Source organism: Microtus oregoni, unplaced genomic scaffold (assembly GCF_018167655.1).
Source record: "Microtus oregoni isolate MIOR12 unplaced genomic scaffold, Mior012 000002F_ref0000024, whole genome shotgun sequence".
NCBI classification, from domain to species: domain Eukaryota; kingdom Metazoa; phylum Chordata; class Mammalia; order Rodentia; family Cricetidae; genus Microtus; species Microtus oregoni.
In genome coordinates this window covers 67,435,452-67,579,024 of record NW_024543061.1, presented here as the reverse complement: position 1 = coordinate 67,579,024, position 143,573 = coordinate 67,435,452, and the positions used below count along the sequence as shown (strand labels likewise).

General features: G+C 47.8%; 2 protein-coding genes across 2 annotated transcripts in view; one reads left to right on the top strand and one right to left on the bottom strand.

The window, feature by feature from the left end:
- Window positions 1–26,684: 26,684 nt before the first annotated feature.
- Window positions 26,685–111,934, top strand: Prmt8 (protein arginine methyltransferase 8). The gene is made up of 10 exons (XM_041639903.1): window positions 26,685–27,538; window positions 61,118–61,303; window positions 69,512–69,667; window positions 72,393–72,456; window positions 86,533–86,675; window positions 87,249–87,336; window positions 94,252–94,367; window positions 100,837–100,987; window positions 110,151–110,272; window positions 111,002–111,934. Exons 1-10 carry the CDS (start codon window positions 27,464–27,466, stop codon window positions 111,083–111,085), a joined length of 1,185 nt encoding a protein of 394 aa, XP_041495837.1. The 5' UTR covers window positions 26,685–27,463; the 3' UTR covers window positions 111,086–111,934.
- A 21,251-nt stretch (window positions 111,935–133,185) lies between these two features.
- The window catches only part of Cracr2a (calcium release activated channel regulator 2A), a 107,608-nt gene continuing 97,220 nt past the window's right edge, over window positions 133,186–143,573 (bottom strand). Inside the window, exons 17-19 of the mRNA XM_041640017.1 lie at window positions 137,208–137,309; window positions 134,607–134,683; window positions 133,186–133,282 (exon numbers count right to left, since the gene is read on the bottom strand). Of these exons, the coding sequence (XP_041495951.1) occupies window positions 133,198–133,282; window positions 134,607–134,683; window positions 137,208–137,309 (264 nt within the window). The 3' untranslated portion in view covers window positions 133,186–133,197. The remainder of the gene's footprint in view (window positions 133,283–134,606; window positions 134,684–137,207; window positions 137,310–143,573) is intronic.

The window sequence follows — 143,573 nt, the reverse complement described above, 5'->3', positions numbered from 1 at the left end:
TGAACCATCTTCTTTCACAATTTGTGTGTATCTATCTATCTATCTTCTGAGATCATTCATGGCCTTGGCTTGGCTTTGCCTCTTGTGAGATGGTACAGCACATTTGCTGACTATGGATGTTACCTGGTCAGGTAAGGTGAATGTCAGAAAAGAAACCCATAGCCTGGCTTTTACTCAGATGAGGTAAAATGAGACATAATGTAGAACTTCAATGCATACTTCAAACGTGAAGGTGGGAGGTTGGTTTCATGAAATTTATGTGCTGTTAAAGAACCAATTCATCCCCCAGAACCAAAGTTTCTTGAATACTCTAGGGAAGTTAAACTTGCAATCAAGGGCCACCACATAGGGGTTAACTGCTGTGACATCTGTTAGTGACGAAACCCTTAGGTTCTTTGCAAGGTTATCCTTGGGGAATAGAAATTCATGGAACAATTTCTAGAGATTCTTGTAAACAAAAAAAAAAAGTCTGCTACTTGGGCCATTGGGATGGTTCTGCACTCAAGTTGAATGGCAGGAGAGACGAGAAGTCAGTCTACTAAATTCGTGATGCAACTCTTCTTTACCAAAATTGAAACTTTTTTAAATGGTAAAGAAACATTAAATCCATCTGTCCATCCATCCAACAACTATTTATTGAGAACATATCATGTCTTTTGGCTCAAGGGGGGGATTGAACAAAAGTGAAAACCTCACCTTTTCACTCAAAATCCCAAGGAAGAACGGTATATGCTTCAAAACCATTGACGGGCCAAAAAGCAGGAACTGTCTTCGATGCATTAAAACTGGAAGAAACCTCAGAAACATGGAAAGCCAGTGCAGCCAGTTTTCTGATGGAGGCATTGCTGTGAATACTGTCCCAGGAGTGATCTGTGAAAAGTGTGCCTGGGCTTCTAAGTGACAGGTGTGGCGTGGAAGGGAGCCAAGAGCACACAATGGAGTGAGTGGCTGTGGCTGCTGGGATGATCAGATAGTCAAGGTGACTGCCCCATAAGTGCCCTTGACCTGGACTTTCTCAGACGTTTGGGTTGCAAGGTCCAAGTGCTGCTCTTCAGTCTACACAAGCCCAGAGACCGACATCCCTGCTATTCCACTCTACCAATGACAGATACCTTCCCTGTGTTGAACAGAAGGAAGCAAAACTTGCCAACAGTGCATACAACAATTTTCTCCCGGTTTCCAGGCCCACAGAAACTTTCTCATACACAAATGAACATTATGTATGAGGAATCAGAGAAGTTGTACTGACGTCAACAGAATTCACAGCAAAGGAAAGGTGATGTGTAAGCAGAATGAAGCTTGGAAATAAATGTGGCTAGCAGATACACAAAGAGCTCTTGGGAACCAAACTGCTAAACATTTAAAAGCAACAGATCAGTTCAGATAGCAGAGTGAATGGAACTGAAGAGAAAACCAGTGAAGAGGGAGTGGGAATTCTCTTGGACTATGGTACCTAAAAATACGATGAGGTAGAGACTTGGAAAGTTAAGGATTGAGGTGGGGAGCATGTCTGAACAATCCAGCATTTCTCTGTAAGGCGTTTTAGAGGGTGGGGTGGAGCAAAGAACTGAAACAAGATAAAAATCCCAAGCATTAAATAGCATGACCACTTGCTTAAGAAAATATCCATGGCCAAATGAACACATCATGGCACGAGGACAACATGAGGGGAGGAGCTTAGGGAGGTAGCATGGAGAAGAGCGTGCGAAGAGGAGCAAGCACAAGAGTGACCGCCTCTCACTGATGGCATACATGGAAGAGTGTAACGGCGTAAATGAATGCAGACAGAGTGTAAAAATATATATATATAGCTTTAATGTGGAAATAGACTTACAGAACCACCGTTCCCGCGGAGACCAGGAAAGCAGAAGCGAGAAGCTCGGAGCTTGCTCGCCAAATTTATAGGCAGACATTAGCCCGAGGCGAACACGCCCCTTAAGGGGCGGGACTTATCCCTACATCTCCCCTTTTTGTCTAAATAAGACAGAACTAAACCAAATACAACTACATACAATAACAACAAATAATAAATACAACAAACAATATTGAGAACAAAAGCTTTGCTAAACTTTCTATCTCAAGAAGTCCAAATAATGTAAAGAGTAACTACAATTATATAATCTTCAACTCAGTCAAAGATCTGAGAAGGGAATAAACACTACTCAACAAACGAGATATATCCAAAATGTGCAACAATTGACAGAGACAACTGACTACCTGGGCAATCACCCAAAGTCTCGTTTGCAACATTGAGTCAACCAATTTTGGCTAAGGCCTAACATAACTGACATACCATTATTAAAGGCAAGGAACTTTTCAAAACTATCTTACCCTGTCTTGGCAGGATATGACAGTCCTGTTTTATCCATTGATGCACGCTCTGTATCTCTGTCAGTGGTTGAGGTATGGGCATTTCTTTGCCCAAAGGCCAGTTCTGCCAAATAGAAAGGCTCCAGATGGAGTGTTTTTGGTGCTCAACATTCTCTCGGGAATAGAGCGGTGTTGCCAGGAGCAATTGTGTCTCACTATCACGAAACTCTGAGTTAGATTAAAGGCCATTTTCTACAGCTCTTTGAAGAGGTTGAAGATTATCTATCTATACTGAGTATAATCTCTATATATCTAAAGAACCTGATTAGTCTAATTATAAATGACAAACTTAGATGACAATTAGTCTATATAATTCTCAATATCTATCTAACTTAAAGACTAAGACAATAAACGACTGTGAAACAAATGAGGACAATGACCTCCAAATATAAACAATGTACAAATATACATTGCAGTAGGTAAATATATATCAATACACAAATATTATATAAGTATCTTAATCAGAGGTAGAAATGTACACTGCAATATGGTAAATATATACAATATATATATATATCAATACAATATATGTCAATACATAAGAATGTTTTAAACAGAGGTAGAAACATGCATGCGTACAATAATCCATATAATTTAACTTTGTTTCATTATACAAGAATTGATACCAATATATTTGTCTAAAAGCAGTAACTCACAATTATAAATCTATTATCCCATCATTCCCTCTTTTTTTTTTTTTTTCAAAATGATCCTTGAGCTTATAAAATTCCTCTCCCAACCCTCAATCATATACTAATTATAATCAACCCCTAAATGATGTCCCTAAACCCAAGGGCAAACTTTACTGGGAGAGGGGACGTCGTTCTCTAGAATTACTTCCTGCTGTCATAGGGGCGACGTTCTTTCTGGGGGATCCTGTGAAAGTAAAATGATGGTTAAATTTCAAGATAATGTCTTTTAAAATTGCAAATAGTCTCTGAGTATTTTCGTGCAGGTCTGGCCAAAATGTTGTATAAGATGTGCACCATTTCAGCTAACCAAGTTGGAACTGTCTTGTGCAGCTGGTATCAAAAGCAGGTCTTGTAGTAGCGCTATCAGTATCATGACGTCATATCAACCAGGTGAAGTTGTTGTTATGGGGCCCCATCTTCTTCCTGGAAACTTCAAATGTCACTTCAGGAAAAACTCATTGTTCATTATAAAAAACTTAAACATTAATCATATAGACATATATATATATATATATATATATATTCAATGAAAGACATGATAGATATATTCAATGAAAAGTATGATAGATATGAAGAAATGCAAAGATGTTTTCTAAACTCATATTTCTTTCTGTCCCATATCATGGCTCTTGACATGAGACAGAAATTCCAGAAACTCTGGGTTTTTCTCTTACCAACAGGCTTGGAATTGGAGAGGGACTGAGCCAGAGTCCAACTTCAAAACCAGCTTTATAAATTTAGAAATATGGTTTAATATTACTTACACAACCCATTCAGTTGTCTTGATATTTCCTATTGGGCAGGTATTTTTCCATCTGTCAGTATCCAAACAACCAGGGTTCCTTGAATTTCTCAAAGATGAGTGTTTCCCTGTGGAGATAAGAACAGAACCCTGCCCCCATTCTATATGTTTTTCTTACCACCTGTATGAATATCATCGTTGTGGATGAGTTGTCATTTCTCCTTTCCAAGAGGTTTCTCCTCTTCAAATCGAAACTTTATTAATTTTGATGGTATCCACAATTTTTCTTCTCCTGTGGAAACAAGAGCAAAACCCCTTCCCCAACGTAGCACATCTCCTGGCTTCCACTGAGAGGTCAGCACATCTTTGAAATAAATCGGTTGATTTAGTTCAGCAGACTTTTCCATTATCCAATGTCTTTCTGCTGCTGTCGTTCCTTTCTCATTAGCGTTAAGAAAATTCAAGGTTAATAAAGCATTATGTAATCTATTTCTGGGGGTATTTTCAGTCCCTTTCTGTTTGTTCAGCATATCCTTTATAGTACGATTTGATCTTTCTATAACTGCCTGACCTGTAGGATTATTTGGTATACCTGTAATGTGTTTTATATTATAATAATCAAAAAAGCGTTTCATTTTCTTAGATACATATGCTGGACCATTATCTGTCTTTATTTGCGCAGGTATACCCATGATGGCCATAACTTCCAATAAATGTGTGATTACTGAATCAGCCTTTTCTGAGCTCAGGGCAGTAGCCCATTGAAAACCTGAATATGTGTCTATGGTGTGGTGTACATATTTTAATTTGCCAAATTCTGCAAAGTGGAACACATCCATCTGCCAGATTTCATTCCTTTGGGTGCCCTTTGGATTAGCCCCTGCAGGCAGTGGCGTTTGGTTATAGAAAGAGCAAGTAGGGCATTTCTTTACAATCTCCTTAGCTTGTTGCCATGTAATTGAAAACTCTTTCTTCAAACCTTTGCTATTAACATGATGTTTTTTATGAAATTCAGAGGCTTGTAGCACACTACCAATCAATAATTGATCAATTTCTGCATTACCTTGTGCTAGAGGACCTGGCAGACCCGTATGGGATCGGATGTGTGTTATATACATAGGGCAAAGCCTGTTCCTGATCAAATCTTGAACCTGGAGGAACAATGAGGTTAGTTCAGTATCATCAGGTATAAATTCAGCAGTTTCAATATGTAAAATAACTCTTTCTGCGTATTGTGAATCTGTAACTATATTAATAGGTTCTTTAAAATCCCTTAGCACCATAAGAATGGCATATAATTCCGCCTTCTGGACAGAAGTATACGGACTTTGTTCCACCTTATCCAAGTCTTCTGATTTGTAACCTGCCTTCCCTGATTTATTGGCATCAGTATAGAATGTACGGGCTCCAGTTATTGGAGCATCACGGACGATTCGAGGAAGAATCCAAGAAGTTCTCTTTATGAAGTTAAGCCGCTTGCTTTTTGGATAGTTGTTATTAATGTCTCCCAAAAAATTAGCACAAGCTCTTTGCCATGGTTCATTATCTTCCCATAATTTCTTTAGTTCATCAGCAGTGAAAGGCACTATAATTTCTGCTGGGTCTATGCCTGCTAGTTGACGAAGTCTCAGCTTGCCTTTTATAATTAACTCAGAGACTTTTTCCACATAAGTTTTCAGTTTCTTACTTGGTTTATGTGGTAAAAAGATCCATTCCAAAATAATATCATCTCTCTGCATTAAAATTCCTGTAGGAGAAATTTTTGATGGTAGTATGACGAGAATACAATCGAGCTCTGGATTCACCCTGTCCACATGTGCCTGTTGTAATTTTTCCTCAATCATTGTCAGTTCCTTTTCTGCTTCAGCTGTTAATTCTCTGGGACTGTTTAAATCTTTATCACCATCCAAGGTTTTGTTCAAATGAATTATTAAATCAGGTGTTATTCCAATAGCTGGTCGTAGACTGGAAATGTCTCCTAACAGTCTTTGAAAGTCATTAAGAGTCCGTAGGCGATCTCTCCTAATTTGTGCTTTTTGTGTCTTAATTTTTTGCAAACCTATTTTATAACCTAAATAATTAACAGAATCTCCCTTCTGAATCTTTTCAGGAGCTAATTGCAATCCCCATTTAGGTAAAAGTATCTTTATTTCTTCAAACAGTCTGTTCAAGGTATCCATGTTTGAATCGGATAACAAGATGTCGTCCATGTAATGGTATACTATAGATTTGGGAAATTTCTTGCGTATTATTTGCAATGGTTGGTTCACAAAATATTGGCACAGGGAGGGGCTATTTAACATACCCTGGGGGAGAACGGTCCAGTGGTACCTCCTCGAAGGTTGAGAATTGTTGTAAGTAGGCACTGTGAATGCAAATTTTTCTCTATCTTCTTTTTGCAAAGGTATAGTGAAAAAACAATCCTTTAAATCAATAACTATGAGAGGCCATCCTTTTGGTAATAAAGAGGGCAAAGGAATTCCAGATTGCAGAGGGCCCATAGGTTGAATAACCTTGTTGATGGCCCTGAGATCTGTCACCATTCTCCATTTACCTGATTTTTTCTTAACCACAAATACAGGAGAATTCCAAGGGCTGGTAGATTCTTCTATATGTCCAGCATCTAATTGTTCTTGTACCAGCTGTTCTAAAGCCTGTAACTTTTCCTCAGCTAAAGGCCATTGCTTTGTCCATATTGGTTTCTCAGTCAACCATTTTAGAGGCAAGGCTGTTGGTATCTCTGAAGGGACATCAATTGCTTGTTCTTTTACAGCCCGAATGGCCGGTTTTCTCCGTTTGTAATATCTTTTAATATTATTCTCAGAAATATAGGCTCTAGATTTAGCAGGAATGTTAATTTCAGTATTCCATTGTTGTAATAGGTCACGACCCCATAAATTCATTGCGATATTGGCTACATATGGCTTTAATTTTCCTATTTGTCCCTCTGGCCCTATACATTCAACCCATCTCGTGCTCTGCCTTACTCGAGATAGGGTTCCAATTCCCAGGAGCTGAACATTTACATTCTGAAGAGGCCAATACGGATGCCAAGATTCTGGGGTAATGATACTTACATCAGCACCTGTGTCCAGCAGGCCAGTAATAAAAATGCCATTTACACACACTCTCAGTTTAGGTCTTTGATCATTTATAGAAGTTTGCCAAAACACATGTAACTTATCTTTCTGATCATTATTGCTTGTAACAGTAGGCATGGGGCTTCCTAATTGTCCTGATGAGGCACGTTCTCTGCAGAAACTGGATATGACTGAACCATGTTTGCCATGGGGGCCTGTGAGGCCCCCCCTCTCACGTTTCCCGACTGTATCAGGTTGCCTTGTCTATCTCTTGTAGACCTGCATTCATTCGTCCAATGTCTCCCCTTTCCACATCTTCTACATAAACCTGAAGGCTGAGTCCTCCTATTTCTGTTATTTCTATAAGATGCATTATTATTATTTCTGAAAGATGCATTATTATTATTATTATTATTATTATTTCTGAAAATCCGTTGTCTACAATTCCTTTTAATATGACCCATTTTTCCACAATTAAAACATTTGGTATTCTGGTGTCTCCTTTTACCATTGGAAATTGCTTCTTCTACCCATGCTTCAGTGCCATAATCAAATGTATCAACATTGAGTGTATGCAAGACCCATTCTTCCAACGGCGCTGATCTGAGCTTTAAAGGACCCAAAATCCTTTTGCATTCCACATTTGCATTTTCATAAGCCAAAGACTCAATCATTATACGTCTTGCTTCTGGGTCAGATATTCCTATTTGTACAGCCTTAGTTAATCTTTGTAAAAAGTCACTAAAGGGTTCTCTCTGACCCTGTTTAACTCTGACAAATGATTCCATTCTCTGTCCTGGGTCTTGTACCCTGTCCCAAGCCCTTAAGGCTGCTGTAGTACACATGGAGAGTGTGTTTTCATCCAAATTAGCTTGTTCCTGAGGATCGGAAAAGGGCCCTTCACCTAGAATTTGATCTAGGGAAATGTCAATTCCCTTCGCTTTTTCCTGCTGTTCTAAGAGTCTAGCCTCTTGCCTGAATAAGCATTTCCATTTCAATTGCGGTCCACTCTCGAGTACTGCAGAGCTCAGCTGGAGCCAGTCCGAGGGGGTTGCTCTGCTTGTCGTGGCCCAAGATTTTAGCATCTCTTTAACAAAAGAGGCTTGCATCCCAAAAGTCATGACAGCCTGTTTTATTTCCTTGAGATCATTCATACGCACAGGCTCCCATGTATCCTCCTTGATGACCCTAGGGTTTTTGGAACCAATCACCTTCTCTGTTGTTATTACGGGAAAGGCAGGTAGAGCTGTAGGTAGAGCTTTGTGGAAATTGTCCCGGAGAGACTTACCCACAGATGTAGTTAAAATTTTCCTTTCTACCCTTTGCTCTTCTTCATCAGAATTTAGAAATTCCTCAATCTTTTCAATTCTATTCACCATTGCCTTCTGCAATGTCTGAATCTCCTGTCCAGAATTATGTTCCAAAGCCTTCATTGAGGATTCTAATGTATGAAGTTTGTCCGTTAGAGATAACATCTCATCTTTGGACATAATTTTTATGGCATAAACCGTGCCTTCTTGTATTGACAATCTTTCCGTCAATCTGTCATAAGCTTTAGACAAAATCCGATTGTCACATTCAGCAGTTTTGATTCTCTCAGTTAATGTTTCATTTCCTACAGAAAGGGACTGAATCTTATGGTCCAGATCAGCTGTTCCCTCTTCCATAGTAATGAATTTCTCCTTAACATCAGCCTGAAGAACTTCAACCTGATTCTTGAGAAGATTGTTATCAGCCTGGAGAACTTCAAACTGATTCTCGAAAAGATTGTTATCAGTCTGGAGAACTTCAACCTGATTCTTGAGAAGATTGTTATCAGCCTGGAGAACTTCAAACTGATTCTTGAGAAGATTGTTGTCATTCTCAATTGTTTTTAAGCGTTCAATCTCTGCCTTAAGAATCCTGGATTCGTCTCGTAAAGACTTTATCATATTTCTATTATCAAACCATTTGGTGCCAATGAAAACTACGAATCCCAGAAGGATCCATATATGTGGGGTGATAGACACCTCTTGTAAAATCTCCCACATGGTACAATTAAAAAAATCATTAAATTCTTGAACAGTAATATGTTCAGACATTTTATTTATAAAAGAAAATTTTTTTACCTGCAAAGATCGGTTCCTGCCAGTGGTGGTCTCTGTGTTTTTGGAGCCTGTCCTAGAACTAGCTCTTGTAGACCAGGCTGGCCTTGAACTCACAGAGATCCGCCTGTCTCTGCCTCCCAAGTGCTGGGATAGAAGGCGTGCACTACCAAGGCCTGGCAGGCCTCAAACTCACAGAGATCTGCCTGCCTCTGCTTCCCAAGTGCTGGGATTAAAGGCGTGCTCTACCACTGCCTGGCCGGCCTCAAACTTGTGATCCTCCTGCCTCTGCCTCCTTCAGCAAATCCTACCGGCGTGGGCCACCACAACCGGCCAAGTCACTTTGTAACAGACCAAATCTGACGCTGTGGCAGCTTTTGTTGCAAAACCGCAAGTACTTGAGCTTCAGGCAGTGGGGTTCAGGCAGTGGGGTTCCGCTGCAAAACTTAGCCAAGGCAGGCAGAATGGGCCTGTGTTGCTGAGTGTGTCTCGGACTCGGCACTGGGGCCGGAGTCACGAACTGAAAAACAGCACCGGGGAGGGTGCTGTGTTAGCTAGCGGGCTACCCGCTTGAGTCGGGGGCAAAATAGCCCGACGTTGGACGCCAAAATGTAACGGCGTAAATGAATGCAGACAGAGTGTAAAAATATATATATATAGCTTTAATGTAGAAATAGACTTACAGAACCACCGTTCCCGCGGAGACCAGGAAAGCAGAAGCGAGAAGCTCGGAGCTTGCTCGCCAAATTTATAGGCAGACATTAGCCCGAGGCGAACACGCCCCTTAAGGGGCGGGACTTATCCCTACAGAAGAGTGACCGCCTCTCACTGATAGCATACATGTAAGAGTGACCGCCTCTCACTGATGACATAAGAGTGACCGCCTCTCACTGATGACATACATGTAAGAGTGACCGCCTCTCACTGATGACATACATGTAAGAGTGACCGCCTCTCACTGATGATGTAAGAGTGACCGCCTCTCACTGATGGCATACATGTAAGAGTGACCGCCTCTCACTGATGACATAAGAGTGACCGCCTCTCACTGATGACATACATGTAAGAGTGACCGCCTCTCACTGATGACATACATGTAAGAGTGACCGCCTCTCACTGATGGCATACATGTAAGAGTGACCGCCTCTCACTGATGGCATATATGTAAGAGTGACCGCCTCTCACTTATGGCATACATGGAAAAGAGTGACCGCCTCTCACTGATGGCATACATGTAAGAGTGACCGCCTCTCACTGATGGCATACATGTAAAAGAGTAATGGAATCACAAAATCTGTACAGGTGTGAAAGATATTGGGCTTGGTGCTATAAATATGTCAAAATTAACAAATATGTGGATGAGAAGTAGTTTCAGGCTTCCTGGGTTCAGAGTTCATCATTTCTCGGCTAGAGCGTACATGCGTGCATTCTCACCCAACACACACCACTAAAGGTCATCATTTAAAAGCAAAACAATGGGAAAGGGAGTCAAGAAACCTGCTTTATTGTACACACTTGTGCGTTACAGACAGCAAAGTGAGAAGGCCCCCTATATTCACCAGCTGAGTGGTGGCTGAGGAGGCATGAACGGAGTTTTTAGAGACCAATGGCCAGACTGTAGCTGTTTATAAAAGGTCTCTTAGGCTCTTGGGGTCTTGCAAGGTGTAGTGTATGTGTAGTAAAGTGTAGAATAGACTTGTCTTTTTAGCACCCAGAGGCAGTTATGGCTACCAGGGGGAAGGAGGATTGGAGAGACAGCTCATATTGCTCTTACAGAGGACCTGAGTTCAGTTCCCAGTACCCACATCAAAAGACTCACACAACTGCCTGTAACTCCAGCTCCAGGGCACCTGATGTCCTGTTCTGGCTCCCAAGGGCAAGTGCACTCATGCACCCCCCCCCCACCACATACACATACACAAGTACACATAATTAAAATAAAAAAATCTTGGGAAAGAGTATGGCTGCCTGTCTGGAATCGCCACGCCTTCATCTGATGTTTACTGTCCCTTAAATTCACTTGGGGGCACCTCGAAGTGAGCCTGCAATAATTATTCCCCAGACAGAAGTTGTAGTTCGCAGCAATTACATCTCAGTGATTTTTTTTACTGGATGAAGTACAGTTGATTGCCCAGGATCACAGGTGCACACCCCACTGAACAGAGAGAGGTATGGATAGGGCCTCTTAAGGCAGCCAGTGGCTTGGCATCCTTGGGCATAGCCAGCCCTGCTAGATGGAGGAGGGAGGCTCGTCAGAAAGGTCCTGACAGACTTGGAGGCTATTTGGGGAGGCTATATCTTCTAGAATAGGACTGATCCACAGTATACCCCTCTGGCAGACTTCCTGGGCAGGGCTGTGAATAGAAAGGAGGCTTGACTGGTCTAGCTGCATGTCCAGCTGCCAGGGTCCCAGGTACAGTCAATCATCCTGGACCCCCCTGGGAAGCATATCCACAGACCAGGATTCAGAAACAATTAGAATTTTTTATTAAAATAATTTTTCATTTTCAAATTGATGTACTCTGCCTACTGTTGTGTTTGGGAAAGCCGAATGGGGCTGTGTTTCCGTCTTGAGTTGTGATTCCCTGGTGGTTTTCTACAGTTCATAGCTGGTCCTGGTTCTTGCAGAAAGGTGTCCCATTTTATCCTTTTTCATTTTAGCCATTTGTTCCTCATTGTCCCCATGTCTCCAGACCCGCGGGAGAGTAGGCACTCTGCTTATTTGATTGTGTTCCGTGTTATACCATGAACCTGGCCAGTATGTTGTTAGTCCTTTTGTTGTAATCATGGAAGTACACGTAGAAGGAGGCCCTCTTAGCTGTGATGCCGTGGCTCCCGGCTCCAGGTAGAATCAAATTGAAAGCAGATTCCTCAGCTAATCGTCTCTGGTTTTTGGTTTTGTTTTGTTTTGTTTTTTTTTTTTTTCTTTTAAAACACTCCTAAGGAAGCAGTTGCCACAGTACCTGCCAGGAAAGCTTGAATTTCTTGCTGTTAATCAAGAAATGACACGCTTCCCCTGAAGTCCCATTATGACTTAGGATAGGACCGGCTTCAGGGGTTTCCCATCCATCCAAGAGCTCTGATGACATGCACATGGTCTCCTGCCATCATTGCCCTCGTGGTTCTTGTAGCTGCTTTAGTGTTTTTTTGTTACATGTTAATGTCATGTTCAGCTGTCAGACATTTTAGCCATGCCTATCCCCACTGCAGAGCCTCTGAATGCAACTAGAGGAAACTATGGCAGATGCGTGGCAAAGAGCAAGACTTGGGAAGTGCAGTTGGATGATAAAGGAGGCTTTTACGTAAGGTTACCTGCTTTGCAGGATGGATACCCAAAGGTACCAGTCTCCAGATGCATGTCCCCAACACATCCCTTCTATGTACATGGCTGTAATGGTCCAGTTCCAGAGGGTACATATCTTTAAACCTGGCTTGATGAAAAGACAGACTGTTTCTACTTGTATTTAAATTTTTTCAAAAAGAAATAAAGTTTGAAGACAGGTATGGCTGGATATTCCTGAGACCCAAATACTTGAGCCCCTGGTACTCAAGTTAAACTTCCTAAATACTGCCTCCTCCTTCCCCTTGCCTTCCTGGAGAGCTAGGAACAGTGTTCGTACTCATCAGCCATAGGACTCACAATAATACAATCACAAACTTGAGGGTGACCTACACACTTGGCTTGCCCAAACACCTCTAAATATTGAGGAAGAAGTGTGACTTGATAGTATAGAGGGCCTTAAGGACAGACCCAGTCTAGCTGCCACCAGTCCCAATTTCCTAGATGTCTTTCTGTCTTAGTTGACCCACCTACCTCAGGGCCTTCACCATCATGGAGTACAGCTGGGACTCGAATTTGACGTTCTTCTCATTTTGTATAGCACTTTTGTTCTTCCTACAACTTTACTCTTTTCCTGAAACTCACTCACCATGCCACAACTTAGCCATTGGATAAGAATTAGAATTATATAACTATAAGTATATACCAGTATAAAATGATTTTATGGATTTCAGTTCACTTGGGAGCACCTCTGAACCATTCCAAGATCGTGGTTGCAACCACCATGTATCTGATGCTTGACTTTCCACCATTAGAGATTCATTCTTTTGTGGAGGCTGGACAGTCCTCCCAAGTGTCTAATCATTGGATGTAGACCCATCAACAGCAGATGGGAACGGCTCACAGATGGGAAGGATTGCTCCCCCGCCCAGAGTCACGTGACCTTGGTGATGAGGAGACAGAGGAGAGAAGCCATGACAGGGACTTTGGAAGTTGTAATAAGAATAGTTTGGGGAGTTTAAATCTGTTGCGGATATTCCATAAATGCTGTCACCTACCACGCTGGATCTAAAACACAGCATGTGACCCAGGTACATTGGTGGGAAATACTCTGCTAAAGACATGAGCAAGCCTGAAACCCAGGGGGAAGGACTGGAGGCCCAGCGCTCTAACTCCTGTATAACTGAGTCTGAGAGCTGGTGAGAAGCAGGCCTCCCCACCCTCAACCCAAAGCTTCCTTCTCCACGAATTGCCCTCTATGAGCACTGTATCCGTTACTTTTCTCAAGGCTGTGACAAAATAGTTGACAAAGTCTGTTCAAGGAAGGGCTTTGGGGAGGGCACAGTGCCTCGTGGTGCAGGAAGTCGAGCCAGAAGGAGCGTGGTGTAGCGGCTCGCATTGCCTCTGCACTCAGGGAGCTGAGGACGATAAGTGTCGGTACTCAGCTGGTTTCCCCCTTTGTCTTTTTACACTCAGTCTGGCATCCCAGTCTGAGGATGGTGATACCCACATCCAGGGGAAAACTTCTCAGTTAAGCCTCCTTAGAAACATCCTCACAGACACACCCAGAAGTGTGTCTTTTGGATGACTCTAAATCCAGTCAAGTTGACACTGTAGATGGACCATTAAAGGCACTTTTGTGTGTGGCTGATAGAGGAAGGTGTTTGTATTCTGTGAGTAGAAGGCAGAGGAGAGACATAGATGCCAGATGCCAGAGAGTACTCTGTATGTCTTCTGGACAGTAGGATGGCATAGGGGCAGAAATAGGATGAAATGGTGTTTCTGCAAGAGCCTTAATGAGACCCTGAACACAGGGGTGGATGCTGACAGCTCTCAGGACCCACCCATATTTCTGCACAGAATTCAGCAACCCTAGGCACAGCCCTTCACAGTCTCACAAGGGTCATTGTTAATGCAGGTGGCAATAAGGCAACTTAAGGTTATCAGAAGATGATCCAAGGGAGCTCAAGAAGAAGGTTTATTGCAAATATGAATGATGTGGGTCTCCTAGAAACCTCCCAGAGGACCATCACAAGCATCCCATCAGAGGAGGGATCTAGGGAGGACCCTGGAGCCTTGCTACCTAATGTGATGCAGGCCTTAGTCTCCTAGTGATATCATCAGATCTCTACCTGAAATGCTTCAATAACAACCCACAGGCTCATTGGCCCACTCGCTTGACATCTTGCACACCCCAAAGCAGGCTGTGATTCTACAGGGGTGGCGAGGTAGGGAAAGGGGCGAGACAAGAATGGTACAAGAACCAAGAGGAGGAGAGGAAAACCTCCTTTGTCATACTGACATGAAAGGAGAAAAGGAGAGGGCAAGACTTGAACTCACTCTTTCAGTCAGAAAACTACAATTTGACATTCCAAGGCATCGTTCATGGAACAGGAAGAAGAGTTCAGATACTAAGTTTAATTCATCTCAGAGCAGCGTAAGATATCCTGCAAGGGTTGACAATAGATTAGAGGGGAAAGAGGAGAAGGTGGGGGGAGGGAAGAGCAGGAGGGGAGGATGAGAGAAGAAATAAGTAAGGAAACCAACAGGACCATCTTTGCACACTGGAAAATGGGCACGCATGCAGTTTGTCCTGACGTCACCACCCACAATTCTTCCACCACCCTCTTGCCAATGCGCTGGATCCTTTTCTTCCCTCCTGTGATGAACTCCATTTTCAGCATCCTCTAGATAAGTTCTGGCATCTTTGGATGGGCATTGTATAAGCTGAATTTTTCCAGCAGTAAAAAGCCAATGTCTTCCAGACCTGCAAAGTCTTTATGCAACCTGAGTGACACCCCAGAGAGAACTAAGCAGATGTGACAGACAGTGTGGAGAGTGGGAATATAGGTTGATAGGTGTCAGTTAGGTACAGTTGCTCTTGTCTATAGCTATCCCGAAGTTGACAGGTCCTCTGGCCTCAGGGCTGGCGTGTACTTTTTGCGCTTGTCCCTGTACGTAAGAGTCCAAGAGTAGATTGTGTCGCCACTCTTATTTATTAGGGAGTCCAGTGAACTTGTTTTGAGGTTAGGTGCATCATAGCAGCCCCAAACAGTGTGCTTTGCCAGTCCTCTGCTCCATTTTGTAGACAAGCATGCGGGTACTTGGGAAAGTTAATTGTTGTGTCCCAGGTCACAGAGTTAGTCATACACCAGATCCCAAATTTAAGACCAAAGTCCGTGATCCTCTGCTGGTGGTGTCAGGAAAACCAAGCGTATGTGAAATTCGGTCGCTGAATCTGTGACCTGGTCCTTTAGCTCAGGCCTCTCAGCCTTTCACACCCATCTGCCCTTGACACACACAATGGGGGTGTGCAAGGATGGGCACTGGAAACTGAGGCTGTCAAGAGGATCTGGAGGGTATGATGGGGGCACGCGCATCCCAGAATCCTCACCATGCACGCCTCACACTAACGATACTAGGTACTCTCTTCTCTACGTTTGTGACTCCCCGGGAGAAAAATTCCAGCCACAGAAGACAGACCTACTCGGAAAGCATACACGCAGGAGAAGATAGTCCTTGGCCGTGGCGAATCACAGATGCATTTGGAGCACACGGATAGTGGTAAGTTCAAGAAACGGAACTCTTCTTTTACTGGGTGATTGTACAGCCTCCTCGCATCCTTGTCATTTCCCGTGGAGTAACTTGAACCAACCATCGCCCCACTTGGGAAGCCGGTGGAGAGCTTAGCTAGGATAGTGGATAATGTCTGTCTGCCTTCCTTCAGGTAGGCTAGCCACAGAGTATACTATTTCTGGAAGGAATGCTCCTTAACTGCCTCACCTTGTGTCCAGACGGCTGTTACTGGGGACATCTTTGGTGACCCTCATTATGTAGGCCAGGTCATCCGCACATCTGGATGAATTTTGATTCAAGAATCATTGACGAGTATTTTTTTTAAAAAAGCAACAACTCTTATTTTTATGTACCTGGATCCTCGAAGCAGGTCAGTTTGTGGATTACTGTAGCTGTGCATCAGCAGGCGCTGCTCGCAGCTCTAATAGCCCTGGCTCTAGAGAAATTTATCCGCTTTCCCCCTGAGCTCTGCTCTTGACCAGCCCCAGAGAAACAGGATAACTGGTATTGGCTGTTTGGTTACTATCTTTGAAATGCCTTCTGAGATCTGGAAAGGCCAAGGCATGGCTCACTAAGGGTACACACTGTGGTTAACAGGACAGTGGGCCGCCATCAGCCTCCGACCACATAGGAATTGGATTTCCTTTCAACATTGGTTACTTTGCTCACAGTTGTAGCCAAATAACTGACAAAAGCAACCAAAAAGGAAGATTTTGTTTTGGCTCGAGGGCATCATGGAGGTAAAGGTGGTGGCAGGCAGCTCTGTGGCCGTTGGGAACTTTCCTGGGACTTTTTACATTTGGCAGGACATGGGGCAGGGACCAGAGGGGAAGCAGGGCTGGTGGATAGACCGCAAGGCCTGCTCTCAGTCACCCACTTCAAGACTCTGCCATCTAAGGTGCCGTGACTTGCCCCAAACAGTGCCACCAGCCAGCAGCCAAGCCTTCAGACCCAGGAGTCTATGGGCACCCTTACAGTTGGGAGGGGACACTCTGGTCTTTGTTCCTCATCTGTACTATTGTGTCCGATGTGTCTGGTTGGTCTTCATAGTAACTGGGGTGTGTGAGTGAAGTAATAAGGGCGGCGGGGCTGTGTCCCCAACACCCCAGTCGCCTGCCCGGCTAGCTTATGCCCTGGAATAATTACACGGACACTGTATTCCTCCAAACACTGCCTGGCCCATTCTCTTCTAGGCTAATTCTCACATATTAATTTAGCCCACCTCTAATCATCTGTATGTAGCACCCCAAGGTGCGCTTACCGGGGAGATTCCAGCCTAGTCCATCCTGGGTCGGAGCTTCATCCCGGGAGCGGGGCATGGTGTCTCTCTCTGAGGCGTCTGCTCCCGAGAGAGCTGTGGAGTCTCTGACCTCACTTCCTGTTCCTCCCAGCGTTCTGTTCTGATTACTCCTCCCACCTATCCTCTAACCAATAAAATGGGCCAGGGCAGTTCCTTTATTAGCCAATGACCTTCCTCCATCATGTGAGAGAGTTGTGATTGCCACAGCATCCCCAAAATGACAAAGCCAACACGGAAATAGGCCTTTCTCAGGGAAATCCCTGTTCCAAGTGCAGGAAATGGGTCACAAGGTGTAAGGCAACTTTCCCAGATTCAGACACAGGTCTGTTCTCAGGGTAAAATTCTCTCTCTCTCTCTCTCTCTCTCTCTCTCTCTCTCTCTCTCTCACACACACACACACACACACACACACACACACACACCTTTAGTGCTGATAACATCTGAGAAGCAGAACTAGGAAGGAAACACTCCTGCCTTTAAACACTGTAACCCAGGAACTGTGCCGTGTGCCTCACACCCTACTGCTAGCTAGTGTCTTTTGTTTTTCCCTGTGCACACAGATGAGAGCTTTTCTTGAGTGACAAGGGACAGATGAGTCCCACCTGGTAGGGCAAACCTGGACCCAGGAAGCATTGCTCCATGCTCCCCATAGAGGAGTGGAGCATAGCTCTTCCAGAGATAGAAAATGGCTTCACCGTGGTGAGGTTTCTATCAGGTACCAACAGCAGTAGCTGTTATTGATTTAGGCACTACCACAGCACAGCCTGGAAGAAAAGGGACCCGAGGGTGCTTGGTTAGTCCTGGCTACAGACAGAAGAATGTTGTTAATTAAAAAGAGTCTTATTGTTTTTCAGATCACAGAAGGTCTTGGAAACATCAAAACAATTCCTGTTGTCTAGCATTTGGGAGGACTCTGGGCACCGAAAAGATGACCACTGAAAAGCACCACAGGACTCAGTGACTGTCTTGAATTTTCTTAACACTGAAAGACTCATGCTACAGACACATCTTTCTGATGCAATGTGATTTCGATGTCACAGGTCTGCCTCAGTATGCTGACCTCAGTTTGGATGCAGTGGATGTTTTCACACACGACATTAGGGCAGAGAAGGGAAGGAAGGTGGAGTTTTTGTCTAATGAGGATTTGGGCTATATCTCTAGATATCAGTTTAGTTAATATTTGACAAGATATACTAAGACAATACTACTTTTGGAAACCCATCACATGGAAATAAAGACTCCTATTCACAAGGTATGTGTAAAAGAATATTTGCTATAAATTTCTCAGTGACAGAAAACTGGGAACAACTTGAAGGTCTTTTAATAAAGGGTTGCTTTTTTTTTAAGTGGAGTTCATCCATGCAAGATGTTTGTAGTTTTAAAAACTAACTTGCCAAAACAAATTAACTTGGCTACATAAGTGATAACCTGGAAAAAGGCTTGTTTAATAAGGGATACAGGTTTCAAATGATTCAATTGCCATAGCAACAGCATGCACTGTGCACATACATACACACCCATGCATACACACATGTATACACACACCATGCACACATGCACATAATATGTATGTATGCACACACATGTGCCCACACACTTGCATATTACATAGATTTACAGGAGCAGAACTCCAAGACCATGCAGGAAATGCCAACAGTGACACTGATAGATGAGGTTTTTTTTTTGTATGTGTGTGTGTGTGTGTGTGTGTGTGTGAGAGAGAGAGAGAGAGAGAGAGAGAGAGAGAGAGAGAGAGAGAGAGAGAGAATGCCTGCATGTGAAGGCCAGAGGACAGCCTCAGGGGCTCAGGTGTTTCTCAGGGGCTGTCACTTGGGGTCTCACACTTCTCTGCAGTTTGCCAAGCAGACTAGGATGGTTTGCCAGTGAGTCCAAACACTCTTCCTCCTGGTCCTCACATCTGCTGTACTGGGATTGCAACCACATAACACCATGCCTGGCTTTTTTTATCTTTTCTTTTTTTTAAAAAAAAAAATAAAAAACATGGGTTCTGAGGATCGAACTCAGGTCCTCATGCTTGCAAAGCAAGCATTTCACTGATCTCTTCCTAGCCCAGTGAAGTCTTAAAGACAGAAGAAAGTGATCATGATGACTCAATAGTCCATGAAGAAAACCAGAGTACTCATTCTTTCTTGGTTTTATTTGGCTGTACGGGCTCACTGAGTTTTCAGGCTACCTGAAATCAGTCTTGCTTGCAGTCTGTGTTACGATCAAGGGAAATCACAGTACATTTGGAGAATTGAGGCAGGAGCACTTCCCAGAATGTATCTTCATAATGGGATGTATTCCTAGCTTTCCTGGCATGCAGACTCACAGTTTTGGTGAAGAGATGACCGCTTTCAGGGTCTCCCTGCTCATCTCAATATTTGACGAGAAGCCATTGAGCATAGCTGTATTTAACCTGTAAGAACCAATTCACAAGGCTCCAAAAAACGCCTGAGACTCTCAGGATGCTGACTGTACTAGAGTTTGTCATTGGACAGATAAGTACCACCAAGGCCAGGCCCTCGGCTTTGCGTCTCTTAGTTCACAGTCATCCTTTCATGAAGGTTCTTAGGAAAAATACGCCTTGAGGCTGAGTGGTTGCCAGTTGGCATTGGTGGTGAAAGGGGGTTCTTGGAAAGGGTTTGCTGTAAGAAGGTAAATATGAAAGACTTGAAAAGGAAGGGAGTCTTATACAGTTTAGCAGTTAGCAGGTAGAAAGAGCTAATTCTGTTGTGACAGCATTTTGGAATATTTTGGTGCCTTGAGGCTCTTCTGTGTCTCCAAAGAAGTTTGGACCCTATCATAGACCATTGAGAAAAATGAATATTTATCTTTGGGCCCTTCTCATCCAGAAGGTAGGTAATAAAGGTATTAGGTTTTTTTTGGGGGGGGGATATCTATGTAGTTTGTATGTGTTCTTTGTTCTTTGTACATGTTCATGGAGGTACATGCATGTGTGTAGTTGGATATGCATGAATATATGTGTGGTGGTCTGAGGTTGACATCTGATGTCTTCCTTGGTCACTTGTCACTTTATTTTTTGAGACAGCCTTTCACTGAGCTTACAGGCCAGAGCTCATCAGCTGGCTAGTCTGTCTTGCCCTTGGACTCCATGGACCCTCCTGTTTTTCCCACACTCTCTCCTCCAGCACTGGGGCTACAGATACCTGCCAATGCTCCCGGCTCTTACATAGATGCCTGCCAGTGCTCCCAGCTCCTACATAGATGCCTGCCAGTGCTCCCAGCTCCTACATAGATGCCTGCCAGTGCTCCCAGCTCCTACATAGATGCCTGCCAGTGCTCCCAGCTCCTACATAGATGCCTGCCAGTGCTCTCAGTTCCTACATAGATGCCTGCCAGTGCTCCCAGCTCCTACATAGATGCCTGCCAGTGCTCCCAGCTCCTACATAGATGCCTGCCAGTGCTCCCAGTTCCTACATAGACGCCTGCCAGTGCTCCCAGTTCTTACATAGATGCCTGCCAGTGCTCCCAGCTCTTACATAGACGCCTGCCAGTGCTCCCAGTTCTTACATAGATGCCTGCCAGTGCTCCCAGCTCCTACATAGATGCCTGCCAGTGCTCCCAGCTCTTACGTAGACGCCTGCCAGTGCTCCCAGTTCTTACATAGATGCCTGCCAGTGCTCCCAGCTCTTACAGAGATGTCTGCTAGTGCTCCCAGTTCCTACATAAATGCCTGCCAGTGCTCCCAGCTCCTACATAGACGCCTGCCAGTGCTCCCAGTTCTTACATGGGTTCTGGGGATCCAAACTGAGGTCTCTGTTTATAGAACAAACACTATCCAGTAAACCATCTTAGTAGCCTCTAGAATTTTTCATTTTAAATTTTTCTGTAGTGTTGGTGATTGTACTTCAGTCCACAAGCAGGATTTGTGGACTTGATAAGGACAAAGCACCAAAGAAAACCCTATCAGTGCAGAACTATAACAAATGCCTCCCAAATAATGAGTTACCATGCCAAATAATGTCACACATACATAATTGGACACCAGCGGAAGACATCATATTCTGGTCTTAATGTCAAAAAAGAGGAAGTGTAATGCTTCTCAGGCCTTGGTGGCACTGCTGCATGTTTTTCTTTGGAATTGTGAGCCTGCAGGCATGCAGAAGAGAGTGGCCTCCGGGTGCCACTATGAGGAGGAAATATACGGTAGAGAAATGGGAGAGGTCAGACCGTCTGTGTGCTCTGGAGAGAGGCTGAACATGTGGCAGCAGTGAGACATGGGCTGAAGGGAGTCGCCTGCCCTGCCACCGAAGGCCATGTGCTATCTGGGCCATGTCAGGGTCTGTGGCCCTGCCACAGCTGCCGTCTGTGTTGATGTCTGTGACCCATGTTACCACCAAAGGCTATGAGAATGCCTGAGGTCTGGACTGATGCCTAAAGCCTGTTGATGTTGTCCAAGGTCCCTGTTGATCAAGCCCTGGGAGAGCTGGCCCTGCCCCTCACAGGCCCTGGGAGAATTGGCCCTGCATCTCACAGGCCCTGGGAGACTGCTCCTACCCCTCACAGGCCCTAGGAGAACTGGCCCTGCACCTCACAGGCCCTGGGAGAGCTGGCCCTCCACCTCACAGACCCTGGGAGAACTGGCCCTGCCCCTCACAGGCCCTGGGAGAACTGACTCCTTCACAGGAGAGCTAGCTCTTATATAGCATGAGCGTGGGAGAATGGCCTAGGCATGGAAGAGCTGACCCTGCCCCTTGCTGGCTGCCACACATAGGAAAGCTACCTTGCCCCTTGCTGGCAACAGTGAGGCAGAGCAGGTGGTAGTGTGGGCATAGGAGAGTTGGCCCCAGTGGCATGATCAAGGAAGAGTTGGCTCTATCCTTCGTTGGCTGCCAGGGGAAGAGCTGGCCATTGCGTGAGTTGGGTATCTCCAGAGACCAGGGCTAACCAATTCAGGCCTACCATCCAGGCCTACATCCAGAGTTTTGAGTTGGCCCACCCAACATCCACGACCTGCTGGAGCAGTGAAGGGACAAGTCCTTCAGAACCATAGCTTCAGGATCTCCATGACTCTGGGCAACGATAGGATGGATATCAAAGATGAGTCTCAGTGACGGTCCAGTATTGTTGGTGTAGCAGAAGTCAGAGGACTTGAACCAGACCAACAGCTCATACAATGAACATTTTCAAGAAAAGCTGTTTGGGCAAAGGGTCTACTGGCGACACACCATAGCTCACAGTACCAATATGACCAACGAATATGTGATGAAGAGGCTGGCAAGACAGAAGTGGGCTTATTTTATCATTTTTATTTTTTCTTTTCTTTTGGGGGGGGCTACAAAAATGGGGTGTGCACATGGAGCGTATGTTGTGAAATTCCCAAAGAATAAACAAAAATTCAAATACATAAAACAGTGGGCCTCAGGTCAAGGAGAGAGAGCTGCAGAAGCTTTTGTGCAAGAGAACCACCCAGGTGTGGAGTTGCTTGCAAGCTTGGACCAGGTAGTGGCTGCTGCAGCCTTGGCTGAACTCCATCTGGCCCAGACAACACTCAGAACGCTGCTGGGTTAGCTGCCATGTGTGGTGATGGATAGTGGCTGTGGCCTGATTCTCGAGGCGGCATGGACCCACTGCAGTGTGCTGTGGCCCTATGTGAGCCCTAGTTCCAATGAGGGGGCAAGAAGGATAGCACAGATTGGTCAGACTTATAACAGGAGTTTGCGCCTACATCTTCCCAAGCAGCGTGGTCTGCATCCTTATTCTGGGTCATTGGATTGACGGTAGTGGCAAGGCCGTCAAGGAAATGTTTGGTTCTGGAATCCCAGTATGGGCTCTCAGGCAAAATTATAAGAGTTCCAGAATAGGAGAATGGGTGGGAACATCCAGGCCTCCCATGTTTACAAGTCACCTCCTGTTGTGGGATATTCTGATCACGTTTTGACACTCCCAAGACTAACAATAAAGCTAAACCTTGAATCAGAGGGTGGAGTCAACATTCAGCTGGTCAGAATTAACCATAGGGTTTTTGGTGGACCAAGATTATGATAGAGAGACACAGAAGGAACAGTGAGGGGCTTAAAAAGATTCTCGGGCCTTTTCAATCTGGAAGTGTGGAAAGTCAGAGTTAGCTGATCGTTCCTGCATTGCTCTTTAGATCTATAAGATTTTAATCCCAATATCTGACTCCCAAGTTTTATTTAATAGAACAATTTAATCTCTTCCTATGGTGCTTTAACTTCTTCAATGTCTTTGTCACATAAAGATTCTAACTAAACCTGGTGACAGCAACCCCAGCTCTTCAGTGGCATCTCACAGTACCAGAGAACTTTCCCTCATGATGCTCTTCCTCAAGGGTCTCATTCCAGTCCTACATGCCAATCAGGCACCAACACAACTTCACAGATCTCAGGATCCAGTACTGGTCGCAGTGTCAGGGCACACACCTGCAGGTCCAGCACCATGGAAGCAGAGGCGGGGTTTTCGTAGTTCTGGCTCATCCTGGAGACATAGCAAGACCCTATCTCCAAACCAAGGGCTGTGAATGTGGCTCAGTGGTAGGGTGCTGACATGGTACCTGCTGGGATTGGAACCCAGCCCTGGAGGAAAACACCAAATAGGTTTGCGTGTTAGAGGAAGACCTTGTCACATTGGGGCAGCTCCTGTGGTTCTGGGAGGTGTTTTTTTCTATACCGCAGGGAGACCTCACAGTTCTTGTCTCCAAATATCTGTATCCGTTTGTCCTCAACATGGCTCTCAATTAGAATTAAACTCTTAAAATTCTTGCTGCCCTGATCAACTTCTCATGTGAGGAGGAACCACAGCATTGGTGTGTTTAAAGCTCCCTAGACGGTTCCATCAGGCAGCTAAGGTTGGGAGCCACTGTTCTGTTCTTCAAGCTCAGTTAGCTTCTCCAGAGCTGTGTATGGAATGAGGCATCCTGGACCCCCATCTTGATTGCATTCTGAAGGCAATTCTTTGGGTTTTGTCTCTCTGTGTGTATCTCCCCTGTGTTTTGTTTGGTGGAGACAGCATCCCAAGGAGTAGCCAAAAGGTCTACATGAAAACCTGTTTAGATATAGAGACTACAACACATGGCAACTCTCGATTACGTTTAACTCACTCCAAGACAAACTGCAGCAAATGTCTACATATTTGCATTCCCACCATCAGGTCAGCATTGTCCTGAACACATAATTGTTCCATCCAGCACATTCTGTTCTATTCAAAGTCTAGTGCGAGGAAAATGAGCTAGCGGGCCTTCGGGACCACTTGGCCACAGGACACATCAAACACACAACATGACAAGTGCTGAACGCCTCTGTCATCCTGTGTTTTCTCTTGCCACAAGACTCTCCGAAAGCTTTACAAACAATCTGGTCCAAGCATCAAGGTGACTAAAAATTGAGAACTCAGCAGAAGTCTGGTGGGTTCTGTTGCCTTGTTAAGCCAAGTTCCTGTAATGAACGAGGTACCCAAGAGATGCTCAATCAGTATCATGTGGGATAATTAAACTAACTTGAAAAGAGAGTTTTCTGATACAGAAAAGGGTTGGCTTCTGAGGGGATGGCAAAAAAATAGTCCTTGAAAGGGCCTACTGTGTGTTTTTCAGACAGCATGGATTTTTTTAACCCTAGGAGGTGGGTGTTCAGGCAATTCTTGTTATGTGTATACATGTTTGTATGTGTGTACGGGTGCATGTTGAGGCCTAAGCCTTCTCTCTACCCAGTATTCAAGACTAACAAATCACCAAGTTCCACCTTTCGGTGTGTGAATCTGTAATTAGGCAGGTTGGCAGCAGGGACAGGTGCTCAGCTCCAGGAGGGTCCAGGGAGGGGCGGGAGCATCAGCCATGATAGGTCATACTCATACTTTCCTCTGGCCATTGCAGAGCAACCCGAGTGGCCTAGATCCCTCACTCAGTGACCTAGTCTGGCTTTGAGTTGAAATAGAGAACTCTTGCTGTAAAAACCCAGCTCTCCGTGTCCCTTCCCCATTCCAACAGGAGCGGTGTCTGTACTTGGGGAGAAGCCAAGCACAGCAAAGGATTTCAACAGAGAACTGAGGAAACACCCCCACTGAGGTTCTCATAGCAACATAATCACGTACAGCGGCAGCCTATTTCGGTGGGAGCCTGCTTCAGCGCCCCTCCTCCCCCGTTAGTCAGAGAATGGATGAACAAGCAGAAGGAGTGTGGGGTGGGGACAGTGTTGGGTTGAAAGTCAGGAGGCTGAAGAGCTGGTTTCAGACGCTTCCCCAGCTTGTCAAGGGACCATAGAAAAATGTCTCCTTTTCTGTGATCTAGGGTTCTTAATCTGCAAGAGGACTGGCTCAGTGTGTGGGCGGGGATCTTGCTTTTTCTAGTCTTATTTGATTGTACAAGTACTGAGCCTCTTTTGATCCAACATCGCAGAGTCCTTTGATCTGGGAGAAGATGCTTAGAAAACAGAAGGTACCAGAGGGTAAGAGTCACTCTTTAGATGCACTTATACCCCCGCTCCTCTATACAACTTTTGGAAGAAGGGCAGGATGGTAGTGAAGAAGACCAGGTATTGCCAAAGATCACTCATTTGTGCCCAACTCCAATTTAGGTCTGTGGACTGAGAGGCTGAGGTCATTCATTTGAATTTACTCTTGTTCAGAGCATATAATAAATGTGGTTCAGTTTACCCAAGCTTCTTGCTGCGTTTTCTTTAATCCTTCCCATTCTTCATGGTCTCCTCTTCCTGTGTTTTATTTCTCACCCCCCACAGTGTCTCTTCTCTTTGCTGGAGGATCTGATCTGATGGAGAAATTCATCACGCTGAGTCTGGTTTGGCCCTTTTCCTCAATGGATCCGGGTTAGTTGAGGACAATCACTCTTACACTTCCTGGCTATCAAAGGTTACGATCAGAGTACTCAGGGCATTTGGATCAGATGAGTCAAATGGGGACGGAAATAAAGAGAGCAGAATGTAATGGGGCATCTGTGAGGTCCCTGTCATTGACCTGTGGGGCCGGGAAACCTGAAGTTCAGCTGTCTTTGGGATAGCCAGCTAAAGTGTCCTGAGTGTGGCCTTCTTCCCCCATTGTTCTGTCCCCCAGTGCCTGACAGATGGCCGAAAGGGAGAGAAAAAGCTCTCAGAGTGAAGACAGGAATGCATTGTATAAAAATTCACACCCCCCGCTGCCGCCCAAACTCCCTTAAAAAAGGATCTAGAGAATCCTAATGGGTACGTGACATCCTCACAGCTCTCTCCCATAAAAGGGACTTCAAAATCTGGTGGTGGGGGAGGGGGAAGGAGGGGGGGAGGAGAAATGTGGTCCCAGGGTAGGGGGGCTGTCAGGCAAGACAGAGATAGGGAAGGTAGACCGCACGTCGTTTCATTGACTTGTTTCTGATCGTTCTCCCAAGCCACCTCGAGCGGCCACCTACAACCCAACCGGGTTCTCCTGAGAGGGGTTTGAAGCCCCTCTAGCCTTGGGCTCAGAGAGTGAAGGAAAGGCTAGATAGAGACGGCCTACTCAGTCCTAGAATTGAAGGAGTTAAGGACCCCCCCCCCCCATTCCAGACATCCATCCTTCCACTCCCCAAACCGTAATCCGCGAAGGATCCAGGAATCGCCGGGGGGGGGGGGGGGGGGGGCGGAGAGAACGACGACGAAGACGAGGTGACGGTGGCCGAGTCTTGCCCCGGGTTTGCCTTAGCTAGGAGGTTTCGCACCCGGGCTGAGAACCTCCGACAGCCTCGCGGACGCAGGCTTCCGGGAGCCTGGCGCACGGCCCTGCAGCGTGCGCTCAACCCTAGCCCCCGCGCCAGGTGTGCGCCGCGACAGGAGCGGAGCGGAGCGCAGGCGGCCCCCAGACCCCGCGGTCCCGGGCACGGGGGCGGGCTGGGGGTCCCCGCCGTCAGCGCCCCGCCACCGCCCGCTCCCGCGCACCTCCCACCCCGCCCCCACTCACCCGCTCAGCCCCCGGGAGCGCCGAGCAGGACGCGTGTTGCTTCGCCCAGCGATCGGCAGAAGTTGGGAGAGTTGGCGTCCGCCTCCCGCCTGCCGGACTTCGGAACCGCGGCTACAGCCCGCTAGCCCGCGGAGCCGCCTCCCTCCCGCCCAGCCCGCCGCGCAGAGGAGAGGGGCGCGGAGGGGGTCGCGAGCTAGACCAGAACTTGGAAGTGTGCGAAGGGATGCGAGGCAGATGAAGAGCGAGGAAACGTGAACAAAGTGGCGACCGCAGGAGGGACTCCACGGAGCTCGATTGTCGCCGAGGACGCTCAGGCAGAGGGGCTGGCTGGAGATTTTTTCCCCCTTCCTCTCGCATTCTTTGGCTCTCTTTTAAAGCCATACCAGCCCTCTCTCTTTCTTTACTATCTCGAATCCCCAAACCCTTGCTGGCTCTTATGGGCATGAAACACTCCTCCCGCTGCCTGCTCCTCCGGAGGAAAATGGCGGAGAACGCAGTCGAAAGCACGGAGGTAAGGAGGCGACCGGGCCGGGGCTTTAGGCGACCCTGTCGCCCACCCGGACCCCTGTGTGCCGCGGCTGGTAACTGCTACTACCGCTGCCGAGGTGCCAAACTTTCCCCATTCTACTGTGTCTTTGCCGAGAGAGAGAGAGAAAGAGAGAGAGAGAGAGAGAGAGAGAGAGAGAGAGTAGTGTAGGGGTGGGGGGCGACGGTGCATGTCTCAGCTGCCCCCGCTTGAAAATGTAAAAGTCTTTTTCACCCCCATCACCCTCTCCTGCCACCCGCTGCTCCCTTCCTCCTCCCCCAAGTCCCAGACCCTGGGCAGCCCCGTTCCCTTGCCCCTGTGCACTGAATTCCGATAGTAATCCCGGATCCCGGCTTTACGCAGAGCTGGGGTGGGTTATATTAGGGCCAGGTCTGCTCCCTGCAGTACCTCGACCATCTCTCACCGCTGCTTTGGGATTTACCCTTCAAGCTCGAGGCGGTCCCCAACCTCCGGGTCCCTGCAGCACCGCGGAGAGCTCCCGGCCTCAGGGGGCCGACCTGGTGGCGGTACTCAAGCACCTGCAACCAGGTCCCTCCAGCCCACACCGGGGGTTGGACTGGAGGTCGGCAGTTCAGAAATGCTAAAGGAGAAGCGGGAGCGCGGAACCCGGGGAGGGCTCACCGGCCGCGGCCCCATTCAGCACCAGGGACAGCGCCTGCCGCAGCCGAGCCTGCACATGCGGAGGGGGCTGCCCGCCCTAGGCTGCGGCGCGAAACGGGTCTGAGGCCCCTTGTCCCGCAGCAGCTTTTAAGGAGGCCGCTCTAGCTCCACAAATGATACTCTTGCCCTCCGTCTTCGGCAGCCCTCACGGCAGCCCCTTAACTGCCCTTTCTCTACTCCGGAGTTGGCCCTGATCTTCAGAGAGCCCAGCGGGGCGTTGGGTCCCCAGCAAGTCTGTTCTTTCGTCTCGCTCTGACCCCGCTGTCATTACAGCGGGATGGTTCCTCGGATCTGGGCACCTGTAGTCACGGAGGGAATCGACGTGGGCAGCCCCCTTACCTTCGCGGAGGAACTGAGCGCCGAGGTGGGGGCGGAGTGGGGTGTGTGTGATCATCCCTTATTCGGTGGCAGGAAAAAGACACAGAGCAAACTCCGGGGCTCTATTAATAGCCCGGTGTCTGGTGGGGCTGCCGTACATTTCACATACGGTAACCCATATGCAGCGTGGGGCGGAGATGGGGGTGTGGCGCGGCAAACTGTCCCGGCCTAGCGGGAATGCAAAAACAATGTGAAGACCCTTCCTGGCCTTCTTTCCTAGAGGTCACAACTCATTCCCACCGGACAGTGTAGGCAACAAAGCTTAAGAATCCCCATTTCCTGGGCACTAGAGGCAGCATGCTTCTGGCAGCTGTCTATTTTTTAAATAAACGTGCTCTAGGGCTTGAAAGACAAGGGGCATTCAGCAGCTAATGTTTTTTTCTCCTTGAGTTAGGGCAAAGCCAGCCCGCGTGTCGTTCCTTAGCCCATCCTCTTCCCCACCCCCAGCCCGAGAGCAGACCTTTGAAACCGAGTACAGTATACCCAGCGCTCAACATCGCAGCCGAGCGACTCTCTTCATTCCCCTCCCCCTCCGCCCTTTGATCGCCCACCCGCCCTTTGATCGCCCACCCGAGGAACAGGTTTCTAAAAATAGCTTGGAGTCTCAAGGCCGCGCTCTGGTAAAGTGTTGGACCAGGCACGTAGCAGTCCCTGAAGCTCGGTATCTGTGGCTCTTCCCCTCGGTTTCCCTACCCCACCTTAGTTCTGCTTGTCTTAAAAAAATAATAAAAATAAAATAAAAAAGTTTTCATGGGTCCTGATCTGCCATCACCCGGACTGGCGCGTGGAGTCTGGTACAGACCCGGGTCACATTCCGCAGTGTGCAGTGGTGGTTGCGGTTCTCTCCCTCTCCGTGAGGGTTAAAGGCGTCCGGAGCAGGCAGAGCGATGCGCGACAAGCTATTTTTACTTGCTTCCCCCGCTGCTCCATGCTCCCCCTTCTCAGCAGTCGCACATGCCAGCTCTGCTCAAGGCATCAATGAAAACAGCAGTAGAGGCGGCGGCGGGGGCTGAGGGGGGGGGCAGGGAAAGACAGAGAGACAGAGAGAGACAGAGACAGAGATTGAGAGAGAGAAAAACAGAGAGCAAGAGAAAGACAGAGAGAGGTGGGGGAAGGGGAGGAGGCATAAAGGCAGCTTGGTAGGAAAATACCCAGCTGGGGCCTCTTGGAGGGACAATGAATCAAAGGAGGACAGAGGAGGTTCAGCTCTCAGCAACTTCCTTGGAGAAAGGATGGAACACAGACTTGGTCAAACAAACGTGCCCAGAGAGGCATCCAGGCCTCGTGACTACCGCTTTGGTTTTCCTCCAGGAACGGGCTGTTTTTGGAATAAGCTAGGAGAAAAGCAGTGCTTCCAAAGTGGGGTATTGTGGGGGTGCATTGCTTGCATGTTGCAGGGTTGGCAAGAGCCACCTTGTGAAAATGTGGAGGTCAGGGTGACAATGGTTTCTGCCCAGTCCCTAACTGGCACTCACTCTGTACCAGGAAAAAGTAGACCCCCTCCCCTAAGACCCTAATGGTCTGGCTCTTGTCCTCAAAGAACTTACAAGTTAGTGGACACTCCTGCTGGAGAGCCCTGTTGCATCCTGCCTGGCCTCTGGCTGGTCTTAGCACCCTCCTTCTGTTCTGTCCTCGGACTAAGGCTGTTAAAGAAGCAAAGGCAAATATTTGGTTTTCACTCTATTTGAGGGCACAAAGTAGCCTGAGGTCAGGTAGTGTCTACAGCCATCTGGTGGGCTAAATCAGGCTTGGAACGTGGATTGCCCTCACTTTGGATTCGTTGCTCTTTGCCCTACTCTTGCTATTTCTAGCTAGATGCGGTGTGAATGGGAGTGGATGGGGAGTGGGAGGAGAGGATTACTTTGGAAGGGAAAGAGGCAATGGGGAGGGAGGCTGAGAGGATGGCAGGATGAGAGGGTTTTTTTTTTTTCCATAAGGTAAAGATTTGGAATAAGGTGACAGTCATCAGGCAGGAGTAAGGGGTAAGGGATGTAGCTACTTGTACTGTGACCATAGTCTCCAGGCCCGAAGCCAGGAGAGACCGTAGGGCATGGAGCCTCCAGTGCAAGGCTCTGTGGCTACAGTTGGTCCTGAGTGCACCTTCAATCACTCCGATTTTATCTTCTTAATTCATTCATCTGAGCTGTTTCTGTGTATGGTGTCAGGGAACACTGGGGCAGTACCTGACCTCACTTCCTGCTTCCTCCTGTGCCCTTGCTTCCAAACCTCTTCTCATCAGTCTCCTGTACCCCAGTCAAGCCTCAAACTCTTGAGGGTGACCTTGAACTCCATATCCTTCTGCCTCTACTTTCCCAGCGCTAGGATTATAAGCATGTGACACACTGCATTGGGACTTACCCAGTGCTAAGGATAAACTAAGGGCTTTGTGAGTATTAGGCAGACTCTCTACCAACTGAGCTACATCTTCAGCCTCATGCTGGGGCCTCCTGTGACATCTGCAGAGCCTCCACTCCCACCCTTTGCAACCTACCCTCAGTGCCCAGGGAAGGCCCTTTATCCTGTGCCAGGGCCCTAGCCTTCAGCACCTGGCCATGCTGGTTCAGTCTCCCCATCCTTGATGGCTGGCTTTGGAAAAGATACATCTGCTTTGATAGGGCGGCTCTCTCAAAATTTAGGAGTTGCCCCATTTCCTACAGCGTACCAGGGTTCTTAACATAGTGGGCAAGGCCCTTTAACATCTGGCCCATGGGAGCCTCCAAGATGGCTGAACTTAGGACTGACTGCCTTGTGTCCTTCCCTCCATTCCCTCCATCTAGGAAGCCTCTTCCCATTCTTCTTTTCTAGGGTGGGAGGGAGTCTTCCTCGACCTGCAAGACTCAAATCAAATGTTGCTTCCTCTGGGCAGCCATCCCAGATCTCTCATTTAACCTCTCTCCTTAGGGAGAGCAATCTGTCACTTCTCCTTAGGCGCTTGTGCTGATTGAATCTTGCCTTTCCTATTGCAAGATAATTGTCTTTTATACATATCTGTTTCTCCAACTGGATATGCAACTCTTTTATATGTTTTGTTTTCGGCATGGTATCTGCCTCATAGTAAATAACGTGCTATATTGAATTGATTTGTATAATTATAAGACTTTTTCAAGCCTTCTGACTTTCTGAAAATTGGGGTCCCCATCTCATATTCTTCTGCTGTGCTAGAACTAATGCAGTTCTTTAAAACTCACAGCGGATGAAGATTCTGGAATCCAGATGTTGCAACCACTCAGAGCACTTTGGTACATTCTGGATATTCGCGGTTCTATCCAATGTTTGGTAATCATTGCCTCTTGCTATGGGGTATTCATCTAAAAGAAGATAAATGTATTAATCACAAGAGCCTCTTACAAGCCAGGGAGTCAAAGGGCCCTTCTCTGTTTTTCTTACCGAACTGATTCTTGGTGAAAACCTGATGCATTATTTATGGTTAGTGACTCTTCAATTGGGGATCCATCACCCTAAAGGAGAACACCAGGGCTAGAAAAAACAGTTTTTTGCAATAACCCTTTCCAAGAATGCTTCTTGGATGTTCTGTCGACTTGCTGACCCAGAAAGAGAATCGTCACTGACAGAGGAAGATGCTACAGTGATGACAGAATCTGGGTACCCATGAGCACAGCTGGAGTTACGGGGGTAACTAAGCCAACTTTCCAAGCGCTGTGTAGACTTGTAATGCCATTAGCTTCAGCTTCACTTTCAGCCAAAGTACATGGCCCCATTATCCCAATGTCAGAGAAATGAGAGACAGAAGTAAGAGGCAGGAGGCAGGTGCTTCTCTGAGGATGATCTGCTTCTAGGTCTCTTTCTGAAGAACGTGCCCACCAAATACTTCCTCAGGCCCTGGAGTCAGGTGACTCGGTTTTAAGTCAAGTTCTAGGCTCCCTAGAAGTGTTGCTATGTTAAACCAATAACATGAGGAGATTGCTGTTATGATTAAATACGTTTAGTCTTGTGCTGGGGTTAGGAGTCTGGCTCATTCCTGGCCAGTACTTGGTGTCTGGCGGTTATTCTGCCAGCTTATACAAATTTTGCTAGAAGTTCAGTCTGGGTGGGCTCTCCCTTTTTTACCTCTCTTGTCTAAATGGCCCCTAATTCACAATCCACATTCATATTTCTTTCTTCAGCAAACACTGATTGAGCTTAGGAGATTTAAGAAGATACCCACATGTCTTTCCCCCTGGCAAATCTGGCTTTGTAGAAAGTCCTAAATTGGCTTTTGGCTGTCAAAGAGGGTGAAACACAACACTCCTGTCTCCAATTTGGGAGTGAGCTTCATTTCCTCCTCTTTGCTAACTGCGATGCGAAGTGATTCTCACATACCAGTGTGGAACATGCAGAAATCTGTAAAAACACTACTTACACCTTGGACTGTACTGTGCCAGCAGGGAAGAATTGGGCAGCCTGACAATGTGTGAGCCGCCAAGAGGCTATTGTGTGTATGAGACACAGGGGGCTTCATCCTTGCGAGCTGAAGCAGTCAAAGGATGGACGGGGACCTCCAAAAAAGTTGCTTTGTCATTGCTTTTGCCTCTGAATGCCCTTACCCAAGATGCCTAGCTGCCTACCTGGTGGTCTCTTGTTAAAAGGCTTCAGAGAAAATGGTTCCCCTAGCGTCCCAGTTATCTCTATAGTTGAGAAGTTCTTCCTGGCTTCTGAGCCTGCTCTCTCAGATCGTAATTACAGTTACTTTTGTAAAACTAGGTGATTAGGCTTCTAGCTAAGGGTTTTGCTACTGACTCCAATTTTTTTCTTCTTTTAAAAGAGTCTTATTATGTACCTTGGCTAGCCTGGAACTCATTATGTAGATAAGGCTGGCCTCAAACTCACAGAGCTCCACCTGCCTTTGCCTCCTGAGTGTTGGGATTAAAAGTGTGCTCCACCATGCCAAGCCTGTTAACTTCTTTTATACTTTGTGTTCAAATCCCACCCCCCCTCTCTACTACTCTGAGATCAGGCTTCTAACAGGGGTCATGCAGAGGGGAGCATTTGAGAAGACTCTTCTGTCTGGTATCATTCAGGCCGTTGGCTCTTTCGCACAAGTATCTTTATATATTTCACTTGGTATTAGAATTCTCTTAAACATCATGGCTTTCTTCAGATTTTTAATGGACTACCCATAGGTAAAGATCCATCTCCTGCAAAGTGTTATTTGATAAATGCAAACAGTTTGACCTGCACATTTTCATAATGTCACCATCGTGGAGCTGAAACTCAAATCTAGACAGAGAACAACACCCTTGTATCTCAGAGCAATGATGTTTCTGCCCCTTTAAAGAGAGCATCAAATTTCTGGTCCTGACTTTTTGTTCATGGTTTCTGGTACATCTTGATCCATAGCATCATCCAAAGTGCTATTCTTCTCCATGGAAATTGTGCACAATGAGATCTCCTTCCTCTTCATATGACCTTTAGATGCCCTGTTACACATTCCATCCCATGGGATACTGTGAGATACATGCTATTCCCATTGTGTAGGTTAAGAAGTCAAGGCAAGGATAACTAGTGTGACTTTCTAAGGCCCTGAAACGAGTATGTTCCAAGCCCCTAAACTTTGACTCTTGGTCATCAAAAGCCACATTTTGTCCACTTCATGAGTCTGCAAAGACATGGGGAAAACCAAAGGCAAGAACCAAAAAATGAAAACAAAGGAAGGAAAAATCAATAGGAGAATGAGGACCTGTGGGCTTGGCAGCCCCCTAGAAAAAGTCCTACTTTCCCTTTTCTGGGTCTCCTCCTGTTGTCTCCACTACCATCTTGCCACCTTCACCTCCGAAGTTCTCAGAAATGCCATAGGGCAAACAAGGACATAGCCGAACTTGGAGACCACTATCTCACCCTCCCCCCCCATCCATGCAACTCCTCCTGGAGATTGTGTTGGTGGGCCAGGAAAAAACACTCCTGTCTAATAGAGTGCACCACCTTGGAGGTTAAATTCAAGGCCATCAGGACCACACCTAGACTCTGAGCTAACTGCTGCTTGGTGGGAAGAAGTGAACACTAAAGACTGTTTGTTGGTTGGTTGGTTTTCAAAGATCTTTTTGCTTTCATCACTTGCGTTCCCTAGTGTTGTTGTAGTGGAGAACCACAAACTGTGCGGCTTCAAACGGAATAAATTAGTTCTTTCACAGTTCTGAAGCCAGAAGCTTGCAATCCAGATGCCAACAGAATTGGTTCAGTCTGGAGGTTCTGGTGAGCATCCTCTCTTGTTCCTTCCCCTTCTCTTAGCTTCCTGTGGTTGCCAAGTGTGCTGGGCATTTCCTGGCTTGGAGCTATAGCACACCGGTCTCTGTCTCCATCTTCACAGTAAAAAGCATGTCTTGTCAATTACATTTTGGAAGTGAGGAAATTGCAACTTGCAGTGGTTAACTGTCTTGACCAGGAGTATACAGTTGGTAGGGGGCTGGTAGGTAATGCTCTGAGTTGGAATGTGCTCCACTATTGACACAACGTCTCTCTCTCTCTCTCTCTCTCTCTCTCTCTCTCTCTCTCTCTCCCCCCTTTCTTTTTCTCCATTTCTGCCTCTCCCTCTTGAATATATTATTGGTGCATGTGTGGTGTCTGCTTCACTCAAATGTATGTTGCACATGTGTACATATAGAGACCCGAGGTTTGTATCAAGTGTCTGACTTTATCCCTCGCCCTCCTCCTAAACCTGGAGCTTCCCAATCCAGCAAGATCAACTGGCCAGCGAGCCCAGCTCCCCTTTTAAACTCAGGCGCTGGGGATCCAAAGTCAGGTCCTCACGCGTCCATGACAAGTACTTTGCCAATGTTGCCACCTCCTGACTCTGTCCTCTCTATGGACACTCCTTACCTCAAGCTTGTCTTCCCTTTGCTCTACACCAGCTCCTATCCACCAGATGAACTTGTAGGCATGGGAAAAGCACACACATTTGACATCTGCAAACCTGTAACTGGACTGCAGCGGGTGAGCTCCCCAGGGGGATTTGTTTGGGAGTTGCCAGTACAGTTATTTAAGAGGCAGAGCTGTGAACCCATCAGCAGTGTACTGGCAAGGCTACTCTGGATGGCAAGGGCACAGCCAGTCTCTTGGCATTTACTAACAGTTAAAGAACAGGCTACTGATTGCTTGGCGTTGAGTGAAGGCTGAAGGCAGGCTCTTGGCCTCTCTGGCCAAATTGTGACCGTAGCTATCTGTGGCTTGCCAGCTCTTGCAGGTTCCTCCGTGTATCTGCACCCGGCATTTATCCATGATCTGTAACAGAACTTCATCCCTGAAGGCCATTCTGAGTGGTGAGTGGGTTTGATTACACAAGTACAGTGGTTAGCATGAGGGTTGCGCTAACCAATGAGCTAACAAGCCGTCATTAATCACCTGGCCTTATCAGGTGGAATCTTAAAGTGGGAGCAGACAAACAAAGAGCCTTAGCTGGTGACATCATGCGGTTGGTGCAGCAGAGGCAGGAGCTGAGCAGGTAAGGAAAGGCTCAAGTTTAGGTGGTCCAAGACAGCTGGGGATAAGAATCCAGCGTATATTGTTGCCTTGGGGTGCCCTGGTGGTCACAGGTTGACCTTCTGCACTGGGGGCTCATTCGTTCCTGGAGGGTAAGCACTCTGGTACCTGATAACATCTTTAACAAAAGTGCACTCCCAGAACATCCCCAATAATCTGAGGGAAATAGAGAAGGGAGCATCAGCTGGCCAGACTACAGTGTGCCTGAGGAAGCCTGTCTCCTTAAAACAAATGAAACCAAACCAACCTTCACCTGTTAATTACTGTGTGAGTGTAGCCTTCTCCTTAATGTTCTTAACAGAGAGAAACTGAGGCAAGAGGGGGAGAAGATAAACAGGAGAGAGAGGCCCAGGCTCACAGGATAGATTGGATGGTTAATTAATGAGTTGGACTTCCTCCCCTCTTGCCTATAAATCCCTTAGGAGAAGATTGTGTGTGCTTGGACTGGCCCAAGCTAGTCTAGTTGAGTAGGGCCAAATTGGGCTAATGGCACTACAAAGGGAGTGGCGATTAGCAAATTCATCAATTAGTGCCCTATTTGCCACTGCATTGTGGGAGATAATTTCCCACTAGATGAAGTAAAGTGGTGGCCTTTCAAGACTGGGGCTCCCAGAAAATGAAAGGCTGGGATTCCCGCAGATGCGTTCAATTCAAGGACTCCATCTCTCCCAGACAAGCGGTTATGACAGCAATTCTCTGAAGAGGCTCAATCAGAGAGTCCACAAATGATGACAGCCCAGGACAAAAGTGTAGATAGGATTTTAATTGAGGACTAGCCTTGTTAATATTAACACACGTTCGTCCAACTTTTGCCTCCAGGTGCACGTGTAAATTAGGTAAAGACAGACTAGTTAGCGGCTGAGGGATGTTACACCTGTGTCCCACGCCCGAGCACCAATCTCCTTGTAATAGGATCTCTTTCTATGTCCCTCTGCTCAAATTAGAGCTGAGGGCCTTAGTGTGGAAGAGGAGGGCCCGGGGCATCAGTTTTGAGTTTCCATCCCTGTGGGCTTACAAAGCACATTGTATGGGTGGCATGGAGCGTTACATTTAATAATGACGTTGGACACAAAGTAGCCTTGCAAATGTTATATATATATTTTTTGCTTCCTCTTGGAAATTTACTCGCAGAGCTTTTGTTGTGTTGTTAGTGGCAAATTTAGAGTTCCGAGTGGGAACATTTGCTTCTGATATCCTGGGAGAACTGATGTGAATGAGAGACTCCTGGCAGGCTATGGGAGTGGGGGCTGGGTGTGCTTCTGTAGGGGTCTGTGCACCGCTGTCTGAGGGGGCAGGTACTGTGTTCTGACAACCATGCTCACATCCTTACACACTCATCCTTCCACGCACTCACCGAAGGCATGGGGGCAGTTTTACTTGCTGGATGGAGCTTTGGAGATAGAGGCGGTATCTGAGGTCTCAGCCCGGGGAGCATGTCACATGTGTGGGTCATGGTTAGAATGACTTCAGTTACCTTTCCTGCTTCCATGATAAAGATGCCTGGCAGGAGCAATTTATGGAAGGGGAGGGTTTATTTTGGCTCACAGTTTGAGCCTACAGTCCATCATGGTAGGGAAAGTGGGGGCGGGGAGAGGGGAATGGGAAGGGCTAGAAGGGACAGGGAAAGGCAGGGAAGGGGTGAGGAAGGGCGAGTAGGGATGACTATGAGGCTGCTGGTCACGCAGTGTCCCAGCTGAATGCTGGTGTTCTGTTTGTTTTCTCCTTTTTATTCAGCCCAGGCACCCAGCCCCTGGGATGGTGTCACCCATGTTTAAAACAACCTAGAAACTTCCTTAAGCCTCTCCCAGTGGTGTCTTCCTAGGCGACTCTAGATTCTGTCAAGATGATAGTCAGTGTCACAGGCAGCTGTGAGAACAGCCAAACAGAGAGAGGGCTGAGTTCAGGATTAAGAAGGCGGCTTTGCGGCTTCAAATTTCCGTCACGTGTTATGCGGGTGCAGGGATCTCCCCCAGGGCTGGGGTTTGGGCTGCCTTCTCTTGCTCCCGAGCTTCCTCTAGGTGATCTCATCCTTGCCCTGGCTTCTCCTTGGTTTGTATGTGGTTTGCGTGCAGAGGTTGAATGCATTTGGAAGCTTTGCCCTCGGAATGGTGGGAATGGAAGATGGCCCTTTGAGAGGTGGGGCTGGAGTGCAGATGGTCAAATCACGTGACAGAGGTGAATGAAATTATCTTCGCGAAACCCATTGCTGTGTAGCAGTAATAGAAACAAAGAGGTGGGGCCGACGGGGAGATACTTGAGTCTCATGGCTTTCGCTCAGCACAGGCTATGGCACTACAGTCTCATTCTGTCTGCTGATGTGAGATGAAATGGTTCTTTTCTACTGCCATGTTTTCACCTGCCTTCCGTCAGCAGAGGCCCAGGTAGTACAGCAGCCCAACCTCAAACTCTGACCCTTGAAACTCTGAGCTGTCTCAGTCCCTTTTCCTAGGTAGCCTGCCTCAGGTGTTGTGTGACAGTGTGACACCGAGGACGACAGCTTCCTTTCTGGTTCATCTGCCTCTGCTTCCCAACCTCAGAGTGGCGGCCAAGCTTTCCCCTCCAAGGTCACCCCACATGCCTACAGGATCTCTACACTTAGACGTCTCATTGGAACCCCAGATCTCTTGGGTGTTCACCTCTAGCCTTCCTCTCTTTCCTACAACTCCCGCTTTCTTCTGCTCTGTGTATCTTCATCTTGCTGAATATTAAGTCACCAAAGCTACAGGCCTAGACTCCTCTCTTTTCAACAAGGCCTGGTGTGTGTGTGTGTGTGTGTGTGTTTCATTGGTATGTATGATGTATACATGTGCAGAGGCCAGAGGAAGACAGGTTATGGGATGTCTTTCACTATCCCTTTCTGCCTTATTGCCTTCAGACAAGGTCTCTCACTGCACGGGAGGCTTGCTGGCTAAGGCAACTGGCCAGCAAGCTCTCAGAATCCATTTTCCACCCCCTCCCAGTGTTGTAGTTACAGATGTGCAGACATGCCTGACTTTTACATGTCTGGGTGCTGGGGATTTGAACCCAGGTCTTCATGCTTGCATAAGAAGTGCTTTTACCCATTTGTTCATCTCCCCAGCACCCTTGAAGCTTGTTAGGTACTTGTTACCTCCCGATCCCAAGTCTGTCCTCCATGTTCCAGGCCCCCTGTGATAAGGAGAACACAAGGCTCAGCAAGGACTAGGAGCCAGGATTTTGTCGCTGGTGACTGGGACTGCCTTGCCCTTTGGCCACAACAAGAGATGGTAGAGATAGCCAAAGAGGCCTGGAAAAAATCTGTCCAGAAACAGGGGGCTAAGAGTTTGGACCTAGCAGCTTGCTCCCCCTTGTTGGTCTGTTAACTCTTGCTGCTCTGAGATTAAATGTCGTCAGTCAAGGGATGAGAGCTGAGAGTGTCTCTAACTACAGTCTCACAGTGCCTTTGCACAGGCAAGTGGACATGATACCCACGTCAGTCAATTTCCTTGTCTTTCTGACAGAAACACCAGACATATGGTCAGAAAGGCGTGCTCTGGCTCATAACTTCAGAGGGTGCTGCCCAAAATGGGAAGAAAGACATGGTGGAATAATTCAGGAAGTTTGTGGGAGAGATAGATGGTCATGTCGTGTCATGTCTGGGTCAGGAGGCAAAGAGAACTAACCCGGAAGTAAGAGTCAAATATAACCTTCAGAGTATACCCCCAGCAACCTGCTTCTACTGAACAGAGCCCATGTCCCCAAGGGTCTGTGGCCTCTCACACAGCACCACCAACCAGGGGATCAAGAGTTAAGCATATGAGTCTACAGGGGAGATGCTGTTCAGAAGCCATCAGACTTCTGCTTCTACTTTGGCCCGGGCTTCTTTGCTGCACACCTGCTCTTGGTTCAGCACTGCTTTTTACTCTTTCATCTGCATGGTTAAAAATAGATCCTTGCTACTCTCCGATGTAAGGCAACCCAAACTGCGTGGGCAGCCTGTACGGAGGAGCACTGTGATTTTTGCCGCAGGGCACTCTGGTGGCTTCTCTCGTAGGCTCAGTTGAGCCTGCACCCTGCTCCACTCTCTCAGTGATCCGAGATCCTGAGCACTTCAGGGCTATCCTCCGACTCTCCAGTGGAGGCCACATGATCTGGTGGGGCCGGGGGGGGGGGGCCTGTCCTGAGCCCCAAGGATGAACGGCCTTCTCTTTCTTTTTCATTCATTCTAGTTTCTCTGGTCCCCATGTGATACCAGACACCACGGTCAAAGGAGAGAATCAAGAAGCAGAAGCCATGGTCTGAAGTCTGTGGTTGGAGGCTAGCAGGCAGGGAGCTTGGTGATGTCTCTGCAAAGCAGGCAAGGTGATTCCTGTCTGTCCTGCTCTATGGAGTGGCCCCTTAATAATCAGGGATAATGGCATCAAAAATATTTTGAAAGTGTGCTGTCAGGGAAGGTCAGTGTCCTCCAAGATCTTTAAGCCTTAGTGGGAATTAAATAATTTTAGGATGAGGGTTGTGGAATTCAACACACTGGAGTTAGAGTCCCAGTCGACAACTGTTTATTGTGTGGCTGGCCATTGCTGAGACTATGAGTGTTCTCCAGAGCTCTGTGAAGCCAAGAGTCAGGGCATCTGCGGTTTTCAGCTGTCTCGCCATCATAGTTCCAATGCTAACCCGGCAGAGTGGGTGTCCTCTCGACTGGTTATGCCTGGTTAAGTTCCCTTACATTTTGGCAGGCGAAAGGACCTTTAGACCCGCTCAACACCTTACCCGACAGCAGGGGCTTTTGGAGGTCCTTTCTGGAGTTCCTGTATATTAATCTGTTCTTCCCAGTACAGTTTTCAGTGAATCCCACTGAGCCCCAGGAGAGCATCCATTTCTTTGTGGTGCCGTCTATCAGATCGCCTGCACTTTGTTGTTCCCAGATATCTTTGGAAACCCAGCTCTGGGCTTCTTGCATGTCTTTCCCCAGTACCAGTCCCTTTCAAGCATTCTGACAAAGGGAGCCAGAATCTGAAGAAAGAGAGCATCAAATGTCAGCAGCTTTGGGACTGTCTTTAACAATGGCTGTGAATTTAGTCATGTACCCGGCTGAGGCAGACCCATGTCCTAGCGTATATCCTTCAAGAGGCTTTTATTCCATCTAGCTTCGGATAATGAATACTACATTGTAGCATGTTGCCCTGATGCTTTCCTCCGAGGATCCTAAAGTGACTTAACAGATCTTGGGATCTTTCTCCAGCCTCAGTCCAGAAGGACAAGGAGGACCTGGACAGAGGAGGGGGCAGGGTGGCAGAGGCTGCCCCCTGATGACAAGTTGCCCTGTTCGAGTCAGAGAGTTGGTTTGGGGGCTGGAGATCAGGTGCTGTGGTCATTTTCCAGGCTCTCCTGAACTCACCCTACCTTACTGCTCCCTGCAAGGTCCTGCCTTGTCCCCTCCCGGGGACCAAAGACGTTAGCACCTGGCTGGCTTAGTGTTGGAGCTGGCTGTGGCCCCAGGACCTTCTGACTCATCTTGCCAGAGTTACCAGGAATGCCAGGATTGGGAATGCCAGGGAACAGCCTGGTGCTGCCCACTGCTGCTGCAGAATGGGGTGGGGCAGTTGCTGGCCCAGCCAGTGGAAACTTTCTGACCACATCTGTTTCACTGAAGGCAATGAAGCATGCTGGTCATCTTAAGGCTGCTCCTCCAGTTCCTTTGCGATCTGTCCCCAGGACATCTTTGGGGCTTCCTGTACAGAGCTGACTACACTACCTTTATACCACCCCTCTCCCAGGTCTTCAACAGCCCGGTTTTAGCCCCTGATTGGCTAGGTCTGTCCTGGGGTATCAGCAGCAGCAGGGAAGGAGGAGAGTACAGTCAACTGTGTATCCCCCTGTTCCTTCTCTGTGTGGCCCTTATAAGCCAAGATTTCTTGTACAAACTGGAGTTATTACCTACCTCTCTCCTTAAGGTACATGGGCTCTGAATTCCGGTAACTTCTTTCCTCTCACCTGAGATCCAGGGATCGTTGTGGAGCCCCCACAGCTGTGATGTCCACTAAGCCATGTTGACAAACAGAAATGATGAGTCTCATTCATTCAGCGCACTCTGTTCAGGAAGTAGGCACCTTTCAACACACCAGGCGGCGGTCATCCAGTCTAAATCTTAAATAATCCCTTGAGTGGATATGCATCCTAACTTCAGTTTACAGATGAGGATGAGGTTGTGATCCAGACAGGTTCAGCAGTTTTCCCAGTTGTGGTGTCCACAAAGCTGGTTTCAAGAGAACCAGTTATCTTTCTAGAACCTACGTGGCCCCTGGTTGCCCTGGTGTCCCCAGTCACAGCAACACTTCCTGGAGCCATTAGACTTGTAAGCTCCCCAGAGCGGACCCACTGGATTTAAAAGCTCTAGAGGTAGGGTGAATTATCATCTCCGTAGGTGGATCTCATGGCCACTGGATGGTCAGCCTATGATACTGGACTGCCATCTACATCACCGGTCATCACCCTTCATGGAATCCAATGGCTCCATTATCCACTGACTGGAGCCTAAACGATTCTCTATCCCACTCAGGGGAACAGGCTGTTCTCAGGGTCCACGCATTGCTCTTGGCCTTGGCAGTTTCTTGAAACTTGTATTCATGCTGAAGTCCTGGCTGTCCCTGCGGTTGACTTCTAAGAACTATGTACACGATTCCCCTGGTTTTGTCTTTCTTTGGCGTTTCCCTTAATTACAAATGCAGTGGTGCTAACTGATGGGGAGGCATGGACTAAGCCGGCCCACACATGACTCACATGGCCTCTGGAGGCTGCCATTTAAAGACCAACAGGTGTGTGTTCAGAAGATTAGAGCAAAGAAGTGCAGTCACCCTGCTACCAAAGGTGGGTGGCATCACCTCTGCCTTCTTCCTGTGCTCCTGTCACCCTTGGAAATGCTTATTTGAGTCTTCAGCTTAAAGTATCTAATCTTGTCCCTCCGATTTCAGTAGAGAGGAATCAAAGACCAGAGAGAAGAAAAGTAGGTTCAAGGACACACGCGGAGTCAGGGGTCAAGCTGGGACTAGCTGGCCCAATATGGTCTTTGAGGCCACTGGACCCCTTAGAACAGCCCAAGTAGTAGCTTTCTTCAAGATCTTTTTATGAGTCCAACTAAAGAAAGGTCCTCTGTGGTCATGGAGATGAACGCTGGGTTCTATGATTCATGTACAGGGTCAAAGTCTCCCCAGTTAGGAGAGTGGGGAGGTACTTAATGGAGAGCTCAGAACACTTCCTTGTGGGGTTCAAAAGGAACCTTGGATGGGAAGTGCTCCAGACAGGGTCTGTCATCATTGGCCATTTGTCCCCATGACCACAGAACAGCACTGGCTCTCATATTTCAGGCAAACCACGAGAGGTGCTTTCTTAAGGCTGGAGTCTGGCTTCTCCTACTTCTAACTCTAGGGCCTTGAGTTAGCGAGTAATTTTCTATAGATCGCATTTTCCACCCTGTTCAAAAGATTCGTGTGAGGGTCAGCTGAAGACACGTTAACAAAGCCTTTAGCACAGGGGCTGCTCAGTGAAGGGTGGCTGCCGTTCTGGTTGTGATGGTGACAGCTGCTCCGGGTTGCTAAATGCAGTTAAAACTAAGACATGCCTCTACCCGCCTCTCTTGTGTGTGTGTGTGTGTGTGTGTGTGTGTGTGTGTGTGTGTGTGGTGTGTGGTGTGGTGTAGTGCACATACATCCTTGTGTATCTGAGATGGTTTCATTCTGTAGTCCACTCTAACCTGGACTTACTCTGTAACCCAGGCTGGCTTCAAACTCAGTGCAATTCTCCTGTCTCAAGTCACCCAAGCGCTGGGATTTTAGGTATGTGCTACCATGTCTTTGTCTTTGAGAAGCATACACATTTAGTAGAGATTTGGGGGCTTGGTAAGGAGAGCATCAGTCTAAGGGAAATTATGAAAAGCACAGGAGAGAGCCAAGAGAGGACTTCTAGAGGGGGCTGCTGGGGAAAATGTAAGACTCAGAACCGAGCCTGGTGTGGTGATGTATGCCTGTGATGCCAGTCATCAGTGGGTAGAGGCGGAAGAAGCAGGTGCGCAAGGACATCTCTGGCTACATGGTATGTTCAAAACCAGGGGCGAAAAGACTCAGAATTTAAAGTCAGACTTCACATACTGAGACCTGCAGTGTGGGAAGGAATGAGCTAAAGGCCTGTCCCAGAAGGCTGTGAGCTTGGCTCCCCACCCCAGCCATTTTGAAACACGTCAAAGCCACAGCTCTCTTTTACACAGAGCCGGAGATGCAGCCTTCCTCAGAAGATTGTCTGTGTTCAGTTCGGAGAGGGAATTTCATGATGTCTCTCTGGTGGGGAGGGGACAGTGACATACACTAAAGTGACCCTATTATATTTAACAATTGCCATCTTGACTGCCTTGAAAACTCAGCAGGGCTGCCCAGGTATGAGTTGAGCAGGTAAGTGGACAGCAGAGAGGAAGAAGGTAGTGATTTCAGGCAGAGGGAAGTGCAAAGGCTACAAGGCCTGTCATGGTCTTAGGGGGGCATAGTGAAGGCCAGTGACACCGGGACAGCATTTGAGAAGGGGTTAAGTCCATGAAAGAGCTCAAGGAGTAGGTAGGAGTCAACTTAAAATCTTTGCTAATGAACTCTGTCAGTGTATTTCCTATGACTCCAGTTTCATCTCTGTCCTCAAGGACCTGGCTTTGCTGGAGTGGGGCTTAGTCTAGCTTGGGCATGGAAGAGGCTCCTCTGTCACAACTGTTGGCTGAGAATGTGTCTCTTGGATTCCCTTCCAGCTCCTCTCTGTCCCAGCCCCTTTGGCAACTGGTTTAGGGTTCCCCTCATCCATCCAGGCATCTACCAGGGATTTATCCAACACCCACTCAGTACAAGGCACGGCGCTCAGAACTGGTGTGAAGGTAGAAGAGCCTGGCACTGCCCACAGAGAACTTTCATCTTACGGGGGAGACAGACAACAAACAAGGATGTGAAGGAGCTGAGGGAAACACAGACATGAGAGAGCGGGCGACAGAGGTGGCTGTGTTTGCAGACAGGGCAGCATGGAGACAGTGTTCAGAGAGGTGCAGACACCCATGTGGGAAGAGATGTGAACTGTTGAGTAGTCCGGTGGGAGGACAGTAGCTGATGCTCAGTTCCCGGGGTGAGAAGGAAGCTGTTGCATATGAGGAGCAGCAGGCGGGCCAGGGGTCAAGCAGCCCCAGGGGGCTGCCGAGGATGTAACATCTCAGGTTTTGTAGAGGATGCAGGAGTTTGTATATGTGTTTAGGGCCTCAGCAACCCAAGGCTTGTTAAATGTCCTCCCTACCTTCCTATGTCTTTTCAGCACCAGCTTTACTTCACTTCCTATGGCTACTGTCCCCACCCTTCAGGATCTGAGCCAGTCCCTGGGAAGATGGTCTTTGAAACTGGTCTTTCTTCTCCCCATGCCTTTCAGAGGAGAAGAGGCCTGGGGACCGAGTTCATGCTAAGGTGCTAAGTAGACACCTTAGCTGGGGAGTTTGGAAGCACTAGGAAGGGTGACACTCCTGGGCTCTTAGTCCAAGGCTGGCTCCTTTGAGTGCCTTTAAACCACTTAATGGGATTGCTCTACTTTGCCTTTTTAGTCCATCAGAACTTTTCTCCATATGTTTATAACTTGGCGACATCCACATAGCCACAGCATGTAGATCTTAACCACATGTCAGGCACTACAGCACCAAGCTCGCTCACATCATTCTGACGTTGTCCCTGACATCGTTCCCTGGAACCTTCTTCCTCTTGCAGACAGAAACATTATCCCCCTGACACCACACAGCTCTCACTTCTGCCCAGCCTCCAGCAGCTACTGTCCTAGTATCTGTCGTTATAATATTGATTGCTCCAATTACCCAGACTGGTGGACTGGCCCAGCGTTTGGCGTTTGTGACTGTCTTAGTCTTTTGGCTGCCACGTGTTCAGGATTCCTCTGGGTTGTGGTGTGTATTGAGGTTTCCTTTCTGAGTGTACTTTTTGTTGCATTTGACGGTGCTGGAGATTGAACTCAGGGCATTCTCCATGCAAGGTAAGCCCTCTACTATTGAGCCACACCCCCAGACAGGATTCTCTTCCTTTTTAAAGCTGAATAATAGTCCTTGTGTGCGCGCATCAGCAGGCCCTTGGTTGGTGTTCATATTTTAGCCGTCGTGAATGATTCTGGAATGAATATGGAAGCATCGATGTCTCATTCAGAACCTGCTTTCAGTTATTTTGAGTGCATGCCTAAAAATGAATCACTTCATTATACGTAGTTTTATTTTTAACTTTTTGAGGACCCTCTATAATGTGAGAGCAATACCAGCCTCACCAGCAACACAAGTGCTTCCCTCTCCAGTCTCATTACTGTCTTCTGTGTGACAGCGCAACTCATTGCAGTCTGTTTTTGCTAGTGCTGGGGATGAAACCCAAGACCTTGCTCATGCTGTTTGAGTTTCAATCACTGAGCTGTACTCCCAGCCCCTATATATTTTGATTCATGTTTTGATTTATGTACTAAATAATTATGTCAGGCTTTCTTGATAACTTTTGTAACATTTTAAAAGATGGATAAAAGTATATAGAATTGTATATCCTGTTGATAAAGTGGACATTGGGAAGTGTCCCCTAACATTATCTACCTGGAAGTGGGTGTTGCTATTAGCATGGCTGCTGAACTTTCAGCTCATTGACATCATCTCTCTACGCTTACCCTATTATAACATTAAAATACATTTCAGAAACAAAGCATTCGCTTGTTTTTAAAAGTTCAGTATGACAGCCTCTGCCTTTTACTAGAGCTGTTTCAACCAATTATGTTTAGTGTAATTGTTGATTCGATGAGATTTAAGCCTATTATCTTGCTGTTTGTTCCTTTGTCACCTTTATTCTCCTTTTTCTGCCCCTTGGGGGAGACTATTTACCTATCTATTTAATCTTTGCATTTATTTTCATAAAGCAGTTATTTTAGGGTTCACAGTTATCTTAGGGCTTCTATTGTGATAAAATACCATGACCAAAAGCAGCTTGGGGAAGAAGGTTTATTTTAGTTTATAGTTCTCTCCTTCAATGAGGGGAGCCAGGGTAGGAACTCAAGGCAGGAATCTGAAAGCAGTAACTGAACCAGAGGAAATTTTTTTATTGACTTCCACAGACTGCACACACACACACACACACACACACACACTCTAAGACCATTTTCCCAGGGGTAACACCAGCTACAATGGGCTGGGCTTTCCTACATCAATTACTAATCAAGAAGGTGTCCCCCATTGGTTTGCCTACAGGCCAATTTTGTGAAGGCATTTTCTCAATTGTGGTTCCTGCAATTGAGAAACAAACCAAAACTAACAAGGAAAATTGACCCTTGTCAACTTGGCCCACAAACACATCACTATGCAGCTATAGCCTTTTCTTTCTTGTTCATCTCCAAGATCTCATATTAATATCACTATCACAATATAAAATATTCTGACCTTTAAAAGCCCCATGGCTTTTAAAATTTCAACCCTTAAAAGTCTTAAAATTTTGAAGTTGTTTTAAAAACATCCCAAGTCAAAAAGTTCAGAGCCTGTCTAAAATATCCAAAATCTCCTAAGTATCCAAACTCTCAAACATCCAAAGTTTTCCTAATACTACAAAGACTCTAAAAATTCAAAGTCTCTACAATCCCAAGTCTTTTGACTCCTATGAAAATCAAGTAAGTTACATACTTTCTCACTCCAAGAGGGTATAACAGGGCACAGTCACAGTCAAATCAAAGCAAAGCCAAAGTCTATCAGGACATGGTTCCTGGAGTTCCCTCACAGTCTTTCAGGCTCCATAGGGCTTAGGCAGTTCCTCTTCTCCAGCTCTGCCATCCACAGCACACACAGCTTGTCTCATGGGCTCAAGACAGCTCCACGCCATACTTGCTGTTGTCCTTGGTGGTTGTCCCATGGTACTGACGTCTTCAGCATGCTGGGGGCTCCATTGCAACTGGGCTGCCCCTTTGCCAGTAGCCTCTACTGGCTCTCTTCGGGGATTCTAACTATGGTCTCTCTATATGACCCCTTCAATCCTGAGCCTTTGGTTGATATTGAGGCTGCCTGTCAACTGATGACCTCTTACAGTGCCAAGTCTCAGCTGTTCTCCATGAACCTTTCATGCTTTCAAAATCATTACCACTTGAGAGACTCTTACATATGACCAAGTGGATCCATGAAATACAGCCCTGGTCCACTGTGGGCCATGGCTTCTGTGTGCCCAACCTGAAGAAATAATCTCAGGTTTCACCTCAATGATGCTGGTTTCTTCTTAATCATTGCCAGCTTCTCAGCTCTCTCTGACTGACCAGCATCAATTGTTACAAGAAAAGCAAAAGTTTTAACTCAGTGGTTATGGCCTCTTGTTAATCATTGCTGAGTCTTCAGTCCCAGCTAGCCAGAGCCACAGAGTCTTAATTCAAAAAAATTACATGAATGAGGGATGTAGAGTTGGCTCAGTGGTTAAGAGCACCTGTTGCTCTTGCAGAGGACCTGGGTTCAATTCCTAACACCTGCGTGGTCATTCAGGATAATCTGCAGCATCAGTTACTGTGGATCAGATGTGGTGGTCTGATCTCCAAGGGCACTAGGCATGCATGTAACACACAGACATACATGCAGGTATACATGTGCAAAACATAAGTAAATCTACAAAGTAAATATTTCAAAAAAATCAAGTGAACAGTTCTAGTAGAAAACTGTTTGAAGAACTCTCAAATTTTTCTCCAAAATTCTTTAAGTCTTGCCTCTGTTGTCTGCAATGTTCTCAACATTATCTTCAAATTCCCACAGAACAGCCTGTTGAGCTCTGAGGACTCAATGGCTTTCAAAGTCAATCTTCCCAACAAATATCTGGTTAAGTCTGTAATGACCTGGTACCAATTTTTGTCTTAGGTTTCTATGGTTATGATAAAACATCACGACAAAAAACAACTTGAAGAGAAAAGAACTGAGTTTACCTTAACACTTCCACACCACAGTTATTGAAGAATGTCAGGGCAGGAATCCAAGGCAGGAATCTGAATCAGAGGCTATAGTGGGGTGCTGCCTGCTTGCTTGCTCCTTATGGTTTGCTCAGCCTGCTTTCTTATACAATGCAAGACCATATATATGCCCAGCAGTGGCACCATCCACAATGGACTAGGCCTTCTCATATCATCACTAATTTAAAAAAAATGTCCCTCTGTCTTACCCACAGCTGGATTTTGTAGTGGAATTTCTCATTCCCAGATGACTCTAGTTTGTATCAAGTTGATCAAAAAGACCAAACAGGACAATGTGTGAACTGTAAACTTATTATAGTGTGCCTTCAGGCAATACTGTAGCACATGACAGGCTTTGCTCTTCAGTACAAACAGTTTTGCGTAGTGTTTTATGCTTCTTTGAAAGTCTGATTATTTTTGACTGGCTATCAAACACTATGGTCTTTTGCTGTTGTTGCTGGGGACTGGATATTCTTATGTATTTTGTGTTGGGGAGTTTAGTAATGAACCATTCTGAGCACAAATTAGAAGCTTTCCAAATTGGCTAGGAGGGGCGAGAGGCTTTCCAGGCCCTGGGAATCACAGAAAATTAGTCACCCTGTCCCTTCAGGGCTTCTTCTCCTGGTTTATTCACATCCTTCTTGTGGTCAGACCTTGGCAAAAAGTTAGAAAAACTCAGCAGAACGGTGTATGCTGAAGACTGTTCACCCGAGGATTTTCTTAGAGGAGCTCCAGCCTTTTTGGCATCAGGTCCTCACCCCCATCTCTCCTAGCAAAAAAGATCCATCTGCTCTGCCTGGTGTGGCCTCTCCGTGGTGTGTCCAGACAGTTCCTCCAGGCCACGTGCTGGGACAACCCATCTCTTAGGTGTCACATTTACCACTGTCTGGTGTCCAGTATCATGAGACTGTTGGTTTTCTTTTTGAGACAGAGTCTCTCTCTGTATCCCTGGACAGCCTGGAACTTTATCATATCATATAGAACTTTATATAGATAAGAAGGCACACACACACACCTCCTGAGTGCTGGCATTAAAGGTGTGCTCTACCACACTCTGTCTAAACCTTTCATTTCTTACATTTCATTTGGCTTTTAAAATAGTGATTGGAATTGGAATTGCCTGAGAACGCTTTTTTTCCCCAAAACATTCAAGTTTGTGTTGGCTATTATCCGATGACAGACTTTATTCCTTTCCAATTTATGTCAGTAATGTCAAGAACTATTCATATCAGATTCTTTGATGAAAGAACTCAGTTGCTCCTGCTGAGACTCCAGGTGGGAATATATTTACTTGGAGTAAATTAAGCGTCTTATGACGAGGTGGAAATTTTCTGAAGGAATCCATGAAAACGGTGACAGCTTAAGTTTGTGTGGCTGTGGTCTGGGCCAGCCACTTGCGACTTCTGTCTGTCTTATCACAAATCACTGGGGGACCGCAAGGTTATCGCACAATTGCTACCAAGTCTTATGACCTGAGTTTGGTCACCAGGACCCACATAGTGGAAGGAGAAAACCAGCTCCTGCCAGTTGTCCTCCGAGATCTCTGCAGGTGCACCATAGCAAGCATACTCCCCTCTCAAAAACAAACAAACAGGGGCTGGTGAGATGGCTCAGTGGCTAAGAGCACTGACTGCTCTTCCGGAGGTCCTGGGTTCAATTCCCAGCAACCACATGGCAGCTCGCAGCTGTCTGTAACCCCTGTTCCAGAGAATCTAACATCGTTATATCAATGTGCATGAAATAAGGTTAAATAAAGTTTAAAAAAAATAAAAAAACAAACAAACAAACAAAAAACCCACAGACACACACACTAAAATGTGGTAAAAATTAATTGGTCAGGTATCATTATGTACCTTTAATCACAGCACTCGGGAGGCAGATCTCTGTGAATTTAACGGTAGCTTGATCTACATAAGGAGTTCCAAGCCAGCCAGAGCAGCATAGTTAGATCTTGTATCATATATAAACCAAAAATCAAAACAAAAGCTCCAAACCCCAAGAAAATGAGATTCAAGCTATCAGTGTTATGCCCAAATGATAAGGCCTGAGGGGTGTGAGGAGCCAGCTCCTCGATGAATCCGCAGTGAGCCCGTTCCTGAGCTACTGGAGGGTTCGGGAAATCCTAACAGATGCACTTGAGTCTGCACTTGAAGCCACTTGTAGTCTACAAGGCTGGAGTTGTGAGTCTCAGCCAACGCCAGCTGTAGTTCGGAGACATTTTCTTCCCCTGGAACTTCCCTGAGATGAGGCACTTCTGGTAGGAAGCCCTGAGTGCTGTGGGCCCTCCAAAGAGACTAAGAACATCACTAGCCTCCTTTTAGATGATGCCCAGTTTCCTCTTTCTTCCAGCCACCTTGCTACCTTCTCAAGAGAGTGTCTGTTGTCTGGTTTCAGGAGAGAGAGGGAGCCTCCTCCACTTTCCTTGGACCAGGCAGAGATCACGGATCTCAGCCTAAGGGCTGGGGTTGATATTTCATTGATGAAGGGCCATGCTGCCCCACTCAAGTGTAAGTGTTGTGCCATCAATGCGCCATTGTGTCCAGTGTGGCGAGGGAATCAGAGACACACGGAATCTGTTTGTGCTGTGAAATAATCCTTCTGGACTGTCTGAGCGATTTCCCTTTGCAGAAGTGACACCTACAGACTTGGCACAGTCGTGACTAGCTTTCGACCAGCAGGTGCCTTGGGCTTTCAGGATGAAGCAGTTGAAATTCAGGTGGCCCAGGAGTAAGGGAAATGTCTGATTCTAGTGGTGGCCTCTTCCTGGAGATAGCAGTCCCCCAGAACTCGGGAAGTTCAGAGACTGGGGGGAAGTGGGATGATGAGCCGAGTCAATGGCTGGAGAGCAGACACCATCGGGTGTGTGTATGTCTGTGTCAAACAGTTGTCAAAACAGCACACAAAAGGCAGCCAGGGACATTGTGCCCAGTGCTGCTGAAGGGCCCAGGGTACATCCAAAAATAGCATTTTGGCGTGGAATCACGTGGCCAGAACTGGTTATCTCATGGTATCCATGTTACACTTGATAGTTTCCTGTACCTGCTAGCACATCCAGAGTCTCTAGTCACCCTAGTGGCCCCAGGGAAGGGACAGATACATTATTATTACAAAGAAGGGGAGGGGAAGGGGAAATGAGTAACAGCTTGGGTGTAGTGGCGTGATGGGGAGGAGATTCTCAGGAACAGAATTCACAGGTGTGTGTGTGTGTGTGTGTGTGTCTGTGTGTGTGTGTGTATGTGTGTGTGTGTGTGTGTGTGTGTGTGTGTGCGCGCGCTCAAACAGAAATCAGACCGAGACAGGATAGAGCCTTTTGTTGATGCCCCAGCCTGAAGGGACTCAGGAGCGTAGCACAGACGCCACAGGGATGATATGACTGAAGTCTGGAGGTGAAGGGGTCGCCTAACTCCAGCAGGGGAGAGGAGCCTGTAAGTGAGCATCTGCCCATAGTGGCAGAGGGGAAGACAGGTGATCAGCAAGGCCCTTCCAGCCACAGGAGGGAGAGAGGGGAGGAGAGACCTGTTGCCTTAGGGAGGGGAGAGGGAGGAAGAAGCATGCCTGGGGAAGTCTGCTTTATAAGCCCATTGAAGAGGAAGAGCCAGGAGCCAAGCATCCAATTAACCTGACATAATTTGCAGCCCAAATATCTGAGGATATAAGAAGAGAATTTAATATGTGGGGGCTTGGTAGAAAAAGTGACTAAGAATGGAAAACAGCTCCAGTTTATTTAAAAAATAGGTCAGGCCCAACAAATCCAGGCGATGCTTTCCCAGGAGTTACTGATCCAGGAGAGAGAGGGAGGACTGTGTGGGAGCAGTGTGGTTTTGATTTGAGGCAGGCATTGCTGTTGCACCACAAAGAGACAGCCAGGGGCTGACAGGAAGCGCTGGGACACAGTGCGCAGCACCAAGGCTGCCTTCCAGTTACACCGCAAGGGCTTCTAGTAGTGGCTGTGAGTCAGTCAGGGATCAGCCCAGGCCACGCAGCCCCAGTGTGGTGGAACCTGCCCAATCTCCAGTCACCTACTGCAGAGCTAATGTGCGCTCTAGAACCTTCAGCTGTCTCTCTCCCAGGGTCTGCGACTGCTCTGGCCTTTGGTCAATGTCAGTAGCAACTAGGTACTGTCCAGCATCCGTGTTGAGGGCCATGTAAGAGCTTAGGGGCTCAGAGGGGCTGAGGAAGACAGGCAGCCAGACTCTACATGGTCAGTGCCAGCATTTATGGGCATCACCCCCTGGGAGTCTGACAATGAGTTCTGCTTCCTGGCTTCAGGGCCTCAGACCTGCCCGAGAAGGTCCACAGGACTGATAACTAGAAACTAATCTAAATCACAGCGCAGATTTGCTCCTTCAGAACCATGCTCCCTTGCCTCTTGGGAAAGAGCAATCCAGACAGGAATTCAGGGCCAATGGACAGCCTACCACTTTCTCAGAGATCGATAGTTCATTTTTAGCAAAGCAAAACCTTAAAAACATCACCAAGAACTCTTCTTAACCTGTGTGGCCAGTTATACTTGACTATGGTTGTTTTACTTTTTTCTGTTTTTATTTTGATTTTTTTTTCCTGAGAGTTGTGGTTCCATGCCATTCTGGGTAGGAAGTACCTGGAGGGCCCGGCAGTTCTCAAACTGGACAGAAGATGGGAATTTCCTCCGAACATTCTGAGCAGAGACCACTGGGTCCCACTGCAGGTCCTGGGGCAGTGGTCTCTGGTGTTATAGAGGCTGATGCTGGTCGTTCAGGACCCAGACTTCGAGGACCACTGCCCTTTGCCCCATTTATCCGTGATACCACCTTGTTTAGTGCATTGGACTGAGAGTGGTGAGCAGTGGGAGTGGATGGGAAAGAAGGGAGCCTAGAGTGTTTGACTCCATGGTCACAGGACACATGCCCAGAGGGGTGACAGGCAGTAGGAAGGGGGTGACAAGGCTGAGGAAGAGTATCTGGGGTGACTGTGACTAGGCTGCCCCTATAGTGGGAGCACAGGGTGGGGATGCGGCTGATGGTGAACAATCTGGAGCAGCTCAGGGAGCCAGCGGCCAAGTGCGAGGAGACAACAGAAACACACAGTGCTCGTAGTGCCCGGACACGGCCGCCCCGGTCACTGCCCTGGTCACTGCCCCGGTCACCGCCCATGGTTCTGGCAGGAAGTGAGACCCACCTGCCGGAACACTGCTTCCATCCGTGGACCACAAGGCTTCTCCACCAGCATCCAGGGAGTCACCCTACAGCCCCATCTGTCAGGAAACATGGGTGCAGGATAGCAGATGGGAGGATGCTCTCTGGCCACCTGGGGATGAACACAGGCTTGGAAAGTTCTCTATTTCCGGTACCGTCTTAGGAAGTTGGAGTGGCCCAAAAACCCAATGTGAGAATGTTCTCCCTTAGAACTCTGGTAGCCATATAATGGAGACAGATGTTGTTAACTCAGTCATAAACATAACATAAATGTAAATACTTGTTTATGCCTTTGTCAATAACACAGCTACAGCTCAGATCGCAGCCTTGGATGTGTGTATGGAACGGCAGCAGGGTGCAGAGAGTGTCTGTGAGTAAGTCTGGTGGCAGGGCCAAGTAAGAGGATGGACAAGGAGAATGAGACAAAGGCAAAGGCAACCGGGAGGAAAGACAGGAATGAGGCCAGTCTTCCCCTCCCCCCACACCTCCCCCCACCCTGCTAACTTCCCCCCATCCCCCCCCCCCCCCCGCTCCGGTGGGGTCTTATCTTCCACAGTACACTTCTTTCCTTCGGAGGCAACTCCAGGTCATATAGGAATGTGATGTCAGAAGTTCTCTTGGCATTTGGAGACCAGAGCAGGAGCCGGCTCCCGTAGCGGGCCTCTGTCTTCAGGGAGAGTCTTAAAGCTTGGCCTGGTGCCGAAGGAGTCATTTGTAGCCCAAGGGCTCAGGTCGGCTTTGACTGTTGGCCACAGAAAAGACTGGCAGCTCTCTGTCCTGTAGCTTGTCTTCTGTGTTCTCTGACCTGTCTCCATGCCTTTCCTGCTTCTCACAGTCCTAGTTCCAGCTCACCCTAGAAAGATCTCTGTCCTTATGTGGGTGGGCCTCAGTTTCTCCATCTATAACCTGAAATCTGCTGCGGATTTTCTTTAAACCTAGAAATCTCGGAGAAGTGGCTATCCGGATCTTCTGACGCATGCTCCTGTGCCGATCACTGCTTTTGACCTTGTTTCTGCCCTGAGTGCTGGGCCTCCCTCCTGAGTTAGCCTGCCTCCGCCGAGGCAGCAGCTGTATTAGGCATGGCTGGGCTGAACCAAGCTGGCTATAGTGTCAACGCTGATGGCAGATGCTCTTATTGCTGATTGTCAACAAGGAATACGCCTTGTCGCCGATACTGGTTTATTGCCAGGCTCTGGGACTTGCTAGCTCTGGACTCTGACCAATAAATAACCCTAGCACTCAAGAGCTTTAGGCCTTTGTTTTGTTTTGTTTTGCCTGTGTGTTTCAGCACCTTGTTGTGTTGTTACGCCTTCACCGAGCAATGTTTGCAAAGCACTCTGCAGAGTGGGCTTTCAGTCAGAGCTAACCACCTTCCCCAAATAACCTAAGTGGAGACAGGGTTAGGTTGAAATGTTCCTATCCCATCCCACCTGGGGAGGACCTACCCTTCCTTGAAGGACCAGTTCGGAATCTTTTCTCCAGAAGCCTTCTTCTTCATGACCTTGGCAGGCAGCGGGCATGATTTTCAGCACATTGGGATCATAAATGGTGTGGAGAGACTTGCAGGAAATTGAGCATCTTGGAGGAGGCAGAGATAAATATTTCAGGGCCCTTTCCATGCCCTGGGGCCCCAGGCCTGGGCAGGACCAGATGGGGTCCACTGTGCAGAGATACTTTCCTAGAGTAGCCATTCCAAGCAGGCGAGGTCAGAAATAGAGGGTGGATTGAGTTCCATTCCTACTGGAGTACTGTGTTGGAAAGCTATCCATGGTGGGAGGGATTCTGGGTAGAGAGGCTCCCTGGAGCTTAGTGGCCACAGCTCTGGAGGACAAAGGTGCTGAAGTTGGGGGTTAGTTGGGCTCCACACCCAGTGTACTCACTAACCCTCTTTCTGACTTCTCAGGCAAGTTTGCTACTAAAACATTGGAAGACTTCCCTGTCACCTCCTTCCTAGAAAGGAGTCAGACCTTCTGACCTTACAGAAGTGACCACCAGGACTGGAGGCCTATATTCCTCAAGTGTTTCCAGAGGCACGTGGGCAGGCAACTGAGCCAGCTCCCTGGCCAGATTCCCAGAGAGAGAGCCATTGTTTGTGGCTGACCCATCCTCCTAGAGTGGTTTCTGCATTCCTCCACAGACCCCTCTGTCTCCTGTTTCCTTCCTAGCATATACACAGTGCCCCGTAGCTCGCCAGGTAACTGTGGAAGGCGAAGCATCACCCCATCCTGCCTGCTCACCCTCAGCTTCCCCGGGAGAGGGCACACTTTGTGGGTCGTTGGCAGAAAGCAGCTCTCCTAGGCAGGAGGCTGGCAGTCTTCAGAACCAGGGCTAATGTCACCTCTTGGTCTTATTTGCCTCCCCTGACTCTTGCAACCCTGTGTCTCATGAGTGCCCTGGTGGCATCTGACATATACTTGGCTGTTGGGAAGAGACCCAGAGGACCTTGACCTGGCATGATGCTTGAAAAACCTAGGAATGGTCTCTCTTTTAACTGTATTTAAATAGAGTCAATATCCGTGGCAACTGGATGTATAGGGGATCCTTGAGGTTTTTTTTTTTTTTTTTTTTGCAGGGGGCGGGGTGACTCTAGGCTGCTTTCTGAGCTCGTTGTCATTACCTGGTAGATAAAGGCCTTGGCCAGGCTGCAGGAAGAAAGACTTCCTTAAAGTCCCCGCCTGAAGTCAATGCCTGGGTCACATGTCCCCAGAAGAAGGGCAGTCTGAAGACACATCTCCCCTCTCCACTGTATCCCTGTTCCCATGACAACCCCCTGGGTCCTCCAAGCCCACTCAGGTCCTCAAAAGGTGGTTAATGTGACCTTTCTCCCAGGCATATCCACTATTCTTCCACTGAGGTCTCTCCTTGGCAAGCCCTTTCTTCACTCCATCCTTCGGATGGTTCTCAAGACAGAGTCCCGGCCTCAGTTTCCCTCCAGGGGTCTGGAGTTGCGTTCCATACTCTTTTGCAATATTAGCTTTTGCTCTTCACAAAAGTGGCACCAGAAAGAATTAATTATTCACGACCCAATACCCAGGGATGATCGCTGCCAATTCTGGTGCCTTCCCTGAATCTTCTCTCCTCATGCACCAGCAAGAAGAGATTTTAATTAAGACACAAGCGCACAGTCTACAGTCCTGTGTGTCCTGCTCTACCGACGGTTTAATGTACTCACATGCTTGTGTTCTTAAAGACTTTTCCTACATTTTTAAGGGCTGCATAGCATTCTACGACAAGGTGCTCACCATAGGCTGTAATCAGTTTTCTTGTGAGCCATCAAAATTGACTGTTGGTTTTTGGTCATCATGAAATTCACAGAGCTATGTACTTAGGACGATAAATGGCCCTCTCCTGGTGTTAAATTTAAAGAAAGCAATTGTGGGTTAAAGGATTTGTGCTTTTTAATGCTCTTAATAGATTTTTACCAAACTGCTTTCTAAAATGTCTTGATTTAATTACATTTCCACAAGACTTGGGCGAAAGTACCTCCTCTCCTCTTCCCCACTCCCTTCCCCTGCCCCTCCTAATATTGCAAATGAAGAGACTCATCATTTTGAGGGATAAGATAAGGTTTTGTTCTATTTTAAGTTTATCTGGTCTCCAGTGAGGCAAACATTTATGCTGAGTGTTAATTCGCCATTGGTTTTTTTTTTTTTTTTTTTGCACATAACAGATGAGAAACCGCTGCCTCATCCCCATTAAGCCGGGGTGTGAAGTTCCTGGTTTGTCAGCCCTGGGTTCGTGAGCACACTTAACCTCTCCTCGCCACATGTGTTGGGTTATGCCTTTCAGCCTCGTGAAGGTGTTTATTGACTGGAACTGCCTCTGTATCTGCTTGCTGGACATCTTTTCTTACAGGGCTCGATGGCATTTCAAACTCCACATATCCCAACTGAGGTTCATCATCCCCCACCCCAGCTTGCTCTTCCCGCTGATGTGCTGATTTCTGTTAACGTCACCACTATTTTCCTACTCACCCAGGCTTGAGACGTGGACAGCGTCTCAGATTCCAGCTTCTCCCTCGTCCCCCCGTGTTCTGCCAGCTGCCAACCCCATAGGTTCTATTTCTGTGCTGCACTGGCAGGCAGCCCCTCCAGCACCCCGGGGGCTCGGGTGCTCATTATTTCTTGACTAGACTTTGAACATATTCTCTGAAATTCCCCCATGGACACCCCTTTCTTCTTCGCCCCCTCCTATACTCTGTGCTCACATTCAATTTCCAAAATCAGTGTTCAAACTCGGGGCCCTGCGTACCCAGGGCACATCTGCTATTGTGTGCGGTAGTTAATTCCGCCCTCTTAGCCTGAAGATCATGACCTTCTCTCAGCCGAACCCTCTGCTGTCTCAGCATGTTCTCCCCCATCAAATTCACAACCTTCCCACCCCCTGTCCTCTCTGCTCAAAGCACCCCATCCTCTTAGAATTCCCTCCTGCCATCTCTACCTTTCAAAATCCATCGACAAAGCTCACGCTCATGGCATGGTAACTCTGCTAGGATTCCTTGACTCGCAGTTGAAGGGAATTCACCTCTTGATGTCTGACTCTCTTTTGTAGCGTGTTTTATTGTAGCTTCTGGTGAGGTTGCTAGAGGTCTAGGAAGCGGAGTCTCTGGGGGACTCCTCCCCCCAGGACTATTTCTTCTACACAGGACCTCTCAGCAGCAGGCCTTCAGCAGCTGTCTCTAGAATTCAAAGCAACTCTCGGTAGCTTAGTGCGTGTGAGTTCAAGGCCACTGTGAGAAGAGCAGGCCTGTCAGTCCAGGTTCAGAGTCCAAGCCTACTTTGCAGAAGACTGAGCTGGACTGAGGGGTGGCCTCTGGGACAAAGTATCAGCCATAATCACCCGCCTTTTCCCCGTGACTTTACGGGCTATTTATTCAATGCCCTTCTCTTGTCCTTGGTCAGGTCGTCCATCCCTTTGCCTCGTGCAGTGTGTGACGTATGGAAGTTACCTCACAAGTTGACTGTTGAGAACAGAAAACCAGGGAGTTCCAAGGAAGACCAATCCTTGGACTGAGAGATGATAGCTGGAGGGCGCTGGAAGCCCCCTGACTTTGTCACACAAGTTCCTGCACCAGCTAAGAGTTTTTCTCTCCTTAATGTATTTAAATGGAGTCAACACTGGGGTCAACTGTGTGCACAAGCGTCTTCAGCTCTGGAGGTGACTCTGCAGCTGGCACGGGAGTGTGCGATTGACACAGTCTATTTTTAGCCTCCCAGAGACCGTGACCAACATCCCAAGCAGAGGGTGGGTGCACCTGCAGCATTTTGATGAGGCAGCCCCGCTCGCCAGCCAGCCTGGCCCCTCCTCGACCCGAAGGCCTGTGTTGCTAAACTGGGAAGTCTGCTGTTTCCTAGGGGCAGCAGCCGGGATGCACCTCTTGCCCCATGCAGCTCATTCCTGTCTAGTCTCAGACACAGGGTGGTCTTGAGGCTGTGCCTGAGGTAGGAGGGAGGGAAGGTATCACTTGTATTTCCCCATCTGCTCTGTCCCAGGGGCTACCTTTTCCCTTGACTGTACATCTGAGTTGACCTAGCTCGTGGAGAGGCAAATGAAGACAGGACAAGGATATTATATGTGTATATAATCTATATGATCCAGATGGTAGTAATGATACTAACAACAATAAAGAAGCCATTATTATATGTACACCACGTGGTTATCTAGTGCTGAGACAAACTGGCGCTAATGCTTTGATTCTTGCAGAGGTCTCTCTTTCTCTCTCTCTCTCTCTCTCTCTCTCTCTCTCTCTCTCTGTGTGTGTGTGTGTGTGTACATATATGTGCACATATATTTGGATCCCAGAGGTCAACCTTGTGTTATTCCTCAGGGGTCATCTACTTTGTTATTTTGAGGCAGGGTCTCTTACTGGGTGCCAGGGTTCACCCATTAGGCTACACCGTCTGGCCAGCGATTCAGGTATCTCCCTGTCTCCACATCCCCAGTGCTAGGATTATGCCTGGATTTTTACATGGGTGCTAGAAGGAAGCATGATTAATAAAAACTCACAGACAGATATTGGGGTTCAACTTGAAGACAAGAAAAAGCAAAGCAACCAGCCACTGACTCTTACCTCAACCTCAGTCCGAAAATGGCAATCCTGCCTCTAGGAAACCTCAGAGTGAAACTGAGAGCTGTCTCTTCCCGTTTAATAATTCTCTCTAGTTCTGGGATTAAGGGCATCCTCCTGGTTTCTATGGCAAGTTAGTGTGGCTACTGGGATTAAAGGTGTGTGTCATGGCTGCCTGGTCTATAAGGCTGGCCAGTGTAGCTGTTTTACTTTTCTGATCTTCAGGCAAGTTTTATTTATTAAAATACAGATAAAATGCTACTACACTGGGGATTGGGTTCATGCTTCCCTGACAGGCGTTTATGCACTGAGCTATCTCAATGACTCCTTGGGGGGTTTCATTAGGCCCTGTATTTATCAAGGAAAGAACAGAGTCGTGGTGGTGGTATACATAATCTCAAGGTCACACAGCCAGGAATTGGGATGGAATCCTGGAATCTTGAAATTTATAGGCAAATGGATGGATCTAGAAAACATCATATTGAGTGAGGTAACCCAGACCCAGAAAGAAAATGTATGTGCTCATTCAGAAGTGGCTTTTAGACATAAAGCAAAGAAAAACAAGCCTATGATTTACAATCCCAGAGAACCTAGACAACAAAGAGGACCCTAAGAGAGACATACATGGATCTAATGTACATGGGAAGTAGAAAAAGACAAGATCTCCTGAGTAAATTGGGAGTATGGGGACCTTGGGAGAGGGTAGAAGGGGAGAAGAGAAGAAGAGGGAGAGTGGAGAAAAATATACAGCTATAACTCAATAAAAACAATAAAGAAAAAAAGAAATCTTGGAGGCAGAACTAACTTGGGTCCCTTCTCTCCCTTTAGGTGAGCAGTGCCCCCCCTCAGCCCCCGCAGCCTGTCATCCCAGCCAAGCCTGTGCAATGCGTCCACCACGTGTCCACACAACCCAGCTGCCCAGGGCGGGGCAAGATGTCCAAGCTGCTGAATCCTGAGGAGATGACGTCAAGGGATTACTATTTTGACTCGTACGCTCACTTTGGGATCCACGAGGTAACACACTCAGGTTGGGGACCAGCGGGACAGGTGTGGCCCTGTCATTTCATTCTTGTTCTCGGAGGTGATAAAGAATGTATGTCCAGCTCTCTCCCACCTCAAAGTGAATCTCTCTGGTGCCCCTGAACCCTTACCTCTCCCCCTTGTGTGGTTCCCTTTGGGACAGCCACGGCCAAGGCAGGGCCTGGAGCAGGTGAGTAGGTAGAAGTGGGTGCTTGTGCATTTTACCTATAATCCCAGCACTTGAGAGCCTGAGGGGAGCTCAGAGGACTGTTGAGGGTTCGAGACCAGCCTGGACTACATAGCGGGCTCCAGGTCAGACTGAGTTACAAAGTGAACTGCTATGCAAAATGAATGGCAGCAAGTTGGGGGTGGGGCTACCATGGGGTGCTTTGAGCTTATATTTTACCTTCTGGCCCTGGGTCAGTCTCTAACCGCCAGTCCTGGGTGGCCTACACATCACTGATGCTGACAAGGAGTTGAAATACTTGCAGCCGATGCACTGACTCTATCCTGGACTCCTGGAGGCTGTGATGCCCATTAATTAATTTATCCAAGGGGCATCTCCTGGGGAAGAACCAGGGTGAGATCTTATAGACAGGACCCCCCACCTCTGATGCTCTGATTCTGTCTTTGCAGTCCTCAGGTGAATACTCAGCCCCCTTCCCGACAGAGAAGCCTTGTGTCAGCCCCCAAACAGAAGCAACCCTCCTGGCTATTGTAGGTACAGGATGGAACTCCATGCCACATTTCATTATATAATTCCCTAGCATTGTCCCAAACTGCCCCCAAAGCAATTAGCGTTGGCTTCCGCTTGCCAAATGCTGGGCATGGTTTTAGTTGTGACTGACATGCCATCTTCATTTGATCCTAGTAAGAACCCATGAGAAGGATATCCCCACCATCTCTAAACACAGGGAAGAAAGTCCTGGGGAAGGAGGCAATGTTTACCGACTGAGGCTCCCGGCTGTGAGGATGTCTTTGCAAACCAGCTCCTGTGGCTCCCTGGCGATGAGACGATGCCGGAAGGTCTGCTTCCATCCAAATTGCCAGGCTGCTGCCAGGGAGGTTTTTAATATCGGCAGTCAGCGGTTTTGAGTTGTGAAATGCTTATTGCGTACTGGGTGTTGTTCCAAGCAGTTTGGATTATTGGCTCATTTGCTTCTCGGATTAGCCTTATGCTGCTACTGCTATTAAGGTCACAGGTGATCCAGGGCCTTAGCAACCAGCCCAGCCCTCATCCTAGCCTTGTTCTGCATGAGACTAGTGGAGAGAGTTAGGAATTCAACCTTCTCCATTTTGACACACGGACTTCATTCCTAACTGCCCCGTCACACGCCTTTTAAAATATTTCCTTCCTCTGTACTCCCTGACCCTCACAGAAATCTTAAGGGTTGAGCAGACTCACCTGCTTCTGTTGCATCCTTGGCAGCCTCTGTGCAGGCAGAAGGTAAAGGTGAAGAGGCTTCTCATTCTCCTTTTTAGATCAAGGCCTCTGTCTTGCTTAGTCTAGGGAGGTTGGAGGCTCTCTGTGTTGCCCTCTCTAAATGGTGAGCCTGGGCCTGTGGGGAGGGTTGAGAACCAGGATTCTTTACCAAAAGCCCTTGTCCTAGAAGGGCCAGATGCCTGCTCAGGAATGTGGGTGCTCCCTTGCACTATCCTTGGCCCTGCTCCCTGTCTAACATTAACCCGTGCTAACGCTGTGCAGACTCTATGCGGCAGAAAGGACCGTGACAGCATCCATCCTAGAGAAAGGGTACACCCATGAGGTGGGCTCCAAGGGCCTGAACTTTTGGTTTCCCTTCTGGGCTGGCACTTTTATATTTTAGCTAATATACTATGGCTGTGGAGAGACACCACGACCAAGGTAACTTACAGCATTTAATTGGGGATTGCTTACAGTTTCAGAGGGTTAGTCCATGATCATCACGGTTGGAAGTACAGCAGCAGGCAGGCAGGCATGGTGTGTGTGTGTGTGTGTGTGTGTGTGTGTGTGTGTGTGTGTGTGAGAGAGAGAGAGAGAGAGAGAGAGAGAGAGAATGAGACTAAACCTGTCATGAGCTTTTGAAGCTTCAAAGTCCACTCCCATGACAAATTTTCTCCTACAAGGCCCCATTTCCTAAACCTTCCTAAACATTCCACCAACTGGGAATCAAACTTAAATACATGAACCTATGGGGCCATCCTTATTCAAACCAGCAGACTTGGGAACTACATCCAGAACCCCAAATGGCTGGGCCTGCCTGTAGCTCACCCACTGGAAATCAAGCACACTGGGGACAGTCTTCCCTGCATCTCCACATTGACCCCAGGAAGCCCCACTCTGAGTTCCTGGGCCAACCCCAGGCTGCACACAGCGATGCTTTCCTGGGTTATTTTTGGTCTCTGTAATTCTTTCAGGACTTGACATCCCTGCCCTCCCCCAACCAATACACACACTGTGACCTGGGGCTTACAGTTGTCAAGACTTTGAGTGTGTGTGCATGTGTGTGCATGTGCACGCGATAGAGAGAGAGAGAGAGAGAGAGAGAGAGGGAGAGAGAGAGAGGGGGGGAGAGGGAGAGGGAGAGAGAGAGGGAGGGAGGGAGGGAGGGAGGGAGGGAGAGAGAGAGAGAGAGAGAGATGGGGTTTCACTATGTTGCCAGGTTGGCCTTGAACTTGTGGCAGCCCTCTTGCCTCAACCTCCCAAGTGCTGTCTAGCCTGGTTCTGCTTAGTTTGTTGATGGGGAACAGCCTCATGACTGACACCTGAGTGTGAACGATTGACTTGACTCTGCTTAGGAGAAAGCCACCAACTAAATACCAGACCGGGCACCCTCAGTCAGGTGTTTTAATTAAAAAAAAAAAACACCTAAATTTCTATGTGCTGTAGTGCAGACTAAAGGGTCTGCAAGTCACAGGTAACACCTCTACCCCACTGCCTTAGCAACCTTCTCATGGGGAAGTGCTTCTGCACACCTATCTTCAGTCCCTCCTGTTGCTGCTGCAGGCCACCTCTAGACCCAGCTAGGGTAACATACATGTCTTTTAATACAGGTCTGACTAGATGGGTGGCCTTCACCCCTGTGACTGGTCTCCAGGACCACTGAATATGAAAGGAGATAGGGGCGTGGATGGGTGGAATGTGGCGCTCTGTGCAGAGAGACACTCCCTTACCTCTTGTGACTTAGCAGCAGGGACTTGCTCATCATTAAAACTCTCACAAGGATGCTCTGCTTAGAAAGGCAGGACCTCAGATATACAGAATGGGTAAGCTGGCCGTGCGGTGGTTCCCTGGCCATCAATAGGCTACTTTGACAATGGCGGTATGAGAGCTTGGCTGAATCACAGTGTGGGTGGATGGGCAGAGCGAGGTTATTCTATAAATATAGACAAAATGGGTTGAAGGAAGGGGGCTAGGCAAGATATATATATATATATATATATATATATATATATATATATATATATGTATGTATATGTATATATATATGTATGTATATATGGTCTTTCCATCCATGGCTTCACCTAGAGAGGATGCAAGAGGGCAGGGCCATGAGAAGGTGACCATAACACCTTCCAGCAGAACCCAGAGTGGCTGCTGTGGGCTTCCTGGGGCCTTCAAAAAAGAGGGCAGCCTCCAGGTCCCCAAGAGGCAGCTTGAATCTCAACATCTGCTGCTGGTCAGAGGGTCCCTGCCTGTGTGGCCTGTCAGCTGCCCGCACATGTGTGCTGAGCACCTTCTACAAGGTCTGCTAGGTACCTTGCTGGGGAAGTCGACTTTCCCCATTAGCCTAGCGCTGACACGTGACAATTTTTTTTATTTGCTCAACCATCACATCAGCCCTAGAAGTAGGTGCTACTGTGGCATTATTCCACAGATGAGGATGCGGAGGCACCAGACACTCGATGGCGGGCCGAGTCAGAGAGCTTAGCCACCGTGGAGGTGTGGTGCGAGAGCAGTGGTTGAGGCTCCGGCATCTGCGTGCAATGGTCGTATGTTCTGTATTTCTGTCTTCTGGTTTATCGAGCTTGTGCGGCATGTCCTCCCCTGTTCTGGGGACAGAGCCTTGCATGCTTGTGGCACTGGGATCTAGGGATATCCTGAAGAGAAAGGATTTGCTCATCCTCAAAGTAAAAGCCAGACAGGAACTCAGTCCAAGTGGCCCCTCCACACTGGCAACTTTTTAACCACTGGGGCAGCAGGGGAAGTAGAAGCTGGCCTTCAGAGTAGTTCTCCATTCCTTTTCACCTTCCAGGTCTCTGGAGGATCTTCTCTTTGATCCACTGTAGCTAAAGGCACAAGAGAAAGGATTCTAGGCGCTACCGTGCAGCCTGGTTAAGGGGTACATTTTACCGTGGTACCTGTGCACAGAGCTTGACTGTATGGATGGAGACCAGCAGTACTAAGCAGACACAAGGACACATGGCTGACTGTAGGCTTCTCTTGGTAACGGAGAACACCAATATATTTAAAAACCAGTGAGGATGGAGGAAGTTGGCGTTCCACAAACAATCTGGCCTAACGTATCACTCACAGAGTACTGCATGCCCAAGCTGCAGCCATGTAAGCTTTTCAAGCGCATGTGGAAACAGTTATTGAGGTGGATCCTGTGCAGGGTTCATTAGCTTTCCATTACTGTGACAAAATGCCCGAGATAATTAGTTTTCAAGAGGACAGCTTGGTTTGAGCTCAGATTTAGAGGTTCTGACCACAGATTTGTGGTCTAAGAATTTGCACCTCCCTAGGAGGCAGTAATCATGGTGGCCTCAGAGCGGCCTGGAAGTGAAGAACTAGGAAGGGATAGAAGTCTCAAATTGTTCCTTTCAGGGACACCTTTGATGATCCACATTCCTTATACTAGGCTCCACCTATTAAAGGTTCCACTGCCTCCCCTAGTACCACAGGCCTGGGACCAACACTGGAGGGTTTGGAGACCCTCAGGGTCCAAACAGCACCATCACTCAACAAACCTCAGTGTAGAAGACTGAGACCACACAGTGTGCTTGTTAAAGCGAATGAGAGACAGGCCTGGAGGCTTCCACCTAACATCTCGGCTACTCAGGAGGCTCAGGCAGGAGGATCAAAAGTTCAAGTCCAGCCCGGGGCTACAGTGAGTCTGAGAGCAACCAACACAAGCTGGTGAGATTTTGCCTCAGGATAAAGGGTGGGGAGAAAAGGGACTAGAAAAAGCCAGTGTTAGAGTAGTGATCTAACCTCTGTGAGACCCTACATTTAATGCTAACACTGGAACAATCAAAATTAAAAACCTAAAGTAATTTATCCAGAAAATCTTCAAATGTCTGGAAATCAAATTACTCTTCCTTATAGCCCATGCCTGAGAAGAAAACATGAGTGGAATTAGAAAGCATTCCAGACTATGCGGCTCTAATAGCCCAACACATCAAAATCTGTAGGATGCAGTTTAAGGCTTATTTACAGTGGTTCTCAACCTGTGGGTTGCAGCCCCTTTGAGGGTCACATATCAGCTGTCTTGCATATCAGCTATTTACATTACAATTCTTAACAGTACTGAAATTACAGTTATGAAGTATCAGGGGTCACCACGACAGCAGGAACTGTATTAAAGGGTCACAGAGTCAGGAAGGTTGAGAAGCACTGATTTAGAAGGAGATTTATAGCTTCAAATGCTTCTATTAGGGACAAAAGTGAAAACACAAACACCAAAACCGAAAAGCAAAACTTTCACCTTACAAAACTAGAGAGTTAAGAACACATAAAGCTCAAGTCAAAGAAAGGAAATGATACAGATGGGAGCAAGTCAACTGAAGAGAAATCAAATGGCAAAGAAAACCATCAGAGCTGAAAGTTTTGAATTTAGTGGCACACATTAACTGTATAAAGTAACTGATTTCACTGTGACAGTTTCATACTGAATACTGCTCATTTTAATCTCATTTACCCTGATCACCTCTTTTAGTGCCCCCTTGATCCCAAACCACCCCTTTTTTTCTTCTACACTTTTTAAACAACGGGATTCTACACATGAAAGAACATACTGCTTTCTGAATCTGCTTATTGAGCTTAGCATGATGATCTCGGTGTCCTTCCAGTTTCGCTCATGGGGTGCGCTTTCTTCTCGTTTGTGCATGAGTATGGCCCCATTGTGTAGGTACACGGTCAGGAGTGGGTGGCAGGATCGCCTGGCGGTTTTACTTGCAGGGTTTGGAGGACTCTCCGTACCAATGTCTGGTGACAACACTGCCTTCTACTCCACCAGTGGGTTCTCTTCACCTTCGCCAGGATGTTGTTGTTGTTGTTTGTTTGTTTTCTTGACAATAGCCATGCTGACTGGGGTGAGAGACTCTGAACATAATTTTGCATTTCCCTGATGACTAAGAACGTTCATTTTTTTTTTTTGGCCTTGGATTTATTGGACATTTTGTCTTTCTTCTTTGAGAAGTATCTGTTCAGCTCATTTGCCCATTTATTGATTGGATTATTTGTTCTCTTGGTTTCTGTAGCTATTTATAGATTCTGAATATTAATTTCCTGCCAGATGTATAGCTGGCAAAAGTTCCCTTCCACTCTACTGCTTCCTTGGCTCGGAGAAGCCTTCTCATTTCATGCAATTCCATTTGTCAACTTTTTATTACTGTTTCTGAGTTACCGAGCCCCTGTTCAGAAAGTCCTTGCCCATGTCTATTCATCAAGCGTCCCTTCCCAAGCTCAGATCTTGCCCATGAAGATCAATGACCCGTTTTAGTTAGATTTTGTATAGGGTGAGAGATAGAGATCAGTTACCCTCATCTGCATGCGGATAGCCAGTTTTCCTAGCACTATCTGCTGAGAAGCTATCTTCTCTCCAACAGATAGATGCCTTTCCTCACTTTGTTGCTCTTCGTGGATTTCTGGGTTCTCTATTCTATTCCTTTGGTGTCTGTGTTGGCTTTTGTACCAGCCCGTGCTGCTTTTGCCGAGGCTCTTCTGTAGTAACTTGAGATCGGCAAGTGATCCCTTCAGCAAAGCCCTTTCCACTCAAGATTACCCTGCGTTCTGATCTTCTGTGCTGCCATCGGGACATTAGTTCTGGTTTTCCTGGCTCTTGAAATGTCATTGGTATTTTAATGGGGCTTGTGTTAAATTTCCTGGCTACTTTAATGTGACCATTTCCATAGTCGTTCTCCTATAAGAATATTCTTATTTTCTGGTGTTTTCCTGGGCTTCTTCCCTGGGTTTGGTAGTTCTCATTGCAGATGTCTTTTCTCCTGGTGTCACGTTCCTTCCTACACACGGAATTCTGTAAGGCTATTGTGAATGAGATTGTATTCTTCATTTCATATTTATTATTGGTGTCTAGAAAAGCCACAGATTTTTGCACGATAATTTTATACTCTGAAAGTATTTGTCAGAGGTAAGTTTTTCCAGAGTCTTTAGTGTCTTTGAATAACAGGACCGTGACTTCTGCAAATGGAAGTCAGCTTGCTTTCTCATCTTTGTCTTTTAAATTTCTTCTCTCTTCCTTCCACTCTAGTTAAGAATTTAAGCATCATTCTGAGTAGGAGTGAAGTGATCACTCTTGTCTCATTCTCAAGTTTTAGAGAACAAGTTTTCAGTTTCCCCATTCAGCATAATGTGGCTGTAAGTTTCCTGTGTGTAGATCAAAAGTTAGGTTTCAGACCAGTTAAATTAATAACACTAATCTAAACTGATATATATATATATATATATATGGAGAGAGAGAGAGAGTCAATGAGCACTCTTAAAAGGTGATCTCTATCTGGAGTCATATAGGACAAACAATTCAAACCAATGTAGTGGATTCCTGGAATTAAAATTGCAGCAAGTGAAAACACAAAAGATACTACGTTTCTAAGATGAGAGGAGGTGAGCTGGCGGACCTGATGCAGGCTTAGGGAGGGCAACAGTCTGATGATTCCTTCTTGGGTCTCTCGTGCTGTGGGCGCTGTTTTGATCTTTCCTTTTGGTTTTAGGCAAACTGGAGCAGGCTTGGACACAACCTTCTTGTCTTATACCTCTCCGCTATCTTTCAAGTGGACCTTTAAAGTGGGCTTAGTTTAGAAAGAGGCATGTGACCTGCACATCCTACAGAATCCTCATTAGCTCCAGTGAGGTCTTAGTGTTTCCAGAAGGTGTTACTGGGATGATTCGGTTGCCTGTGATCCAGATGTGCTCCCGTGACTCAGGTTTGCTCCCTGATGCCTGAGTCCCCTGACTACAGCTTTCTTTTCCTTCCACTGCAGGAAATGCTGAAGGATGAGGTGAGGACACTCACGTATCGGAACTCCATGTACCATAATAAGCATGTGTTCAAGGACAAAGTGGTGCTGGATGTTGGGAGTGGCACAGGGATCCTCTCCATGTTTGCTGCCAAAGCAGGGGCCAAGAAGGTGTTTGGGGTAAGCATGCTACCCTCCCTTGTGTTGGCTTCTGCAGAGTGGTCTTTGCCTTTGACTTCCTCTGGACTTTCCTACAAAGACCCACCCTGGTCCACTATCTCTTTTTCGATTTATATGCTGTGCTGGGGATGGTACCCAGAGCCTTGAGCATGTTAGGCAATTACTGTCCCACCAAGCCACCTCCCCAGCCCCAGTCCATCTCTCTTGCTAGAGGATCAGAGGAGATGAATCACAGTTCAGTTCTAATATCCTTACTGCCATTACCATCAGCACCACATAGCCAGCAAGAGCAACACCATCACCATCACTGCGACAAGCCTTCCTTGCTTCAGGCTTCCTTCTCTCAAACCTCATCAGCCACGGACCTCTAATGATATGGATCTCAGTGGTCTTGAGGCCATCTGGTGATACTACACTGTCCCTTCAAGGGCAGAGGCCCAGATTAGTGCCGGCCATTCTCGGGCCGAGCAGGGCACAGCAGTCTCTGGCTCCTGAGTCAGGGGATACAGCTAAGTTGCTGCCAGGGCTCCTGCTTGGTGCCTCTCAGTTGTAACTTGGCATTGACTGCCTATGGTAAGTGTCTCTGGCCCTGCCAGGTTTAGCCAGCTTCTTTCCCATGAGCTCATTTCAGTTGTTCCTGTTTTAGGCTTCTCCTTCTACTCTCATCCACTCTGCTGGGAGGGAGGGAGATTGTGGAGGTTAAAGATAGGAAGCTAGACAGGAGCTCAGCAGGAGGTGATAGGAGGTGAGAAACAGAAGCTAGCGAGACTTGGAGGAAAGCTAGAAGAAAGAAAATGGAGTGGAAGGCAAAGAAGAAAGAACAAGTGATGAGATAGAAGCACAGGGAAGAGAAGGGAAGGGAGACAAAGAATCAAAGTGTATAGCCTGGCCGGTGGGCTCCGCACAGTAGGTGACCCCTGTGTTTGATGTGCTTGGACTCAAGTCACCCTTGAAAGGGACGGCAACCTGTTGCCAGAGGCCCGAGAGGCAGCTAGGACACAGCCAGCTGCCTGTCTGGAGCTGCTGTGTTCTTTAACGCTAACCTCAGGAGCCACGTGGATGGGGGGTGACACATTAACAAGAAGGAAGAGAGAACAGAAGCACCGTCCACAGGAGATGGAACCCGAAAGCCAAGGGCCTGATGACCAAGGAAGGGTGGGTCCTCCTGGAACAGAGCGCAGGCTGTCCCCTTAGTTATTATTATCTTTCTAGCCCCCAAATGTGGACAGTGATCAAGGCCACCAGAAACCCCTCAGGAACCCCCTGCAATGACTTCTAAAGTCCTCCATGTCAGAGAGCCAGGCAAAGTGGCAGAGAGGTCTCCAGAAATGACCCTCAGCTCCCAGCACCCACAGCACATCCTAAACTACTAGACCCTGGGATGGGTCTGGGCCTCCAACCTTTCCCATGAAGCCTTGTTCTCAGCTGACGGTCAATTTATTTCTCAAAGAATTTTGCCCTTTCTTAGAGATTTGGGGATCCTGAAAAGGCTTCTACACACAAGCGAATAGATTCCATCAAAGGAAGAGTCCACAGAAGGCCATTGTGAGCCACCTTTAGTTACTGTAAGAAAATGCCTGAGACAATCAATTTCAAAAGATGAAAGGTTCTGTTTGGCTCACTTCATGGTCACTTGGCTCCTTGGCTTGGGCCTGTGATGAGCCATCACAGTGCCGTGAGAGCCCAAGGTAAATGAAGGCCTCACTTCCTGGTAGGAAAAGGAAGGAAGGAAGTGAAGGGCTTGCAATCCTAATATCACATTCAAGGACATGCATCCAATGACCTAACTTCCTTCCGCCAAGCTCCCCATCTTAAAGGTTTCACCAGGCTACTAACACCAGCAGGCTGATGACTGAGCAGTCAACACGAGGGCCTTCAGAAAACATTTATCCAATCAGCTCAAGGGTTCAGAGTTGGCTATGTGTGTACCTCAGTAGAAGGGACTCTTAAGACCAGTCCTGAGAGCTGTCCTGAACTTCCTGTTCAAGAACATGCCAACTTTACCCTGCAGGACTTAGTGATGAGATGGAGAAGGACACTCATGGTGACTCTAGCCTCGCTCTGCCTCCCCCCCCCCCGCCCCAAGAGCTTAGTTCGTTCTGCCTTCCCTCTTCCCCCTCCTGCAGGATGGTAAGATTAGTCAGCTACTCTTTAAGCTCCAGCACAGAAACAGGGTCTCCACAGTGGAGGTTTGATCTCCAGGCAAAGTGGTCAATTTAGTAAAATGCCACTTAACCACCCAATGAGAGGATCAGATCCTAGTTCTCTAGCTACCATGAATTTAATGTGTGGCTGTGGCTAAGACTATGAAACTCCCTGAACCTCAGCTTTTCCATCTATTCAGTTGGTTCTGGTTCTAGAGAGGTTAATTTTGACTCCGCTTCAGAGGTCTTGGTACATGGTTGTTGGCAGTGTTGTTCCTGGCTTGCAGTGAGGCAGTTGCCACTGTAGGTGAATTTGGAAAAACAAAGCCACTTCCCTCCTGGAGGTCAGAAAGCAAAGAGAGGAAGAAGAGGAGGAACTGAGGTCTCCATACCCCTCTCAAAGGTGTGTCTCCAATGACCTAACTTCCTCTTACTTGGCCCCTTTGCTTCCTCACAGTACCCTGTGCTGGGACTGTTTCCAGCCTCCAACACTTGGGCCTCCAGGAATTTTGAAGGTCCAGAATTTAGCAGGTGGCTGTGCTTTTTAAATTCCTGTCTCTTTTGTTCTGTGTACTTTCTAGATCGAATGTTCCAGTATTTCTGACTACTCAGAGAAGATCATTAAGGCCAACCACCTGGACAATGGTAAGGCCTACTTCAGAGTCTTTCCTCGTGGTGATGGTGGGATGGGGGCTTGCATTTTCTGGTTCTGGTAATGCAGGTGGGCACAAGAGAAGAGAGCACAGGACATGTAGTTTGGGAGAGGTACAGCTCCTGCTGGAACAACCACTCACAGAACTGTGGCCCTGTAGTGTGGGGTTCCCCTCTCTTGCTAGTCAGGGGACATCGGCCCCACCGTAGCTGTCAGTCAGCCCTGTCTGTGACTGAGTCCTGGTCATCATGCCCTCTGCTGGGCCCATCTTGAGGCTGTCAAGTCTGTGAGGTGGCAGCTAAAGTTCTTCTTCCCTGTGTTCTCCATACCCGCTCTGTCCTCTTCGGTTACCTGTCCAGGGGTATCGGCCAGAATGTCTGCCACAAGCCCTGGTGTTGATGGAGTGTGTGCTTATTGGGCTGATCTGGGGAATGAGGCCTTGATCAGGTTGGGCTCTGATTGCAGGGAGTGATGTGTTCCCTCTCTTCCTATGATCTGTGACATCCCTAGCCCCCTCTCAGTGGCCCATCTTCAGCATGCTCAGACCTGCAAGGGTCCCTGACCAGGCCACCTCCTCATAATTTTTCTCCATCAGCAGGACCGACTATATAGCTGCCAGACCCAATGCTCAGCACTGGGGCACTGAGGACTTTGCATTCCAGGAGCATATCTGGTCCTGGGTGGAGGTGGTGGCGGGAGACCAGAAGCCACATTGTAAGGAATGGGTTGGAATGGAATCAGGGCTGGCAGGAGCAGTGAGGCTAAACTAGCTGGGTACCGTGGCAAGGTATGGGGGCAAGGTCAAGTCCAAAAGGCAGGATTCCCATGCACAGTTCCAAAGGGTGGGAAGTCTGGCACCTGGAGGGATGGACATTCCTGAGAGAAATAGGCTGGGTTTACTAGCAGGTCTGGGAGCAGGGTGGATCAGGAGACTGGGACCCTGGGCAGTGAAGAGTTGGCTGGCCTAACCTTTCCATCTGTAAGACAAAGGATAGAGCCCTGGATGCACCTCCTGCTGTACCCCTGAATTCTTCTGCTCTTTCATAGGCAGCCCAGTGTCCCCATGGGTCTGACCCGAGATAGCAGACGCCATGGAGCCCTTCCACTTCCTACTATGCCCTACTTCGAAGTAGGCCAAAGACCTATTTCAGTGTGGTCTCAGCCTGCCACCTGTGCTGTCTGTGGCTTGACCCACTTGCTGCAGACTCCATGAGAGACAGGAGCATAAATCATTCCACAGACTTTTGTGTGTGTGGCCATGAACCTGACTCTGGGGACAGAGCCGGGAATACAGATACTAAAGAAAGCAGCAACCAGTCGGCATAGAGCACCTGATGACACTGCTCTTCTGATCATTGGGTGGCAGGGCAGCTGGAGACCTTCCCCTCACGTGAGGTTAGACCCCTCTCAGGCAGCACATCCAAGGTCCAGTCTGAAAAATGTGAAGCAAGCGGGCTGACCGAGCATCTGTTTTCTGTGGCTATAATAAAATATCTGAGGTGGGAAAATTTATAAAGGAAAGATTTTTGCCTCATCATTCTGAATGCTTGGAAGCCCCAGACTGGCTGGATGTATCTGGAAAGAGCCTTGTACTGCCTCTCCTCCCAGGGGAAGTGTGGGAAGGCAAGGAGGCAAAAAACAAAACAAACAAACAAACAAAAAAAACCCACTCAGCATGATCCATCCTTCCCCTAAGAGTAACACTAATCCATTTGCTGGTACTCTGTTCCCATCACCTGACCTTCTGCTGGGTCCCATCTCCCAACACCACTATACTCAGGGTTCAAAGATCCTGCACGTGAACTTTTGAGGCCACACTCAACCAAAGTACCTAAAGTCCAGAGGAGGAGAGCTTTGGGCAAGATTGAACTAGGCATGCTCACTCAGGGACAAAAAAACCCATGGGCCACAGTACAGAGAGGGGAACTCTGAGACAAGGGGTGGGGGGCAAGGTGATCACACACAGCTCACTCTCAGACAAGGCTGGGTTTCTTTCTTCAGGCCAGGAGATCTTTTGGAGGGGGAGCCTTGAGGGTGGATGGATTGCAGACACGTTTAACACAAGCACACGGTCCAGAGGCTCCCGAGAGAGATGTGTGGCCACGGAGGTGGAGAGAAATGAGCTGTGTTGAAGTTTCAGGACCAGAGGACCTGATGCTGCTCATGCTCATGGCCTGGGGAGGACGGGTGGGGAGTAACCGACTGCAGGTGTCTGTCTGCAGGGCTCACAGGGGCGGCAGGAGAAACCAGAACTGCCTCTGCCTGTGAAGGGCTCTAGGTGTCCTGCTTTGGGTACCCAGGTGGATATGGTGAGGGAGACTTGGATTTATGCGTCTAGGCTTTGGGGGAGTCACAGGAGACTTTCATCGGGGATCATCGACATGGTGATGTCACTCAGAGCTACTTAGGAGAAACAAGACAGAGATAGGGCTGAAGATAGGACCGCTCATCATTTGGACATTATACAGGGGAGGAGGGTCCAGCAAAGAAGTGGAGAAGACGCTACCTTGGAGGTTGGTGAATATTCAAGAGCAGCCCAGGGAATGCTGAGGCTAGGCAGGATAGTGTGCCAGGGTAGCAGCAGTGGGATGTGGCCACTTAGTAGGGATTGGTGTTACCGATGAGACTCTGTGTAGCAGGGGCAAGAGGCCCTGTTAGAGTAGGACTAGGGGAGGCTGTGATGTGGGGACCCCAAATACCTTTTCTTTCAGTAATGGGGACCGGGGAAAACGGAGCAGTCGCTACAGAGGCTATAGAGGTCAAAGAAGGGAAAAGCTGGGGAAATGTATGTGATTCAAGAGAAATATAGGAAGAGGTATGTGTGGCATGGATCTTGAAGGGCTAGGTATAGATCATAGGGGAGCGAGTGACCTTTATCATGGAGTAGGGACAATCTAGACATAGGAAGTAATGGGGGCAACTAGAAGGAGGTGGTTGGTAGCCTGAGTTGCTTGTTCCCATTCCATTTGCTTTATGATACGAATGCAGTCTTAGGCAGAGAAGGTAGATAGGGAGGGGAAGGGAGAGGAGAAAGGCTGGGTGCTCTTTGCAGGGCTTGCTAGGGTAGCAAGGATTGCTGGGAAATGCACTTCTCTCTTAGAGAGCTGTGGACCCTGCTGTGCAGAGGGCCCAACTCTCATTGTTTTGTGGGTTTTCTCTTTCCGTGCTCACTGTCTTATACGTGTGTGGAGCTGGAGGCTGCCTGGCTTTGATGAGAAGACAGGCAGAGGGAGGGGGATCAAGAAAACAAAGACAACAAATTGGTGATGCAATCTATTTTTGTCAGCTTTTGTTCCCATACTGAAGTACCGGAGACCAGTTATGTTTTAGAGGTTAAAATTAAGAATGAGGAAGCAGAGGGGAAGGATGCATGGGGCCAGGCTTGCTCTCTTTACGAAACCTGTTTTGCAAAACTCAGGCCTCCAAGAGAGGTAGCCCATGCCTCCAATGACCTAAGGATGTCCGACTTGGCGCCCCTTAAAGGGCCCACCACTTTACATTAGTGCCACCCTGGAGTCCAAGCCTTTGATACATGGGCATTTGGGGAGACATTGGCTACTTTCAAGATGGGTAAAGAGTGAAGCAGAGTGAAGGGAGGGGAAGGTGCTGGCAGCAGAGGCAAGGCCGGGGCACTGTATGGGTGGTTGCTGTCATGACCCTGAGCAATGCCTTCAGACTGAGCAGGGCAAATGTTGCTCAGACATCCCACCTCTGGCCTCTGACCTCTGGCTTGGTCTCTAGCATCTCTTAGCTCCCTCAGAAGGCATGGGGACCAGTCTCTTCTCAAACGTGCTTGACCAGACAGAAGAGGACAAGCATCTTTTCAGTGGAGAAGGGAAACCAGCCCACCCTCTCTGTATAATGGTGATACAGCCTGGCACCAGGCTTTCCCTTCCCTTCACCATCCCTCTGAAACAGGCAAGTGATTCTTCCCAGTTAACAGATGTGGAAACCAAGGCAAAGAGAGGTGGGGGCTGAGAGGAGCCAGAGCCCTAACCTGAGCTTTTGTCCCTGCACTTCCAACATGCGTTTGTGAGTGGATGCGGAGCTCCGCAGCACCCACAATTCTGGAAGTGGGAACTTGAGTGAGTGTAGACCATGCAGAATCAGATTCGCTGCTAAGGATGCGAGGTTCCATTCCTCGACCCCAGGGGCCTTCCACTGGTGTGGGCCTCCCTGACAGTAGCTCCCAACCTCTGGGGTCTGCCTTTCCCCCTGTACTTGCTCACTTCTTTTGCTGCTGACTGAATTTAATTTCCCATCTTGCTATTGTCACAACATATTTGGAGTAAGTTAGTTCTGGGGGAGGTACTTTGAGTTCCTGTAAACATTCCATTCCCCATTTGTTTTTATCTATCTATCTATCTATCTATCTATCTATCTATCTATCTATCATCTACCTACCTATCATCTCTAGCTATCACATGTGTATCATCTCTATATGTCTATCTCTATCATGCATTTTTCATCTGTCATCTATATCTATCTTCTATTATTTCTATATGTATTTTCTATTCTGTCTACAGGTTATCATCTATCTGTTTGTCTGTCCCTCATCTATCATCTTATCATTTCTCTTTATAATTATTCTTCCTTTTACTTATTAGTTTAACACTTTACTGTGCATCCACGCTATACTTAGTAGATGCCCCCAGGCTGTTACTACTCACCCTGATACTCGAATCATCCCTGGTAGGGTCTCTGAGAGCATCTTGAATCTGGCTCCTGGGTACTTTCTCCTCTTTTCTAGATTCCTGATCTCCCAGTTCCAGCCATTTCAGGCACACGTTGCACTTCATCTGCCTCTATTTTCAATCAGTTCCTTCCCCAGTGTCCTTGAATGGATGGCAGTGACTAGAAATAAAGAAGGAACTGAACATACTCCTTAGCTTTAGGATATCTCTACAGAGAGCTGGGGACTGAGTACGTATGTGATATATGTGTGTGCATATGTGTATGTGTGTGCACGCAAGCAGGTGTATGATATATGCATGTGTGGTGTATGTTACGTGCTTACATGTGCGTGTGTATTGTGTATAGGCATGTGTTATGTGTGTATTGTGTGATGAACGTGTGTGTGTGCCCACACTTACACACAACACTCATTCCTGTCTCTCTCCTCACGCTGTTGAGGCCGAGCTCATGTAGGTCCTCCACTTCTAACTCAGCCCCACGAGTCTGCTCTCCTTTTCTCCCTATCTCTATCCAGACCTTCTTCCTAGAAAAGCTAGGCCCCTGATATTACATATCGGCTGACTGATATTACATAGCAATCCTCTTACACGTAGCCCGTCTCCCAGCTTTCCCACCTCCTGGACCATATACGTGTTTTCTTACTCTGTCACTTGTGCTGGACAGCTTCCCAAGTGGCATCTCACCTCGTCCATCTTAAAGGGCCCTCTTCCACCCCAGGGCACCACTATCCCACCCAGAACAGTCCTCTGAGAAATGTCCTTCATTCTCAACTTGGTGTCAGATGGCCAGGCTGGGCCACTGTCCCCTGACTCAGGCTTCCCCATCTCACGTTGCCCTGCGACATCTATGTCACCTTTCCCTGGCAGCACGGACATCTAGATTGTTCAGCCCCAGCTCCTCCATTTCATGCTCTGGATTTTTATGGCTTACGCTTGGTTCTGTTTTGTCTCATGATTAACTGAAGCAAAGGCCTATGAAGACTAGACTGCTCTTACCATCCCCAAAAACAGCTATCCTTATGCCTCAGGCATGCCCACCCCCCATATACACGGATCAACAAGGGACCCCCAGGCCCAGTGGCCTTCATTTCTTCCTCCCTAGAAGGTAGACTAGGTAGGCGGGGCTGGAGAGATGCAGCAGAGCAAGTCCCCTGCACCAGCTTACTCAGCCTTGGCATGTGTCCTCGACAGAGGACAGCCTGACTTGCATGAGTGCTTCCATGGTGATGAGATAGAAATGCTGCCACCACCCGTTGTATGAGTGTCGGGAGTGTGGGCGGTGGGCCATAAATAACAACACGCACACAAAATACCTGGCATCCAGCATCAGCGTGCGGTTCCCTCTCCACCTCCGTGTGGCTCCTGGGGTGGGCTTATTCCCATGGAGACACACACTTACAGGAAGCCACCTGCACAGATGGGCCACCTTCACGTGCCTCCATCCACACATGCTTCAGTTACTTTTTCTCCGACTTAAACACCAGCAATTATTTCTTCCATGACAGAACATGGCTGTGGGGCGGAGGTGGGGACCTGAAGAAATGCTTCAGAAAGTCCCCTGGTTTGTGAAGATTGGCATCACAGAGATTGAAGTTCTGTAATTCCGTAAATAAACCAACTTTAAAAAAATGTATAGTCCGTTGACTCTCCAGAAACCTGAAGGGAGAAGATGAACCTCTCTGTTTCCTTCACCTGTGTCTGTCCCTAAGAATGCATGTCACAGGTGGAAGAGGTCACAAGATAGCCGATGAAACACAGGGGCAGGGGCACAAGGGTCCGCAATCTAACTCGTGAGGACTCTGTTGTGTCACACTGAAGAGCAAACTGCTCTCCCAAGGAAGAGTATCAAGATATGGCTTGAAGGATTGTGGGAGATGAGCAACAGGGCAGGTCAAATGTCAAGCCCATGACCTTCCATAGATTAGATACTCAACAAATAGGACGACAGCGTCCAGAGAAGATGCTGCTGCTGTTGTAAGCCAGTTCCTTATGAGGCACATTAGGACTCGTGGACAAGACTGCACTGCCAAACACCTGGGCTTCTGTGCTCATCAGAAAGCCCTTCTTTTCACTGAGGCCGATTCTTCCTCCCTGATGCTCTCCCGAAGTTCTGTTTCTTTTCTCTCGGACCATACAAGCCAAGGAGTGGTCCCTGCTCACACACCCCTAGGCTCTTTCTCCTAGTCTCTCCCTGACTGTGGTGCCTCAGAGGGCCTTGCCTGAGTCCCTTTCTTTTGGGCCAAATACATTGATCAAGGTAGTTCCTACTGGCACCTTGGCAGACATCACATCACGTGGCTACTAGCTAGAGATCAATGGCTGTGTGTGAGGAGGTGGTCTCCCCACCGGCTGCTGCCAGGTGTTGTCTCCTAATCTAAATCTACCTGTAAATGCTCTGAAGTCTGAGGACATACATTTTTTTAAAAAATTTAACCATCAATGTTCAATTTGATTTTCATCACAAGCTACCAAGATTCTCTCATCCATCCCTTGCCCGAGGTCCTGGCTCCCAGCAGCTGCTAGCTGCATGTTTGGCAGCATCCCACGGTGAATGCAGAAGTCTCTGCAGGAGACCTATACTCACATACGGAACGATCAGCTCTGGGACGCGGTCATGGACCTGCATGATAACTTGTCATTGACTCCATTAGGGTGTCCATAGGACTGACACTTGCCTTTCTCCTTCTTGGGACCCTGCAGGGGCTGCTCCTAATTCACATCCATCTGGGTAAGTGCAGCCTGTCATCTTAGATAAGTTTCTGTGTGTGCCTCAGTTTCCTCTTCTGTGAGATGAGAACCATGGCGAGTCAGATCTCATGGTGCCTCTGTAGGGACCGGATGATGACTGCCACAAAGCTGTAGCAGTTCTGTATGTGACCTTGCAAACCCGTGTGACACATTCAAGAGATCCGAGGAAAGGAAATCATCACTTTGGTGGCTTGAAGTTGGTCTTCATGCCCTTTCACGCTCCCCCTTCCCAATATAGTCAAATCCCAAGGACCACATTTTCATCCCTTGGAGATCCAGTCAAGCATCTGTGTCTAGCGCATCACTGTATGAAACAGCACAGCACTGGCGGGGAGGCAGCAACCAATACCTGTTAGCCATTGTTATTATTATTTCATTTATTAAGTTGACAAATAAATGCTGTCAGAAGAAGAAATGAGATTAATCACGTAAGACTGTTTTGCACAAACCTGTACCGCTAGCTCCTGGCAATTGCCTCTCCTTTTCCTAACTGCAGTGAAATGCTCCATTAGTAATTTCATTGATTGAGCTCTTCAAGTGTTATTGTCCCATATGCCAGGCCCTGTGCTAGGTATTAAAGGAGTTAACCGTGTGGTTAGAAAAACAAAAATCATTGCTGTCACGAAGCTCCTAGCCTCACAGAGTCTAATGGCCACAAAAGCGGAGAACAAAGACTGCTGTGTCATTAGAAGTCGTGACTGTGCTTAGGGAGAACAGGTGAGGAGGCTGGGGGCTGTACATTAGCAGGGCAGTCACGGAGGTGTGTGCGAGCAACTCACATGCCTACTTTAGAGAGGTGGTTTTGCACGTGTCTTCACCCTGCTTGGAGTGGTCTCCTGCTCCCAGTTGGCTTTTAGATGGGCAAGCGTGGTGTTGGGGGGGGGCTTGAGGGAGTGTTATACCTTTGTCATCAGCTGATGCTATAGATCAGGACTCCTTCCTTCCCTCCTTTCTCTTGCTCTCCCACTCTTCCCCTCTGCTCCTGGTTTCCTTCCTGGATCTGATAGTTAATCGTCCATAAGCACTGGTTGTAAAGGAACACTTTCTGAAGAGAGAGGTTTGGAGTGGAGACTTGAGAGAGTTAGGGCAAAGGCCATCCATGCTGAGGGGACAGGACCAGCAGGGACAGGACACAGTTGCCACTCAATGTCCATGGAGGGTTGGTTTTGGGACCCCCTGAAGATAACAATAACCAAGCACATTCAAGTCCCTTTAGTAAAATGCCATCGTATTTGTATGTAGACTTTGAGTGTTACTTGTACATATCCTCTACATACTTGAAACCCTCTCCACATCCCTTAGAACACCTAACACCATGGAAACACTATGTAAATAGTTGTTAAGCGATGCAGCCTGGGGAATAAAGACAACACGCATCTGTGCTCAGTACAGACACCACTTGCCTTTCAAATCTTCTCAACTCCCTGGTGGTTCAATCCGTGGATGCAAAACCTACAGTGGTAGAGGGTTATCTGTGCAAATCCCCTGGGGTGTGGGATATTTTGTCCTCGGTCCCTTGCTGGCTTCTGTTCTGGTTGTAGGGTTAGAATGAGAGCTGGAGGTGATACTCTGAACAATCGAGCCCAGTGGAAGCCATTTTGCTGGGTACAGTTTCGTTCTTAATAACCATGTGGGCCAGGCCTGCAAGTGGCCAGTGTGTTGGGAGTTAAGCAGACCAGACCCTGCCAGTGCCTCTCAGTGTTCAGGGATGGCTTGGGTTGGGTAGAAATCCTCAGATGGATTTGGATAGAGCATTATGTGGGTGCTGTTCCCAGTTAGAAAGTCCGCTGGCGAAAGCCAACAGGTCATCGGAGCCCCAATTTAGCAGACTGGTCCACCAAGACCTTCAGAAATCTGGAGCTGGCTCTGATAGGAAGCATGCCCTGGGAGAGGGGTGGACTTTCAAGCTCCCGGATCTCGGGTGAATAGGGATTTGGACCAGGAGAGGGTACCATTTTGTTGTATGCAGTATACTGAGGCTGCATGACACTTAGGGCCCACCTATGCTCCTGGAATCTGGTAGTGTAGGGCCACGAGATATGCAGAGAAAGACTCTGGTGCACTGTGGTGCGCAGGCTCTGATTCTGTGTGACAGAGATTTGTGGAGTACCTGGGCTCTAGAGAACATGGGGTACAGAGGCAAGGTATGGGTTGATGCCCAGGAAGCTTGGTAGCTCTGACAAAGCCTCACTGCCCACATTTATTCTGCTCTTCCCTCATTCGCTCACATGAGCAGCCTTGAGAAGGACAGGACAATCCTTCCATCCTTCAACTTCCCTTCCCCCTCGCAAGTATTGCCCACTGCCCACACTGTCCCAGGTGCTGCAAGGTCAGCAGTGATTATATTCACAAAGTGGGGTCAGGAGCCTCAGTAGGGCTGTGTGAGTTGTTCAGGTGACTCAGTGGGCCCGGTTTAGATCCTTCTCGATCCCCATTCTTTTTATAAGCAGATGATAGCAGCAACATTCTCTCTGGGAGGATAGTTAACTTAATTAATTCATGTGAAATTGCTCTTCAAGCCGCTTTTGAAATGTTGATCATTTTTTATTAGTATAATTAGGACTGGTTTGCAGCTCCTTGGTCTTTTAAACCAATGTCCTTGTTTTGTTTGTTTCAATTGTTTATTCATTTATCCATCCACGTGAGAAGTTTAGAATGTCTGTAGAGAAGCTCGTGCTCTGCCAGGTATTGGAAACCGGAAGCTAAAATCAGCAACTTGGAGAGGGGGTCATGGGCCGATGCCTAAGAAGCATAGTGATGATTGTGGGTGTCACCAAAACAGGAGACTAAGCAAAGCGCCTGCAGAAAGAGGGGTTCTGGTGTGGTTGCAGTGATAGAACTGGGGGTTTCGGGATTCATAATGCATTTCCTGACTTGAGGGAATGTGACCTTACTGCTCACTTTTCTGTGTGACAGAATTACTGCTTAGATGAGCAGGATGGCTCATGCCTATAATCTAGCACTTAAGAGGCTGAGGCAGGAGGCTCCCTCTGAGTTTGAAGCTAGTCCAGGATACATAGTACGTTCTAGGTCAGCCTGGGCTACAGGATGAGGTCCTTGCTAAAAAACAAAACAGGAAGTAAATAAAAATAAAAACAAATGGATAATTAATTAAATGGCATACCATGAGCTGCAGGCCTTATGGGGCCATCTGATTTTGATGGATATATTGAAATACCAAATCAGGTTAGACTCATCTAATTTATTTTGTAATAACGACTCAAATAAAAAAAGAAAGAAAATCCCATTACAAGCAACAAGAACTGAATTCTAGTTGTCTAATTTTCCAACTGAAGCCAGAGGGTAAAACTCCCAAGTTAGTACCTATGGCTCCCTGTGGTACATTTAGCCATGATTAATCACTGTAAAATTTATGAGCCAGGGTCCTGTCACAGCTAGTCGAACAAACTTTCCATCATACTTATGGCTTAGAAACACAGCTCCAGATTCGACCTCAAAGCCACCTTGAGCCGATGCTGCCCTGGTGCTGTGGGGGTCCAGACTGGGCAAGGGGATCTGCAGCCTAACTGTTCTGAGCCTTGGGGATGGTAGCTTTTACCACTCAATGGCCTTCCTGTGGAGAAGGGAAATAGAGCTATGTATACTTACACGGTCCTGTGGTCCTGTGAGCCGGCCTCCTGCTCTTGGAGAGTCTGTAGCCCCCACGCAGCCAACATCTGTCAAGCATCTTGTAGCTTGTGCAACTGAACATAGATGTTGTGATGTTCCCGGTGTTGGCTAGAGACATCAAGGCAGTGTCTCTGGTGAATTGGCTATGGGTCTGGCTACTTTCCTCACAGCTGTAACAAAAATCCCTGACACAGGCAACTTAAGGTGAGTTTACGGCTCACAGCTGATGACCTCCATCAGGGCAGGGAAGGCATGGAAGCAGAATGAGGCCCTTTGCACCCGCAGTTGGGAAGCAAGGGGAGGTGAATGCTAGTACCCTTTCTCCCTTCCATTCGTTAGGGAACCCAGTACATAGGATAGGACTGCCCACATTCAGGTGGGATTTTCCTCTTCAATTAACTCATTCTAGAAACATCTTCCTAGACACACCCAGAGGTACATAGTTCCATGCTGATTCTGAATCCAATCAAGTTGATGATGAAGCTATGGGAGATAATAGATAATAGATATTGTATGCTTTTAGTCTCATCAGAAAAACACACATGTACTGAACATTCCTTGGGTGACCTCCCTGTTCCCTGTGCTAGACTTCTAATTCATTTGCTACTATATTCTGATCAGTATGGGCTATAATAGATAAGTAAGTATGCAGATAGACAACTCAGATAGAACCTAGGTAGATAGATAGAAAGATATAGATAGATAGATGTTATAGATAGATAGATAGATAAATAGATAGATAGATAGATAACATACATTCATACATGGGTAATGGTTAATACTGACTGTCAACTTGACGTAGGAGATAATCTCTGGGCATGTCTATGAGGGAGTTACTATATTATATTAACTGATGTGGGAAGACCCGTCCTAACTGTGGGCAGCACTATCCCATGGTCCAGGATCCAGGAATGAATGAAAAGAAAAAATCAACTACAAACCCATGTTCATCTCTCTGGTTCCTACTGCAGATGCATTATACCCGGCTGCCCCATGGGTCTGCTATCCTGACTTCCTGTAAATGGACTATGTCCTCTAACTACAAGCCAAAACTAAACCTTCCTTCAGTAGTTTCCTTCTTGAAGTATCTCTGAGGTCATCCTGGCTGGAGCCTGGCATTAAGCCCCCAGAGTGGGGTTACAAGGACCCAGAGGCAGAAGGAGCCTCATCTAGGACCATATGAAGGCCATATTACAAGATGACAAAGTAATCCAAAACAGTACAGCTGCATATAAACGTTAGGAGATGTGCAAAGAAAATAGAAAAAGGAAGGCCATTAGACAGTGTAAAACTGTGGACAAAAATAAAACAAGCCAGGCTTTGCAAGCTGTTCGTTGGGCAGAAGGGCAAGAGTGTGCTTGCTGGCTCCCCTGCAGAATGAGAAATAAATTAGAGTATTCTAATTGTGGGCACTTGCCAAAGCCCTTGGTTTTGTCCACTTGTGAATTCCCAAGGTGTGCCACTGGGTCCTTCTCTTATTGAATTCTTTCTTCACAGTCTCAGTCCCCCGCCCCCCCCCCCCCAAAAAAAAACACACAGGCTTAACACTTGCCTCTCCCACTTGTTCCAAAGGTTTTGGAGAAGTCTGGCCTTGCTGTGATCTTCCTTCTTGGGGATAGGGGTCACCAATACTGACCAGGCAGAGCACACAGGCCTCTGTGGTGGGTGGTGAGGGTGGGTGAATGTGATTCTGACACCTTAGAAATTATTATTAATCCTTGATTAGCCAGGAAGTGGAGAGGGAGCCGCCACCAGGCTGCTGATGGTGCCCTTATCTGTGAAGACGCTCAACAGAGGCCCTGACCTGTGTGCCCTTTGCTAGAGACTAGCCTCCAGCCCAAATTAATTGCCTTGGATTCGAGGCAGACATGGTTTGTTTGGTTTGTGACTCTGAGGTCTGGCCTTCTGTTAGGTTTTGTTAGCGTGATTTTCCCAGGGGCTGTCACAGAAGCATGAACACGTGTGGCCTTTCAGCAGAGATGTTAAGGAAGGGACCAGGCAACCACCCAACACTCCTCCACTGTCACAGCAGACCTTAAGGTTACCTTTCCTCTCCATCTGTGCATCAAAGAATACAAAAAGTATGTGTCCCCCTGGGTCAACTGGCCAAAAACTCAATTAACATCATCCTCCTGCTGTAGTGTGATGGAAAGTCACTTCTAACGGCGGGGGGGGGGGGGGGCTTTATCCTTTTTCTCCCCTCCATATATTGTTAAATAAGGAATGTGTCTGCTCTGGCTACCTTCTGTTGAGCCTCAGCTAGAGGCCTGGCACTTCCTAGGTGTTCTTCATTTCCCCCATACAACCAGGCCCGTCAGAGACCTCATGCTCTTTGCTATTCTTTGGGGAATTGGATGGGAACTGCATGGCCAAGCGATGTGTGTAAAACCAGACAGCTAATTAGAAGCCCCAGCACTTAACCCTGGGTTTCTCTGTCTGCTGAGTCCATGGTCTTGTCAAAACACCAATTTACCTCCTTCACAGACACTAGGAGGGCAGCCACTGAGTACAGGGCCGTGGCTGTGTGCAGATGCAAGAGCAACACGTGGGGTGTCCTTTGTTCAGTTAGGGCGAGTTGCCAAGGTAACCTTACATGGAACTGGGAGTGCACAGTAGGACCGTTACAGTCCCATTCCATCAGATCTGGACCATCATCTCACCTTGAGACCTCCGTTTCCTTAGCTGAAAGAGAAGATGGGGATAATGATAACGTGCTGATTCTTAAGGCGAATTACATAACACGGTGCCTTCTGCAGGCCTAGTGGAGTCAGGGGCAGAGTAATTGTCCAGTCCCTTTGATGAGGGACACACTCAAGTAGCTTTCAAAGACCTTAGCATTTTCAGAGATTGTGTAAGTTCCTCTGATGAAGGATAAGGTAAGTCACACCCTAAAAGCAGGGACGAGTATGGGGCTCAAAACTCCGCAGCCCTGCAGCAAGGAGCCCGTGGTGCCTAGGGGGTCCTCGCACAGCATGGCTCTGGGTTCTTGTTTTCTAGTTATTACCATATTTAAGGGTAAAGTGGAGGAGGTGGAGCTGCCGGTGGAGAAAGTGGACATCATTATCAGCGAGTGGATGGGTTACTGTCTGTTCTATGAGTCCATGCTCAACACGGTGATCTTTGCCAGGGACAAGTGGTTGGTAAGTGGTCCGCATGCTCTCCCCGTGTGGCTCTGATGGCCGTCTTGCCATATTTCCCTCCCATAGCTTCCCGCCTGGGAGGAATTAGGAGGACTTCAGAGAGGAATGGGCTAGAAGAGTGCTGTCTGGTGGCGTCCCCTTCAAGGCATAACTGCTTCAGGGCAACAAGTGATCAACCCTGGCCCAACATGCCCCGCTGTCGGCATGCTTCATCACAGGAGGTCTAACTTCATCCCCTGTGGCTAGAGCAGAAAGCCATCTCCTCTTGTTAAAGACTGCCAGAGTCAGGGGCACTGGCTATGGCTTCACCAAGCCACAGGCTGATTCTCTGTCACTCCTTGATTTGCCTTCTGCCTCCACATGTCCTGTCAGCTCCACCTGGGCTCCTCAGATTCCCCCTGCTCCAGATAAACACAGAGTTACAGCCATGTCCGGCCAAGCCGTCAGTCCACTGAGTGAGAAGTGCTGGCAAGGGGGTGGTGCTTGTCTGGTGACTCTATGTGCAGTTCAAAATGTGATGTCTTTGTCAGGTGACTAGATTACGAGACCCATTTCCCCACAATTCATCAACAGAAACCTGGAGGGCTTATGTTTCCAGACCGGGCAGCTTTATACGTGGTAGCAATTGAAGACAGACAGTACAAGGACTTCAAAATCCACTGTAAGTCACTTTACGGTTCTCTGTTGAACTTCTGTTGGGTGCTGGGGGTGAGAGAAACTTCAGAGTGGACGGCTGGTGTCCTGGGAGAGTTTATCTGTGACCCTTTGGGATTCCTCTGTGGAGTCTTTCTCTCTTTTCCCAAGGGCGGGAGGTCTACAGAGTATAAATAAACAAAGTAGCTGGTATCGGGAGTGAGAATGGAGCATGGAACCCAGGCAGTCGGGGTTGTGTTTGTGCCAAAAATAGCAGGGCAGGTGGCTTGGATGTGGGGTTAGGTGAAGCAGGGTTTCCATCAAGCCAGCCATTTTGAAACCTGCCTCCATGCCTATAAGTCTAAATCACTGTGACTCTGCATCGCATTAGGTAAAATATGGATTCTTCTCCAAGGTTCATTTAAGGGATACGTGTGATGAGGTGGGGAAGAGTAGAGACTCTCAACAAATTAGATAGTGTGGTGTGCGTGTGGCGGGGGGGGGGGGGTCAGGGGCTCAGATGTAAATATGTATTCATAGTGTCTTACAAGTTAGAGCGGTGTCTTCCTTCAGGCAAATGGCTCTATGTGGTGCTATATTCCTATAGTCCAGCACTCAGACTGATGTAGGAAGATCATAAGTTTGAAGTTAGCCTGGGCTACATGTCAAGACCCCATATTTCTCTCTACACTACTTCAAACAAAAGAAGCCGATATGGTAGCTCATTCCGCTAATCCCAGCATTCGGGAGAGGATGGAGCACTGAGACAGGAGGATTATCTCAAGTTCAATATCAGCCTGGCATACAAAAAAAGGCCCAGCCTCAAAATAAAACAAAAACAAACAAACAAAAACCAATTTTGCCAACATTTTATCTGATTCTATAGGACCATTTTATTCTATTTCATTTTAAAAGCTATATTTCTTAGTGACCTGGGTCTGGCGTTTGATGGACTGGTACCCAGTGTATTTCTGTCAGGTGAGACACGGCCATGTCACCTGGATCCGCACGTGGCAATGGAGCGAAGAGCCCTTTAAACAGTTGACACACCAGCATTCAAACCAGAAGCAAGAGGGAGGAAGCAGTTCTAGGTCGCACAGCCGTCTGCAAGTCCAGGTTCACATCCTTGGGCAACTTCACCTGCTTGGGGAGACGGCTGCAGAGGCTGCACACACCCTTCTGGAAGCTGAAGGCCAAAGAGTGAAGTGCAGAGTCAAAGTCCAGAAGTGTCAGTGAAGGAGTGGCTTGAAGCTCATGATCTGGAAACCTAGGTCACTGTCATTACTAATATTTGACCCCAAATTAGAAAAGAGGACACAGGACTCTGAATGAAAGTCAGGAGATGTGGGATGATGTGGGTGAAGGCTTTGACACCTGCCAACCCCAGGGTTTTAAATGTGGGCTTTGCCATTTACTGGCAAAGTAACCTTGAGCGGGTTACCTGACTTTGAGCCCCAGGGAGAGGCGATGGATGCCCTCAATCCCAGTGACTCACAAGGACTAAAGCAGATGATACATGCCAATGAACACCACAGTTTGTGTGTGCATAGAGAGAGGCCAGGTCTAGCCTCTGAAGGAGTAAACCAGCATCTCGTTCTGCTCCAGGCTCTGCCAAGCCTGCTGGCCTCTGGTGTCTTAGAATATGGGCCTCACATCTGTCTCCTCATCGAAGAAGCCACTGAGCGGTGAACATAGCCAAGTGTGTGTAAAGAGATCACCCCGGAATGACAGTTTGGAGCTTGTGAGGAACAATTGCACTGAGTAGCATGTGGGAGAACATTCGAGACCATTCCTCACTCACATCTACTTAAATATTTAGTGATCTCCGAGGAAAGCTCTTTATGGAACTGCCTTGCAACTTCCAGAACAAGCTGGCCTCCTCCCCATCTCCCTCCCCAGAACCTACTGGGAGTCCTTGGAGCAAGCACATTGCAATGAGCCATTCTGAACCCAGCAGAAGAAGGGACAGTGGCTGCTGCTTAGGGGACAGCCCAGAACTGGAGAACATGTCATTCTTTCTCACAGTTCCTAAAGCTGCCTTTACAGCTCAGGAAAGGAGAAAACCAAACTAACGATCAAACAAACGAAAACTGAAGAAAACTCTTAAAAGAATTTCCCTTGGAGTATCTTTTAAAAAGGCCAACACTATAGTTCTGTGGTAGAGTACTTACTTAGCTCCAAACTTCAGCACCACAGTTAAAAACGCAAAAGCAACATCAACCAACAACAAAACCCCTAAATTCCCAAGGAACAAGATTCTAATGTTTATATTTCATTTAGGATACAGTTAAGTTTTCTACTTAAATGTTTTTCTTTTAAAGACACATTTTTAGCTAAAGGAAACGGGCCCACTTAAAGAAATGTGTTTCAAACAACAGCTTTGGGTTGCTGGTTGCCAAGGGAACAGTTACAGGAAATTTCAATCAGCCCAGGAACCACAGGAACACTGTAAATGTGGAGTTTGCACAGCCCTACAGAAAGTAAACTGTTGAGGTTGAAAGCTTCCTTTCTTGTCCCCTCTCCTGCTCTGCCCTTCCCCTCTCTTCCTCTCTCCCCTCTCCTCCCCCTTCTCAGCCATGAGCACACAACAGAATACAGGCCCTGCCCTTACTCTGGTGACCAGCTAACAGGGCACCGGGCAGAAAGGACCAGGTGCCTGACCGGCACTGGCTCAGGGTGTGCATGCTTTGTTGAGCAAAGCAAGGAATAGCAAACACGTCAGAGGGATGTGCAAGGTGGATTTGAATCCGAAAGAGGAGCAATCAGTAGGAAACTGTCCCCTACAGCAGAGGAGACTTACGGAGTCTCAAAGGTGGGTTGTCTATTCCAGTTCATCCCTGGCACAAATCCCCCAATACTAGAATCTCCAGTCAGCTGAGGGTCAAGAGGGTGGGGAGCCAGAAGGCCTGGCATAGAGACAGCTGTGCTGTTGCTGGGGGTTGCAGGCTCTGTTTCCTGGAGGGCTGGGGTCCATCTACTCTCTGCCCCTTATATCTTGAACCTATACATTTTTATATAAGGACTTTCCCCCATTACGTTGCTACTGCAGCCTAAAATGCTCGAAGTTGTTACAAACAACTTCCGTTCTGCTCAGAGAGGCTGTACATGGCACGTTGGGGTACCTCTGTTTACCTCTGGAGGCACTCTGAGCCAGTAGCCCTGACCTTCAGCCCTCACAGAGAAACTCAGATCTTTTGGGCCAGAGGAAGAAAGGGGCACTGCTGCACTTCCAATATGCATTCTGTTTGTCTCCCAGGAATTTGGATTTCTGTCTCTTTGGTTGGTTTTGAGACATTATCTTCTTGTGCATATGTCTTTCTTGTCTGTGTCTCTCTGGGTGTGTGTATTGCTCTCGGTCTCTATCTCTCCCTTTATCAAGTTCCACTTTGATTTATCTGGGTGTGTTTTCCTTGTGTGCATCCTGATGGTATTATATATAATGCTTAGATCTGTATGTTGATTATCTCATTAATCTGGGAAAAAATTAGCCATCATCCATACAAATGTGCATGTTTCTCTGTCTGATCTTCCTCATCTTCATTAAAAATGTGTTTGATATTATACTTTAGGTGGTTTTCCTCACTGTGTTTAATTTGGGGTTATTTTTATTGAACCAGTTTTAGGTTTATCGATCATTTCCTCCATGTGTCCATCCATATTCCACTAACGAGCTGATTACGGGCATTCTCTTTCTCTGATAGCATGATTCTGGTTAGGAGAATCTCATTGGCCTTTAAAGACGCTGCTTCTCTCTCACTGATGAAGTCTTCTTCCCATCTGTTACACATCCTTTACATTTCCCCCTGGATTCCTTAATGTGTTTGTTATAGTGTCTCTATTGCCTCTGTTAAGCAATTCCAACATCTGAGCTATAGCCGAGTCTGCCCACTCCTTCTCTTTGGATGATGGGTCATGTGTGTGCCCTTTTCAGTGTCTTGTGATTCTTCACTTGTGATGGGCATTGTGTGTTACATAGCAACACAAAGAGGTGAAGGATATTTACACCCAGAAGACGTTTTTTCCTCTGACAGACTTTCGGAATAGGGGCTTCAGTCAAATAGGCCTGCAGTCATAGGCTCTGAGGTCACCTTAATAACATTTAGTGTGATGTTTCGTGGTCTGTTTCGGAACTAATGTCCATGCATCAACAAAAGATTTTCAGAACCCTCTGATGTTACTTTAAATAAGTAATGGCAGAACTTCCACAGACAATATATCCTTGCAATAGAAAATTAACAGGCCAGATTCACATCCTCCCGTTTCTGCCTCACCACCACCAAGAGAATCTAATGGAAAACAGCCAGTCGGCAGAACCAAGAAAACACATTTGTGAAGGTGCTGGATGCTCCTGTCCCCAAAAGGCTGCAGTGGGACAGTCTAGCTGGGGACATAGGACATCAATTAGCCCCAGTAACGGTACCTAGAGGATGAGGCATGTGCAGAGAAAGAAAACATTCCGTTTGTGAAGACCTTCAACCTGAGAAGAGCCAGCCGCAGGCCCGGGCTGTGCCAGATGCTGTGGGTGTGAAGGACATGGAAGGGCCCCCAGCAGCTAGAAAAGGATTTTCAAATGTTAATTCAGGACCTGAGAAAAATCTCAGAAGATCAAGCAACATGAAGGCTTTCTAACTCTGGGTGGAAGGACCATGTTTGGGAAAGTCCAGCTTCCTGAGTTTCTCATCTAGAGAGTCTAGTTCAGTAGGTCTGACCAGCACCCAGGAGCTGCACTTTAAAAAGCATTCCAGATGATTCCAGAACACATGAACACTGAGACAAACCCTTCCTTCTGCAGATAGGCAGGTCTGGAGAAGAGGCTTGGTCTGCACAGGGCCGCTCAGCCTGGCACTCAAATCACATAGTGATGACTGCCACATGCCAAGGGCTTTCTTTGTACCTGGCATTCTCTCTGGCACTTGGCATATAGTGTCTCATCAATGCTCAAAAGCGCCCTGGGGAATAGCCGTCGTTATCACCACCAGCTCCATTTAAAAGAAAAAACCACTAAGCCTTGGAGAAACTCACGCTTTTGTTAAGTTATACAGCAAATGGACGGATGAGCTCAGATTTGAATCCCAGGCACCCAGGCTATCCGCCATCACACATGCCATCTCTGAGGATTTTGTTGAACACTTACAAAGAGCTTTTCCTGGAGGGAGGGGCACAGAGGCTGAAGAATGTGTGCACAGCTGCAGGTATCTTCATGGAGGGGTTTAAACCTAAGGCAGTGTGTCTCAGTATATGTAACATCTGGGAACAGAATGGGTAGCTGCCTCCAGATCCTATAGGGGAGTCTCCTCTGAGGCCTAACCTGTTGCCCACTGAATGGCTCCTTTCCCACAATGTGGATTCTATCTATCTATCTATCTATCTATCTATCTATCTATCTATCATGGAGACAGAGTCTCCTGTAGTCAGGCTGGCTTAGAACTCACTATGTAGCCAAGGCTGACCTTGAACTCTTGGTTTTCCCACCTCCACCTCTGAGTTCTATGCATAAAACACTTAGTTTTATGCAGTCCTGGAGATGGAACCCAGGGCTTCATCATGCCAGGCAAGTCCTCTCCCAGATGAGCTACTTCCCAGCCCCCGCAATGACGGTCTCAACCAGGAGTTTGACAGCGGTCTCCTGTGATTGGATGGCCATGACTGGCATCTTTTCTGCAAGCAGGAGCTCATGGGCACTCATCCTCTGGGAAACGATTGTCCTCGCCGCTGCTTTCCCCACCCAAGATCTTTGTGTACCTTAGGAAAGAACAGCAATTCTTTCACTGGCCATTCACACCTCCCTCTTCCACACCCACTCTCTGCAACACACACAGGGACCTGAGCTCCTCAAGGCACCATTTCTGCGATGAACGCTAAGAGAAAATTTACATTTAATAAGATTTTAGACAAAAGCATCTTTACTTCAAAGCATTTCTAACTGCTTTAGAATTAACAGATGAGATCGAGCTTCCCAGGGACCAGAGCCCCAGCCAGGCCCTCCTCTTGGGAGGGAGAGAACTTTGTATGCCTGGCTGTTGTTGCACTGAGACACAGCTGGAAGGCTAGGGGGTCAGCTTGGCTCTTTTCCGAGCTCCACGTTGGTGTCGCTGGGCTGGTGTGTGACTTTGGCTCGGCATTTGTGTTTGAGCCAGATGCCAACTTAACTAGGCTAGTTTCCTCATCTGTAACTTCAAGGCACCCTCAAGGGGTTGTTGGGTATATTAGACCAAGGTGACTACTCAGTAATAGCAATTAGCACCATCAATGAAGGGTGGTCTTAGGCCCTCAGACTCAAACTCACTTATCAGCTCCTACACCCTAATTCTTTCTCCTTCCCAAAGCATTCCATGAATAGTCCAAGTGGCCCAGAGCCTGTAAGATTGGTTGCCCCCCACATAGGGTGATTTCTTATGGGGTGAACCCTTAGCAAGTGCTTTTCAGACAGATGGCATAGGGGTAAGGTGAGCACTCTCCTGGACCCACCAACTGATCAAGCTGGGGTTCTGAGAGATCAGGGTGGGAGTCTGCCCGGTGTCCGAAGAAAAGCTATTGGTGCCAGGACTCAAACCTGAGTCTGTTTCGTTTATGAGCCCTTGTTTCTCTCCACTGCAATTAAGGTTCATATGGACCTGTAAGGGACAGAAAGGTTGAGCAAAGGCCCAGAAATGGAGAAGTGAATGGCCTGGAGAGGAGACAGCAGGCACAAGCCAGAAGTCACAGGTCCTGTGTGTAAGGGCCTTCGCCTTGTTGTCTTCTAGATGTGTGAACTTCCAGAAGTTTCACAGTCTCTCTGACCTCTGGCTGAGCTAACACAATGGGTCTTGTCTTTTTTAGAGGTGTGAATGAGCAGTTGATTTCCCACAAGGCTCCGCTTGCAAGTGTGTGAAGCTTACAGTATTCCATTGGGTGAGCTTGGGGGTCCTGTTCCTTGCCTTCACGTCTCGCTCTCTTTCCTCAGGGTGGGAGAACGTCTATGGCTTTGACATGACCTGTATCCGGGATGTCGCCATGAAGGAGCCCCTGGTGGACATCGTGGACCCAAAGCAAGTGGTGACCAATGCCTGTTTAATAAAGGTCTGGAGATTTGTCTGGGTTGGGCCTGGGTATGCTAAGGATCCAGCTGTGCCACTCTGGAAAGCCGAGCAATGTCAGTTCCTGCATGGCTCCCCAGTGAGGGCAGCTAGGCCATTTTGGTCAGAGCCTGGTGACAAGTCAAAAAAAAAAAATAAAGTTCTTACTAAGCAGAACTGCTGAGACGACTCCAGGGTGGCAGTGCTGGGAGTGGGACCCAAGGTGGTGGCCCTGGTGTATGAGTGAGAGGAAGAGCGAGCATCAGGGATCAAACGGCTGGAGGCAAGAGGCATATGGAGACTTGAGAGAGCAGGGCAATTCAGGGCTGAGTGTCCATCTTGGGGAAGACTTCCAAGACCTCATGATAGCGCCACTCTATGTACGCAGTAGGTTTGTATGGACGGACTCTTCGGCCCCATCCTGGAGCCTCCTCCTTTGTCTGTGCTCTGAAATCATTCCTTGTAAGGGTTTCTTCAGTGCCGATGGCTAGCTGGTCAGCATCTTGAATCCATTCTTTTTTTTTTTTTAATATTTATTTATTTATTTTGTATGCAATATTCTGTCTCTGTGTGTTTGTAGACCAGAAGAGGGCAGCAGAGCAGACCTCATTACAGATGGTTGTGAGCCACCATGTGGTTGCTGGGAATTGAACTCATGACCTTTGGAAGAGCAGGCAATGCTCTTAACCACTGAGCCATCTCTCCAGCCCCCTCTTGAATCCATTCTTATTGTTAAATACCCGAACACCTCTCCTCACAAAGAGTAACAATAAACGTTGAGCCCACCCCCACCACTTTCCCACCTCAGCTCCTTTCAGGAGCCACCACTGTCAGAGGCCAGTTGGATCTTTTCGGTCCCCCTTCTGTTTTAGCACCCCTATGGGCTGACACGTGATATTGAAGCAGATACAAGTGACATGTGACAACCTTTAATCTTTGAGGTAGAGAGACATTCACTTCATAGGATGCAAGTTCATTTTCTGGACTAAACCCGTAGCGCCTATGTAAGCCTCATCAGCCCACCCGTCTCTCTCTTTCGACTGGGGCATCCTTGTCTGCTCTGGGTCCCCATGCCTCCCTTGTTTTCTGGAAGTCTGAGGCTCGTGGATTGGAACCTTTCTAGCAGAAGTGAGGACCAATTCATGGCCTCTAAAGTTGAGGGACACTGCTCACCCGCACCAGGAACTCCCCCTTTTCTGGACACAGGATCCACTGCGGCCCTTGGTCCTGATCATCCCAGCTGCATTAGAAAGAGCTACCTGAAAAAGGTGTCACCTGATGACCCCCACTTTGTAGCATCCTGCCAAAGAGATTTGGCTTCAGGTCTGAGTCTTGGCTTCTCATCCTCAGGCACCCAGTACTCCTAGCTCATGGGCTCCCTGGTACTGGCAGGTGCCATTGTGAGGAAATATGCCCACCTCTTCCTGTAAACCCATATCCCTGAGGCTTTTACTCTTGGAACTCTCAACAAGAGCAAGGAAAATGGAAGACGCTCACTTTTGGGGCATGGCACACCCCTCAAAATTCAGAATAAGGGCTTTAGTCTCTGTGTTCCAGGAGACTAACGAGGATAGAGAAGATAGAGAAACTGTCTCAAAAACCAAAGCAAGAAGAGGAGAATTCAGTTTAGAAGTTCAATGGTAGAGTCCTTGCCTAGCATGTACCAGGCACAGAGTTCAATCCCCAGTAACCAAAAAACCAACAAACAAACAAATAAGTTGATTAATTTCAGAAGTGGTAGTAGCGCTATTGAATTTTCCAAAACGACACATAGCAGTCACGGCTACCACCAGGCATCTGAATAAAACAGCTTAGCTTGGAGATTAAAAACAAAAATCTGTCCATGTCCTTGGCACTAGGTCGCCTTCTGTCCCTGACAGATTTCATTGCTATGTGGCCACTGTGGTACTATGTGTCACCTGCTGGTGGTCTCACAGATCTGCTAGATTCTCCGCCACCCTCAACCCCCATGCACCTCTTTTCCTTTTCCTCCTTTCCCCTCTTCCCAGATGCGTACCTCAGCAGCAAGATCCTTGGCCGTGGCTGCACCTGGGTGCATCTGTGTGGCAAGCAGCCAGACTAGACAAGGAAGAAGCCTGGGGAAGGGTGGGTGTCGGATCTCCTGCTGCAAACTCAGAAGTGCTCGGAAGATGTCTGGGGACCAGGGACTCCACTCTGTGGTGCTGTCCCTTTGCCCACTTTCACGGCTGAACTGTGACCCTCTTCCTATCCGCATTTTCTGAACTAGGAGGGGACTGCTTGCCCCTGCAGTGCTGGCTCCCACACCTCTCTCTCTCTTTCTCTCTCTCTCTCTCTCTCTCTCTCTCTCTCTCTCTCTGCAGCATCTCACTGAGCCTTCTGGGAAAACACTTGCCCTTCTTCACACACTTAATTGCTGTTTTCATAGCTATTAACACTGCCGAGTGTGACACTTTATTATAATTAAGACTCTGTTTTGACCAGACTTCTGCCTGGAGACATCTATTTGTGACATTATTGAGAGGAGGGGTAGAGGAGGCCAGGAGCTCTTCTGAATCTCATTCCTGGAGGATCCCTGTGTTATCTGGGGTTGCCTGAGGCCAAGGCAATGAATTTCCTTGAGGTCTCAAGGGTGCAAACGAGAGACAAACAGCCCTTCCAGCCATAGTGCTTGGGCTCGGGGGCATCAGTGTGGATGACTGGGTGAGCTGGGACTGGGGCATGCACCTGAGCCCTGGGCCTTTGTGTTCCCCAAGCCTAGCCTGGTCTGCTCCTCTTCCCACTAATGGGACCCATCTGCCTCTGCTCTTGTCACTTCGGTGCACAGCTTCATTGCCCTTTGCCTGGAAGTCTTTTGTTTCCTCATAGGCCCCTATTAAGATGCAAATGTCTCCAAGATCCTTGGAACACTGTCAGCTAACCCAAGACATGACAGATGACATTTGGTTGATGGATGATCTGAGAGAGTGACTGTAAGGAGATGGGATTCCTGCTAGATGGTTTGTTTGTGGTGTGTGTGTGTGCGTTTGTGTGTATGTGTGCATGGTGTGTGTGTGGCATGTGTGTGGTGTGTGTATATGTGTGTGTAGTGTGTGCTGTGTGTGCATTTGGTGTGTGTATGTGTGGCATGTGGTGTGTGTATATGTGTGTGTTGTGTGTTGTATATGTGTGTATGTATGTGGTGTGTGTGTGTGTGGTGTGTGTTGTATATGTGCTTGTGTGTATGTGTGGTGTGTGTGGTGTGTGTATATATGATGTGTGGTGTGTGTATGTCTGTGTTGTGTTGTATATGTGTGTGTGGTGTGTGTATGTGTGTGGTGTGTTTATGTTTATGTGTGTGTATGTGGTATGGTGTAGGTGTATTTATGGTATATTCGTGTGTGTAGCCATGAATACACGTTTGTTGCTCATCACTGGTAAAGACTAATGACTCCAGATCAGGTCAAGGAAAAAAACCCTGAACAGCAGCCAGTTCATCTTGCCTTGGGTTTGCAGGCTGTTATGGGAAAACAAGAGGGCACATGAGACAAGTGAACTTCAGGATCTAAACCACCAGTGGTCCTCTCTGATGTGCAGATTGCTGTCCGCTGTGGTGACTGGCTGTGTTGGATTCTGTAAATATGAAGTTAAGTTACTGATAAGAAAGTCTCTGCCAGGCATGGTGGGATATACCTGTACTCCCAGCACTAGGGAGGTAGAGGCAAGATATCAGGATTCAAGGTCAGCATCATCTACTTAAGGAGATGGAGACCAGCCTGGTCTCTGTGAGACCCTGTCTCAACAAACCCTACAAATCTGTGCCTCCTGGTTTGTTTTTGTAATTCTTTTCCCTAGGAGAAGTCAATTCTGCAGCTAATTGTTATAAAATAGAAAGCATTGTTTCCTTCGAAGAATGGGGAAGATGGCAAAGGACGACTTTGCTGGAAGATCCTGGGGGATAGAGAAGATTCACTTCTCCTGAAGGGCCAGAGACATGCTACTGTAGTCAGGCTAGACAGTGAAATGCGGTTTTCACACAACAGGATGGCTTCATTCAGGGTGTCACTGGGAGCAAAGCCAGTGTGAAGCCATCAACATGTTGATGGCTGCATAGTCTCCCAAATTAACGACTTTGGAACCAACTAAAAGGTGGGGAGGTAGACGTTTATTTAAGTTCTCATTGAGTAATGTGTGCATATGCGGTTATATGTGTCTGTATGTGTATCTATGTGTATGTGTGCATTTATGAACATATGTGTGTGTGCATGTGTGCATATGTGTTTTTAAAGTGACAGAAAAGGAAGTAATAGATGGGGAGAGTTACATAAGCTGGCATAAGTCACATGGAGTCACTGAAGGCTAAGGACCAAGACTGACACAGTTTGAGTGGGTGAGTGATTGTGAAAGAAAGTCCAGGAAGGAAGGAACGACTCCAGCCAGGGAGATCTGTTCTGAGAGAATGGTGAGCCCACGCACCTGTTAGTGCTCCATTATAAACCAAGGACACCCATGACAATGAGGTATGGCTCTTGTCCCCAAAAGGATCCATTCTAATGGCAGAGGCTGAGGATGGAGGTGACAAAGCCCCTACATAAGAGTCAAAAATCAAGCTGGGCTGATGGCTGAAGACCGAAAGAGAAAGAGTCAGGGACTGTGAGAGGACCCACATGAGAGGCAGGCAGCAAAGTCACCAAGCATTTATGTACACCGTTAGTCACTGCTCAGTTCCCTGAGACATTCTCTTGAATTCTGGAGCTACAGGGAACTTGTGGATGAATTGTGACTTGGAGGGACAGTGAACATCTGACATCTCCTCTGAAGTGGTTTCCTGCCCTGGAACAATCCCCCCCACCCCCTCCTAGGCAGGGTCTCTGTCAAAGGGATGGGGAAGAGAGCAGCCTTGAATGCAGACAGAACCCAACAGCTTGTGATTCCCAGCAGGAGGGTAAAGGGCATCCATATCAGTAGGAGCAGACATTCAGCTGGCCCTGTAGACGGAAGGCAGACAGCTGTGATCTCTCCATTGCTGCTGAAGATGCCTGGACCTGGAAGGCACTGTATTGTGCGCAGAGGGTCAGCATCCTTGAACTGTCCACAAAGGTCAAGGTGTCACTCATCAGGATGGATGGGATGCTTTGGACCATCGATGGTGGCCCCTCTGAGCCAAGGCTTACCCTTTTATTAGCTCTCATTCTCTGTCTTTGGGCTCTAGAAATCATATAGTGTTGATCTCACGGAAGGTTCCACCCAACCCTGCAGTCCATCTGCTTGCTGCCAACTCCCGGAGGGCTTCACTTTCTAACCCTGCATCTGCTCTTTTACTGGCCAGTCTGAGAGCGTTTCTCCTTCCCCATGGGTCATGGTGGCTCACTCAGGCCCCATCACATCAGGAGACCTGGTTGGCTTTTGTGACTCCATTTCCTCTTTGCAAGTCCTATGACCTTTGTAACCCCTTTCCTTCGAATGATCCTGAAAACACAGAGAGATGGGAACCCTTTGCCCAGTGTCATTCTGTCTCTTCATGGGTCTTATTGTTGGGGATCTGGAGCACTGCCTGGAGCCAGCAGGCACACAGGTACCTGTCTGTCCCTTCCAGAGTTCCCCCAATGAGTGGTTCTTGTCATACACCCCAACACAAGGAAAGTTCTTTAAGTCTCATTGGCATCTGCCTCTTAAGTCCCCAGTAGGGTTTCTTGCCTCAGCCAATGAACAACAGGTCATTCAGCATCCTTCTCATGCAGAAGAACCGGCTGTCCCCTACTCTTGCTCCCCACGCAACATCGATTTTCAGTCACTCTCCCACTGAACTTGCGAGAATTATTAGTTCTTTGTGTTCTGCCTCTCCCCAGTCCAGACTGAGACTTCACGCCTCCTGTTTCCCCCTCTTATTTAATTTTTAAACCTGTCCAGCCTTGTTATAAATGGTCAGTGGAACGTCCTCCAGTCCATTTATGCTTCAGTCCTGAGGCGACACTTGGAGAACTTGAATAAAAAAAAATGGTGGGGGCCAAGAAAATTCTGAGAGGGACCTGGAGGGCCCTGCCATTTTGATGTTTTGATTGAGTAAGTCTGCAGTGACTCTCCTTGTTCCTCTCAGAATTTTCTCCCAGGTAATAAAGATGCTAAGTGGGGTGGTTTGGCAGGGCACACTTTCTGAATGACTGGAGGCTGGTAGCAACGCTTGACTGGCCACTGGAGGACACTCTAACTTGCACTGGTGATGTGTGGTCTCCTAGATCACTCCTATCTCAACCTTCAGCCCCTCTGGCCTCCTCCCCCAGCAGACGTACCTTCCTGGTTCAGTTCTGCTCAGCTTTAGATGCAACTCCATTCGCGCCATTCTCCATGCATCCGTCCCTTAGAAAAGATGGAGGAGGTAGCTGCGAGGGTGGTGGGTGGGTCTGGAAGTCACTCCAAAGTAGTGGCTGATCCAGTTTCTCTAGGGGTGAGGTTACTGGGCCCCCTGGCAAGACAGAGGTTGTCAGCCTCCGCTTTCTCTCTCCTCTGGGCTGCAGGAAGTGGACATTTACACTGTGAAGACGGAAGAGCTGTCCTTCACATCTGCCTTCTGCCTGCAGATACAGCGCAACGACTACGTCCATGCCCTCGTCACCTATTTTAATATTGAATTTACCAAGTGCCACAAGAAAATGGGTTTTTCTACAGGTGAGTTTTGTGTAGCTTTCCCTCTGTGCTTCCTTGAGGCTTATGGGTAGAAACTAGAACTGGCCTTGACTTGGCCAGACATCATTGGCATCTCACGTACTTCCTCCATCTGAGGAGAGGATACAGCCCCTGCTCTCTTGACTTCTTAAGGGAAAGGCAAACATGATAGGGGTAGAGTTTCCAGAGTTGAGAGCTGGCATGGGTGCCACCAGGAGCTCACTCTGGCCTTCCTTCTGTTCTTCTATCCTTGTTGTCCTTAAGGGAAGAATTCCTATGAGACACGGTATAGTTACAGAATACGGGCTGAACTCACTGCAAAGCGATATGAGGTACCTTTGAGGATGAGAGCAGAGGGTTATTAAAGGGGCCACTGTACAGGAAGACACTCTGGAGAGACAAGTATGGCCAGTGCTCATGGAGATCATCACTCTGACTTACATATTTAGGTCTACCTTAAACCAAGGGAGTTTGAGTGTTCATGCGTGCTCACGTGTGTGGGCACATGAAAACGGAGGCTGTCTGAGCTTGTGTTCTGTTACTGTGATAAACGCCATGGACAAAACATCTTGGGGCAGAAAGGGTTTGTTTACTCCTACAGCTTGTTTATCACCAAGGGAAGCATAGGCAAGAACACACAGCAGGAACTGAAGGAACACTGCATATTGGCTGGCTCTCGGGTTCACATTCACGCCCTTTGTTATACATCCCAGATACACTTTGCCTAGCTATGGTACCATCCACAGTGACTGAATCTTCCCACATGAATTAACGATCAGGAAAATACGTCATAGACACACCCACTGGCCAATCTGATGGAGGCAATTCCCGGCAGTCCAGAATGTCATGTCTCCACCTGGGGCCAGAGATAGACTTAGATCTCACTGTTTTGAGTAATAATCCAAGTCTTGCTGTCTCTGTTCCTGGGGTTGCAAGTGGCTGATAATGAGGGCGGGCTCATCCCCTGACACCTCCACTATGCTCATTTATGATGCCCTGCTTAACACTGGGGGAGGGCAAGGTAGGAGACATGGCCTGGGTAAGAAGAGTATTGTTACTACAAAGTGTGTTATGATGGGTTGTGGCATGCTTGTGCCTGTGGAGGCCAGCAGACGTTTCTGAGTTGATTCTTTCCTTCTACCTTTACGCCGGTTCAAAGGATCAAACTAAGGTCACTGAACTTACGTGACAAGAGTCTCTGGCCTCTGATCTATCTCACTGGGCCTGTCTTCTGGAGATTTTACTATATGTTTGTCTGATTGGTATCTGTGAAAAGATTCTGTGTGAGGGGTAAGAACAGCACAGGGTTTCTGACAGAAGCCCCTTCTGGCCCCAGGACAGCCTATATGACATGTGGGAAGTGTGTGCAGAGGTGACGGCCTCTATGTAAGACTGACGTATCTCCCTCTGGGCTATGAACTGGTCTCTCTCTTTCCTTCCTGTTTTTTCCCACCTGCGTCCATTCATCACTAAGTCTGTGGTTGTGTTCCCAGAAGATGACTTCCACTATTTCTGTCTGCTTTCTGTTGCTATAACCAAACATTTGAGTCTGGATAACTCATTTGACTCACAGTTCTGGAGGTTGGCAAGTCTGAAAACATGGTACTGGCATTAGCTTGGCATCTGATGGGGTTTCTGTGCTGCATCATAACATGGCAGATGGTACCAAAGGTGAAACAAAGAAAGCCCGAGAGAGAGTTTTCCTGTACAGTAGCCCACTCCTATGAAGTGGTGATTGAATAAGAATGGCTCCCATAGGCTCATATATCTGAATGCGGTGTCACCATGGAGTGGAACTTTTGGGGAAGGGTTAGGGTATATGGCCTCACTGGAGGAGGTGTGTCATTGAGACTGAGCCTTGAGCTTTCAAAAGCCCACGAGGACCAGTCTCTCTCTGTCTGCTACCTGTGGGTCAGGTTGCAAAGCTATGCAATTGTTTTATCCCCATGCCTGAATGACTTCCACCAGGATTATCACAGACTCACCCTCTGAAACTGTAAGCAAGCCCCCAACTAAATGCTTTCTTTTATAAGAGTTACTGTGGTCATGGTGTCTCTTTACAGTAATAACTAAGACATATGATAACCCACAGGTACACCTATCTATGAACAGATTAGTATATTCGTGAGGATAGAACCCCAAGACCCGGATACTCACCACCCTAAAAGATTTCAGCTCTTAACATCGATATACTCTCTAAAGACCACATTTCCAACACACGAACTTTGGCAGACACATTCAAATCATGCCCTTTGCCTAGTCTGCCTTAAGAGGCACCTCACTGCCTTTGGGCCTGACTAGAGAGAGTTCTGTGGCTTGGCCCTGGCCCTTTAGTAGGCCCTCAGACTTCTCCTTGTTGGGCATGCCCAACTTTTTTCCCATCTTTCCCACCTACAGGACAGCCATTCTGAGCTCCCTCCTATGCCCTAGGCTCAGGGTACTTCTTTATCACTGGGCCACTGTTTTTGCCTGCTCATTTGGGCTGTGACCCAGGAATGGAAGGGTCCTTTATCAGAGGGCTTTTATTGCCCTTCTCTTTCTGCAATAGTCTGCTTGAGCTGCCAGGATAAAGGTCTAGAGGCTGAATGCCCTCCATATGAGTCCCTGGAAACTGGGCGTGTGCCCTCAGGGGTTGAGTAGGTAGGTGTGCTAGTGGCAAGGGGAATGTTCTAGCAGGTATAACCCCTTATTTCTTAGCTACATGGGAACAGAGATGCCTTTTTACCTGTGGACAGGAGGCAGGAACCCTTTTAAGCAAATTCAACATCAGGCCAAGTGTAGTGACACACACAGTCCCAATACTTGAGAGGTAGAGGCAAATGGCCTCTGAGTCTGAGACCAGCCTGGTCTACACAGCAAGTTCCAGACCAGCCAGGGATAAAGAGGAAGACCTTGTCTCAAAACAAACAAACAATCTTGTCCAAATCCCAGAAAATCTTCTCCTACATCCAGTGTACAACCTCTGACCACAAAGACTAGAGTCTCCTGGGCTCTATCATCTAGGCCAAACAGGTGCTGTTTTGGCCCTGGGAAATACCAGAGATCCCCATGATCTGGGCCATTGATGACGGCTGCCCTCCTTCAAGGGTCTGTAGGTGAGCTGAGCTCTTTTTCCCAGGGGGTAGGAGCAGCCTGGAGAGGGGGAAGTCAGATGGTATTTGAACTTGACGGATAAAGGAGACACAGTCTAGCAATGGAGAGGGGAGGGTGGTAATGGGGGATTCATGGCATCCAGCTCTGTCTCTCCCATTTCCCGATGATGATAGCGCAGAGCCTGCACTGTGGGTGATGAGAGAGCCATGGCAGGGGCACTCTAGAAGAAGCTGTGGGTGTCTAAAGCATAGGTCCTGGCCCATGAGTCTCACTAAGGCTTATCTTCCCTTCAAGTGATTTACTTCTGGTCCCAGCACCCTACTGGACTTCTGTCTAGAGTTGATTCCTTGGCTCTGTGGTGGCTGGTTTGACATTCTGATGGCCCCATGAGGGGGAGGCTTGGGAAAGCTCAGCACAGACTCAAAGCTGTTGCTTCTGGGCTTCCTGAAAGAAGGTGAGGACTTGAAGTATGTGCACCAGGCTCAGTCCCCTCAGTCTGTGGACCATCCCCCTACCATTGCCCCGCTCAAGATGAAAGCCAATGGTGAGTCCAGGTGGAATCTGAACTTCACAAAGCTAAGCTCAAGAAGGTTGTTTGTAGGCCCTAAAATCTTTGATTCCCGTGTCTCAGTGCAGTGACACTCAAAGAACTTTCTGTGGACAATAGCCTCAGCAACCCTCGAATCTAGGATGGCCTCTTCCTAGAACTACCAGCTCAGAAACCCTGAGGGTGGTCCAGCCTTCTGTGCCTTGGCAAAGCCTCCAGGTATCCATGCTTCCTATTTGAGTTTGAGAAACACTGTCCTCCAGAAAGATCATCTTGAACTAGACAGCTGAGGATTCCACTGAGCCGACTCCCTCTGTGAGGGCAAGCCTGCCTCCTCACCAGGGCATGCCCTCTGCCCTCACCACGTCTTCATGCCTCTCATGTCCTCTTATCCTGCTTGCTGAGAGTCAGAGGAAACAGTGCAGTTGGTTAGTCTCTTCGCCCTCTTGGGAGCTTAGCATCAGTTTAGTGTGTCAAAGATTTTGCTAGACCACATGGGCTTGGCAGTGGACTCTACTCCGAGTCTTCACTCTGGTCACTGGCAGAGTAATTTCTTTTGTGTTTTAGGCTCATAGATGTATATAATTTGATAAATCCCAGTGTTTGGTTCAAGACATATTATCACAATTGGACAACCTATGCATGATTCACTTTTGGCTTATTTGTTTATTAATATAATGAGTACTCATGAACTTACCACCTAACTCAATAACTAGGATGGAGATGAATTATTAACTAGAATGGAACTAAATTATTAACTACAATGCAAAGAGTAGCTGGAAACAAATTTATTATTATTTCTGTTGGAATGTAAGTGCAGGAGTTGTTGAGCAATACTTAATTAAAATATAAATATCAGCTAAAATGGATGATGAATAAATGATATAGGGTTATATTTATAATTAATAAATGTAAATAAACTAATTTGTATTCACAGAAGAACTCCCTGCGAGCTCACCTCAGAACTTAGTGGCTTAGATGCTATTGGTATCTCTTAATTTTTTCTCTAAATGTCCCATTTCTAGCCATCCAGCCCCGAAGGCATTATCCTAAGTTATGTTTTCTTACATCCTGGCTATGGTAAAAAGAGTTTTCATACAATCATGCATGTGCGAAAACAAGATATTGGTTGTAGGAATCTGTGGATGCTTTCCTCTGCTCCCCGGCAGGTGCCCCTCCCTGTTGCTTCCCCACTGAGTTTTACATCTCAGACTCAGTGCAGCCAGCTCTGGGGGATGCACTCACAAAAGCAAATCACATACTGTGTAGCTCGAAAATGCTTCCGCTAATGGTTCTGGCTGCTTTACAGCATCGGGCAGAAGCGTCCAAAGCTCTGCCAGCCATGGGCACAGCTGTCCCCGTCCCCTTGAACTCATCCCCTGTGAGGGTGGGAGGAGATCTGATGCTGCCGTACAATGCAGGGAAGCTGCAAGGTGAGCGGAAGGCAGTGGCCCTAAGGGGAGCTGGCTTCAAATATCAGGTTTTCTAAGGTAGGATGTTAATCACCAGAGATGCCCTTGAGCGGGTGACTTTGTGGGTTTCAAGCAGCCTCTTTTCTCATTTGCCATCCTGTGGCACTGAGTCATTTTCCAGGTCGAGAAAACCTCTCTGTACACCGTCTTTAATTTCCAAGAAGCTCACTAGACAATGCAACTCTAAATATACAGCTAGAAAATTTACAGCCTACAAAGAAATCTAACTACTTAACTGCTAGGAAGTGAAACAGGAAGCTGAATTCTCTTCCTCAGAGCATAGGAGGATAATTTCACGAGAGGCCACTCCCAATGGCGCTCGTGGCTCCCCGTGTTTCCGCTCTTCACCAAAGCCCATAGCTCCCACAGGGCTGCTTGCACTACCCACTGCTTGCCTGATGATCTTCTAAGGGCTTCGGGTCTACAGGAAGGATGAGGGTGGAAATGCCATGTTCATCTTGGGCATTGCTGGACAAATTCAGAGCCACGCCTGGTGAATGACAGGAACCCTAAGCCGAAGACCTTTAAATGCATGTTCTTATCCTTGCAGCATTGCAGACAGCATTGGTCATACTCGCCTCAAATGGAGAGCAGAAGTCATCAGTAACCTAGAACGGGGGAGGCTGAGCTGATATGTGGGTCTAGACATGTGGGTCCAGAATATTCCCAAGAAGAACCCATCTTCATAATGACTGAAAGCTGTGCCATCCTGGGTCATGGATTGGGACTGGGGAGGGAGGGATACTTAGTCACTGACAAAAAGAGCTGTAGACATCATTCAGAGTCCTGAACGCATGGTATAGTGTGAGAGCCACCGGGTGCATTGCAGCATTCCAGATACGGCTCAGGCATTCTAGAGCACCAGAGTGAGGCAGTGTATCTTTGCAGGGAGTCCTCCCGCGGTTTATGGATGGATACTTACTTACATACCAGTTTCTGCAGTGGCTCACTATCAGCGGCTGCCACTTAGCGAATCCCCTGATGTGGTTTTTTTATAACTAATAGGTTGTAAGTTGGGAGTCCATATGACTCAGGAAGCCTTGGAAAGCGAAAAGATGAGCTGGTCCTAATTGTGCTGGGTGAACAGACATGGACTGTGTCCCCAGGCAGAGAGGGATGTGTGGTCGCTCTTTACATCCGTCTCACCCTTACCTGAGGGGATAAGCACATGGCCTATATTCCACGTGATGGCCTAGGATTTCCAGAGTCACAGTACAAACCTATGGCAACAATACTACAGAACTAGGTCCCATTGTTCTTCCCACCACATTTGGATAATGCAAAAGAAGACGGACACTTCAGCCATGGAGACAGATATTATGTTGTGACATGTCTATCCCCTTGGTGTACCACCTCCCCAGAATTATTGATCTAGAAATGCAAAATGAAGCAGAGTCAGCTTCTGAATTGTGCTTTTCCTACTGGACATGGCAGAAAACTCAGATGAGAAAGCACGTTGCGACCATTAGGCCATGGTTGCTGGTTCCATTATAAAAATGATGTTTAGGAAACCTTTTGCAACAATATTTCTTCTATCCGGGGATGGCACTCGGGCTTTGGCGTCATCCAGTAGAGGCCGACTGGCTTCACCGGGCAGCAGACCTAAGCCAGTGACGATCAGACCGTTGGCATCTCTGATTGGGTGACAGAGGAGGCAGCTCAGATCCCCTTAGTTGAAGAATGGGAGAGACACCTGCCTAAGTGGGTGGAGGTGGAGATGGGGGCGAGGGTGCTGTCAGTCACATTCCGGCTTTCTGCACACACAGCCAGAGTTTGTCTTTTGACAGTTTATTTAGAAGTAATTGGCAGGAAGCATGCTGAGAGCAGGTGGTTTGTAGACAGCAGCATGCCTGGGTTAGCACTAGGCGGCCTTGAGGTCCCAGGGTCTGCAAGGCACAGGCTATGGTATCTCTGTCTTCCTTTTCCTCCAGAGGCTCAGGCTATGTCTTCTTTTGTAACCTTGAGTTTTCATTGATTTCCAAATGCACACACTGAAGGCTGCCCTGTCTCTATCTGACCACTGACATTTAATCAAGCTAGCTCACTGCAAGGAACAAAGGGGTGGGGGTGGGGGTCCTTTGCCATCACTAAAATAGATCTTGGGGTTTTGAAAGATATTTTAGGTCTGACTTGGCACATGACAATTAAGGACATCAGTTGGTGTCCTCAACCCTCTGCGGAGGAACAAGGCACTCCATTCCCGTGGTTGTGAGACAATTCCAATTCCTCCTGCAGGTGCACAACTCACTCCTAGTAATTCCCCAAGCTGTATGTAAGGCAGAGTCTCCCCTGCAAAAATCTTTGATGTGATGGGAGGCGGTGGCGGGGAAGAGACAGAAATTTTTAATAAATAAATAAATTAAAAAAAAATCTTCGATGTGTTTGAAGGCCCTTATGCCCTTCCCAAGTTTTGCTGCTATTAGCATTGGTTTTAGGCGAGAAGGAAAGTCCATGGGGGAAGACGAGGGTCTAAGCCAAGAGGAGCTCACTCTAAAGTGAGCCTTCTGTAGCCCCAGGTTTTAGCTGACCATCACTGGGCACACCACACATCACAAGATGCTGAAGATGCTGGCTTTGGGCTCTTAACAGTGTTCACTTGACACTCGACTCGGAGCTTCGAGATTGAATTTGGTGAGAGCTAAGCAGTGGTAGGCAAGGCTGGCCTGGTTCCACTCTCTGAGAACCTGCAGAGGATCTAAGTGAGCGAGGAGCAGGTGTTCACTCTGAGGCATGCTAGACAGTGTCATGACATTAATTCTGGATGCCCTTGGAGCACCAGATCCAGGCTGGAGTGGTCCAGGAAGGCTGGCCTTGAAGAATGAGGATGCAGTGAGTGGGGAGAGTGCTCCAGAGGCAGTCACTACCAAAGAAAAGGACTGCATCCCAAGATATAGACCCCTCCATGTTATTTGGAGACTACATGGGTGCAGTGGCAAGTACCAGGGATACGCAAGCATCATGATGGCCTTGAACTATGCAGGAGGGGTGATCTGGGGAAGAAGCATCTCATTCTTCCTGGTCCTATTGCAAAGGCACAGCTGGCATTTACAGTAGGACTGGGCCAGGGTGCTGGGTACAGCAGCAAGGCAAACACCTGGGCAAGAGAAGTTATTCAAAGGATGGAGGAATAAAAAGAAGAGGTATTGGTAAAGCTGGGAGACTGGTTGAGCTGTAGAGTTTGTACAAATGATGTCATACATCTACAAACAATGGAGAGAGGATAGGCTCCTCTTTATGCCTCACTGTGCTAACGGGATTAGCTGCTGAGGGGGCTTTCAGCATGCCAGCTGCCCCCTGGCACAAGGCTGCCTCTCTTCTGAACCCTCACTAAGGTCACCAGTTCAGTGGGGCTGGCCCTGAGTCAGGAGTTCTGCGGCTTGGTCTATATGCCTGAGCCCTTGAGTACCGGGGTATGGGCAGAAGTCACGGAGTCCTCCGTGAAAGGACAAGCGCCAGCACAAGAAACCCTGAGACCAAGTTCTCAACACAAAGGAGTTGGGACAAAAGGACAGAGAATAAGAGACAAAGACAGGAGGTCGAGGACAAGGGAAAAGGAGTAGCGAACAAGCGAAAGAGGGCAGGGGTATTTGTCCCACAGAGAAAACAGACTGCCTCTGGATAGAGGGGAGGCTTATGTGGCCCATAGGCAAATGGTAGTTTATAAAGGGAACGGAGAAAGCCAATGGCAGGGTGAGTTGGTTAATTTTGATTGGGCGTGTTAATTAGGTGAGCCAAAGGAGGCTTTTGACTGCTGGACTTCAATACTTTGCTAGCTGGACTTTGACAGCCTCAGGAGGAAGAAGTGACCAAACAAGTGACCTGGATGCCTGGCTTTACGAATGTAATCTAATGGTTTAGCAAGGCAGAAGGAATGGAGGAAAGGCATGATCTGGCAGAGCCATGTTTGCCATGCTTGGGCCCGTGTTTGCCATTCTTTGGCTTGCTAGAGCCCTTGGCCATGGCAAGCTCCGGTCTTGTGTGTGGGTCCTGGGCCTCAGCTGACTCTTGTTCATCTCTGCCTCTTTCTTCTTCCCTCTCTTGTGTGCCCCACCAGCCCCCGATGCCCCCTACACCCACTGGAAGCAGACCGTCTTCTACTTGGAAGACTACCTCACTGTCCGGAGGGGGGAGGAAATCTACGGGACCATATCCATGAAGCCAAATGCCAAAAATGTGGTGAGTCTGAGGGAGCCTTGCATGCCAGGACCACTGAGGAGAAGGGACACATGGGTCTGACTCCCAGGGAGCTCCCAGAAGTCACCTGCCTGGTCTAATGTCTTGTGTACAAATGAGAAGCTTCTGGGGGAGGCAGGCAGCAGCTGTGTTTGCAGGTGACCGGGCCTAATTGGACGACCTCATTGTAGACTCTTCCAAACCCCAGTGGCTAGAGGCTTTCTGGACTCTGACCTCAACCTTGAGGACAGCTCCCAGAAGCTCACAGGAGAACTTTGGAGAATGGATGTTGCATAAATGGGCTCTGCCTCATTTAGGACGAACTGAGCCAGTAAATGCTCAAGAGTCTGGTACAGAAGGAATGTTGGTTGGGCATTTCTCCAGTTGGCCTTGTGGAACCTTTCTGAGATGTCCCTGTGTCTGCACAGACACTGAAAGCCTGCAGGATGGTTGAGGGTGATGTCAAGCCAGACCCATCACCTTCCTCAGTTATCACCTAGAGGAAGGAAATCCTGGGACTGCTTTTGTGTGTGGACAGGAAGGCTTAGGTTAGCTGTCAGCGCCCTTCCTGTGAGGTTAATGGGGGCACCAAAATGGATTCCTGAGAACTGTGGAGACCCCTTAGCTAGAAACTTCATGACATCCTGGGGCTCCAGTAGAAGTCCTAGGCCTGAGAAGGGCTGTGACCTCCTCCCCAGATTGACACTGTGGCTCTTTGCTCTTTCTTCACAGCGAGACCTCGATTTCACAGTAGACTTGGATTTTAAGGGACAGCTGTGTGAAACATCTGTATCTAATGACTACAAAATGCGTTAGCACACGTGGGAAGCTGCAGAGAGCAAGCGAGAAGAGGCACTCACTTCCGTCTGCCATGCTGCCCCAAGGAACACTGTTAGGAGGACCACACTCGATAACCGGAGCTTTGCACTCTGCCTTGAAGATAGGTGAACTTGCCAGAGCTCTCCCGGGCCCCACCATGACAGGGAGCCTCCAGCTCCTCCGCTCTGCCCCTGGAGCCCTTCACAAAGGCTTTGCTGTTGCCTGTTGTGCTGTGGTGGGGGCTCCGAGGATGGAAGCCTACCCGTGTGCCCCCATTGTCCTCCTAAACTGACTCTATGGATCTTCCAAGTTTTGCATGCTGCAGACATCTAGGACAGATTACTTCCAATAGAACCTGGAGATGTAGTGTCTTTGATAGCATAAGCCAGATTCTCTGTCTGTGCAGTGGCGTGTGTGTGTGTGTGTGTGTGTGTGAGTGTGTATGTATGTGTGTGCACTTGTGCACGCACACACATGAGTGTGTGTGCATACAGATTCTATATTAATTTACACGCCCACAAACATTTGTATATGCACGCATATACAACTAAGTGGGCCTATTTGGGTATTCATGCTGAGGTGTGTGCGTGCACGCGCACACACGTGTGTATGCGTGAGTGTGGGTGTATGTGCCTAGACTCTATATTACTCTCAGAGGAGGTTCTGTTGCTTTTGAATAGGAATTTGTTTCGTGATTAGTTTTCCCCATCCCGATCCCTTAACAGATGTTACGCAGCTATGAAGCATTCTGTGTACTAGCTCTGGTCTCGTTTTGGCTGGACTGTGGCTCTGAATCCTGAGCACAGTGCCATGGGCTCTGTGGGCACTCAATAAACACACATGAGAACGAAGCAATATGGGATACTGTGTTCCTGGTGCTGTGGGGAGTAAGGGTGGGCGCAGGGGGCGGAGTGGGAAGCAGGAAGCCACAGTGGGTCAGAAAATTGTGGAGTGACGCCCCTGCTTGTGTTTGCTCATCGGAAATACGTTCCATGGAAGAAGCAGCTGGGAAATTGAGTCAGTTCTAGCATACTGTGGATTGTCTAGGTCCTGCCTGAGGGGACAAGAAGGTCCTGGAGCTACGGAAGTGAGGGTGCTGGGGAGGAGGACAGAAACTAACCGACAGGGTTATGTACATAGCTAGGAGACTGCTTGTAGTCTGAATGCCCTGGTCTGAGGGTCTGACAGAGTCCTTCCAGCCTTTGTCTGAGTATGGAAACAGAATTTCCACAGGATAGAAAGACAGTGCTTTGTCAGGCTTGGTGGAATATTTGGTCTTTGTTTCTGGATTATTCTTTGGCCTCTGGACTATCACCTGTGTTATCTCCCATGGGGGAGACATTCCAAGTGTTGGGAGGAAAGGGGTCCATTGAAAGACGGAGCCCATTGTGGAGTGATGGTGCCCAGCAAGGGTCAGATGCAGAGGGGCCTTGGGCTTGGCTGTTCATGGGAGAGGCAGGCTGGCGATAGATTGCTCCAGGTGGAGGTGGTGACAGGGACTGCGCATGCCAGCGTGACCTGACTCTCTGAAAGGTTCCCACAACCTCCTCCAGTACCTCAGGCTTCCGCCCCCTGAGTCTTCTTCTAGAGGGATTTTAACATTTTTCTCTACTTCCATAAAAACCAACCTAGAGAGGCTATCTATCCTAGACAGGACCAGGTCTGTGTAAAGTATATAAAGAGTCCTCAGATAATGTCAGACAAATCCAATGGCAGTCTCACTTTCATTTCTAGGACTCTCTATTATGAATTTCATCAACTTTCCAAAGCCTTGGAAGATGCAAAAGCCTCATGTCACTTTGTAGCCGACGTGTTGGGACCCAGGGAGGAGCCCTAGAGTTAGTGCCGAGCGGGAGCAGGCTACAGACCACTCTTTTTGGCCCTAGGCTGATTCTTCGGAGCCTTCACCTAATGGGTGAAACGCTCATTTGTTTAGAAAAAAAACATGTGAGAAGTATATAACAATTTAATATACATATGCCAGAGAAGTAAAATAGAGAAACTTAAGGGGAGGGCAAAACCTTGAGTTAGAAAAAGAAATTTAATTGAAAAAGGGCATTTTGAGGACATTGGAGGGAAATCTATTAGTGGGTTTCCATTACCAAGGCTCTTGGAGAGGTCATGTGTTTTGCCTACTGCAAGGGGCTACCTAGCCTTGAATCCCACTCGTGTGGGCAGTGAGGGGGGATGCCTGCCAACAGGGGAAAGTCCCATGCTGCCAGAACAGGAGTCAACAGGATATCTTGTGGGAGTTATAGGCATCCATGATGCTATTTCCTCCTCTCCAGCTGTCAGAGAAGCAGACTATCCCATTCTCCCCACCCCCACCCCTGGTCCTCATTTTTCAGCTTCCTGAGGTTGCCCCAGACCCTGTCCTGGGGCCATCACTCTCTGGCCATGGACTCCATCCACAAAGGGTTAAAATGACAGCTGTTCCCCTCCTGCTACTGGGAGGCTCCCGTGGGAACTGTCCATGCCTTTGTTTTGTTTGGGTTGTATTTTGTTTGGGTTGTGTTTGTTTTGTTTTGTGATGCAGTGAAAACAAACCATATCTGCGTTGCTTGTGCTCTGAACAGAAGTCAGGGTCTAAGGTCAGGTCCTGGGGTGACAGAAGAGGAGCTGCTGAGCTGACGTCACCTGAGAAGCCCACCCTGCACCCAAACTCATTGCTTTTGCTATTGCTGAGGCTGCAGAGAGCCTATTAGTGGCTTTCTCTCCTATCACTCTACTAGAGAACTTGTAAGCATGGATCTGCAGTGCCTCTTTTGCCATTGCGTGTCCTGGATATGGCTGAACGTGGGCCACTGGGCACGCTCCGAAGTCCAGGCTTAGAAGCCCCCCCCCCCCCCAGCTAGACTACAGGCTCTGGGGACGGGATTGCTGTGATGAAGAGAGCTGGGGCATCAGGACAGGAGCAGAGCTCAGCAAACCCCACTCCAAGCAATGTTCCCGTGGGCATTGGCCTTCCAGTTCCTCGACATTTTCTTTACTTTCATAGGTAAGGTGGTCCCTGGAAACTATGGGCAGATATGAAGCTTTTGTCCAGGCCTACCTCCTCTCTATCTCTCCTCTCACGCTAACCCTGGCACTCTATCTATAAATGCTGCCCACCTCCAGACCTCAGCAATGGTATGGAATGTCCGCAGTGACTGGAATATGGTCTGTCTCCAGCAAAACTTGTGTGAATGCTTGGTGCCTAGTGAGACAGAGCCACACGGTAGGTCTCAGTGGGACAGTTTCACTATGGGACCACAGCCCCTGGGAATGGACCGATGCTTTTCTCATGCCAGTGGGTCCTCGCTCACAGAACTGGGTGGCTACAATGGATCTGACTGTGCAAAGCAGGATGGAGGATGGCCACTCACCCCCTGCTTGTTCTTGTGCTGTCCTTCATAAACTAAAACAACATGGAGTCACTGCCTACACCATGGACATCCTAGGACACAGAACCACAAGCCAAAATCTCTCTCTCTCTCTCTCTCTCTCTCTCTCTCTCTCTCTCTCCATTGCCCAGTCTCAAGTATTTTGTTATAGCAACAGAAAGGGACTGAGATACCATCCCTGGGCCATGTTCAACTTGCTTGGAGTGCGTCCCCAGCCTGGAGGCCAGTTTGAATCACTGGTAAAGATCTGTCCTGTCTTAATCACCTGTCTCAGCTGTGCCCCACCCTAACCCCCATGTCTCAGAGCCTAAGAGCTCTCCAATATGTTCAAAAAATACTTTTTTCTAAGATCCTCAACAATTTCAGCCTGCTTTACGAAGCCTTCTTTCTAAAGGAACATTATTCTTGATCCTTGCTACCTGTCTGTATGGGACCTTCTCTTCAGATGTCCTATTTCTGCGGATAGCCCTACTGGGTTGTGGGAAGGCAGAGGGAATAGCTTGCCTTATACCCTTGGGCTATCAACTATCCTGCTAAATGCTGGGTCTCTTATCCTGTGACTTCCAAGGGAAACCTGACTTCCAAGGACTGTGGTCTGTTCACGATCAGGGGCTTCCAAGGTCTCTGGCCAGAAAGAAGCCATCAGCTTACACTCAGCAAAGACTCAGACACCGCATATCTGCTAATCAAAAGACGACCCAAGAAGCAGTTACTGGATAATGGGCCTGAATAGGGTGCCTGAACCCTGGAGTCAACACCCACTTGATGGAACTCCCTCCCCGTGTTAGTCTCGGATAGATTTGATTAGCTCCTGTCCAAATCCCAAGAAATGAGGTCACTTGGCTTTCCTTCATGCTGGCTTCACTGCGAACCCCCTGCGGCCCCCAGTCCATGAGTGTACTCAGCTCTCAGCCCCCGGGCAGGACAGGTGTGAGGTACACTTCCTCAATGTATTCTTTTTCTTTGTCATTGTTGCAGCAAAGCACCGGGCCGAGGCAACTTAAGGAAGGGTTTCTTCTGGCTCACACTACTAATGGACAGTTTATCACAGTAGGGACATCGTGGCAGGGGTGTGAACATGGTGGGGGACATGGTGGCCAGGGTGGGAACAGTTCTTCATGCCGGGGGAGACACCATGGCGGGAGAGACACCATGGTGGGGAAGACACCATGGTGAGGGTATGAGCTGACTGGCCACACTGCATCCTCAGTCAAGCATGGAGAATGTATGCTGGTACTCAGCTTGTTTTTTCATCTTTCCTCACCCCAGACTCCAGTCTATAAGATGATGCTACTCACACTGAGGCTGGGTTTCCCTGCTTCAGTTAAATCTTTCTAGAAATAACCTTAAAGACACAGCAGAAATAAATTCTCACAGCTGATCCTGAATCTAGTCAGGTTGACATACCTCATCTCATTCAGCAGGCCTTCGGAAACAGAGGGGGAACATGCTCAGATTGACCCATGGTCCATAGAGTTCATGGCCCAACCCATCGTTTAGGGACCCACCATGATTCTATGCGCCAGCAATAGGCCATTCCTCACAACACATGCGCCAAAGCACCTTTATCAAATGTCGGCCAGCACCTTAGGCCTAGGACAGCCCGAGCAAGCAGGACAGAGAATCCTCTCTGTACTGGTCCCTAGAGCTCTGTTGTCTCCATTTCTGATGGTAGCCATTAAATTGACGGACAACCCTGCCCAGGACACATGTCAAAGGACCCAGCAAAATCCCTGCACTGCTGCCGACTGGTGAAGTGGCTTCTAGAAAGTCATGATTTACCTCATGACTCTAGAGCAATGGTTCTCAATCTTCCTAATACTGCAACCCTTTAATATAGTTCCTCCTGTTGTGGAGACCCCATATCATTGTTCTTTTTCTACTTTTAATAATCTCAGTGTAAACATCTGTGTTTCTTAATGGTCTTAGGCTACCACTGGGAAAGGACCATTTGATCCCTAAGGTGTTTGGGCCCATAGGTTGAGAACCCCTGCTCTAGAGCTTCACCCTTGACAAAGAAGATGGCCAAAGATGAGAAGAAATCATATAAAGCATTCCTTGAGCTTCAAAGGCAAAGAAAACTCCAGGTGTCCCCACTGTTTTGATAGAGATGATACATGATGTCACATTCTGTTACCAAATACACCCTGGATGCCAGTCCTGAGGCCTAGGCTCATCAGGTCTGAAAGAGCAGTAGGCATTGCAGACACCACTTTAGTCAGTGGCAGCTGAGGTCCCAGGCCTACCGCGCTGGCCTAGAGTCAGAGGTGGTATTATAGAGGGAACCAGAGCTCTCAGCAAAAGTGATTTGCTTTGTGACTTTGCTTCATTAGTGTTTGACAGACTTGCAGAGGCCTTAAAGTCCACTGTCCAGGCTTCTACACATGGTGGCTGAGGTGTCCACAGACCTATGTCTTTCTTTCCTTCAAAAGAGAAAGAACCCCAGTCATATCTCTGCCCCAGTTCTCCTTTTCAGACACTGTGGGTTGGGCTAGCCGCCCACCAGGCTCCTAGTCCACCTTTTGTCTCAGAGAGCTTTCCTGTGAGCTTGAGGCGGAGCCCAGTAGTTTAGGAGTGCCTAGGTACTGCTATCCAGTGAGTAACAGGGGTGTTTAAACACTCATCTGGCATTGGGATTCAGAGAGGCAGCTCTTCCCAGGGGAATTCTTCCCCTAGGCATATTTAGTTTTAGTTAATAATTTATTGAGTTTGCATACACGGGTTACTTGTGCTTTTTGATGCTCAGAGTTAGCTCAGCAGTCTGTTCTGGAAGCCAGCTGTGGGAGCAGAGCAGAGATCAAGATGAGAACTGAATGTTGATTGGCCATATCAACCATGTAAGCCCTTGAGACAGTCCTGGCCTGTTTTAATAGGAGATAACCAGTCAATTTCCAGCTGTCATAAGTGACTGTCAACATGACTGTGGCATATCCATGTGTGTCAGAAGAACTGGAAGGTGAGAACCACAAGTGTCCTCTCTATGATCAGGAAAGGCCACGGAGGCCAGGGAAGATGGGGTGAGCCTCTTGAGAACATTGTACAGGAAGAAAAGACCAAGGCCTGGAGCTCCTGACACAGTGCTGAGAAACATAGCCAATGCTGTGATAAACTACCCGAGATGATCAACTTAAAAAGAGCAAAGGTTATTTCGGCTTACTGTTTCCAAGGTTTTAGCACATGGTTCCGTGCTCCTATTGTCTTTAGACTGCAGCATGCTACAGGGAGGAGTTCTAGGTAGAGAAGGCTGCTTACCAATGTCTTGGGCCCCAATATCCTTCTACAACCACGACCCCAATCATCTGCCTTCCTTCCATTAAACCCCACCCACTAAAGGTTCTGCCATTCCCCATAACAGCAACACGGGCTGGAGACCAAATCGTCAACACCTGGGCCTTTGGAAAGAACCCTTAACACCCAAATCACAGTGATGCTGTTCATAAAAACTGATGGCCTAAGGGAATGTGCCACCATGAAGCAAGCTCTCACTGGAGGTAGGAGGAAGGTGCCCTCACATCTGTCCCAGGGATGCACGGCACTGCTCTCATGTAAAGCACATAGGTGGTGCCATTCCATCTTCAGCACCAATTGGAATGGGGGATCTCTCCCAGCATCCTCCACCCCATAAACACTCTTTTGGGCCGTGTCTTCCTATGCAGGGGATGTAGCTGTGGATAAATCAGGAAGCAATGTCCCTTCCTGGGGTTCCCCGTGTCTGGGAAACAGACACAAACATGAGTGATCAGATCAAAATCATGAAAGAGCAAGTACAGAGGCAGAGGGAATACCAGGCTGTGCAGCCGAGTGTAAGATAAAGAGAGCATCCCTGAGGACACAGCTTTGGTCTGAGACTCAAAACAATGTGGAGCAGAAAGGAGGGCAGAAAGTGGGGGGACAGGTGGAGGAGACATCCATTGCAAACAGCGAGTGTTGAGGCCCAGCTCAGGGAATCCAAAGGGCATAGCGTGCTAGAAGCAACTCATCTAGGTGCAAGCAGTAAGCCAGAAGCAGAACCAAGAGAGGCAAGCGAAGAAGGCTGAGCTCCAAGGTCAAGGGCCTCGCAAACCGTGTCAAGGACACCTTTTCCTCGGGCGACAGGAGGATTTTAATCAAGAATGTGACAGCCAAAGATTTGCATGGCACACATGCTCTCCATCTAATGAGCTCAATTTGCAACCACTTCCCCGGGAAATTGGTGATAGGCTTAACCCATTGCCGACTTAAGAAAATGAACCAGTAGAAAGGGAGCCTCAACAGCTGCTAAATCTCTAGGGCTTGAGTGGAGGGTGGTAAACTGGGCTGCCTTTGGATGCTGGAGTTGCAAGTGGCTGACAGGTGGATCCATCTTAGAATTCCCTGGTTTAAAGAGAGAGAATCTGTGACAGGCCAGATTTCTCTGACTGCACTTGCATTATCCTTTCTAGTATCATTTACTCCCTGTTCCTCCGGCAAGGATGGCTTCCATTCGGCTCAGAGGACACAATTGTCTAGGCAGCAGAAGGTGGTCAGTAAGTAGGGTCTGTACAAGCCTGGGTCTTCATTTGGGGACTGCTGGGCTGTCTTTAAGCCCTGGGCAGCTGCTTCCAAAGACGCCTAATGCTTGGCATGGCTTCCAACTCACTGAGTATAATCTTGAGGCGTCTTTCAGAGGCTTGGTGGGTCATAATGGGTTTCTGATATGGTGACAATTGCTTTCTGGCCACGGTTGGTTAGCTCAATTGGATAGAGCGTTGTGATCGAAGCCAATGCTCAGGTTTCACAGACTCACAGCTCAGCTTCACAGTTGTGGATGACACCTGCAACTCCTGCCAACCTTGGAGATAAACAATCCCGAGGTAGAAGCCTGGCTCTTTCAGCGCAGGGCTGTGAGATCCGCAGACAGCGTCTTGGCTTTTTGTCTCTGCTCCTGTGTGGGTTCTTGCTCTGTTAAGAGGTAATGATAATAACCCTTTTCTCCTGGGGTTCTTACAAGTACAGAATGATACAGCATGAAGAGAGGGCACAGCGATGTCCCCTGCATAGCAAGTGGCCCACACAGTTGCATATAAACTGGAACTCTGCCTGTTATTGGAGTCAAAAGCTTCAGCTGAGCAGGTACAGAGGAGTGGCTAGCTCCAAGCTAGAGCCTCTTCCTGCAGTAGGTCGGGAGGCTGGCCTGCTGCAAGCAAAACCAGGAGGCCCATGACCCTCTGTCACTTAGAAACAATTCTGAAGGTGGCCTTGAAGATGTCTGGATTGGGACCCTGTAGGAGTTCAGAGCAGTCCCAGACTCATGAAAATGTGAGATCCTCAAGCGCAATTCAGGACTGGACTAGGATGAGAGGAACCTGATACTTGGTACCACCAAAGTATCTGACAAACCTTGGATAGCTCAGGGGCATGGGGGTTGTTAGGGCCAAAGAGTGAAAAGACTGAGTTAAAATCCTCAGTCTCCCATGTGACTTGTTTAACCCCTGCGAGCCATTAAGCCTTTCTCTGCTTCTGTTGTCTTTCTTGTAAGTTGGTGTGACTCTGTTGCCCACCCCGTGTGACTGTTGTCCACCCCGTGTGACTGTTGTCCACCCCGTATGACTCTGTTGTCCACCCCGTGTGACTCTGTTGTCCACCCCGTGTGACTCTGTTGTCCACCCCGTGTGACTGTTGTCCACCCCGTGTGACTCTGTTGTCCACCCCGTGTGACTCTGTTGTCCACCCCGTGTGACTGTTGTCCACCCCGTGTGACTGTTGTCTACCCTGTGTGACTCTGTTGTCCACCCCGTGTGACTCTGTTGTCCACCCCGTGTGACTCTGTTGTCCACCCCGTGTGACTGTTGTCCACCCCGTGTGACTCTGTTGTCCACCCCGTGTGACTCTGTTGTCCACCCCGTGTGACTCTGTTGTCCACCCCGTGTGACTGTTGTCCACCCCGTGTGACTGTTGTCTACCCTGTGTGACTCTGTTGTCCACCCCGTGTGACTCTGTTGTCCACCCCGTGTGACTCTGTCACCCACCCCATAGTAGCGTGGGGAAGGACTGAATGAGAAGCTAAGCAATCCATGCAGTGGTACTCTCTTGCTGAATGCTGCTCCACTGAGCACTATCAGGGCTCCAGTCCGGGACTTGCACATCTCAGTCCACTCTGAGCTCCTGTACCCCAGTGCCCACATTCGCCATGCTGTCTCACCAGAATGCTTTTCTGTCTGTCTTCCCTCCAAAAGTCAGGCTGTCTCATTGATGTCTGTCTTTCAGTACTGAAGACAGATCCTGGTTCATGCAGATACTGTGGACTAGCCAGAAGATGGACTGTCACCATGATGCCTATGTCACTGTCCCCATAGCTCTTATTCTCCTCGGGAACCCACTGGGGTGACCTTGAATCATTCATTCCCTCACCAGCTCAGTCTCTGTTTCTCATTTATGAAGATGGCGGTGTTAACCCAGCTGGAGGAATCTTTCTGATTCTGATGTTTTCGTTTCGTCACAATGGGCCCGATCCTTTTCTAGAAGGGCCTGTCTCCTACTTTGAGGGGCTATAATGAATGCTAGGGTTTTCTTCTGGGAATGGGAGTTTCTTCCAGGGTGGCGGGAAGACATCCTGGAGACGTTTCGATGCATCCCAACAGGAAATGGAGATGGGTACGCAGGAAAGTCTTCTCCTGGCCTTGAATTTCGCTTATTAGTCTGGACTCCATGGAGATAGGCTATCTGGGGGGAAAATCATTTTAATAACTGAAAGAAAATGGAATTAAGGATGCTGGATGCTGGCTGACCAGAGCTGGGTGACTCTCCTGTGGGGAGTTAATTTGTGTCTGCTCCTGCTGCCTATCTGATTAGATGCTCGCTCATGTGTCACTCTGCCAAGAGTTTCCATTGAGATGGTCCCTTGTGATATGGATTCAAGGGCTTTGTGAGGGCAGAGGGTTGGGGAGGTGCCCAGGGTTAGGGGAGGCATAGTGAGAGACGCTTGGTCCATGCAGGATGTCTCTGAAAGCGGTGTGCACATGGCAACCCAGAGGACTGGACTGAGGGTCATCAGCCCCGCTTTGAGAAAGGGCCTTGTTTTCCACAGCATGAATGGACAAAGTCCTAAAATCATGACAGTTCCGTGTGTACCTGGGCTTTCTGTCACCGACTCAGTGCACAAAACACAGATTAGCTTTGATCATTCATCTCTATGCCTGAAACCGTGACCTCTGACCCTTCAGGTCAGAGCTGACACAGAATTCAGTTTGCCTTGGCACGTGAGGCCTGATGTTACCTCATGCTGAGAAGGGGGAGTCAGTATGTGGTTTCATCAGTGTGTGGGGAGCAGCCGAGGTTCAGGGCAGGCACTGAGCCCTCTGTCCCGGATGTGGGCAGTCTGGGTGGACTGCTCTCAGGCCCAGTCATGGAGCAGACATGGCAGGTGTGGGGAGGCTGAGGACCCTGTCAGGCATCTGCCATTGTGTTTCACAGAAAAGTCAGCAACATTCTCTGAGAGAATCCAGATCCATCATTGGTCTAGACTGGAGTTGACAAGGTCAGCAGCATCAAAGCACAGATCCGAGGTCGAGGAAATGTTCACAGGCTTTTGAGATATTCCATTTTCTCCTAGTCCATTCTGTTACTGTTGCTACTAATAGCAAGGTTGCTTGATAAATCTCTTCAAGTTTTATTTTTTTACTTTTGCATCATCCTGGAACCCAGGATTTTGGATGCGTAGGCAAGTCTTCTGTACCTGTGACACTCTCTCAGTATTAAATATTTTAAATTTTGAGACAGGAGATCACCATCACTATGTTGCCCCAGCTGACCTTGTACTTACTTTGTAGCCTATGTACATCTTCAACTGGTAATCCTCCTGCCTCAGCCTCCTGAGTGGCTGGGATTACAGGCCTATGGCACCATGCCCAACCCCAGCCTGCTGGTTTGCTTGCTTTTGAGACAGAGTCCAGCTAAGCAGCCTCAGATAGTATTGCAATTTTAAACCTCCTGCCTCAGCCTCCTTGTTGTTAAGATTGTAGGAATGCCTCACCATGTTGGTCTTCTTCCACCATTTAATCAAATCAGAATCTCTAGGAGCGGGGAGTGACAAGGATTGATTTTTTTTAATTAAGTAAAGCTATCAAAATTAGCATAAAACTAAACTAGTTCAACTCCCAGGTGATCTGAGCACGCACCCAAGGTTCAGGAGCGGAGCTGAGGAGCGTGGCCTGGGTTAGGCAGACGAAAGGCACAGCACAGGCTGGAGGTAACCCGCAGGGCTGTGGTATGGGGACCGCTCAGTGCGCCCCGTTTTCAGTGTCAGCAGCACTAGCTGGGTCACGGTGGCCATCACAGACAGGACATTCAATAGAGTCACTTATCAGACCTCAGACAGATGATACGTGGTCTCAGGGGGCATGTGGCTTAATTCATAGCAAGAGGAAATTGGGTTAATCCCAGAAAAGTGAGTCATGGCCCTAAAAGGCTTCCCTGTGAATGCGGTGCTTTGAGATGAGGGGCCAGAGTGACGATGACTCTTCTGGGAGCTACAGAACTCTGGCTGGTGCTTTACAAGGGCTGAGGCTCTCTGTGAATGTCGTCTGAGGGTGGAACACCTTTTCTCTGGAACACCCAGTAAAGACTCCGGAAGGCTGAGGACAGCAAAGGCAGGCAACCAGAGCCAGCAGCTGCTCACTGACATAGCAGCCTAGGCAGGTACCTCTTCCTGCCTTGGATATGGTCACGGTTCCCATGCACTGAAGGAACTGATGAAGGCAGGACAGCTGGGTCTTCATTTGAATACAATCATAGTGAGGAGACTCCAGGGGCCCCTGTGGGGTAGTGGTGAGGCCTCTGATGCTGGCTTTCCACTCTGGAGTTCTCATGGAATCCAGGCTGCAGACCTCCTGTGCCTAAGAGGAGAGGGATGGGCAGAAAGAGGGATGTGGACATCTTTGAGAGGTGGCAGTGTGGGGGAGGGGAAGAGGTAGTGGGTGGAAGGGCAAGGCAGAAGAAGAAAGGCCTCATCTGCTTGCTTGTGTTTTCTGCATGCAAGACTCCAGCTTCTAGCATATTTTTAAATCCATCAGATGTGAAAGGCTGTTTTAAATAAACCCATGGTGTGAAGCTGGTAATTCCACTTGCTACAATAGAGAAGGTGGCAGGGCCCTGCCAGGGACTCAGCACCTCTGCCCACAGCAGGGAAGATGTAGAACTCTCTGGGGGACACTTAGGCCAGGTGCTTCCCTCCACAACATGGGACCTACAGGAAGGAGGGGGCAGAGGATGGAGGGAGAGGACCTGGGTGATGAGGAAGTGGGTGCCTCCTTTCCTTTCCTCGGGTCTTAGGGTACAGTGGGGTGTGGGCCTTGGGAGCCATTCTTTCCATGACTCCCATTCCTGGGAGCAGAGCACCAGGAGTGCTAACTCCATTTCCGGTCAGAGCTCCAGGAGGTCAACTCCTCTGGGAGATTCTCCAACCTTATGTTCTGTTTCCTGGCTCTAACCCAACCTCTGGAACTGCTCAGAGCAAGTTTAATGCCAACGTCTGCCCGTGCCCCTGGAATATGAGCCTCCCTTTCCCTCTCCAGCTTTTCTTCGTCAGTAATGGTTTCAGGGCGAATCTCTTTAGAGCTCACATGTTCCTGGGTGCTTTTGACTCATTTCTGCTGTGGTCAAGGCAGTAGAATTCCAGGAGCAGCAAGAGTTGTTGGCTGTTGATGTTGTCTCCCAATACACTCTCTTGTATCCACTCTGGGGCCTCTCGATAGTCCTGTTGGCACACAGGGGTCCCTAAATGGTGGAGGCAAATACACAAACAGAAGCTTGGGCATGGATAACATGCATACCAAGAGCCCTGAGGTTCTTCCTCTGCAGGCTCCAGGAAGGAGTAGAGAGCCAAGGGCTTGGAAGAGGTCCCCAGGGTGGGAAGACTGTGGGTGCTATAGTGGCATGATCATGGCATGTCCCTTATGGGGTTTTAGGGGTTTCTTCCTCTCATGTGTCTTGGAACTCTGAGGGCAGGAAGTCTGCTTGTTTTCCTCTAGACTCCCTCAACTCCTCACGTATCCCAAAACCAACTAGAAGCACCCTCGAGCTTCACTTTCAGATGGGAAAAAAAAATCAATCCTTTCTTTTTTTTTTTTTTTTGATGTATACACAATTGTTCCCGAAAATGTTTTTTTCTTAATTAAAATAGGCACAGAATTTAGTTTAAGCTACTTAAAATATGTAAGTTAGTACCTTTAAGTACATTTACATTCTCTTACAGAGCTGTTCCCATTCTCCATTTCTAGAACTTTCTCACTACCCCAGTGTTAAAGTGTGCTATAAAGCTTGTGTATAAAGGTGGGTCATTTTGGAGCACGGTATTTTCTGGTCCATACACCCAGAATCAATTCTTTACCACACCCTGGTAAATACAGAACTGAAGGAGACCAGAATTCTGCCCAGAACACATCGCAACTGATGATGCCAGGCCTGCACAGCTTCAAAGCACAGCATAAAGAAACATGGTGTGCTTAGATAAAAGTTCAGAACTTGAAGAAACAATATTTAGTTAGTTCTTCAAGAGGCAATGGGAGGCATTTTTACCTGTAACCTCTGCTTCTCTTGGTTATCCAGAAGTGCGTTTTCCCCAGCCTCTATCCTACCACGCGCTGGTCCCTTTCCTGGGAGATAATGCAATAACTATGACTTCCTTGGAGCCATTCAGTTGACTGGCCTTTCCCCATGAGTCTTCCTTGCCCACAATGGGTGACAAGGTGTTACATTACAGATGTGTAGGTGGCCTCAGAGCCATGCCAGGTGTTCAAGACCACAGAGCATGTATGTAGGACCTTATTCCGAGCAGGCCTTTGAACGCGAGAGAAAGCTTTCTGAGATGGGCACAGTGGGGGTAGGGAGGGCTGGTTTTATACCAGGTTGAAGAAGACCTGGGCAGGGAAGCATCTGCTATGCACAGGGCATTGAGCCCAAGTCGATTGAGCTGCTGGGCTGCCCATGGGTAATGGATTGCCACTAGCAGCTGGGGTGGCTGCGGGGGACGAGATGGAACACTCTGATGGGCCTCACACAATCTGAAAGGCAATCGACTCGCAGCAGCTGCAATGTTCCCCAGCATGTTGTCTTAAAGCCAGAAGGAGTACCTCATTTGAACCAGCTGAGTCTGCCTAGACCGAGTTGCCCAGCCTGTAGGACCTGGGCCTCCAATACAGCAGCTCCTCCAGGGATGGGGCGTACTCTGAAGAAATGATGCTTTGCTTTCAAGAACTGATGTAAACCAAACTGGAGATGTAAAGATAAGTGGTCCTCCCTTGGGATCTCAGTCCCATGCCTGCCATTCCCTGGAGCTCTGCGGTCAGTGTGTGAATGAGCATTATACACACTGGTTAGCTATTTGACTAGCATTATTAAGAGGGGCTGGGAGAGCCCATGCTTGCTGCATTGAACCACAACCAAACACTACCCTTGGCCTAGTGCACATTTGCATAGCCACATTTCCAAAATCCCCAATGAAGCCCATAGCATTTTGTGTCTTTCACCTCTGTATTTCAGTTCTGGTTTCCGCATTAAAGGTAGCAACCCCATTCCCCTTGTCTGTGTTTTCTGGGTATTTTTGCTTAGGAGTGCAGGGTTTTTACAGGTTGTACTTTTTATAGGTCAGATGGAGCCAGTCATAATTCATCACGACGGCACAGGCCTCATTGGTCCTCAGAGTCCTCATTTGTAGGGAGAGGAGCTTCCTAGTACTATGACAAGTCCCCTCTGGATCTGAGCCATAGCCTTGATGAAGTCCCAGCTAGGAACAAGGGTCACTTATTGGACCTGTTTCAGCCAGGATGATGAATGGCACCACCTCACCTGTGTGCCTCAGCTTCCACATCGATTTCAGGTCCTCTGCCAAGCACCATATGGTTTCCCCAAATCTCAACATTCCCAGCAATGTTCTCCTAAGTAGGACACTTTGATTAAATTGGCCCCACTGAATCATGTGGAAGGTTCTTCAGCGTGGCTGCTCCTGGTAATGAATATGTCCACTGATAGAAACCCCACCAGAGGTAGCCAGGGAGGGTGCTGGAGATTCAGATGGCTCGGGCATCCTCTTACCCATACACAAAGAGGGTAGGGTTAATCAATAGAGTCATGTCCTATGGATTCTGACTGAACATGAAGAGAGGAGAGGTGCCATGCTCCCAGGGTCAGGGCCAAGGTCAGGGCCAGAACTGGAAGTCAAATAGGGGCTTTGATTCCAACCAGCAGCCACTTAGGAATTAGACTCACCATGCATGTGGGCTCTGCTTTCAATATTCTGCAGTAAAACTGCCTTTTAGTTTCCAAACTCCAGATGTGATTTTTCTACCTTCCCACCCTTGTCCTCTGCTAGCAAAGCTTTGTATAGTCTCTAATGCAGGGAGTAAGAACATGGAGATCTAGCCGAGGACACCAGCATCCCCTCACCTACCTAAGGGCCTGAACCCTCCCCGGGGGGAGCTCATTTCACCAAGGGCTTCCTGGAGCTCAGTTGGAGGACAGAGTTTTACTGATTGAAATACATTCTTCCCTTGTTCAATTCACAAGAGAGGAGAGACTGGGGAGGAGCCCTGAGGTGGAGTGGACAGGGAGCCCAGATTCCTGCTGTATTATACACACTGTGAAAAAGGAAGGAGGGACTTGATTTGCACACAGATGTGAGACTTGAAATCTAAGCTATTTTAAAAGTTATTTGTGTGTTATTATTAACATCAGCACTGTGTGTATGTGTGTGTGTGTGTGTGTGTGTGTGTATGTGTGTGTAAAACCAGGGTGCACAATTGCCACACATGCATATGGAGGCCAGAAGATAGCTTCTAGAATCCAGTTCTCTCCTTCCACCAAGGGTTCCTGGGTTCAACCTTCCCTATTGGTCATCACACTTTTGTGGCAGGTGCTTTTACCCACTCAGTCATCTTGCCACCCTAAATGCAAGCCATTTTAAATGTGCCCAAATGACCTGGGGGAAGCCATCCCTGAGGAACTAGGAAAAAGGGCGAGTCATATTTTACCAAGTAAAGGAAATCAACCCTAACAATGAACAACATGGACATTCTGAAGCTACAAAGTACAATAGTGATCATAAAAGTTTACATAAAACCTGAATTCGATCAGGCAGAGGAAAGAATCGGTGACATTGAAGGCAGGCCAATTGAGGTTCTCCGTAGTGAGGAACACCGAGGAAATGGGATGGAGAGGAACAAACGGAACTGTAAAGACCCAGGGGACTATTAATAATACCAGCTATGCATAGCGAGAATTCTGGAAGCAGATGAGAAGGGATGAGAAGAAATAACGGCAGAAACCTTCCCAAATTTATGAAAGCTATCAACCTAGTCAACCATCCAAGAAGTTCAACAGCATCTAAGTAGGATGTATGGAAAGAGACCCATAGTCAGACATCAAAATCCATCCACGAAAGACAAAGAACTTTGAAAGCACAAAGAGAAAAGCAACATCTCATACAAGGGATCCTCAGTGGGGCTGAGCTAATTTCATACCAGAAACTATGGGCGCCAGGCACAGTGGAGTAGCATAGACATGGTATTGAAAAAGAAAGCTAACTAAAAATTTTCTATCTTGCCAAACTATATCCCCAAATAGACTAAACTAATACATTTCCAGATAAATAGAAACTGAATGAGTTTTGCTCTGGTAGGTAGATCCTGAGAAGCTCAAAGGGAATCCTTCAGGCAAACAGAGAGAGTCAGGTGTATCAAAAACATGAAGCAATAATCACACTGGTAAAATTATACAGTTAAATATAAAAGACAACATAAATGTATATTTTACTTATGACACCATTAAAATAAATATTTTATTAGTTCTTTGCTAATTTCATATGTACATATATTTTGATCATATTCACCCCATCTCCCCCAATTTCTCCCAAACCCAACTCCTCATTCTCAATATTCTCTCCCAATTTTTTGTTCTTCTTGTGAGTTTTTAATAACCCACTGAATCTAAATAGTACTGTCCATATATTCCTAAGTGTTAGGCCATTCACTGGAGCACGATTGATTCCCCAGGGGCCACACCCTTAAAGAAAACTGATTATCCCTCCCCAGAAGCCATCAGCAGCCCCTTGTCTGAGGGTAGAGGTTCATGAGCATCCCCCACCCGATGTTGGGATGTTGACTGGCTTGATCTTGTTCAGCAACCACAGGTACGATGAGTTCATGTGTGAAGAAGTCCTGTCAGACACTCTGAAGATGCCTTTTTGGCCTGGCCCGCCCCAACCAAAGAGAGGTCATATCGTCCTTTCTTCTGAGTTTTGGGGTTACTGAGATATAAACATCCCATTTATAGATGAGCATTCCATTGACATTTATTCTCTGCACCTTGACCACTCATAACTCCTTTTAAAGGACAAACTAAAGGATGAATGCATGAAGCAATAACTGTAAATCTACATGACAGGCTCACTGGTATAAAGATAATTATTGATAATATATCAACATAAAGGAGAATAGAACAACACAGAATCAGAATTTTGTGTCTTATTAAAAATAAGTTGTTATTTAACTAATACTCAAGATGGGGATTCATAATTTTCTGATACTTGCAGCATCTCAAAGCTACATTTTTCAAAAATCACACTTTAGGATTTACTTAGTATTCAAAATGAATTCAGCATTAAAAACAGATAATTAATATTTTGTTGTTCGTTTATGTTGCTATCTTAAGTCAGTTAGCAGTCGGGTGAAATAAAAAGTAAAGCCCTAAATTAAAAAAAATTAAGTTGTTATTCATCTAAACATATAGTTACAAACTGAAAAGTTCATTGTAACCCTTACTGTAAGTACCAAGAAGATATAGTTTAAAAATAGAAAGCAGATAAGATAATTAAATAACGAACCAGCAAATATCTATTTAATAGAAAAAAAGGTGGTGATGGAAAAACAAAGGACTAAAGTATCTATTATATATAGAAAGGAAATGGCAGAGTGGCAGACATATCCTTTCTTATTAATCAGATTAAATGAAAACAAACTAAAATTTCCAATTAAAAGATACTGGAAATGGATTTTTTTTTTAAACCATGAGCCAACTTGCATTTATAAGAGGCTCTCTAAAGATACCCAGGTTGGAAGGTAAAAAACTATACCATGTAAACAGAAAATAAAAGAGGGACCACAACCTGACTTTAAGACAAAAGTTTGTTAGTGAACACAGAGGATGCTACTATATACTGAAGATGCTATTGCTTGAATATATTTGAACCTAGCAGCGGAGCTCCCAATGCATGAAGCAAACAGATCTCTGAGAGGGGCGGAGGGAAAGGCAGTATGGTCTCAAATATTTGATCCCTATAAACTCTTAGGGATTAAGATGTTGTGACCAGAGACTCACTCCTTTGACCTGACACACTCCCTTTCTTAGAGCTCCCTGTTAAAGCAGAGTGGCAGCCCTGGGGCCACCGCTTGTTAGCACCTTAGTTGAAACTAGATGAAGACCTTTGGGAGAACTGTTCACGGCAGACACAGAGTAGGGCTGTTTGGCAAAGTTCACAGGTCTGGCTAGAGCAGGCTCCTGAGGAGAGTGGGGAGTCCAGAATTAGGTGAAGAACAGGACAGAAAGTACAAAGGGTGAGAAGGAAGAAACCGCATGTTTGCAGGGTAACATGAAGTACCCCAAAGACGCTGAGAGAATCAACCTCTAAGCAGGAACCAAACACTTGGGACATTAGTTTGGTGCTGGCCTTCCTGACTTGGCAGCCTAAGGTTGTGGGTGGCAGCACACAGAAAGCAGCACAGGTCAGCTATGGGTGAGAAGCATGTGGGCGCTGTAGGGCTGGCATGAGCCAAGGTCACTCATAGGTAAACGACCCCAGGTCTCAGCTGCTTCCCCAGTCCTAATGAGTGACAGGGACGGAGTCAGCCAGGGCCCCTGCTGGGATACAGGCCCTGATTGGAAACCCAGGAATCCCAGAAGTCCACGGGAACAAACCACAGTAAGGTCAAAAGCAAAGTCAGTTCTGACCCGGAACCCAGCCAATGGGCTGGGAAGAGAGATGTTCAGGTGAGTTGGGCTGGTAAGTGTGTCCATTCAGGGTAAAGGTCTGGAAAGTGGGCTGGGCAGTGACTCTGTGCTACCCATAAGAACAGGGCCTGGGAACCAGCACCTGTGAAGTACTGGGCACAGGGCTGAGTCCTTCCTGGCCATTGTCTCTGCAACTCGAGCTCCATGGGAGGAAGACATTAAAACTTTGTGTCTATGACAGACAAGCAAGAAAGCTGGTCAGTCAACAGGGGTACAAATGGAATGGAGCCAGAAGGTTCTTCTGACCACTATGCCAGCCTCTGGCCAGGGTGACAGCTCCTAAGGGTGGCTCAGAACCACACAGTATCTTAAAAAGAATGGGAGGAAGAGAAGCTGAGAGCTGGGGACAAGGGACTTCTCAGAGCCCCACAGAAGCTCACGTTCTTCTTTCCTTTATAGTGGGGCTAAAAAAGGGGGGAGGGCAACCTAGGCCTCCTGCCTCTGTTTCTACCCACTCCTGGACCTCTGGATAATCACGGAATTTGCCACATGTCCAAAGGCTTGGCACCAGCTTCCTCCCAGGACCTCCAAATCCTTCAAGGCACTTTGTTTTAGAACAGGAATGGTAGCTCTAGTAGGGACATTGTATTGGGCATCTGGGGACCTAGAGGATCCCAGGTACAGCCCTTTCACTCAGTGAATTCCAGTTCTGTCTCTGGTCAGAAGCAAAGGAGCCAGCCACGCTCCCCTTGGCCATCCTACCTTGTACCCATCCTCCACACACGCAGAATGAGCACTCCCTCTGACTGGCTCCCATACCCCTTCTGCATGCTCCAACCCACAAGCGTAACTACCACCAACGCACTTCTGCTAGGGAGCGGAGCTTCTTGGGCATTGTCTCCAGTCTGAAACTGAGGTCTGAGGTGAAGGACAATGACTGTGTCACAGAGCCATCACAAGGCACCCTATGTATCTGAGCAGCACGCCCCCAGCATCGAGTAAGCCATTGTGTCTTTAACTGATGGGGCAGGGGTCTGCTGTGGGAGCTGGGCCTCCTCAAGGCACTCAGGGGTGATGCTTAGGTAGAGGATTGCTAAGCATCCTCCACTGCTCTCTGTTTCTTGCACATGCGAGATTAGAAAATCCCTGAGAAATGAAGGCGGGCATGTGCCCGATAACTATGGGGGCTCTCGTTCCTTAGTGGCGCTGGGGAAGAGGCTGTAAAACGTGCCTAGGATCTCTAGCTCACTGTTGCTCCTTGTTTATTTGGCTGTGTGGGGTTGCCCCTAATATTCTGTCCCCTTAGTGAGTATCGCTTGTTGGGCCTCCTGCCTTTCCTGGAGCTGGTGCCTGGCTCTTCAGCTATTGACTTGGAATGTCAATCACTTGTAAATAGGGACCTTTGTGATCTTTTTATCCTGTCTTCCATCCAGCGCAAAGATGTACCTTCTACCATCCAGACAGTCAGCGCTGAGCAGCAACAGGCCAGCCAGACGGCCAGACGGCGCTGACCACCAGCAGGGAACGGACCCTGAAGTCAGGCCTCTCTGCTGAAGCCAGCAGCTACAAGCAGCTCACTTCTTAAGCACTAGCAAAATGCCAACATCACAGCTACATTTTAAAAAAGAATACAACCTCCTAGAATAAAGGAAAATGAAATAAAATGAAGCCGATAATTATGGACCTAGTGTTGGGTCCCCATCCCCCGCCATACCTGCCTGTCAATCTACCCTGTCAATAACCAAATGTGATTTCCCAAAGAGGTATTTGGAGGAAATGCCTTCTACACAGCGACACATATCTTATTCAGACCCTCCAGAAACGGCCACCATCTTTGACCATAGATGGCTTCCTCTTTTTGTTTCTTTGTCAAGGAAGGCATAGGAATAAGCCTGCTGTGTGACTCCAGGTGTGGAGTTGTCACTGCCGTTCACCCTGGGGTCAGGGTTGAGGCTCTTCAGGAAGCACATTGCAGAGACCACAGCACAGATCCAGAGGGTGCAGTGGCTGCTGGGAGAGGCTGTGAAGCCTGTGGTTCGGGAACTCAGGAAGAAGCAGAGAAAGAGCCCCGGGAACTGGAGCAGACCCTCGAGTGTCTCAAAGTCCATGACGTGCGTGTCCACAGCAGCTCTCTGCTTTCTGGACAACAGGGGTCAAAGCAAAGGCAGTCTACCTCAGGATCACCCAAATGGCTCCTCTTTGGCCTTCAAGAAACATCACATTGCCCCTGCACAGTTGCCATGGCAACCACAGTGCAGCGCCTCCTAAGGGCAGGCAGCGAGGAGAAGGGAGGTGTCGAAGGAACATGGTGACTTTTCTTGAAAATCCCATCTGCTCCTTTCCTTCACGAAAGCACCTTGGGGGTGGCGAAGGAGTAGGTATTGGGGTGTAGAAGGTATCTTTAAGATAGTGAAAAAACAGCCTTTTGGCTGCAGGCGCTTCCTCCCATTAGGGGAGGCAAGTCACAAACAAGGACAAGGCAGGGCTGGCCTTGCCAGGTATTGCTACATAAGAGACCAAGTGCTGGTTCGGGTAGCCATGTGACCTTGGCCTGTGGAGGATTGCTGGCTGAAGGTGACCCTGGGCACGGTGAGGATGGCTGCGGAGGGCCTCCTGTCAGCTGAAGGTGACCCTGGGCGCGGTTAGGATGGCTGCGGAGGCCTCCTGTCAGCTGAAGATGACCCTGGGCACGGTGAGGATGGCTGCGGAGGCCTCCTGTCAGCTGAAGGTGACCCCGGGTGCGGTGAGGATGGCCATGGAGGCCTCCTGTCAGACACAACAGGATTTCTTCTTGGCTGGGGGGCCAACCTGAATGGTGTCCTTCCTCACTGTGTCCTCTTGCTCCTTGAGTAACCTGGGCAGTGTGGGGATCGGGGAGAAGAAGAGATAGTGTCAGCCGCAGAAACTGCCAGGCTGGGGGCTGGCACTGTGGACCAGCAGCCCTCACCTGAGCACCAGTGTTTAAAGTCTACATGGAAGCATGACCATAATTGTGAGGACAGAGCTCAGTCACCATGGACTCGTCACGGCACCCCCACCGGGAAGCCACCCCTGATCATCGTGCTGAACCCCTGTCCCTGACAGCACACTTATCCCTCTCTGTGTGACTCCATCGCTCAGGGTCATATGCGTTTGCTTAAGGACCAAGACTGCGCCTTTATCCTGGGGACTCTGCAGCCACCACAATAACAAATTACACATCTGAAGCTCAGCAGATGTTCATGACTGGTTGTCAACTCTGCAGGATGGCACCTGTGCCCAGGGCTCCACGTTAAACATAGGAGGCGCAAGGTGACAATGGCAGGAAGGGTCTTCCTCTGTGCGCCCCAGGCACTCGCACCTGCTTTGCCTCCTTTGATTTCACAACCTGTTAGTAGGCAGGGAGGGTGTGACTTATTGTCTTCCATTCCCAATGTAGTCAGTGAGTGATGGCAGAGAAAGGTCGAGAACTTTCCCCTCAGTGTATGTCACAACCCTTAGCCGCTCTAACACATAGTAGACTTGTGCTTGAGTCTTAATTACTCAAAGTCAGGTATTTTCGGATGCCCCAGCAGGAGTGCTGAGTGTAACACAGGCAGCACTCAGTGCTTGTTGGCTGGAAGGATGGACCGAAGCTTGGGTACTGAAAAGGCCCCGGGGTGGTTTGGTTTGCCTCGTTTTTGGTGTAGACAGGCTCTTGGAGACTGTCTACATGGCCAGCCCTTTGAGTATTGTTCCTGCCTTCAGGAGGGTGCCCTGCTTGCTTCACTTTTACACAGCCCATCTCTCTCTGGTTCCCCACTCTCCAACCCAAGAGTCCATACTGTGAACTCCACTTGTTCCCAAGCAGGCTCTCAACTGATCCCATTGTGACGTCAGCTACTGCTAAGGCAGACTTCTGATGGGACGCTTTGGAGGTGCATTTTCTGGGCAAAGGGCAGCCTCTATGACTGAAGGGGACTGCAGTAGAGGTGACAGGCAGGGGTGCTTTTCTTCCCTCCACTATTATTTCAGAAGGCTTACTTTGACCCCCAAAGATCCCCCATTAAAACCCTAGTTGTGTCTGCACTCAGGGGCTCAGAAGACAGGAAAAGAGGCTCAGATCCAGCTTGACCGGGAACTAGGGAGGGCAGCAGGCACCATCCAGCCCGACTGCAGCTGGGCTCAGCAGTGTTTCACTGGCTGGGTGCTTTTCCTACCTGGCCAGGTGGAGCAGGGACTCTTTGGTGTTGTGACCGGAATAGGCGCTGCATTCATAGAAGATTAAACTGTTATCCTGGAATCACAGAGCAGAAGGGGCATGTGGAAGGAATTGGAAGAGTGTGGGGACCAAAGGAAGCCAAGGAGCTGTGACTACAGCCTTGCCTCCTCCTCTGTCCTGCTTGGTTTCTTTCTCTTAAGGCCCCTGATGAATGCTAGTTCTGTATGGAGCTATCGGCAAACAATAACAATATAGCAATCCTTGCCGGGCAGTGGTGGCATATGCCTTTAATCCCAGTACTCGGGAGGCAGAGGCAGGCGGATCTCTGTGAGTTCGAGGCCAGCCTGGTCTACAAGAGCTAGTTCCAGGACAGGAACCAAAAGCTGCAGAGAAACCCTGTCTCGAAAATCCAAAAAAAAAAAAAAAAAAAAAAAAAAGAAAAAAAAAAGAAAAAAATTATAGCAATCCTATGATAACAACCTAGTGCCAGACTGTGCTTACACTTTCTTGAAGCTCGGTCAAGACTGGACTTGCTTGTTTCAGGCTCACATCAGCCTTCGAAGCAGGTAGAAAGGCCAAAGTTGGACAACGCTGCTACCATTTTTCAGGCAGGGAAACCGAGTCTAGAGAGGCAGTGTGGCAGGTCTGCTCACGTCAGGCATTTAATGAGCAGAAGGGTTCCCCTAAAACTGCTGCTATAGGACATTGCTCTTCTGTAGACTTGGGCAGAGGTCATGGGGCTCCAGTAACCTTGTACTCCGGCTGCCCAGGCTGTGAGCATTGGTATATTGGTAACTGTCCATCACTCGTTAGGCAGAGGTGGTGCTATGTATCTGGGGGCTCTGGGCCAAGGACCCCATGTCTATTGGTCACTTCCATTAATAGGTAATAGATTACTTACTTCATATCATCAATGCTAAAGGAACCGAGCTCTGGTTTGGATGCTCTGCCTTTGGAGGGTGGTGTCGGTGGTGGCTGAGACACTCTGAAGACTAGCTCAGGGGGCTTTGAAAACAGTGGCTTCCAATTCAGATCTTTTCGTTCACACTCAGAGACCCTGCTCCAGTCTCTGCCTTGTGCCCCACATGTTCTGTATCTGCCTGTCTACTTTCTGCCCAACACTGACTCTGGAGAAGGCTATAAGAGGAGCCACATCAAGGATGGAGGTACAAACAGAAAAGTCCAGAACCTAGACCCGGAACACATGGCTTGCCTTTCATCTTCAACTGTTACCCTACACTACTACACTTGGAATGAATCATTCAGCTCCTGTCTGCATGTTTATTTATTTTTTACCAATTGAAAATTAAATATGTGTGAGTGTGTGTGCGCACGTATGTGTGTGTGTGGTCCCCAGCACTGCATAAAAAGAACATGTTGGCACACATCTGTCATCCTGGCACTTGAAGGCAAAAGCAGAAAGATCAGAGTTCAAGGTTGTCCTGGGATATAGTAAACCTTGCCTCAATACAAAAATAGAATCAAAAATGAAAAAAGAGAGAACATAAAAGAAAATGGGATGATAATAATACTAATTCAGGTTTGTATTCTTCAGCTGAAGTATTTTTATCTAGATGTATTTGAAATTCCAAAGTTTCTTATTTCAGAAAGGTAATAAATATATACTACACATTACATAATACCCTCAGTGGGTCTGGGACAGATCATTGTAATCAAATATATTAATATTTCTCTAATGAGACGTTTGGATATTCACCATAAGTGAGATAAGGTTTATAAAGAGCCTCATGCCAGTTCCAGTTAGATATCCTGCTAGATGGGATGCAAAAACAAGACAAACAAAGGAACAAAACCCAAAAGCCTGCCTATTGTCAACTCCTTTGAATGTCAGGACCGTGGCCGTGCCCAGTGACCCTGCTCAGACACCAGTCAGACCTGTCAGCATCCTCTCCTTTGATCCTTACCATCTGTGCTCATTTTGGGCTCTGAGCTTAAGTCCTGTTTTGAGTAAACAATTTAAGAACTTAAAATCACTGGGCACTGTGCCTTCTTCTGGGTACACAGTTCCATGAAACCAGAGGCAAGAAAGGAACACAGGGGGAGCCTTTCTGCTCCCCCATTTTCCACTGGGCCCTGCTGGTCCCAAAGGCCGCTACTTATTTTTTGATACTTTTCAGACTTTTCCAGCCTCCCCCTTGAGTTTTTCAGATCTCACTTTTGAGATCTTATATCAAAAATATTCCACAGCAAAGTGGTCCACACTGCTGCTCGGGGGATGGTGAGGTTTTCATTGTCTCGGGCAATCAAGTGGAGATGCAGATGGTGGTATTTCAGCACCTGACCAAGATTAGAGGGGACAGTCTCCCATTTTCTTAGACCTTGTAATTCCATGTTACACATAAAAGGGGTTAGGACAACTCTCTTACCCAGTGTCCCTCATGCAGCTCCATCTTACGAACCTCACCTCTCTTTACAGCTGTACACGTAAAGGACCCGAGTCATTCCCAAGATGCCAAGATGTTCAATTGTTTCCCTTCAACAGGGCTTCCAGAAGTTCCTACCAGGGCTCCTGAGCTTATTCCTGAATACTGGGAAGGCCTCTGTCCTATTCAGAAAGAGGAAAATATGGGCTTTTTACCTTGGCAAGTTGTTCTCCCAGGCCTCGGGGGACTTCCCGCTCTTTCTCATTGTCAAGTTTATTGCCCAGCAGCAGAACAGGAATCCGGTCTCCCACAGCTTCCTGCAGAACAGATCATCCCTTCACTGAGAGAAATCTCCCTGGATGATGCCAGACAGCAGGTTCACAGGGCTGCCTGGAAGAATCCAGACTCATAGGAGAGTCCAGCACGGAAGAGTGAGATTCAAGGCCATTTGCCATGATTCTGCAAAGTGCTAGGACCTGTCTCTCCCCTCCTCCCCACTCTGCATCCATGCAGCAATCTTTCTCTTTTCACCAACCTCTGGCTCTTGTATTAAACACACCAACTTTCCACTTGTAATGAAGAGGAAATAGCAGGATGAGAGAGAGGGCATGGACACCAAGGGATGGTGAATTTTGACTTACAGAGCTTTGCTAAGTCACCAGACCCAGGCTAACAAAGTAGAACAAACCTAGGAAATTAATTACTGTAGATTGGAGCTGGTCTATGTTTGCTTTGAGGAGAGGAGGCGTCTTGAACCTCTGTGACACATGAGCTCCCTGAGGGGACACTCAAATCTGAATCATCGTACTGAACCAAAGAGCTCCCTCCATAAGTGGCTGCTGTTAGCTTAGCTGGGGGCAGGCACTAAGGACTCACACTCCTGGGAGCTCTGACTCCTAAGAAGGCCCAACTTAGGGAAGAGCTTTGTGCCATAGCCACACTTCTCTGTTCAGAAGAGATGACTTCACACAAGGTGACAACTGTGTTTGTTCTTGTAGTGGCTGTGACATCTCGGCCATATCCTGGAGGCCCTGCTCTATGGCCAAAAAGGGAGTGCTACATGTGTGTCCCCAGAGGTATAACTGTGGGACACACAGTTATATAATGAGTAAATACAGTAATGTTTACATTTAAGAAGGTTGTTGTTTTACTTTTTGAAATACTTAATTAGGAGCTTTTAATCATAATTTGGTAACAAATAGTTATTCACTGTAGCTAAATGTTTTGCTAAATAGAGGGGCTGTAGGATAATAGACGCTTAGAAGACTGAGTTCCGGCTTTGCCAAAAGTCTCACTTGGTTTACCTCGGCATCTCATGCAAACAGCTAAAGAGCATCTGATCAGAATGCCTGGTCTAAAGTTTAAATGCAATTACCTCTGAAATTAAACCCTCCGTGTTTACTTAATCTGCACGTTTATTTATTTTTACTGCAGTTCAGTGGGAGAAAGTAATCCTCATTTGCTAACAGGGACATCAGGCTCAGAGGACCAAAAAGGCACAATTCAGCCACAGAACAAGAGACGAAGGCCGCTGAGTCCACGGGTCCATCCTTCTCTGAAATTGCTGTCTAGATTCATATTTCTAGGGAGCACTCTGCTGCCTGGTATGTTACTAAATAGAACGCTCTAAAAATGGCACCCACTGGGAAGAGAGAGATGTATGTTCACAATGATGTCTCCCGTCTTCTGACCCACTAAAATAAATCAAATCGCATGGGTAGTTGACAAGTAAATAGTACTTCTCTACAGTGAGAAAACCAGCTAACAGCATATATGGACTGCTATATGTGGTTCCTTGTTAGCCGAGGGTTACTTAACGGGAATGCCCCAATCCGTCCTGTGAGTACGCAGACAACAGAATACTTATGCAAAGAGGGTTTTTTTTTCACATAAAAGGAAGAAAAGAGGAGGATTTGGGGAACTGGGCCAAAAGACTTGCTGTTTAGAGCACATGAGAAAGATCTATTTGTAGACGTATGTGTGAGAATGACTAAGGTTTGTGGGATTTCTTGACGTGGAAATTCTGCAAATATGAGCATCAGACCTAAATTCTTGGCATAGAAATTCAGCCCAGGTTTTATTAGTAGATAGAATAGGTCAGGCTGCAGCTTCCTTGCAAAGGGGATGATGGGCACCGAATGTCTGAGTAAGATGGGGTGGGGCCTGCCTCTCATGCCTGATATGGACCTTCTTCAGAGCAAACACCAACGTCGCTCTCAGGAAGAAGGACACGCTTCTTTGGGAACTATTCCTAGACAGAGGAAGGGAGAGTTTAGAAAGAGCAGAAAAGCAGGCCACACTCCCAGCTGTATCCCATTCCCGTCTTTTGCTTGTTCATCCAATGCACAAACACTCTGGACAGCTCACTTCCCCTCCATGGGCTGCCCTGAGAACACGGCACAGCTCCAAGGCCAGAGGGTGTGCTAACTGTGACAAGTAGCAGTCCTCATGATCCTGACCCCATCACCCATAGAGTGATAGGAGGCTTGGCTTGTGTGTCTGTCTTCAGATCCTCCCTGACTCCTGAAGTACCTACCTGAAGTTGATGCCTTCCTTATTTCTAACAAGGTTTCCAGCCTATCTGGTACGACTTGGTACAAAGAGGCATAATTACCTATTAGAGGCTGCAACATTTTCCTCTTAAATTTATAATTATTTTAATTTATTGTCATTTCTCATTATCATTATTTTGGTGACGGGAACGGAAGGCAAGGCTGGCACTCTCCCACCGAGCTTTGCCTCCAGTCGAACATCTCCTTTCGGAAGTGCAAAGTATTCTTCTACTAAGCCTGGGAGACTACGGTGAACAGTTCTTTTTTACCCTCTGTTGTTGATAATGCTCTGGAATCCCAGAATATGCACCACAGGCCAGTTTGAAAGCTCAGGAGACTGGGAGCTGCCACCTTCTCTCTGGATTGCAGGAAGGTCATTGGTTAAATAAAAAGAAACTGCTTGGCCCTCATTGGTTAGAAGATAGATGGGAGGAGTAAACAGAACAGAACGCTGGGAGGAAGAGGAAGTAATCTCAGACTCCACAGCTCTCCTCTAGGGAGCAGACGCCTGAGAGAGACGCCATGCTCCTGGCTCCCGGGCAGACACACGCTATGAAGCTCCAACCCAGGATGGACTAGGCTAGAATCTTCCCGGTAAGACCGGTTCTCACAGATTATTAGAGATGGGTTGATCGGGATATCAGAATTAGCCAGTAAGGGCTAGAGCTAAAGGGCCAAGCAGTGTTTAAATGAATACAGTTTGTGTGTTGTTATTTCAGGCATAAGCTAGCCGTGCAGGCGGCCGGGGTGCTGGGAATGCAGCCCCGCCGCTCATATCACAACACTGGATGGTTCCTCTAGCTGATCCTGCTCTCTCAGCCACTAGTCTCTGATCCTTAAAACAGGCTTCTAGAAAACGTCCCTGTTCTAGAATGTTCTAACAGAGAAATCTCTCTAGAACTTTGATTTGCCATAGCTGCCTTTCTCCATATTTGAGTGTGATGGAAGATAGATTTAAGATCATCCATCTCTAGCTTTACAGAACAAGAACTGTCAACTAGGAGCAGGAGACTGTCACTCAGCTCTGGGTGTGCAGCTGCCTGGTTGAGCTGGTGTGTGTGTGTGTGTGTGTGTGTGCGTGCGTGTGTGCGCATGTCCAAATGTGCATGTGTGAATATCTGTTTGCTGGAGGCATGAAAATGCACTTAGCTGGGAGAATGTTGCTATTTCTCTGGAGCCAGAAAAAAAAATTTTTTCAGCACATTAAAGCACGCCGTTATACTAAGAAAAAAATGACTGCAAAATTATATCTTGAGGGTTTCCATATTTATCCACCCCCTGGACTATGAGTCAAAACAAGATTTATTTGTACAGTTCGTTTTAAACTGCCAGCACTTCAAGTTCAACTTGGAATGTGTGTGTGTGGAGGGGGGGGGGAATCAAACTGCTATTTTTGCTCCCTGCTGTGCATTGCCACCGAGGACAAAGATCACAGGCTGAGATTTCGCTTGCAACCAGGAAGGGAGAGGGAAGTGAGCCAGAACCTCTACAGATGAGACTGGAGAAACAAGGCCTGGGAGAAGAGACCAATACCCCTACATTTTAGGAGATTTTTAGCATGGTCAAATGAAGAATGCAGGGGCAGAGCCAAGAGCCATGTTCTAACTGCACCTCACAAGCTCTGGGTGCCTTTGGACAAGTCGCTTCCTCTCTTTGTTCTCCGAGGTGAGGTGTGTGTGTGTGTGTGTGTGTGTGTGTGTGTGTGTGTGTGAGAGAGAGAGAGAGAGAGAGAGAGAGAGAGAGAGAGAGCTCGCGCACACATACACACATGTGAGCACATGCGTGTGTTGTTTGTTTAGCTCAGAGCTCAGAGATGCTGTTCTATATGGATTCACCTTCCCATCATTTCCTACTTCCTTAATGGAGAGGCATTGCAATATGCTACCTGAATAATTAAGAAAGAAAAGCTGAACGTGAAGTTCAATAAGCACAACAGGCTTTGGAGATTTGCAGCCTGGACTTGGGGTACACACCAGCCCGCATTGCTGTACCCAGGTCTGTGACCTCTGTCAGATACAGGTCCCCTGGGATCTTCAGATATCTAGCTTATCCATGGTCTTAATATGGCATGCTTCGGGCCGAACTGCTTCCTTCTCAAAACTGGAATGGTCAGATTCATTCTCCTAGAGGTGATGAGAAGGTGAGGGGCTGGGGATGCAGAGCTGGCACGAAGGACTTGTGGCTCACAGTTGAGTCATTAAGGACCAGGACTGGGCCAAGCCCAAGCCTCTTCTGAACATGGCTCATAGGCAATGTGGAGCTACCTGGTGAGGGAGAGCTAGGAGGGGATGCAGGAGAGAACGGCAGAGCCACCTTGTCACGCAGGACACTTCTGTTCAGTAAGACTGATGCCCATACCATCTCTGCTCTCAGTGTGACGACGGCGGGAGAAATGGGGCCTAGCAGGTGGTATCGTGTCATGAGGCATACACCCTTGGAAGGCAGTGATAATTCTCGTGAGTCCCTGGTTAGTTCTTTTGGTTTTGTTTTTCAAGACTGGGTTTCTCTACGTAATTTTAACCAATCTAGAATTCACTCTGTAGACTAGGCTGGCCTCAAACTCACAGAGACCCGCCTGCCTCTGCCTCCTGAGTGCTGGGATTAAAGGCGTGCACCACCACCACTTGGCCCTGGTTACTTCTTATAAGAGAGTTGTCATAAAGAGAGTAAGCCTGGCCCCTCCACTTCTTGTCTCCCTACCACCTTCCATCATGATGCAATATAACTAAGGGGGTCCTGGCAGAGTGAAGCCAGTTCAGGTACCATGCCCTTGGTTCTCCCGAACTGTGGGCCAAGCGAGCTTTTCTTCATACACAATTTCTCTAGATATTTTTCCCGTGAAATAAGAGTCAGAGTTACTCTCCAGATGTTCTTACATGACGGTCTCTAGTACCCTTCAAGCTGGAAGGACCCTCAGGATCTCTCATGTGTCCACTCTTGTTCTGCCATCCTCCTGACCCCAGGAGTTCAATGCTCTGCACCATATATAGAATTCCATGATTCAGGGCCAGGAAGCGGCTGAGCTGACAGGGTAAGAACTGCCTCTCCCTCCCTGTGCACCTGTCCCCTTTCCACACAACCTCTTCGAAGACCACATCTTCCCTATTCATGGCAAACACAACAGTTTAAGGCTTGGTTTCCCAGCCTTCAGGTGGACGAGAGGTTGGGGGTGGGGCTGGGAATAGCTGGCCACCATTCCGTTAATAACGCAGCTTCAAGCCCTGAAGACTGTTATTAAAGCTTCCCCCCGCCCCCCGCCCTCCTTTTCCAGGCGAGGGAGTTGGCAAAGTGCTCTGAGCTCTTTGAAAAAATAAGGTTCTCCACAAATATAAAGCACTTATTACTTTCAGTTCCCCTCAGATCAAATTAGGTGTCAAGTTTTAATCTATCACCTGACACCTCTGATTGCCGGTTGCCAAGGCAGAATGACTTAGCTTTTCAAGAATGGGGGAATAATTACATCCATGATGCTTCTTTTCCGCACCTTCAACGCGCAGTCAACCATTTGACACAGCCTCCTCCTCTCACTCCTGAACCCTGAGCCCTGAAACTGTGGGGGGGGGGGGGTGGGCTTCCCTGGTCCAGCCTCTCAGGTTTAGCGAGTGCTGGGCACATGGCCCATGTTTAGAAAAGTCCTGGTGAGGGGTGGAGGTGCTTCAAAAAGACTCAGAACCTTGCTATTCTGAGAGAGGGAAAGCAGCATTGGCCTTCCTGTGAAGCTGTTAGAGGTTTGAAGTCTCATATGCCTGCACCTATGAGTGACTCTGCCTTTTAACAAGACCCTCGGGAGACTCCCAGGCATGGAGGAGTTTGGGAAGCACTTATTTGTGGTAGGAACTATGGAGGCTGAAAAACAAAACCACCGGGACGGCTGGTTTCTATTTGGTTATTTGTTTTGTTTTTTGCTAGTTTCTGTTTTTTTAATTTCCAGGCCCAGGGCTGGTCCATCTCTAGGGAGGGCCTGGCCTTCAGTGTTGAGCCCAATGCTCAGGTGCTGCCTCTTCAGAGTTCCTTCAGAGTTCATCAGCA

What these genes read in the sequence shown, in the direction of transcription:
- Prmt8 (XM_041639903.1), top strand. Translation starts at nt 27,464, where the DNA reads ATGGGCATGAAACACTCCTCCCGCTGCCTGCTCCTCCGGAGGAAAATG. An exon ending in CCAATGCCTGTTTAATAAAG is followed by an intron (nt 94,368 to 100,836) that starts GTCTGGAGATTT and finishes TCTGGGCTGCAG; the next exon opens with GAAGTGGACATTTACACTGT. An exon ending in AGCCAAATGCCAAAAATGTG is followed by an intron (nt 110,273 to 111,001) that starts GTGAGTCTGAGG and finishes CTTTCTTCACAG; the next exon opens with CGAGACCTCGATTTCACAGT.